At 44.7% G+C, this 144,179-nt stretch overlaps 1 protein-coding gene and 1 long non-coding RNA gene across 3 annotated transcripts; both read right to left on the bottom strand.

Annotated features, from left to right (window-relative positions):
- Positions 1-6,956: 6,956 nt before the first annotated feature.
- Positions 6,957-19,603, bottom strand: Ppp1r3b (protein phosphatase 1 regulatory subunit 3B). Of its 2 annotated transcripts, none has more exons than XM_052752015.1 (2): positions 19,261-19,603; positions 6,957-11,634 (listed from the first exon to the last, which is right to left on the bottom strand). In XM_052752015.1, the coding sequence occupies exon 2, from the start codon at positions 11,604-11,606 to the stop codon at positions 10,752-10,754; it is 855 nt and encodes a 284-aa protein (XP_052607975.1). In that variant the 5' UTR covers positions 11,607-11,634; positions 19,261-19,603; the 3' UTR covers positions 6,957-10,751. The 2 variants fall into 2 exon arrangements, with proteins under 2 accessions (XP_052607975.1, XP_052607973.1); XM_052752013.1 differs by lacking the exon at positions 19,261-19,603 and adding an exon at positions 18,452-19,238 and having other exon boundaries at positions 6,958-11,634.
- A 47,284-nt stretch (positions 19,604-66,887) lies between these two features.
- On the bottom strand, positions 66,888-112,057 carry LOC128119033 (uncharacterized). Its single transcript, XR_008221425.1, has 4 exons — positions 111,911-112,057; positions 110,872-111,032; positions 75,250-75,378; positions 66,888-68,956 (listed from the first exon to the last, which is right to left on the bottom strand). It is a non-coding gene; the product is annotated as an uncharacterized LOC128119033 (long non-coding RNA).
- Between the last annotated feature and the right edge of the window lie 32,122 nt (positions 112,058-144,179).

Below are 144,179 nucleotides of genomic sequence, written 5' to 3'. Positions count from 1 at the left end.
GCTGGCACGTGCATGCAGTGGGATGGTCCTCAACAAAGAGAGAAACCAACTACTAACACGTGGAGTGAGTGTGGAGAAATCTACAGGACCACACACGGAGTAGAAAAGACCAAGTCCCACGAGTTATACACGGTGCGTTACACTTATATTACATTCTTGGAATGACGAAGAAGCGGTGAGCAGTTTGGTAGCTGCCAGGAAATGGATGAGAGAGGATAGGCTTGAAGGGGGAAATGTGGGGAGGCTGTGAAAGACCAGCATGAGAGATCTTTGTGGTGAAAATGTTTTATATCTACCTGGATTCCTGTCACCAGCTTGGTTATGACTTTGCTTTACGGTTTTGCTGGTGGAGAAAGTAGGAATGGGCTACACAAATGGAGTCTCACTACGTCGCTTCTTCCAGCTGCATGTGAACCAACAACGACCTCAGAGCAACGGTTTCATTTTGAAAACAGAAACACTATCTCCAGCTGAGTTTCATACAAAAAGGAAAATGGAATGAAGTACGTACAATTTGGGGAAAAATTAGAGTAACCATTGGTGGATTCTAAATAGCTTCTTGACGCAACATGTCTTTTTCTGTCTACACTCCCTAGAACACGTGGTCCTAATCACAACCTGGTGCACAGAAACACCGAGAACCTTATGTAATGTTATTAGTTTGAAACAGAAACTGCCTTGCCAAGCAATTTAATTTATGAATGTAAATGAAAGTCACTTACGTACGACTCGAAGAAATTCATCTGCGGTTCTGTGAAATAGTTTTGGGAAAGGAGATGATAATTATCCTTGATACTACAGCCAAAACATAACTGGAGTCTGCTTGCATGATCTGAACAGTTTCCTCCAGCAGAGGTTCTGTTCACCATGCTTTTTTCGGACATCCTTCAGCTGATTCGAGAGCCTAGGAGGTAAGGGTGGTGCCAGGTTCTCACACTGGTTTCTAGAGCACAGAAAAGTTAGGGAGTGCCTGGAGGAGAGGACGCATGCTGTCCCCTGTGTCCTGTAGTGCCTATATCCGGCCATTCTCTTCTCTTTTTAGTACCAGGAATTGAACCCAGTGCTCTGCCTCTGTCATCCTCTTCACCCCAAGCCAGGCAGCTCCTTTTCTATTTTGCCTATTTTTGTATGTCTCTGTGTTTCCTATGCTTTTTTTTCTCATTCTAGGGTTTTTTTGTTGCTGTTTGTTGTTTTGTTTGTTTTATCTTGCCTGTTACTTTTCTAAAGGGAAAGAAGGCATAGAGTTGGGTGTGTGGGGAGGTGGGAGAATCTGGAAGGAGTTGGGGGAGGGGAAACCATGATAAGAACAGATTGTATGAGAAAATTATTTTTCAATAAAAAATAATCAATTAGTTCGAGAAAAGATTCTATTGTTTCATGGAGTTGGAGGAGTACCAGCTACTCTGGGTTGCATTCTCCAAGGCCCAGCAATGGTTACAACTGGGGACAGCATCTCGGTATTCTGTTTGGGGAAAAGGGTTGAGATAGGGAGAGGGCTCTGTCAGGGCACAGCAGCAGGAGTGACTTTGTCACTTTCTCCTGCCCCAGCCCCAGGCACCAGGTATCCCTTCCCTGTTGTCCTGGTGAGGACAGAGCGCTTACCCACTAGAGGACCTCTGAAGAAATCAACCTTTCCAGGGCAGAAAAGCCAACTGGTGCAGAAGGAGTCTTTGCAAGAAGAGACATTTCCTTTGATTTTCATGTTAAAGTCTCTCCCTCTCCCCTCCCTCCCTGCCCTCCCCTCCCTTCCAGTCTTCTCCCCACTCTTCTCTCCTCCCCTCCCCTCCTCCCCTCCCCTCCTCTCCCCTCCTTCTCTCCTCTTCCCTCCCCTTTCCCTCCCCTTACCCTCTCCTCTCCTCCCCTCCCCTCTCCTCCCTCTCCCGTATAATACATGAATGAGGCCTTTAAGGTATGATGGTTCAATGTAGTAAAGTGATTGATCAATTGATAAGAAAAGCACCTGCAGAATTCACGTTAATATGGGTTTGCTGCATGTGCAAACACGAAGAGCTGATTTCTAAAGTTGGTGCAAAGACATTTGGGTGGGAGTGCCAGCACTGGGCTCAATGAATAAGTGACCGATGACGAGTGTTAACTTATTAAAAATAGGGAAGGATGAGATTTTAAGGGTGGTGGGGGATAGAGTATTGGAAGGCACAGGATCCGTATCAGAAGAGGGTGGAGCTAGGTAGAGGAGGGAAGGTGTGCGGGTTAGTGTGTGTCACTTTGACACACGCGAAAACCACCTGGGAAGCGCGAACCGCAGCTGAGGAACTGCCTACATCAGATGGCCTGTGGGCATGTCTACGGGGTCATTTTCTTACTTAATGAGTGATGGGAGGGGGCTCAGCCCACTGTGGCCTCTGCCAGGCAGCTGTCCCTGGGTTACAGAAGAAAGCAAACTGAGCAGGTCCTAGGCAGCAGGGTTCCTCCTGGCTCCTGACTTCATTCTTGCTCAGGTTCCTGCCATGATTTCCCTCAACTGTGGACAGTGACAGGGACAGGTACACCAAAGAACCCCTGTCCCACACTGTTGCCTTTGACCCTGGCGTTCATCACAGCAGCAGAAGGGAAAGCAGGACTGAAGGGGGTCAACTGACAGGGGGAAAGTCAGTGGGGGAGCGAATGAGGGAGAACAATGGCTAAGGGCACATGTGTGTGAAGATGCCATGACAAACCCGTTCATTTTTATGCCAACTTAAAAGTAATAAAATAATTTCTTTTTTTTGGGGGGGGGTGGAGTTGGAGACAGAGTTTCTCTGTATATCCCTAGCTGTCCCAGAACTCGCTCTGTAGACCAGGCTGGCCTTGAACTCGGAGGTCCACCTGCCTCTGCCTCCCAAGTGCTGGGATTAAAGGCGTGTGCCACCCCTACTAGCAATAAAATAATGTCTAATAAAATGGTATATATTAATAAAATCAGTAAAATCTTACCTGGCTGGTTTCACGCCTAAAAAAGACCAAGATGCTTGACAAAGGCAATAGGATCAGGGACTCTGGAAATGAGCCCAGTGGACAGAGTGATTTCTCACCCACCACAGTAGTGCACCTAATGAAGAGCAGTATTCCTTTTCTTCCAAAGAAGTCTCAAACAGGATGCTGCAAATGCAAGCCTGCTTTGCTGGCGTGCTTACTTTTTGATCTAGAAGGGACTCCTCAAAACCTTGCAAGTCCACTCAGCACTAATAAAGACCCTCCCAGCATGATAGACCACCTTCATGACTTGGGTAGTGGTCAACCATTTCTGGAGAAGGCATCAGGGTGAAGAAGACAGAACACCTGTGCCCTCGTCTCATGGTTGCCACCAGGAAGGAAGAGGAGTTTGGGGGGCAGGGTCTAGAGGCTTTGGAGATGGAATCACACCTTCCTGGACTCTTGGGTACATACAGTCCCTTGAACTTGTCCAGGCATAAGCTGAGCGTCCATAGCTGACAAAATTCTTGACAGCACGTTGGAGTTACTACCTGAGTCTTGGATCTGAAATATTGCTAGGCTCCAGTGTCTGTCCACAGCACTCCCCTGGGAGCTTTGGCATTCCCTCGATGTTGGGCATAGGGCTGTGGTAGGATGGGGGAAGGCCATAGTAGGGAATAGACCCAAACCATTAATAACCCCTTTCTTGCTAAACACACTACTGTTAAGAGTAAATTGACTATAATTTTCAGAGGGCTTTTGGCTATCAGTACTACAATTAGGAAACAGAAAACCTAAGCAACAGAAACATACTAAAACCACAGGCTAAACCACCACTCTGTTATAATAATTCATTCCCACCCCCTCCTGCCAACCCCCAAAGATCAGTATCCAGCCAGAACAGATTCCTGTATGCTATGGCTGCAGGCAGTCTGCATTCTCCAAAGGCCCAGGAAGAAAATAACCTCATGACCCCTCTCTTCAACAAGTCACCTCTCATGTCTTCCTAGGACTCTTCACCAGAAGAGAACTCTGAGTACAGGACAAATTCAGCTTTGTCTTGTTTATATATGGCCCATGAGGAAAGGATTTTTTTGCATTTTTACATGTTTTTCAAATGAAAATAAAGAATAGGCAAGTAGAAACCACACCTAAAATAGATACAGCACTGTACCTTGTAGAAAAAGCTTGCCAATTAACTATTTACCTGGCTGCTAGTCCTTAGAACAGTGGTTCTCAGTCTTCCTAATGCTGCAACCCTTTAATACAGTTCCTCATGTTGTAGTGACACCCCAACCATAAAATTATTTCATTGCTATTTCATAACTATAATTTTGCTGCTGTTATGAATAGTAATATTAATATCTAATATGTAGGATATTTGGTATATGTGACAGCCAAGGGGTCATGACCAACAGGTTGAGAACCACTGTCTTAGAGCTCTAGGTAGACAACCAACATTTGAGATCATTACTGATATCTTGGGCTCCAAGGAAAAAGTCTGCATCCCTGTCCAATCTCTGTCAAATCTAAGGTCCAGTCTGAGGGAGGCATATCAGTGTTTGTAGGATGACTTCAACTCAAGCATGGAGCTTGCCAGATGATTCCCTTGGGACAGCATATGTTATACATTGAGCATCCCTTGCTCTCCTGCTCCAAGGATGATGACAGAGAAAAGAAGAATAGAGTTTGGCCAAAGCTTTTCTGTTTTACACTGCTGTGGTAGTTTGAATGAAAATGGCCCACATAGGACCACAGGGAGTGGCACTATTAGGGGGTGTGGCCTTGTTGGAGTAGGTGTGGTCTTGTTGGAGGAAGTGTGTCACTGGGGGTTGGCTTTGAGCAATTCAGAAGCTCAAGCCAGGCCCAGTATCACTCTCTCTCCCTGCTGCCTGCAGACCGAGATATAGAACTCTCAGCTCCTTCTCCAGCACCATGTCTGCCTGCACACCGCCATGCTTCCCACCATGATGACAATGGACTAGCCCTCTGAACTCTAAGCCAGCCCCAATTAAATACTCTCCTTTATAAGAGTTGCTGTGGTCATGGTGTCTCTTCCCAGCAACAGAAACCCTAACTAAGACAGCTGCCATAAGGCCGGGAAATATGAAAGCCAAGAATCCCACTTCTCTCTTGGAACCTTGGTAGCCACAGACTTCATTGGTTGTTTCTGTCCATCAGTCACATCCTGGTGTCCCACAAGGCCATTAAAGGCATACGGATTTTCTTCTACTTTTTATGCTTACTTGTCTGTGGTCCTAGTACAAGCAAAGGAAGTCCTTGGGAGGGTTGACCCTGCCTATTCCCACTTTAAAAATGGAGTGGCTCCACCATGAAGCCCATGAAGCCCAGATATCTCCAGATTCCTCTCAGTTCTGGGCAACTGACTTGTTCAGGAATTGGAGAGGACAAAAAAAACCCAAAAAACAAAAAACAAACGAGCATGTCTCCTTCCTAATGGTCCCTGAGAGGTGAGGGAATGTTACCATAGCCTTCATCTCTTTCCCTACAGACCAGTGGTTCTCAATATGTGGGTCACGATCCCTTTGGGGGGAGGGGTCACATATCAGATCAGATATCCTGCATATCAGATATTTATATTACAATTCACAACAGTAGTAAAATTACAGTTCTGAAGTTGCAATAAAGTGATTTTATGGTTGAGGGTCACCATAACGTAAGGGACTGTATTGAAGGGTTGCAGCATTAGGAAGGTTGAGAACCACTGCTCTACACTGTGTTCTCTGCTGTTCTTTGCAGCTCGAACAGTAATGACTTTACAAAGTCCAGTAATGTTCCATAGTACTGTTGACCCCATGATTCATGGTCCCTCTTATAGGACTTTGTATTAGAAGTCTGAAAAAATGAACATGTTGGCTAATCTAAAATACTCAAGCCACCACTCTGGCTCCTAGTTCCTTTATTCTCAGTCAGTTATCTGTGTTCACTTCAGCAGGGCTGTGACCAGGTATGGGAGGCCTGGGAGGTCAATCACTGCGATTAGAACTCAGAGCTGAGTGTGGTGGCACACACCTTTAATCACAGCGCTTGGGAGGCCAAGGCAGTCAGATCTCTAAATTCCAGACCAGCCTGGTTTACATAGTAAGTCCCAGGACACCCAGGACCACATAGAAGGACTGTCTAAAAACAAAACAGAAAACTATAGGACTCAGACTCTGGCTTGCAAGGTCTTTTGGATCCACCACCTACCAAAGTACTCTCAGAGCACGTGTGTACAGAGCACAACACACATGGAGGAGTGCTTGAAAAACTGTTGTGTCCTGTTTTGCATAAAGCAGCTGGGCAGCCATTGTCCAGCTGAATGTTTCAGTGCTGGGCACTTGCAATTCTGGGGACATTGTTTCTCTTTTACTTCCTGTTTTTACCCCAGTCATCTTAGAGATAAGATGACAGATTCACGTTAATAATTATAAAACTCTACTGAATTTCATATTAGTAAAAAGCAGTGTTGCTTTGCCTTCCAATTTCTGTGATGGCAACTGTAAGCAGAGTTTAAATTGTATCGGTTTCACACAGCTGTGACAAATGTCTGAGAGAGCAACTGGAGATGCAGGAGAGACTTCTTTTGGTTCATGGTCAGTCTACTCTACCGTTCTGGTCCTTCGGTGAATCAGAACACCACAGTGGAAAAAGGTGTGGGGGTCCCAAGTAGCTCACTTCAGGGCAGCCAGGAAAGAGGGAGAGAGAGACGGGAAGGTGTGCCCAAAAGGCACACCTTCCTCCATAATGATGTACCTCCTCCAATCAAGCTCCACCTTTTAAACTTCCTACCACCTCCCAAAATAGCACGGCCTGCTTCGGACCGGTCTGGAAGACATTTCACATTCAAGCCGTGGCAGCTATGGATAGATGGAGCTCATGGCTGCTTCTGCACACTAGAGGCACCGTTTTTGTCCACCCTACTGAGCCGTGGGCTTTCCCGGGGAGGCTGAAGGCTGCAGGCACTTTACCCCTCCCCATTTCTCCTTTATCTGTTCTTTTGAACTTTCTGAAAATCTCTTTTAGGGTGCCTGTCTGCTGTCCAATGGGAGAGGGGAGGCCACACCAACAGATGGCTTCTTTCCCTGGATCCTGAGTCTGTGTGGTGAAGCAGTTCAAAGTTGTGACAGCCACAGGGAGTTTACCCATGATTGTCCGAATCCGCGCATATGTCCGCTCTACCCTGCGAGGGCTGTGAGAGGGAAGGAAGAACCATGACCTTGGGAGACTAAGATGGGTCTCGGACAGTAGCCACCTCTGCTCTCCTTCCCTGGCTCTCGACTATGGGTGGTGAAGGCTAGCTCCTGCTTCACTGCCAGACAGCCTGAAGCAATGGACCCCTTCCCCGCCTGCAAGGCTTTCAGCTTTCCCCCATCCACTGAATACAACCTGTACCTTAAAAACAAACAAACAAACAAACAAACCTAACAAGACATGTACAGAAAACAAAACACCCCCGCCCCCCCCCCACACACACACTGACTTTAAACTATGGCTCTCCTTCCTCAGAGGCTAAAAATAGACGCTAAAAAAGTTTCATTTTTTTTTCCGGTATTTATTACATTTTTGCTTTTGAGACAGATACAAACCAACCATCCTCTCCCACCACACACACAAAAACATCCATTCTTGTGATTTTTAAAGTGCATTTCCCCTCTACCATTGTGTACAAAAATATTTCTTAAAAACATGCAGAAGTTTTTGGACAAGGCACTTTGAGGCATACAAGGATGACAAGTCGTCAGTTGAATATTCACATTAAAGCAAAAGTGTGACATCATCACACGTGGAGTCTAGAAGTCCTCGTGCCCCAGGGGTCTCTGGGAACTAGCAGCAAAGCCGCGGAAACACTCACAGCTTTGCGGGTTGAGCTGACAGCCTTCAGCAGGTGAAACTATTATTCCTTTACTTCCTATCCTCCACTTCAGGAACGCTGCCACATTGTCTCTGGAAGATCCCGTTATAGGTGATATCCCATGATTTCCAGAACATCTTATCTCGTTTCTGTGATCATGCCAGGAGACACAGGTAAGCGAAGACCTTTCCAGAACAATGAGCCACCCAGCTTACATCTCAGGGATGAAACAACTCCAACCGTGGGCTCAAGGTGCTTCAGTTTCTGGAGAACTACAGACTTCCACGATTTCTTACTAGCTTTCCTATAATGAATTCTTAACAACACTCAAATGCTTCTTGCAAGAAACATGGAAAACTTGTTTAGCATATAACCTTTTATAGCCCAGCTTATTTATTGTAGCCATTTTGCAAAGGCACCCCAGGGAATATGGGAAAATAAATACGAAACAAAAACGGAGTTGCTTTCTCTTCCTGGATTATAGTGTCGGGAATGGACACTGGGATTAGGGTCCATTCATCACCATAACCAAGAGTTGCACAAAGGCACATGTTCAGGTCAAGCTTGCAGTGGGATCTTCAAGCCAGAAGCCTGTCACCCTCTGAGATATGTAGGTTTGTCTACAATAGTGAACTATGAACGAAGCATAGAGTCTCTCAATGCAGCTCCTGAGGCTATCTATCTCAGAGTCATGGGACAGTCTGGGTCAAAAGGGGAAGGACTGTGTTGGAGGCAGAAAACAGAAGGAAGATTCTTCAGAGTCTCAGTGAGGGAAGTCAGGCACACAGGCTGCTTCGGTGGGGAGGGTCTTGGCAGGCAGGTGAAGACATGTCCTCTGGGCTGAGCAGTGGGGTACACATCCCAGGTGTGCTGGCTGGGGACTTTCAACCAGTGCCCCTAGCAAGAAAGCTGGGGCAAATCTGGGTAAAAGGGGTGGGGGTTTATGTCTGCTTCAGGAGGGATACATAATGTGGAATCACCATATTTCATATTTTGACACGGAATGTCTGAAGACCATCATTCCACACCACTGAAAAGACTTCATTCCGTAGTTACTTGGGGGCCCTTTTCTTCAGTCTGCCCCTCGGTAAGTAACAGTGCATCTGGCTGCCTTACCGCATCAGAGAAAGAAGAATACTTCTTAGCATGAGGTAAACCGTATGACCCATAAGAGATCAGTTTTGCTTGCGTCCAATTTAAATCTAGCAGCTCCAATCACCATAACTGGAACATTTAAAGTACATCCATCTAACAGATACATGGTATGCTTAGATAACACACAAACCCGCTCAATTTCAGCCTGACTTATGAACGTGATTAGCCCAGATATCAGCACGCAACCCCAGAGCACTGCCCCTCTGGGAGGGCCACAAAACACAAAGCACAGATTACAAACTAGTACCAGTTTTAGGGATAAGAAAATCAGGCAAAAACAGGACTTAAAAAGTCAAAACACTTTAAACTTCAAAGGTGAAAAAAAAAAAAAGATAAAAAAGAAACCACACGTGCTAGGATCAAAAACATTTGATACCTGCCTGCTGCTAACATATGAAGCCAGAGGACGCAGGGTCCTGTCCAGCGCCCCGCCCCTCTACACCTCTTTCCCTCATGCCTCAGGGAAACCTCGATTCGGTAAGAAAATTAAACAGACATTTTTACCAGTCTTCCAAAACAAAAAAACAACGCCCCTAGAGGTCTACAAATATGCATGCAAAAATAGCTTTCAAACTTCCCTATAATTTTAATTTGCCCAAGAGAAAAATCACAGGTTCTGGGGGACCATATAACAGTAACAGTTCCAGGAGTCTCAAAATACCACCTGATAATGCGCTGCAGTCCAATAGGTTGAGGAAAAAATTCATCTCTGATACCTCAGAGTTGACAAACGTTTAAAATAGCCTAGGAAAACTCCAAGTTTACCCCCCCTCCCCTTTACAATACACACCATCAAGAAAAGCTCCCAACCAACGTCCTCGGGAGCTTGCGAAGCATCCCAAATATGACTGTATACTGCAGACAAATCTAAGCATTTTCTGGAGGCTTCCAGGGTGTGCCGGACACGCCATTTGAAAGTCTCAGATGTGGCACTGAAGTGGACGGTCCAGGAGGAGAGAGCCACGATTCTCCCATAACTAAAGCAGCTCACACGCCAGCCAGGCAAGTGGAGATAGACCTAGTCCTTGAGACTTCTGGTAATTCGGGGTGAAACTGAGTGCGTAGAAAGCACCCCCAAAACGCAAAAGCTAAAACTTGTGACTGTCCCACCTTGTCACCAGGCTATACCCCATGACGCCACATGGAGACCAGTGACTTTCCAGTCGCTGGCGTGTTGCTCTCTGTTGGAATATAAAGAAGAGGTCAGGAAGAGGGGAGAGGAAATGCCTGTCCCAGCCACGAACTGCTTGTTTGTCTTTGATTATCTTGTCCGGATCACTGGCCGGACTGTGGGGGAGAAGGGAAATGCAGAGCATGAGCTGTCACAGAAAGGGGCTGCCTCCATTGCTCTTTGGAAGCTACAGGGTATCAGGCCAGTGTGTCACGGAGTTGAGAAAAAGGTGGCTCCGAGGACATGTGGAATGAAGGCAACACGTGGGAAAGCGTGGGTGGGGTGGGACCCCGAGGTCAATGGTAAGGCTGGACAGGGTTGGAGACCGGTGGCTTCTGGGTGACTGACTTTCCACATGCAAGGGTGGAGGAGAGGCCAGCTTCTTCCATTCTTGCTAGCTTGGCTCCTCTCCAGACCACCCTGGCACCATCCTGTGTATTCTTTTGTGGCCAACCTGGATGCCACAGAGGACCAGCACAGCTGCTATCCTCTGAGCAAGTAACCAGCTGTGATGGAAACACGTTGGACTTGCTGGTTTACAAAAAAAGGCGAACAGGATCCTATCTTTTCAAAAGCCATGCCTAATGGCAGTTCAACTTCACTCTTGTCTTGCATCCTCTACTGCATCTGCATCAGTCAGACTGTCAATTGCAGTCACTAGTAGTAGGGACCCAGCTTTTCATATCCCAGGTAACTTGGCCACTCTGGGAATAGGCCGTAGGAACACCGGGGGCTTCCAAACTGGTCAAAGGATATTCCCAAGTCCGGTCCATTGTAAGGCTCAATCATTCCCTGAGTGGACTGGAGTTCGGCTCGGATGATCCTGTAATTTTTGCCTTTGTTGCTGTCCCAGTATGCCTGGCCATTACACTCGTAACACACGGCAAACTCTATTCTTTCATAAGACTGAATTTTCTCAGGCAAGCTGATGTCAAAGGAGAATGTGTCCCTGTCTGAACCAGCATAAGTGTCCTTCACATACCGACAAGGGAAGTCTGTGAAGCTTTTCCAGGTGTCAAATGTCATTCTGATCTTCACAACCTTCTCGAATGCCAGGTTCTGGACCTTCACGGTGCCTGCGATGGCTTTGTCCTTCAGTACACAGTTTTCGAGGCAGACATGGTTGGTCTGAAGTCGGTTTCTGAAGTCTAAGTAATCTGCCGAAGGCTGCGGAAAATCCAAAACAAAGCTCTCGCTCTCTGCTGTCGTCAGACTCACGATGTTGTCTAGGAGCTCGGTGATGTTAAACGGGATATCTAGTGGGTCATCGAATTCCGAGAACACTTTGACCATTGTCAGGGCCAGCCCCTGGTTGTCAGCGAAGGACACCCGCTTCTTCACCTTCTTCTCCTGCACTGTGGGGGCCACCATCCCGCTGGCCTTATCCTTGCTGCCCAGCTGAATACAAGGTCTCAGTGGCTTGCTCAGCTTTGGGGAGATCTTGAAGGTGAAGCGCTCCCTGCGCAGAGAAGGGGCCATGCTGCTGTAGCTGTACTGTATGTCCACAGCCATCACGGGGCTAGATGAGCGGGCTGGAGGTCTGGCCAAAGGGAGATGAGAGAGAACAGTAAAGAGGTCAGAGAGACGTTTAAACCCTCGTCCTGGCAGAGACTGACAAACAATGTTGCCTTTCATCTGGACTCACACTCCCATGTGGTCTCACAGGACACACAGGTTTCAGGGCAGATTGGGAGGGGCGGGGGGGCAGGCGGATGGAAAGAGAAGCTAAGATTAAAACCAACAAAGAAACGAGAGTGGAACTCACTCCCCCCTTTTTTGTGGAGTATATACGCCACAGATAGCTGATCTTACAGTTGTATTTAGTAAACACTGCGCACCATTATTTGACAAATGAAACTTGTTTCTATTTTAAGGCTGATGAAAGGGCTCAGTGAGTAAAGGTGTTGCCACCAAGCCTTACAACTTCACTTCAATCCCTGGGACCCACATAGGATAGAGGGAAGCAGTTCCCACCATTGTCCTTTGACCTTCTACGTGCACCAGGCACACATGTACCCACACTCAATAAATAGATGCAATAAAAATTGTATGTACGAATTGTGGAATGGTTGACATACTTAATGTGCATTTCTTCACATACTTGGGAGGTGAGGATATTTAAAATCTACTCTAAGCAATTTTCAAGTGTACATTGTTCTTAACCATTGCAGCCACCATTCTATTTCATATTCAGTGTCTTACCTCTTTAAATTCTACCTAAGCATGTGCATTTGTCTTTCTGTGATTGGCTTATTGCACTTAGCGCAGTGCCCTCTAGACTCATCTCCATGTTTCCACAATGACATCATCTCATACTTGTCTCTATGAACAGCACTCCGCTGTGCATACATCCCACATGTTCTTTGTCCATTCATCCACTGAGAGACACTAAGCTAGATTTCCTATCTTAGCTATGAGTGGTGAATATGGGACTATGGACGTCACCTCAATGTACTGGTTTCCCATCCTTTCAGTATGCATCCTGAAGCAGAATCGCTGGATCACATAGTCATTTTATTTTTGATATTTTTTGAGAAAACACCACAGCATTTTCTGTAGTAACTGCATTAATTTGTATTTCTACTACTTTCATCTTTTTGAAAGATAACCATTTTAACAATATTAAGTGTGAGCTCTTCACGTCTTTAATAATAAATACTGACTTAATCTAATACAGAAGCATCAAATTTATAGCACAAACATTGACTGGGTGGTTACCCAGTCATTAGACATTATGACATTATGTCTAATGCATCAGACATTATGCTATTATACACAGGGACTCAGCGATGAGAATGGACACAGACTTATTTTCACTAAACTTATGGGAGTTCTATGTTCTAGTATACCTTTCTTTAGAAAAAGGACGAGCAGTTTATTTCTTTATACTTTGACATACTAATAGATATTTGTTTTGTATATAGGTGATAGGAGTTGTCATAAGAATTAGAAGCAGCTGTGTGGTGGTGGTGGTGGCGCATGCCTCTAAGTTCCAGGGCTTGGGAGGCAGAAGCAGGTGGATCTCTGAGTACAAGGGCAACCTGGTCTGCAGAGTTTCAGGATAACCAGGGATACACAGAGAAATTCAGTCTCAAGAAAAAGAAAAAAAAAGAAAAAGAAAAGAATAGAGAACAAATGTAACCACATTAAATATTAGCTTAAAACCATGAAAGAAATGTAAAAGTGGCTCTCAAACATGCAAACTATCCAGCCTGAAAAGTAATTTAAGAAATTCGAACTGAAGTTGGCTGTGATGATGCACGCTTGTAACCTCAGCTACTCAGAAGGGTGGTGGAGGGAGACTGCAGGTTCAATGACTGCCTGGGCTGTGCAGTGACAGTCTTTCTATAACTAATTAGCTAAATTCAAAACTAAAGAAATTTTATATTGGAAATATCTGTTTTTACCTATTGGATGAGGAAAGAATTATAAGACTTTGGGTGGGGGGGTGTTTTCAAGACAGGGTTTCTCTGCATATCCTTGACTGTCCTGGAACTCACTCTGTAGACCAGGCTGGCCTTGAACTCAGAGATCTGCCTGCCTCTGCCTCCCGAGTGCTGGGATTAAAGGCGTGTGCCAGCACTGTATGGCTATAAAAGGCATTTTTTTATTATCAAAATTGGTATAATCTTTCTAAGTGTTCTTATCATCTCTATTCTAATGTTACATACAATGTCATTTACCCTAAATAAGTAATTAAAATTTACGGAAATTAGTAAGAGAAATAATGAGAATGTCTAATAAGAATGCCTCATAAAACCAACTGTACCATATCCATATTATTTGATTATATACAACTAACTTCATTATTTGAAAAAGTATTTTTTAAGTGGCATGGAAAATATTTATTTTCATTTTGGACTTTGTATTTTCATTTTTGGGGGGGACAGCATCTCACTATATACCCTGGTTGACCTGGAACTAGATATGTAGACCAGGCTAGCCAGAGATCTTCCTGCCTCTGCTTCCCAAGTGCTGGGATTAAAGGCATGAGTCACTGTGCCTAGATAAATTTTTATCATATATTGTTAATGTGAAAAGGAGGAGACAAAATTGTACACAAATACAGACACAAGAGAAAATACTGTGTTTACAGAAAAATGAGCACAGATAAAGTATACTCCCATTGGTTTTGTTTCCCATGGTTTCAGCTCTTTACAGTCAATAGTGCTTCAAAAAATATTAAAATAAAAATTGCAGCTCCGTGCAGTGGTGGTGCATGCCTTTAATCCCAGCACTCAGGAGGCAGAGCTGGTTGGATCTCTGTGAGTTCAAGGCCAGCCTGGTCTACAGAACAGATCCAGGACAGGCACCAAAACTACACATAGAAACCCTGTCTCTAAACAAACAAACAAACAAAAACAAAAACCCGAAAATTCCATAAGTAAACAATCATTTAAATTATGCAGCACTCATTCTGAGCTACATGAGGCCATCCCACCTGGTGGAGACCTGCTTCTTCCTGGGAAGCCAATTGTCCCTCAGTCAATAAATCCACGATACATATGCCACCCTCCCATCAGACTTAGAGTCATCTCGGGTATCTGACACTAGCAGGATTACAATGTTGTTGTTCAAGGAACCTTTATTTGACTTAAGAATGACCCTAGAGTACAAGAGCAGTGGCGGCGCACGCCTTTAATCCCAGCACTCGGGAGGCAGAGCCAGGCGGATCTCTGTGAGTTCGAGACCAGCCTGGTCTACAGAGCTAGTCCAGGACAGGCTCCAAAGCTACAGAGAAACCCTGTCTCGAAAAACAAAAAAAAAAGAAAAGAAAAGAAAATGCAGAGATTGCAGGGCAGCAGTGGTGGTGGTGGTGGTGGTGGTGGTGGCGCACACCTTTAATCCCAGCACTCGGGAGACAGAGGCAGGTGAATCTCTGTGAGTTCGAGGCCAGCTTGGTCTACAAAGTGAGTTCCAGGACAGGCTCCAAAAGCTACACAGAGAAGCCCTGTCTCAAAAAGCCCCCCCCCCCCAAAAAAAGATAGCAGGGACCATTTTATGGTTAAAAATGTCAGACTATGCATGTGACATATTTCCTTAAAGTTGTTTCCTGCCTTGTATTTCCTTATATATATATATATATCTTCTAAAACAATACTGCTTCTATAATCAGAAAAAGAAACGAACCTTAAGAAAACATTCAAAACCACCCTGACACTTACCTCACTAAAGCCACACGCACACCTTTTTATCGGTCTCCTTATGACACTTAACCATGGTCTGAGCTGAAGAAGCCAGTAATAAAACCTGGATTGAAGTCTCAAATCTGAGACTGTAGGTTCGAAACATCTATCTGCCTTCTTCTTCCGGCTAAAGTGGGAGGATGAGGCAGGTAAAAGTGTGTCGGGGAGGGGCCTTGCTCACAGGCCTCCATGGCTGCTTGAGAAGTGATAACTTTTGACAAGTTGCTCATCTTTTGGCAAGTGCTGGAGGACCTTGCATTTGACTCAGTAAGTACTCTTTCTTTCAACTTCTGAATCTGATTAAACAAATGTACAATGGAAAAAAAAATGCCAGGTAGTGGTGGTCTATATCTTTGGTCCTAGCACTTGGGAGGCAGAGGCACGGAGATCTCTGAGTTTGGAGTCAGCCTGTTTTACAGCTGGTTCCAGGATAGCCAGGGCTACAGAGAGAGAGAGAGAGAGAGAGAGAGAGAGAGAGAGAGAGAGAGAGAGAGAGAGAACAAAGACATATCAGGTTCCCTCTTTACTTTTTTTGTTTTTTTAGTTACATTGGTTTTTGTGGGTGCACAAAAGAAGCCTGGTTACCCTGTTTTGCCTCTAAGCTGGGCACTCTCCCAAGTGGCCATGGCTACAGACTTCTTGTACCCGCAAAATCAATGTCTCACTACTTCCCGTCTAGTGAAGGAAGTCATCCAGTGAAAAGTTTCCAAGCAAAATTGCTGGGTCTGCTCTTATGTCCATGCACAAGACTGTTCCTAGAAAGTGAAATTCTGACTGAACTGGCTTTACAAATGATCAGTGAGCTGACTAACATTTTTTTTTTACAGGACTTATTACTTAACAAATTACTGTTAGAAATATTCCTTCTGTTTCAACCTTAACGTGGTATTTTTTTTTGCACCCCTTATGCATTAAAACCGAACACCAGGCACATCACAGCGCATGCTCCACATTCCAGAGCTTCCCCACTGCCCACCCTTGAAAAGCCAGGAGTGAATCGGGGAGCAGAAGTCTCTCCTCTGCTAGACACTTCCTCCTGGTCTGAGTCAACACAAGTGCCCCTCTGCAGTTCCCCCAAGCTCCAGGACCAGCCTCAGCCACGCTTTCCTGAAAGTTTTTGAAGCAGCTTGTTGGAAAACGGTGCAAAATTGTCAAGCTACTGTGGAAGCAGAATACCAAAAGCAGAGCGATAACTAGACTCCTGCAGCCCTGGAAAGCACTCTCCTGGGTTCTAGTCCTGTGGGTTCAAGATTGGAGCCGAAGTCGTTGCTGAAGTGGTCGGACCCCAGGATGTAAATCTGCCCAACTCTAAGAACAAGAGTTGAAGTTGGAGAGATGTTTCTAATCAGAGCCAAGGCTAAGGAGAATATCCAACTGGCGTTTTCAAGAATACAATGTGCTTTCTTTGCAAGACTCTTCCATGAAAGGCAAACGTGGTTATAATGGCCCAGGAGTAACCACTGGGACTCCTGCCCTGGGAAATTGCATCAGCGGGCCTGGCTTAGAAACCCTTCATTTTTCCTGATGTCGCCATCACTGCAGCTTAAGGACATTTACCCTTGTGGCCTCTATCAAGGGTATGATGTGAGGTCGTCCTCACAGAACATTCCAGCTTTTATTAACCTGACTCTCATCCAAGAAACGGTGTGCTAAAGTGCTTTGTTTGACTTGAGCTTTTCTGACCTTCGGTTCAAGATGTCCCAACGGACTGTGACGGTGCTAATGGACACTCAGAAGTACCCCCAGCACCTGAGACAGTCCGGCAATAGTTAAGTCCCCTAAGGGAGGCACCTGGACACGTCCACACCCACACATGCTTGGCTGTACCTCAGGCGTCTGCTCCCTCCAGACCCTGGCTGCTCCAGCCTTACCCTCTACCGAGGAAACAAGCAGAAACAGAGAAAGGATGTACATTTGAGCCGGTAGAGTGTGATGTAGGGTTCAGGACACTAGTTGCAGGACAGGATCCTGGGAGTACGAGCCGTTTCCCATGGACAGTCACACACTTTGCTTTCTTTCACGTGAATGTCTCCGAGGTTAACTACTTCTGACGAAGGACTGGACCATGTTTGGGACCCTTGCAGAAATACCTTCCCCGTTCTCGTGAAATAACGTGGTCTCTCAAGATACTGGGCAGTCTTAGAAGTCCAGTGATATTTCTTTTAAGATTGACAAGCCTGAACAGAGAATAACCCCATGACCTTCCTCGTTTCAGGCAGTTGAGTGGCTGAGTTTCTGGTTGTGCCTTTCTTTCTGAACCTCTTCCCCTCTGACCTGAAGACCTGATTAACAATAACCCACCAGCAACACTACCTTAGATAAATAGCCACAGCCAGGTTATCCCTGGACACCACGATCCACTCCTTCCCCCTCCAGAAATTCTCTGTTCTCCTCCCAAATATTTAGCTGGTACTTTACATGTAAAAAGTTGACATTGTCTCCCTTTTGTACCTAGACCCTAATTATTCCAGCCTCAATGTGTACCCCTCAATCCTTGGAGATAAATGTTTGTGAACAGAGCTGTGTAACGAGGAGTCAGACGACTTTGAGACAAACCTCACCACCTAATAATGCCCAAAGGCACCACTGAACGCTGGCCTAAGAAAGCCCCTGCCCAGCTGAAGTTTAATAAACGATCTCTCTGGCATGGGGGTTCTCTTCTGAGGTCCAGCTCTGACCTCCTGGGTTGCTAACAGGGCTGTGACGGCTCTCTTTCCACTGACTTTCCCCTAAATGGCCCTAGTCTACTTCTGCGTTCCCACAGCTGTCTCGACTTTCTCCCTGGCTCCTGCACGTATTTGCCAAATGAACCATTTCCTCTTCTGCCTAGGCTGAAGAAGCCCTTCTTTCTCCGGGACCCTCATGCTGGGACCCTCGTGCTGCGACACGGCCACCTTCAAGCAACTCTACAAGTTCCCCGACTCAAGTCTTTTTTTTTTTTTTTTTTTTAGCTTTCTCTTTACTGTTTTCGCTCCGTACCTGCCTCCCACTGTTCTGAAACTCCGGTGCAGTTCACAGCCTTTTCTCTGGGTTCAGAAAGGTGTCTGCGAACAGGTCCCTGGAGGGACAGGTCCGCGAGTCCGGATCCCACCAGCCACTCTCGGACGGTGATGTGCCTGCATCCCTCCCCCAGTCTCCCCGCGAGCCGGCTCCGCCTGGGTCTGCACGTACCTGTCCCGCGCCGCCGCAGCCCGGGCCCCTGCTGGCTGGCCTCATGGGAGAGCCTGTGAGTGGTGGCAGGAGTGACTGCTGCTCCTGATCTACGTGAGCCTCGGAGTGTCCCGGAGGCAGGGCCTGGGCTTAGTTCCCGGAGACGACCAAGGAGGAGGAGCCCGAGTTATCACCCCAGGGCGGGACCTGGCGACGGGACAGCCCAGGCCTGAGCAGCGCCTCGCGAGCACCCCCGCGCGTTCCCGGGTGGATCTTACCCCCAAGCCTGTCGCCCTCGGAGACCCGGGACTACCCAAGGTGCGCGTGCCCTTGCTGTGTGCAGCAAAGGGCGATCTGAACCGAAGTAGGGACAAGTCCCCACAACTTGATGGAGTCAGGACTTGGAGATAGTTTTCTTACACCTATCTCGTAACGGGAAACTGAGGCCCCGGCGACTTGTATCTGGACTCCAGATTCCGCCGCAAAAACCTGGAATTATCCTCCAGAAGTGTTAAATCTCATGTTGAGGATATGCCATGTCAGAACTTGCCACATCTTTTGTTCAGGACAACTTTCCTGGTCACGTTTCGCGGACTAATCCCGCTCGGGGGTCCCCTCGAGGCTCCATCCCAGCTCGGGGTCCCTGAGATGTTTCACCACGTGGAAGCGACAAGCTATCCGAGCCCCGCTAGGGTGTTCTGCCACCTGCGTGTCTCTCACTGTAAGTGGGACGACAAATGGCAGGGAACAGAGAGGGGTTCCCCCGTGCGCCCCTCACCGCAGATTTCCTGGCCCTGCACTTTGAGCTTGAGGCTTGGGGAGGTACGTACCGGGTACAGCTCCTGAGTACCGAGGGCACACCCTCCAGCCCACCCCACCATCTGCGCGGGGGTGACAGTGTCAGCGACCAGGACGGCAAAAGTGGGTGCAGGGACTCAGCTCGGTGCTTGCGACGGCGGCCCCCTCAGCTGCTCCTTGGATGGCAGCACTCTGGACTCCAGCTCCCGCAGCCCGTGGCACACTTTAACTTTCCTCTCCCTGCTAAGGGTGCCATCCCAGACCTTCCCCTGGCTCAACACATGAATACCGGACGGACGCAGCCAATGATCACTCCCGGGACGCGGACCAATAGCCACGCTTGGGGCGAGCAGCACTCCGCCACGTGACCTGCAGCGTGCGGTGAGTGACATGGCTGGAGTCCAGGATCTGGGAAGGGGACGGCGGGTCACAGTTTCATCGGGAGCCAGGGGACCCAAGCCAAGGGGCGGAGGCGATTTCCTACGGTGGAATGTCCGGCTGTAGAAACTGACTGAGGAGCGTGTAAAGTTTCTTTCCCCTTGCTAGCAAAGATCTTAGTGGCCCAGGTGTAGAGGGCATTGTCTTTCCCTTGGCCCCGCCTTTGTAGGACCAGAGCCCCAGGGATCTTAGATGCCTGTGACCTTCCCAAAGTGCCCAGAGGCAAGTGTTCACTCCCTCGTTATCCCATATCTGATTTTACCCGCGTCTTCTGCAGTAATGTTCCAAGCACTCACTGAATCTTGCTTTGTGGCCGTCGCTCCAGCCAAATCTTTCCCTTAGCTATAGTATTGGGCAGAACACCATCTGTGTGCTCACAGCACTGCAGACATGGCTGAGGATTAGTAAGGTGGGCGTACTTTGGAAGATGCCTGGCTTGGATCTGCGTATTCATAGACCGTGTGTTGTTTCTGATGCCCTTGGGCTCTGTGACTTTAGGGACACTTAGGAGCAGTGACTTTAGGAGTCAGTGACTCCTCCTCTCCTGGGAAATGAAGTCTATTGGCCTGAGCTGGCCACTTGACGGAGGCTCATCCTTTTCTACCTTTAATGACTAGTAAAATTTAGGAAGTTGCTAATTGATACAGGATTGCCAACTTTAAAAAGTGCTAAGTCAGCCAGGCGGTGGTGGCTCACGCCTTTAATCCCAGCACTCGGGAGGCAGAGCCAGGCGGATCTTTGTGAGTTCAAGGCCAGCTCTGGTCTACAGAGCGAGCTCCAAGAAAGGCACCAAAACTACACGGAGAAACAAACAAACAAAAAAAAGTACTCTGAGAAAAACAGGAAACAAGGTCATTACATCCATATAACTCATTTAGACTTAAGGAAATTCATTGTTTAATATGATTTTGGGGGTTTCTACTCTAAGGGATATAGGAGCAACTTTCATCATAAGCAGGTATGCAAGACTAAAACACTCCTGGGTTACAATAATCTGATACAAGTCTAAGGCTGTAATGGGGAGCCTCCCAGCTCAAGTCTCAGGGTCCACTTCCTTCTTTTCTGATGGGCAAATGTGATAAAGGACCCCCTGTGAATCTGCTGTTGCCAACTCTAAATCCCCCTTCATTAGCTGGAAGTTGAAGGTGAACTAAGCCAAGTGCTGGCTACAATTCCAAATGTAGTGAGCAAAGCCAATAAGGATTGCACAATGCAGGCAGGCCAAGAGCGATCAGACCCTAGCTGGGAAGGAGTTGGGACAAGCAAATATAATTTTATAACATGAGGGTTTGGAAGCATCTTTCTTACACAGATCTAGGAAACCGTAGGTAATAATTTCCCCTGTGGTTCAGATGACTATTTAAAAATCAGGAGAGAGGGCTAAACTTAGTTGTGGGACACCACAGTCTTGGTAGGTAAGAGTGTGGCGTCTATGGGTTTGAAAAGGGCGGTCTTTTTCTATAACTAGACTAGAGCTAACTGGGACACAGTATCTAGATAACAGCCCAGAAGCTGAGAGTTGGCCTGGTCCTCAGACAGGACCATGCCCTTTCTTTCTTTGTATAGCAATGAAGAGAGAAAATGAACATGGAAAATTTCAAGCCCTTAGTCAAGGCACACCAAATTCCTTCTTAAAATCCTGGCATTGAAGTGGCCTTAATTTCAGCTATTAAAAACCATGCCCTCCCAGAAAAATAAACCAAAAGACTTAGCAGTGGCTAAGCATAGACAGGACACTTCTTCCACAGCCTTTTTCCCAAGGATGTCAGCAGTGACACTGTCTTCTTCAGTGCCCTGTGGACCTGGCTGCTTCCGTCCTTATTCAACAAGACATTGAGTAGCTGCCATGCAAACGTCCTCAATAAAATACTCGCAAACTGAATTCAAGCACATGTCAAAAAGATCATTCACCATGACCAAATTCACTTCCTTCAAAGATTCAGGGATGCTTAAACATTTGCAAATCAATAAATGCAATACATTCCAGAGCGGACTCAAGGACAAAAATCACATGACCATCTCAATAGACAAGGAAAAAGCTGCAAGACTTTTAGCATCAGGTGAGTTTGGACTTTGTTAAAAGTCTTGCAGAAATTAGAAATAGACGGAATATGATGAAGACTATCTATGACAGACCTACAGCCAAGCAAATGGAGAAAAACTCAAGCCATTGTCCCAGAAGTCAGAATCAAGACAGGTGTGCCCACTTTCTCTATTCCTATTCAGTCTAGTGCTTACAATCCCAGCTGGAGCAGTAAGACAGGAGAAGGAAATAAAGATGTACACAGAAAGGAAACAGTCTAACTATCCCCATTATATGAGACCGTAAAGACTCCACTGGGAAACCCCTACAAAGATAAACCCATTTAGCAAAGTAACACGATACAAAATTAAAACATAAGAAAACTAGTAGCCCTCCTGTATACCAATAACCAACTCGTTGAAAAATAAAGCAGGCAAATAACCCCACTCACAGTTACCTCAAAAGAAAATAAATAAATAAATGCCTTGCAATAAACCAAACTAAGGAAGTGAAAGACTTTATAATAAAAACCTTAAATTGCTGAAGGGAAGAAAATACACGATAAACCCCCCCCCCCCAGCCGGGCGGTGGTGGCACATGCCTTTAATCCCAGCACTTGGGAGGCAGAGCCAGGAGGATCTCTGTGAGTTCGAGGCCAGCCTGGGCTACCAAGTGAGTTCCAGGAAAGGCGCAAAGCTACACAGAGAAACCCTGTCTCAAAACAAACAAACAAACAAACAAACAAACAAACAAACAAACAAAAAACCTCTCCCATACTGTGGTGATATTTGTAATCTAAGAAACAAAGCTCACCTGAAGATCAGAGGACAGAACCAGCCACAGAGGCCAGGCAGTGGTGGCACACACCTTTAACTCCAGCACTTGGGATCACACACCTTTAATCCCAGCACTAGGGAGGTGGAGACAGGAAGTGATACGGCTGGGCAGAGAAAGGAGTATAAGGCGGAAGACGACAGGAATTCGCTCTCCTGCAGAGTCTCTTTCAGGCTGAGGAGTTGGTGATGATGTAAATGGTGGTGGCTGTGGCTTGCTCTGCTTCTCTGATCTGTCAGCTTTCACCCTGATATCTGGTTATGGATTTTTATTATAAGACCATTTAGGATTTGTGCAACACTCATACTCATGGATTGGAAGAACAAATTTGAAAATAGCTATCCAACCGAATATAAATATATATATTCAGTGCCATTCCCATCAAAATTTCAATGTCGTTCTTTATAGAAACGGAAACAAACAAAATCCTAAAATTCATTTGAAAACACAGAGAATCCCAGATACCGAAAGCAACCTGTGGGGGAAAGACAAATGCCTTTCTTTCTCTTGTTTGTAGATCTTAGATTTTTATATAGGGCCATAAACCAAGTATCCGTACTTGACGTGGAAGTAGAATTGGAATTGTCTATGGAAACAAATAGGACCACGGGAGATGGGAACGGGAGGAAGGAGAGTTAGGGGTAAGAGGAGGATGTGTGCTCAAAGTACAGTAGATATTAACAGCAACGCGGCCTTGTGAAACAGGACTATGCACAGTGAGCACAGGCACTTACAAACAGCTTTTTAATGGGAGAGAAACACAATTCTATTCCCAAGAAGCGCATAAGCTAATAAATGATACCTAGTGAATGCAGGTAAGTCTCTGTGTTTGGGATGTTGTTTTACTTTTCCTGGGGAGATACGAACAAATGTAGATTCACTCCAAATAGGGCCCCAGTGACAGATAAAAGAAAGGATTCTGTCTTAGTTCAGCTCCGTGAGCCCATGAGTTTGAGGCTTACTCACGGGAACATGGGTGATAAAAAGAGCTGCATCCCACCCAGCGTGGGTCACGACCTCCTGACAGGTGTGCAGACGAAATCCCACCTTTGGTTAGCTTTCTACTTCTTATATGCTATAATATCCCCCTCAGGACCGTATGCAGCTAAGAGGAGGAAGGAACGTCAGCAGAGTGGAATGGCTGGACTCTCCTTGACTCCCAGCATCCCTCCACTAGAAGTATTAACAGCCCCATTATCATCAGCGAAGATCTGGCTATCAGTGTGTGTTCTGCTCGTGCTGTGATTTAGGGCCAAGGTTATTCTGTGGATCAGCAGAGCCATCTCTCCTGCAGGATGGAGATGGTTGTGTTATGCCCAGCGTGAATAGCCACTCTCCAACATGAGAGACAAGAGGTCACCTTGGGATGTGCGTGTCAGCAAGGGTGATGAAGGAGGAGGAAGGGGGATGAGGAAGGGGGATGATGGCTGCCTGAGAACTGGCCACTTAGCAGATTAAGTTATGATTGAAGAACACAAGGCAGGACTTGGCAAAGGTAAGGAATTCCAGAGTCTGCTGCAGAATGTCCTTTCTGCCAGTTAAAATTGGGTCCTGTAGCTCTTACCTCTCATTGGAGATGCTTCTTATTCCAGTGGGTGGTGGTTTGGTACAGAGACTCACAACTAGTCAAAATGAACAGAGAAGGTGACTGGGGTTCTCAGCCCAAACACGACATCTACATCACCACCACCCCTGGGGAACAGGACATGTCTCAGAAGAGGGGACAGAAAGATTGTAAGAGTCAAAAGTTGGAGAGGATGGCTATAAAATAGTTTCCTCTTCTTTTCCTCCTCTCCCCCCACCTCCCACTTCCTTCTCCTTTTTCTCATTTTTTGAGTCAGGGTTTCTCTGTGTAGCTCTGGCCATCCTGGAACTCACTCTGTAGACCAGGCTGGCCTCGAACTGATATCTGCCTGCCTCTGCCTCCTGAGTGCTGGGATTAAAGGTGTACATCACCCACACCTGGGTGAAATTGTGTCTTCTTGATGTGACAGAGTCCTTGCACTCATAAACTCAACAGCAGCTGTAGTTTACTTCAAAGGTGCGGCCCATGCTCCAGGGGATGGCTCTATTCTGTACATATGGCTGTACTTACTGGACTCGGTGGGTTATTAGAAAAAAAAAAAGGAGGATATATGAAATTGGAAGGGAGACTATGATATCAGGGAAACGTTTTGGTGAATGGAGATGGATATGATCAAAATATGTTTTGTATATGCATGACATTTTCTAAGAACAGATAAGTAAAATAAAAAATGTTGAAGACAGGTCATTTTCTGGTTTCCATATAAGACTATTCTTTTATTTGTGTGTTAAGATCAGCTTTCTGCTCATTCAGAAATTTTGTTAATGTTTTATCACTTTGATGCATTTCAAAACTTTCAAAAAAAACTCATCTAAGAGTATGAAGAGAAACCTTTAAAAATAGTTTTAGTTCTAATATTTTTCCTCTCCAAGTGAAGATTATTGAAGAAATTAATCTAAATCAGAATACAGAGAACTTCATTCTGCTTGGTCAGAATGGAAAGGGAGGAAGCCTGTTTCCAAACCACCCAAGTTCATTTATATTTAGTCAGTGGAGTTGTTTGCACCTGTCAGAGCTGCAGGTGTGTTCTGGGTGCGTTGTGTCACCTGGGGCCCCTGGCCCTCGCTCACATTCCACTGGCATTGACTTGCAAGGACGTGCTTTACAGGGACAGAAGGATGAGGAAAGACAGAGGGACCTATAAGCCTATGTCTTGTCCAGACCTCAAGTAACAGACAGATCCAAGTTCCAGAGGCAGCTAGACCGTTTCCCTCACTGTCGAGGGCTTTTGAGTTCCTGGGTAAAGTTGGTGGAGGGCCCACTCTTTAGAAGGCTACGTGGATGGGCTAAAACCAGCTTAAGGTAGCACAGTTGCCTGGTGTTTGATAAGCCCTGGGTTTGAGACCTAGTAAAAGAAACTAGCAAACACACAGATGAAATCAGCTTGACTAATGAATTTGCTTTTGGCCCAGGGCAAGAGGCCATTGCTTTGTAAAGATAGATATGATTTCTTTAGTTTGTACTGTTTACTATCTTTGTGACTATAAACCCAGCACAAGGTCATTGTAGGCATCGTGGAAAATATCAACAAAAAGTACTTTCACTGTATTTGTTCAAGACTATCATTTTGACTGTACTACTATTGTAATTTTTTTCTGACCAATGTTTCTCTCTTCCCCGCCCCATCTCTCTCTGAGTCAGGGTCTCACAATGCATCCCTGGCTGACCTGGAACTCACTATGTAGACCAGGCTAGCCTTTAACTCACAGAGATCCACTTTCCTCTATCTCCTGAGTGCTGGGATTAAGGGCGTGCACCACCACACTGGCCCTGACAAATGTTTCTTAATGCTTATACGGTGTTCTTTCTTTCTTCTTTTTTTTTTTTTTTTTTGGTGTTTTGAGACAGGGTTTCTCTGTGTAGCTTTGTGCCTTTTCCTGGAACTCACTTGGTAGCCCAGGCTGGCCTCGAACTCACAGAGATCCGCCTGGCTCTGCCTCCCGAGTGCTGGGATTAAAGGCGTGCGCCACCACCGCCCGGCTGAACTCCTTTCTTCTTATGCCAGCTTATTCTATTTAATTTTTTGTGGTGTTGAGGCTTGTGTACGCCAGCAAGTGTTCCATCACTGAGCTGTACCCCTAAGCCCTTAATTCTTCTCCTCTTGTGAGAAAATAAGTTTATTTGTCTTCTTTAAGTATTCTCTGTTGTAAATATTACATTTGACAAAGCATTTTCCTATTTGACAAGTATCTACATATTTAAATCTCTGCCCACATTCCTGTCCATTTTCTACAGCCTGATTTCCAAAGAGGAGATATTCTTCTGACCTGCTTCATATTGCCAGATTTTTATTTAGAAATGTTAGTATTGATTTTTTTTTTCATTCTGTCCCTGGGGGAAAGTAAGTTAAATGATTCTAATAAGGTCTTGGTTTGTGGATTTTGGGTAAATTGCACTCATTTTGCAAAAAGATTGTATGAGATTTTTTTACGAATGAATTCTGTGCTCTGTGCCTGACTGAAAATAGCCACACACCTCATCTTTTGCCTCAGCCTGGATACTCGGATTCCACAGCCAACCCATGCTATGAATGGACACTTTACAACCCATATTATTGACTTAAATGGGAGTAAGTGGTGGCTGGCTAGGGAGAAGGTGGAGAGGATGGGGACTAAACTAGGGACTTCCACTTTGCCAAGTTTACAAAGCACTGGGCAAAACCCAGTATGTATTCATACTCTCAGCTCATTCATCAAGCTCATGACCGCTGTGATCATAAATTATATTAAAACATGGAACTCAGTACACATTCAACACAATGTACAAAGAAACTCCAATCAGAATTTTCTGGCAAGTGGCACAAATTCTTGTGAGAATAGCCTATTAAGCTGCTTTTAGCATTGTGGCAGGCCCCTTGGCTATTGTGTCAGGGGTGTGTGTGTGTGTGTGTGTGTTTCTCTTGCATGCATTTGGATTCAAATGACTTGGGTGTCGGCAAGCACTTCCTACTGTATTTAAGCGACGGTACTACAGCTGATAGAAGTCTTCCAGAATCTCACTTTTAGCAACATGCAGTTAGATGAACTTGATTGAGGGAAGTAAAGACTCACTTGAGGGATGAGGGGAAAGAAACAAGTATTTATGAACAGCGATTCCCAAATGTGTCTCCTCCATTTTCCAGAAGGCTTAGTGTCCTATTACCCCTTTTCTCCACAGCATAAGTGTCAGAGGTGCGTTGACTTCCTGGGTGTCATCATTTAGGTGGCAGCCCTAGAGAATGACTTAAAGGCTATATTTTCCTTCTTGAATCCCATGCTAAAGATGTCTCCATATAGTACATGGGCTATTCTAGAGCTAGAAATAGTTGAAACTAGGATTCCACAGTGTTGAGACCCCCACCTACCCATTGCCCACCACACACACACACACACACACACACACACACACACACACACACGCGCGCGCGCGCACACAACCTGCTGATACAGAGGAAGGGCCATCACCTAGTGAATTTATTTTCCCTACCATATAATAAAACTGAGGACAATAGCACATTTGTTATAGAAGCTACTCAAGTTTCTTATAAAATTACGCTTCACCAGAGAACAACCTGATAAGGATTAGTATGAGTCTTCCTTGGTGAGCAGCCAGGACTATAAACTACAGAAAAACCAAACTTCGCCAACTTCGTTTCCATCTAAACCTTGGAGATTGCCACAACAATATATTAAGCTTTAACAAAGATATTTGGCCTCATGCCCATTTTCCTTCTGTTAATGCCTTGGTCATTTTCAAATGCACGGCCTTTTGTGTCCTGTTATTTTCTCAGGCTCCTCTGCTCTTAAAAGGGCAGACATTTATCTTTTCAAACTTGCCTTTGACTTTCGTCCTTTCTTCCTCTCTCTCTCTCTCTCTCTCTCTCTCTCTCTCTCTCTCTCTCTCTCTCTCTCCCTCTCTCTTCCTCTCTCTCTCTCCTCTCTGTCTCCTCTTCCTCCTCTTCTTTGCATCGATCTTTGGTTCGCAAAACAGAAATTCCTTTCTCCTAAGATTAGTAAATAAATAATTTTCTGTCACACTCTCCCTTATTAAGTCATCCAGGAACACTTAGGATCAACCTCTAGACACGTTGATGAGGAGAAACCTATCATAAAGTATGAGAGAGTTTTTGGTGTAACTTTTCTGCTAAAATTCCCAGGAAGATGTAAAAAAGGGTAAAGACTCACAAAGCCTCCATAGCCTAAAACCATGAGGTGTAGCGGTATGGGCTTAGCCATAGCACCTTGAATGGTAACTCTGCCATGACCATCTCTTGACTTTGGGAAAGTGACTTTAACAGATTTGGGGTCCGTTTCTTGTGCTGGCCTTGGGAGGGTTTTTCTGAGGATTTTCAGGATTGGTTTACTTGTTAAGGATCACACTTGACAAAACCCAAATGCAACTGTATTCACATTTCTTGATTATTCTAAATACAATGAATTCTAGAAGTGAGCCCTCTACATGACAAGGTGAACAAGAGCTGACCGCAATTGGCTGGGGCTCATGAGAGCTACGAAGGGGCCTTTGGGGGGCTCTGCTGTACTCATCCTCTGTGAAGTCCTTGTCACTCAAGGGGCTACTGCTCAAAGTAGGCTCTAGTGATGTCTACTTAGCAGACATAATATAAAATTCCCATGGCCTCAGGTCTAAGACCCTTCTAGAATGTTGAACTTGGGCAATGTCACTATCCATCCCTTTCCTGAGGAAAGCTTAATCCCACCATTCAGAGGCTTTCTTTCAGGCTATACTCCTTTCTAGGATGGGCCTCACTGAAAACCCACAGAAGCACCAGTCTTGATCTCACACTCATGGGAAGTTCTGGATCCTTTCCTGAGAAGGTTCAGGATCTCCAGACAAAGGCTTACAGGGGATCAAATTCTTTAGGGGCTCCTCAAACATGAAAGAGCTGTTAGTGCCTCAAAGAGCCAGGACTTTAGGAAACAAAGACCAACCTAGTCCTTCAGAAGAAGGTGCGGAAATGCACGAGAACCACGCACAAATTTCCATGGCAACACATCTGCAGCTGTCATGCTTACAGTGACAATCCCCCAGGGTCTCACTAGTTAACCAAATACTCCTTCAGTTGAGGATGAGGGAACAGAAGTACCTAAGATGTAGCTTAGGTAAAAAGGAAAATGGAGAAAAAAATAAATAAAAAGGAAAAAGGAGGTTTGTCAAGGCTGGAAAAGAGCAGCATTCTGAAGGAGGCTTACTACAAGAAACAAAAGAGAAAATTCAAAATGTCTTGATTACAAGTGGACTCTGTGTATACAGAGAAAAGACTCAGATGAAAAGTTAGGAGGATGTGATGGAGATGAGATGAGGTGGGTGACAAGAGGCTGGAGAGATGTCTCGGCAGTCAAGGGCCCTGGCTGCTCTTTCCAATGCCCCAAGTTTGATTCCCAGCACCCATGTGGCTTCTAACAATTCTGGAACTCCAGTTCCAGGGGATCTGACGCCCTCTTCTGACTTCCATGAATAAGGCACACATGCAGTGCACAGGCATACGTGCACTTGGGGAAACACCCAGACGCATAAAATAAAAATAAATACATCTTTAAATAAAAAAGAATGGATGACAAAAGTCATCCTGGTGCCATGGCACGTGCCTATAATTCCAGCACTCAAGAAGCTGAGGTAGGAAGATTGGGGGTGCAAGACCAGCTTGGGCTAGCTACACACATGAGGAGACCTTGTCTCAAAATCAGCTAATAAATAAAACCTCAACAATGGGGAAAAATACATGCATGGCCAGAAATGCAATCAAAGAATCAAAACCCACTATGGAGGTGGAAAACTGACCATGTAGAATGCAGCATCACTGATCTGGAGGTACTTCTCGGGAAGGTACAGTTAAGAATGTGGCATGAGAACTGAAAAGGGAAACTAGTCATTGAGAAAACAGAGAGATGCCTACAGGCAAAGAGAGGGGGAGCCACACAGGAGAGTTGCACCACTGCTAAGGAACAAAAACAAGTGATGCTAACTTTAGAGAATTAGGTATCTAAGCAGCAGAAAGGAGACGATGGAGATTGATGGGCTCCCATCTCTCAGGTATGATCACTTAAAATAGTGGTTCTCAAGCAGTGGGTTGTGACCCTTTGGGGTTCAACAACCCTTTCATGGGGGTCACATCAGATATCCCGCATATCAGATATTTACATTATGATTCATAACAGTAACAAAATTACAACCATAGAGTAGCAACGAAATAATGTTATGGTTATGAGAGGGGTCAACACAACATGAGGAACTGTACTAAAGGGTGGCAACATTAGGAAGGTTGAGGACCACTGGTTTAAAAAGACCCAAATCTGGACACATACTGATAACATCTTTGTGTTACAAACACACATACAGACACAAGGGGCTATGAAGTAACCCCCACCCCACATAAGACATTGGTAGAAGAACAAATGCCAGACTGACTTCCGACCTGTGTAGGAGAGTACCAAGCATCAGAATTTTATACTTAGTCAAGTGACTTTCTTGTTTACATGACCTTGCTTCCTGACACTCCCAGTTTTCTTAGCACATCTCCCCTGTGTTATGAAATACATCTGTGAGACTGGCAGGGGGGAAGTGGTTATGTCTTATCCACTGGGGTGATTTACTTCCCCCATGAGGTTCTAAACTTGCATGTCCAAGCCTATCTTGTACCTCCTCGTTTCTCTGTGTCGAGCACTTTGCTTTTTAACAATCCTCTAATCTGGCATTGGGAAGGCTATTTGCTGCTGAGGAGAGAGGCCTCCCCCCCCCCCCCCATGGCTTCTATAACCTCATCTCTCCCACTCCGAGGGTGGTCCTCCTGTTTACCTTACCAAGGGGGAATGTCTACTTTGTGGGCGTAGTGTTTGCTCAGGTGGAGAAACTCAACACGCCAAGTCTTTGCACCCTGATTTCAAACCACGCACCAAGCCTGTAGTTTATAAAGTACATTGGAAAACCAGACATGGTTAGAGTTTAAAAGGATCCTGTCTTTTTGTACGCCATCCTCTTCTTACTGGGAAGGAAACTGAGGCCAAGAAGATATCACTTGTTTGTAGTCACAGATTTAGAGGGTCCACCCTCCTCAATCCATGGTTTCATTTGCCAGGATTTCTGTTACTCATGGTCAACCAGAAGGGCAAATTCAGTATATACACACATGCACTCACATACACACATGTATGTATATATGTGTGTGTGTATGTGCATTTATGTGTATATATGTATACATGTATATGCTAATGTATGTTTATAATATTAATATATATTTATATATAATGAATATATGTGTATAAGCATATATACATAGAGAGAGCACATTTACATGGACTTTATTATAGCATACCCCTATAATTTTTTATTATTGTTGTTAATTTGTTACTGTACCTAATTTATAAATTTAACTTTATTATGGGCATGGATGTACAGGAAAACACAGTAAGGCTTGTTCTAGCTAGAGCTCTTTAGAGTTTGGAGTTCTGGGGTCCCTAGTAACAAAATATTCTCTTCTAAGCAAGCCAACTTGGCTGTGGATACTTGACATTTCCCAACGGACACGGGTTCAAATTCAAGGGAAGGAGCCCCTTCCCTCCGTCTGGAGCCCCGTAGTGTTTCTGTGTAAAGCTGAGTGAGTCCGGGACTCTTCAGGTTGGAAAAGAGAGAAGCCCCATTCCAACTACCTCCCTCAAACAGAAATAACCGAGACCCAAGAAAGCAACAGTGGCATTGTCCTTTGGATCAACGTCTCCACATGCAGGGAATATGCCTGTTCACTTCTGGAGGCCAACACCAACTTCACTCCGAGTAGAAAGAAACACAGGCATTTCCCATCTGCTGTCAGAAAACAGTGCTCCCCGAGGACCGAGGACCCATGAAAGACTAGTACCTGTGGCCACAGGAGTGATGCAGTCCGACCCCAGGCTTACCTGTGTGGGATGTTCATCAAAAGTGGCAAAGGCTGATATATATATACACAAACACAGTTCAATTCTCCGTACGGGGTTTCAGTTAGCCTACACTTTGCTTTTTTCCTATTTCTGCCACCTTGTGTTTCCAGGAAGGAAGGAAGAAATGAACAACACACCTACTTGGCCTTCATCTTGGCCATCACCAAAGCCACCATGTTTTCGAATTTGCCAGAACATTTCTCAGCAGCCTAAAGAGTAACTGTGCTTGGTGGAAGGTGTCTTCTCCTGTATTGTGGCCTCCTCCTCCTCCCGCAGAAAGGCAGGGGAAGATGGGGCACATTTACTTGATGCCAAGCTCAAGTCCCCCAAGATGGTGGCCACCTGCTGGAATTGGCCTCGTGGGGTATGACACTCTCCTGATCAGAACTTGGCCCCATCACTATACAGCTGGTGCAGGTGAGGCACAAACCCAGAGCTACAGCATCCACTGCCCGGTTTCTGCCTTTGTTCTCCTCAGCTGGCTGAGAACGATGCTGTCCTCTGAACTGAACACATCAAGTATCCTTACGTAAATTCTAAAAGACGGGTATTTTCACTAAATCTTCTGAGACACGGTTTCTGTTGTAGCTAAGGCTGGCCCAGATAATTCCCCATCTTCTTTCCTCAGCTGCAATATTGGGATCACAGCTGTGCACCACAAACCACTTACACCACCCCCATCCCGACAGGTAAGAGAACTCAGTCTCAGAGAAATTAAGCACTTTATCTAAAAATCACACCACAATCAGCAAATGGCCAGATTCCGAGTCAAAATCAAATCTAACTGACCCCAAAGCCCAGTAGTCTCTGTCCACCATACCAGCTGTAGCTCAAAGCGACCAGATGAAAAGGCTGATAGCCTCATCTTGAGGACTCTCTTTATCTTGCCTCCGTGGGCTGCTGAATCGAATCTGAGGGCCTTTCGGGGCCACCCGCAGAATAAATGCGGGGTTTTGCAAACACAGGTCTTAATTGGATTTGACTGCCAGGACAACAGCCTCATTCCCAGGTGGGCGGCACAGCAGGGGGATTAAGTTATAGGGCTGCTGGCTTCAGCACGAAGAGGGGTCAAGCAGCCTCTGGGGGTGGCGAGAGCAAAGAGCTGGGAAGGAAGCGTGGGCAGGTGGAGGAGAAACCCTAGCTAGGCTAGACACAGGAGAAAGGCGCAGCTGGTAGGGGGCGGGGCTCTGAGGCCTGGGCTAGGCCAAAAGGAAAGGGCTCACAATAGATGGACAGATGCCAAATAGCACCGATTTTAGGAGGAAGCCAGGCTTGGCAACAAGTTTTCCTACTCCAGTCAATTCGCAAATGTCTCCAGCATCCCGGCAGTGTAAAAACAAAACGAAAACAGCTTGCTCTAAATACAGTCCATAGGGAATTCTGTAGTAAACCCCCGAGGGGTTCATTTGATGCCAAACTATTTTGGGACAGTTGTCAGGGTGCAGGATAGACTCGAGGTCCATGTGTTGCTAATGTCTGACCTTTGTGGCAAGTCAAGGCTGAGAATATATATCACACTGGCTGTGTAGGTTGTGGTCCGGGAGGCGAGACCCTTGGATAACTGAGTCCCAGCTCATCATCTCAGAGCCCGTTTCTACAGCACTCAGCAAAAGCTGGTATTTGTCACGGGGTGTGTGATGCCTATGTGACAGATTGGTATGACGGCCAGTCAGATGACAATTTATGGGAGCCCCTCCTACCATGTGGGTACCAGACTGTCAGGTTTGGCAGCAAGCACCTTCGCGCACTGAGTCACCTCGGGTGAATGTGTGTCCCGCTGACCTTCACACCTTGAGGATGTGAGAGAATTCCAGTGCACACAGTGTTTCTTCCGGTATCCATGCCATGCTCAAAGCATCCCCCCAAATCGAACATTCGCTCTCAGAGAAATTCATTCTAGGTTGAATCTGAACTGAACAAACCATCTGGTATTTTTTTTTGAAAAAGAGGTTGTTCCAGAAACAAGTAATACAATTTTCAAGGCTCCCAAATCTACCAGAAAGTGACAGGTGTAGGCATATAGGAATCTGGGGAAAAAAATGACTTTTTTTTTTATCTATCTATCTATCTATCTATCTATCGTGTGTTTGTGTGTGTGTTTGTGTGTGTGTGTGTGTGTGTGTGTGTGTGTGTGTGTGTGTGTGTGTGGTTTTTGGAGAGAGGATTTCTCTGTGTAGCCCTGGCTATCCTGAAACTCACTTTGTAGACCAGGCTGGTCTCGAACTCACAGAGATCCACCTGGCTCTGCCTCCGGGAGTGCTGGGATTAAAGGCGGGTGTTACACGCCTTTAACCTCAGCACTCAGGAGGCAGAGGTGGGTGGATCTCTGAGTTGGAGGCCAGCCTGGTCTACAAAGTGAGTTCTAGGACATCCCAGGGCTACATAGAGAAACCCTGTCTTAAAAAAAAAAACAAAAAGGTTTCTGGAATCAGATAGTCAGGAGACTCAACATATTGTAATCTCCCAGAGGGCTGCAGTTCTTAAGACCATGCCTGCAGGGAGAAATGGACACTTAATTTACCAGGTACCGGGCACGATGACCTGAAAACTCGTATTTCCTGTTTGGGTGCATTCTACCCTACAGAAGCCTAAGATGATGGTGCATAGGTAGCTGAGCATCCTGGTCTCCGCACATGCCCATAGTAAACTGGTCAGGAAGCACTGTGTATCTTTTTTTCTTTTTCTTTCTTTCTTTTTTTAAAGGTTTATTTATTTATTGTGTATACAGTGTTCTGCCTGCATGTATGCCTGCATGACAGAAGAGGGCACCAGATCTCATTACAGATGGTTGTGAGCCACCATGTGGTTGCTGGGAACCGAACTCAGGACCTCTGGAAGAGCAGCCAGTGCTCTTAACCTCTGAGCCATTTCTCTAGCCCCAGCATTGTGTATCTTAATCTCAGCATAACACCTAGAGACAGCGTGCTTTGAACAGCAGATATGTGTTTTTTGTTTTTTTTTTTTAACAGCTGAGAAAGCTGGGCAATCCAAGAATCAGACAGATTGCCTGCTGAGGTCTTCCCAACCACAAGGAGTGGTCTGAGATTCACCAAAGAAAAGCCACCAGCCCTGGGACTCTCCGGAGCCCAGGTCAAAGGTCACTGTGTCTGTCCCTCCACCCCCACCCTCAGCCCCCCTCTTGTGAATGCTGCTATCTGCACGCAGAGGGAACTGGACCCTCAGCTGTTTCTAAGCACCCAGCGGTTTCTATGCACCCAGTGTGAAGATGCTGCTCGACCTCACTGCGGTTTGCCTTCCCTTGACAGCCTCTTCCTGTCTCCCTGGACTCAGCTTCCATGTCACAGGCCTGTGGAGGCCCCTGGACCACTTTTGCCAACTGTGTTAGTCAGGGTTCTCCAGAGTCACAGAACTTGTGCGATGAACCCCCCCCCCCCCCCACACACACACACGCACTTTCTCCTCTCTCCCTCCATATATATATATAAACTGCCCGCCCCACACACATACATATGGGAGTCTATTGGAATGACTTACAGACTGCAGTCCAACAATGGCTAGCTGTGAATGGAAAATCCAAGAATCCAGCAGTTGCTCAGTCCCATGAGCCTGGGTGTCTCAGCTGGTCTTCTGCAGATGCTGGAATCCTGAAGAAGTAGGCTCCAATGCCAGTGAAGGAATGGATGTGCTGACGAGGCGAGGGCAAGCATGGGAAGAACAGAATCCTTCTTTCTTCCATGGTCCTTATGTAGGCTGCCAGAAGAAGGTGTGGCCCGAATTCAAGGTGTGTCTTCCCACCTCAAGGTCTGGATTAAAGGTGTCTCAAGGGTCTGGATTAAAGGCGTGTGTCGTCCAACTTTAGGATCTGAATCAAAAGCCTGTGTCTTCCAGCTTCAAGATCCAGATCAAAGACATGTGTCACCCGCCTCAAGACCCGGACCACAGGTCTTGCCCCCTATTTCTGGATTATCGTCCATTCCAGTTGTAGCAAGAATAGCCATCACACCAACCATGACTTCCCATGGTCGAAGCTTCACAGCCTGTCATCACGTGTTCTGTTTTCCTTTGGCTATCTGTGTTTACAGTGTGACTTGAGGGAAAAAACAGTGCCGGATTCCCTCACAGCTGTGTATCCAGACCTCTACATCCACTGGCTCAGCAGCTCCGGGTTTAACCAACTTCTTATTAAAAATGTGTGTGTGTGCTTGTCACTGGTTTTTCCCCAAGAAACGTAATGCAGCAACTATTTGCAGAGCAAATTTGCATTTTATTTGTTTTTAGACCTAGTTTAGATGTATCATAGAGGTTTCAAGCATACAGGACGGGGCTGGCAGATGGCTTAGTGGGTCAAGTGCTGACCACACATGCGTGAGGACCTGCATTCAGATCTGCAGCACCATGGAACAAGCTGTGTACAGTGGCAAGCTCCTGTAATCTGTTGCTGGCCAGCCAATCCAGCAGAAATGCTATTTTAAGGTTTGATGAAAAATGATGTCTCAAAATAAAAGGCTTGAGTAATTGAGGATGGTACCCAATGTTGACCTCTATCCACCTGTTTTCCTTGGGGTGCTGGATTGTAGGGGATTGGTTCTTGTACCTTCTGAGAGCACCAGCATCTGTAGATAATGAAGTTTTCTTTTCTTTCTTTTTTTTTTTTTTTACATAAAATGACATAAGACTTGCATATAACCTGTGCACCTCCAATAAACATGGAAATGCACATGCATGTGTGTTTACCGCTCTATTTGGCGGCGTGAACACAGGTAAGTGGGACCTAAAAATGAGGCAGGCTAAAGTCCCCGGCAGTAGCCAGCTTTATTCAGAGCATCAGGCAATTTATATTCTGACAGTTAGGAAGAGTCACCCACGTAAAGTATGCAATCACGAGAACAAGCTGAACATGGCAAAAACGTTTTTCCATAGGGGCACGTGAATAACAACAGCTGAAGTAAACTCTCTCCTACCCGCTACACCTGTGAGGAGCATGGAAACACACTCCAAGAACAATTCCGTGTTTTGAAGAGACTGGGGTCACAAGACTCTTGTCTTGTTTTCCTGACGTTTTCTCTCAAGCACCCAGAATTCACAGTCAACTTATAAAGAGGAAAGGGGTGTCTTCTCTCACAGTTTTTGAGGTTTTGGTCCATGGTCAGTGGCCCTTGTTGCCTTGGTACAATAGAGAGAGGGTTTTGAGTTGAGAGACTAATTGTATAGATCAGAAAAACAAAATGGTGCCCCTTGCCCAAGTGAGAGGGATTAAGACAGTGGGTAACAGAACTTAAGAAATGAAGACAGTGGTGAAACTGTCGTTGTATAAGTGATATATCTGAGAAAGAGGGAGGGAGAGGGAGTGAGCTTGCAGGGGAGAGGTTAATTTGGTAGTTTTCCATCAGGCAGGTGGGCTTTCAGGCCAAGGGATACAAACTTGAGAGCTAAGTCTATGACAGAAGCAAACTGATACAGTAAAAGATACAAGTCTAAAAGTTTGCTAAATGGATGAAAGAATAAGGATACATAGAAAACAATTAACAACCGGGAGCATCTACAGGTCCTTTGGGAAAAGGCTGGCAACTATAGTGTTTAAAAAAAAAAAAAGAGGGAGACATGACAGATTCCAGACCCAGAGAGCTTCTACCCCTCCTTGGTCTACCCACTGCAGACATTACTAATCAATCAAGACAATTTTCTCCATAGTGTTTGGATTTCCCAGTACCATACTTCAGCTTCATCAGATTAAACTCGTGCCAGGAAAAAGAAAAATCTCTTTTTGTTGTTGTTTGTTTGTTTGTTTGTTTGTGTTGAGATAGTATCTCTCTGCATAGCTCTGGCTGTCGTGGAACTCATTATATAGACCAGGCTGACCTCCACCGCAAAGATCCTCCTTGATAGACCCCAGACCCAGGGTACTACCTTCTCGAGGGGGCGCCCCAAGAACCCAGACTCTGAACCAGTTGATGCAACAGCAAGAGGTGTTTATTGTTGTGACTGTACAGTCGGGCAAACTCAGGTCCAGAGAGCAAGAGTCACATCTTACTGTAGACACATGGGTGCTTTTAAAGGAAAAACCCACAAAAGCCATAAGATTACAATTCCCATACAATTTCGTTTCACAAAATCATGGTCTGATCACAGAGTGGGTATAGTCACGTCCGCATGTACATTCTTCCTGAAACCTCAAGGGGGGTATCAGGGCGGGAGTGGAGTTTACACAAAGGTCATAGTGGTCCTTCCTGGAACACTTGCAACTACCCCAGTCACAGTTGAGCGCATCTCTCAACAGAAATCTTTTTACATTGTTGCATTGTTAGAGGGGTGGTTGAGTAATGGCTGAGTCAGGTTGCCCTTGGAACTAGATTTTTAGTTTCTCATTTCCTGGGGCTTATGGGGTGTAAGCCTGAAGGGTTAGGGTCTTTCACTCCTACCTCTGCTTCCCAAGTAGGCTTAAAGCTCTACTAGGCTTAAGGGTAGGCACCACCAGCCTGGAAAAAAAAGTCTTAGCTATTTTTGTCTGATGGAAAAGTTAAGAGAGGAAGGTTCTTCCAAAGAGATTGGGCAGAGGTCATTTCAACACTACAAAGGTATAAGAGAGCATTGAAAGCAGAGTCTGAAGAAAATAGAAGGGCTATGTAGTGGTTTGAATAAGAATGACCACCACAGGACCATATTTTTGAATGCTTAGTCACCAGGGAATGGAGCTGTTTGAAAGGATTAGAAGGATTAGGAGGACTGGCCTTGCTGGAGGAAGTGGGTCACTGGGAATGGGCTTTGAGATTTCAAAACCCATGCCGGGCGGTGGTGGCGCACACCTTTAATCCCAGCACTCGGGAGGCAGAGCCAGGCAGATCTCTGTGAGTTCGAGGCCAGCCTGGACTACCAAGTGAGTTCCAGGAAAGGCGCAAAGCTACACAGAGAAACCCTGTCTTGAAAAACCAAAAAAAACCAAAAAACAAACAAACAAAAAAAAACCCACGTCAGGTCCAGGCTCTCTTGGCCTGCGTATCAAGATGTAGCTCTCAGCTACTGCTCCAGCACCATCCTTACCATGATGATAATGGACGAAACCTCTGAAACTGTAAGCAGGCCTGTCTTACTTAGGATTAGTATTGCTGTGATGAAACACCACGGCCAAGAGCAGAATGGCGAGGAAAAGGGGTTATTTGGCTCACACACATGACGCTACAACTAGCATTGTGAGAATTCATTTTTTTTTATTTCAAGAAAGCAAGTCATATTACATACTCTCATTTTCCTTCGTTTTCCACACCTCACTCAGGATTATAACAGGCACCTGGTTGCCACCGTACATCAGAATGACCCATTTACAGTGTGATTTTTTTTTTCCTTTTCCTTTTTTTTGTGTGTGATATATTTATGTGTGTGCATATTTGTGTGTGTGTGGGGGTGTGTGTGCTAGCCCATGCATGCGCATGAAGAGGCCAGAAGCAAACATCAGATGTCTTTCCTGGGTCACTTCTCTATTTTTGGAGACAGGGTCTCTCACTGAGCCAGGAGCTCAACACTTCAGATAGACTGACAAGCCAGCAAGCTCATGGGACTAGCCTGTGTCCTGTTTCCTCAGCACTGGGATATAGTCATGCTCGACCATGCCTGGCTTTTACGTGGATTCTGGAAATGGAACACAGGCTCTTACTTTATCCACATCTCTCTAGGCCCTGCAGCGTGAGTTATGTTTACATATTCAAATATGTTTGGTAAGCAGTAGAAAAATAATCCCTACACTTAAGTGGCTGCACAGGTTGGAAACCCATTTGTCAATATGTAACAAAAATGCTCTGCTTTCAATATTTATGACAGTTGACTTAAGACACATAGATAAAGTTAGAGACGGCCCGGAGGCAATTGGACAGACTTCACCAACGTCACTAATGTCACTAACGTTCAAGAGTTCCCAGGAGTCATCCCAATTCTGACTTTGACCTTGGGCCAGTTAGTTGTTCAGCCCTTATAGTCCTTTGTTTTCTTATCTGGAAGATGACGATTCTGGCCACAGGAACTCTCGCTGAGAGAAAGTCTATAAATCATCTATAGCCAATCCACCTTTACCCCCATATTTATTTGGCTGAATCAATAATTTATATGCGCCTGCAGGCCAGTTCTTCATAGTCAGGATTTCCTTACTCATCTGGCTCCCGCTGAAATAATCCCTCTCATCCCTGCCTTCTACTGACACCATCTGAAGTCTCAAGTTTTGGAGGTCAGAGTTGATGACATCTGTGTTTTCAAAGTCCAAAGTTCCTGGGAAGTGACCATCAATATTCATACATTCTGCAGCTGCCTAGACTCCTTAGTATTCTAAAAACTTTGAGCTCTCCCCTGTGCTGGGTGCCCCAAAGGAATTTGGATATACCTGCAGATTTGGTTACTGTGTCAATTGGAGCACATCCAAAGGCCACAGCATTCGCCTCCTGCATGTTAAGTGTGTTCTGGCTGAAAATTCTGATAAATGTCTAAAGAACTGACTGAACTCCTGCCCCCAACTGGGAAAGTCGGTGGGCAAATTTGAGAAATATAACAGCTATTAATGCTCCTAAATGCTCGAGCAGAGACTGGTGTTGGGACTCGGGCTGTGAATTTCTGAAAATGTCGTGCACTGGACAGCTATGGGAGGGCAGAAATGGAGTCAAGAGGACCTGTCTGAATGCCACCCATACATAAGCATCCTTTGGCACCAATTCCTTAGCTCTGAATGGCAGAGAGATGCGCTCTCGACTTCCTGGCTTGCCTTGTGCACCTCAGTTCTCTGCTATTGCTTCCCAGTTCAGCTCTTTGTCCTTTTCCTTCACTCTTCCAAGGCTCATCCATCTTTTGGACACTCCCCTCCCCCCAGGCAAAAAAAATATCCTTTGTTGCTGATAACACCTCTGCATCCTCCTAAAGCCCTACCCAGTATACCCTGCCCAGGCCCCCAGGGGTTCACATCCCATCACCTGCCCTACGCCACTGCCTTACACTTCTCTCTCACCGTACAGGGTTGTCATTTTCAAGCCATTTCCTTCCATGGGAGGCCACCTTCCTTACGTCCCAGCTCCTACTGCCTTGATTTGAATTGTTTTTTCCATCCCATTATTTCCACCTCTACTCCCGCTCTTTCCATTACAGTGACAATGATCTTCTCAAAGGACAGCCAGCTCATGTTTCCCTTGCCTGTGTCTTTCTTTGACTAGGCAAATAAAGTCTTTCATTTCCTGCCCCAGCCACTCCTGGCCTTTGTAGAGACGTTAGTCACCTCCTATGTTGACATTTCTGCCCAGATAGGCTCTCTCTCTGGTGGTCTGGTGTTTACCTTTCAAGACCTGTTATTTACCTTTCAGGACCTCACTGCCATTGTGCATCTTCTGGGAAAACATCTTTAACCCGGAAGCGGAGGAAGCACATCCTTCTCCCAGAGCCAGAGTGGGTCTAGATCTCACTCCCAACACTTACAAGGGTTCAGTTACAGCAGCTGGGGCTGGAATCATCTGAAGCCTGACCTACTCAGAGGATGGGCACCTGGACTAGGGACACCTGTCGGGTGGGGCAGGAGAGGCATCTTAGTGACTGGCAGCTCAGAGATCCAGTGCCTCATGGAGAGAAAGAAAATAAGAAGCAGAAGGAGGAAGACAGAAAGAGAGAGGGAGAAAGGGAAAGAGAGGGAGAGAGAAGAAACCTATTTCCTCTTCTGTCCACACAGCACAACCCTGCAGTATTAGTTCTGTAGTACTCCATCAGCTCTGCTTGGCACAGAGACTAGCCCAGGTAAAGAGAGAGGACATAGACACTGTCTTTTGATGGAGAGTGTCACAATAGCACCAGACTCTGGAAACGCTGTGAGTTTATCATCTGCCACATCCTTGGTTGGGAAGATACAGTGAGATATACCAGTGTATATATATATATATATATATATATATATATATATATATATATATATATATATATATATATATATATATATATATATATATATATATATATAAAATGTTGATACAAGATATCAGCATGCTTAATGAACACACAAACCAAGAGACTTCTGCAGATCTCTGATGAATTCCCCAGAGGCCGGCAAAGGCCATCTAGAGTCACTGTGAAATACAGGAGCATATGCCAAACAACTATAGAACGTCTGAGATTTTTCCAGAGTCCCCTAGAGATAATATTGGGTCACTGGCTACTGAGAATAGAAGGGATACTTTTGAGCTCCATGTCAAAGCTGCCATAAATAGCTCTGTGGCCTTGGCAACCTGTGGACTGCAGGTTCTACATATGAACCAAGATACTCTCTATGTCTGGGCCAATTTGTGTGTTGTGCGCCAAACAAATTCCACCGTGTCCAAGGAGTTACCATAGAGCTGTTGTGAACTGTGTGGCTATTAATTGGTATTGTTGTTACTGTTTTATTGTCATAGTTTTTTTTTTTTTTTCACTATGTAGACTAGACTGGCCTCAAACTCACAGATACCCACCTGCCTGTGCCTCCCAAGTGCTGGAATTAAAGGCATGTGTCACCACACGCAGTTCTTAGTGGGTATTATTTGCAGCTGTTGCTGAAGAGACTCATTGCTTCCCTCTTCAGTGTCCGACCAAAGAAGAGGAAGAAAAGGTGTGCAGAGGGAGAGTAATGGGCAGGCTGAGAGAGAGGACCGATCAAAAGCTCACTGAGGCTGTGCTTCTGTCCCTCCAGAGTGGGGCCGCAGCTGGCCTCCTGAGAAAGATAAGGCAGATTTAATAAGCCTGCCAGCATGTCTCCCCCATACACCCCAGAGCAGATGTTTGCTCTTTTCCAGGCTATACTATTTAACATAACTCCTCAGGTTTACCAGGCCATAGCTGCCCACCCCAGGCAAAGAATTCCGGGGAGGTCACAATTAAATCACAATTTTTATGTTATTGATTTGGCCTAAGTTGATATTGCCCCATCTGGTTGAAATCAAAGACGCATTTCTCCTGCTGTATAGGGGCCTAATAATAACAAAAAAGCTGAAAGAATTAAAAAATCCACTTTGCATACAAATGCCTGTGGTTCAATTCCCTGGGGGGTTTTAGGGGCAAAATGAATTCCCTTTTGAATATTAAAACTAAACTAAATTAAGTTTAAGATTAATTTTAGGCAAATTAATATTCATTTTTAGAAGTGAATTTCCATTTTAAATTGCATTGTGGTTTGTCTCCAGATTTTAATCTTTGTACAGAACTCATGCCGACAGGCAGGGGAAGTCAGGACACAGAGGAACGGCACAGAACCACGATCTAAGGACAACTGTCTGCTGTGTGAGGACCTCCAGCTTCTCCTGGTTCCACTCCATGCTGGTGGGAAACCCTGTAGTCTCACTCCGACTTACAGATTATTCAGTTCAGACTGCTTCCCAGTGAGCCAAATGCTGGAGATGACATCACTAATAGACTGTCCCTGCAGTTTATGAGAGCCTTTTTTTTTTTTTTTTTTGGTTTTTCGAGACAGAGTTTCTCTGTGTAGCTTTGTGCCTTTCCTGGAACTCACTTGGTAGCCCAGGCTGGCCTCGAACTCACAGAGATCCGCCTGCCTCTGCCTCCTGAGTGCTGGGGTTAAAGGCATGCACCACCACCGCCTGGCTTTTTTAATATCTTTTTTTTTTTTTTTTTTGGTTTTATGAGACAGGGTTTCTCTGTGTAGTTTTGCGCCTTTCCTGGAACTCGATTTGTAGACCAGGCTGGCTGGCCTTGAACTCACAAAAATTCGCCTGCCTCTGCCTCTGTCTCCCGAGTGCTGGGATTAAAGGCGTGCGCCACCACTGCCCGGCTTGGTCTTTTTCGTTATTTTGTCTTTTTTTTTTTTTTTTTTTCCCAGAGCTGAGGACCGAACACAGGGCCTTGCGCTTGCTAGGCAAGCACTCTTCCACTGAGCTAAATCCCCAACCCCGAGAGCCCTTTTGTATTACAGCACAATACATGGGGTTGAGGGCAGCTCAGGCATAGCATGAGCTTGCAGTGTGTGAGACCCTGCCTGGCTTTGATCTCAGCACTGAAAATAAACACATCAAACCAAAACAAACAAACCAGTATCTCCCCAGTGAAGACTACTTGGAGGTTAAAAAAAAAAAAAAGTCCACACAATTCTAATACAACTTCTGTGAGCATCTGTGCGATTGTAACCTCTTAGTATCTGTACTAGTTTTCTTTCTTTTCAAAAGCAGTTGTAATATCATACTGAAAATACAAATTTTGGCCTTGCTCTTTCCGAATAAGCTTCTGTGTTAGGGCACATAGCTAAGAGGCTAAAAGACACGGTAGAGGTTCCTCAGAGCGCTGCAAAGGCAGGGGCATGTGGTGAAGTGACCACATGGAGGAATTGTGGGTTGAGATACCCTCTCGGGCTGTGTTTGTTAGAGAAAGATGTCTACCAGCCCATCGTATCCACTAAGGCCCACAGGCACAGCTGTCGCGTGAATCCTAAACGGTCTTATAATAAAAACCTGGAGCCAGATATCGGGGTACATGCTGAAAGATCAGAGAGACAAAGGAACAAGCCGCTGGAGAAACTTCTCACCACTACGCAATCCTCAGGCCGAAAGGGAAGCGAGATCCTGTCTTGACAAATCCTCAGACTGAATACCTCTGAGTCCTCAGCCGAAAGGGCCCCGAACTCCTGTTTCCTCCCGCCTTATATCCCTTTCTTTGCCCAATCATATCACTTCCTTCCTAGTGATGGAATTAAAGGCGGTTGACTCCTAAGTACTGGGATTAAAGGTGGGTGCCACCACTGTCTGGCTCTGTTTCTCTTTTAGACTGGATCAATCTTGTAGCCCAGGGTGGCTTTGAACTCACAGAGATCCATCTGCCTCTGTCTCCCAAGTGTTGGGATTAGAGGTGTGTGCCACCACTGCCTGGCCTCTATGGCTAACTAGTGGCTTAGCTCCACACTCTGATCTTCAGGTAAGCTTTAGTTGTTAGACCACCAACAAAATATCACCACAAGAACACCAAACTTTTTCATAGAGATAAAAAAACATCTGGGGGTAGTCAAAAGCCCAGTCTCTGCTTCATTTGTCCTTTGGATCTCTCACTGGATTTGCTTGGTTGTCAGGGGTGGATTATGGCTTGTGGGATCCTGTGTTTAAGCAGTTTGGGGTCCCGAAGTACAAGGAAGTAGGTTATCTATAATACAGAATTCCGTACACCTCTTGGGAGCACCTCAGGCAGGTGGGAGGGCTCTTCTCTCATCTAGGTTCCTTTTCAGAAAACCCACCCTGGCCAACACTGCCCCAGTCCTGTCTGGGGAAGGCATCTGACCCACTGATAATTTGTTGAATGAATTGAGAAACAGCCTGAGTTGAGGCCCTTCAGTGCTAAACACTTTGCCAGATGAGCTGATGTTTTCAAAATGACCAGAAAAAAAAAAAAAAGTAGAGAAAAACAAAAGAATATGTGAAACATACCAGGTCTGGGCTTCTCTGAGAAGGAGAGAAGGAATTGAAACACTAACCTGAAACCTGATGAACTATATCAGAGCCCTGAAGAGTATGTCTAACTTTTGGTGTCTTGTCCTGTAAGGCTTCCTGACCCCATACGATATATGCTATATTAGTTGTCTTTCTTATTGGTCTGACAAAATATCTCAAAGAAGCAGTTTGAGGGGTTTATGTTGGGTCACAGTTTTAGAGGATCTCAGGCCAACACATCAGGGAAGGTGTGTCGGAGTCTGTGACAATGGCAGTGTGTCCTATAGGCCATTCACGTCATAGTCTAGAGGGCAGGAGCCCCTGGAACAAGTGTCTGGACCTGTAGCCTTCAAAGGACTGCTTCGAATGACCTGCTTCCATCATGTAGGTCCTACCCCCTAGGGCTCCACAGCTTCTAAAATATTTCAACTTCCTGGAAATAAACGTTGAGGCCACATGCCTATGAGAGACAATGCAAACTGTAACAGGTACCCTCTAGGTCCTGAGACTTGACAGAGAAGTAGGCCAGATCATTTAGAAACCTCAAAGGTCCTTTCCCTCTTGAACATCACAGAGCTCGTTTTATTTCAGGTCCCCGTGTGTTAAATGGGTTGGTCTCAGCATAGTACACAGAACTGGGCCTGCTACCTGGGGAATGCGGTGTGTTTGCCATCGTTACGATTCTTGACGGTAGCTGCCCTTGGTGACCGATTGTCCAGCATCTCTGAGTTCTCATTCTTGTTTAGAGAGGACCATGCTTTGAACATCCAGCCATGACTAGTGAAGAACCCTAAAAACTGAACCTGAATACACCAGGACACACATCAAGCCATTCACATGCATGGTAGTAAGTTTCTGTACCCCTAACACAACTTAGGGTCTGTGCTAGTGAAGCAATTCCTATGAGGCTTTTTGAGCTGTGGATCATTTTAGATTTCCTAAGATGAGATAGGCTGGTGCCCTAGTTTGCTATCTGTTGCTGTGATAAAGCACTGACCAAAAGCTACCAGAGGAGGAGAGGGTCTATATTATCCTGTAACTCACAGGTCACAATCTATTGCTGAGAGAAACTGAAGGCAGGAACTGGAACTCCAGCCGAAACCTGGAGTTGGTAACCAAAACAGGGACCGTGGAGGAATGCTGTAAACAGCATTCTGGCATGCTCATCTTGATTTGCTGAAACTCACTTTGTAGCCCAGGCTGGCCTCGAACTCACAGAGATCCGCCTGGCTCTGCCTCCCGAGTGCTGGGATTAAAGGCATGCGCCACCACCGCCCGGCAAGCCTGCTTTCTTTTACCACCCAGGACTACTTGCCCAGGGGTGGCACTGCCCAACAGTGACCCGGGCCCTCTCACATCAATCATTAATGAAGAAAATGGTCCACAGACTTGCCCACAGGCCATTCTGATGAAGGCAATTCCTCAACTGAGGTTCCTCTTCTTAGATGACTCCAGCTTATGGCAAGTTGATAAACAACAAAAACAAAACCAACCAACCAACCAAACAAAAACTGAACTAGTGAACCAGATGTCCGCTAAGTCTAATGCAGTGCACTACTTATAACACTTATTCAGTCCCCAATATGTGTGAGCTAGTGGGCTAAAGGATCTGTAAGGTACTTGGAACCCCCAACAAAGCTGAAATTATTATGCACCAAGAGAACGCTAGCAGTTATATTACGCGCTTTGGGTTCTGGAGTTCATCTGTGTATGTAGTAGCTTTTAAGATATGAATGGTTACCAAAACTATGCAGAGAAACCCTGTCTCAAAAAGCAAAGCAGAGAGAGAGAGAGAGAGAGAGAGAGAGAGAGAGAGAGAGAGAGAGAGAGAGAGAGAGAGAATCACAGGGGTTAAATATTTTTTTGCAAGGTCAAATGCTAATGGCTACTGGAGGTGAACTTTGAACCCTCATCCCCTGTTTTAATTTGTATTGTCCTTCACAAAGCCCCCCTAGATTCTTGGTCTGTCTTTCAGGAGGCCACAACCTTCCAGAATCAGTCTGATGCTGTCTTGTTTTAACTTCCTGTTGAGTCTCAACTGGGCAGATTTTGTACCAAAATCCTAGCACTCAGGAGGCAGAGGCAGGTGGATCTCTGAATTCGAGGCCAGCCTGGTCTACAGAGTGAGTTCCAGGACAGCCAGGGCTACACAGAGAAACCCTGTCCCGGGTGGGGGGAGGGCAGAAAAATAGTGACACTGTGGCATTATTTCTGTATTAGTTTCAGTAAGATGCCCCCCCCCCATAGTCTCAGATGTTTGAATACTTGGTCCCTAGTTGGTGGAACTGTTTGGGAAGGCTTAGAAGGTATGGCCTTATTGGAGGAGGTTTGTCACTGGAGGTGGGCTTTGAGAGTTTAAAGACTGGTGCCATTTTGAGTTTGCTTTCTCTTCTTTGTGCTTTTGGTTGTGGATATGTGACCTCAGCATCCTGCTGCAGCCTGCTGCTCTGTGCCACGCTTCCCCACCATGATGGACCCTTACCCTCGGAAATCTTAAGCCCCAAGAAATCCCTCCTTCTAGAAGTTACGTTGGTATGGTGTTTTATCCCAGCAACAAAAAGTAACTAATACAATTTCCTGTGGCAACCCAGGTGGGATTATATATATGTCTTTGTTGTTTCTAATTCTTTGTTATTGCATTAGTAACTCATATTCATTGACGAATAAATTTAAATGTGGATACCTGTTAGGGTAAACATAGCTCTAGTTGCCTAGACGTAATACGAGCTAACAACATCTTGTCTACTTCATTTTATTAATACTTGCTAATTTGTGCATAAAGTTGGGTCATAGCATATTTTTTGCTTTAGAATTTAGTTTTCTTTTTGACGTTTTATTTATTCACATTTATGTGTATGTGTGTGGGCACATGACTGCCATAAAGTGCAGGTGGAGGTCAGAGGTCAACTAGTCAGAGTCAATCCTTTCCTTCCACCATACGGGTCTCAGGGCTCAAACTCCATTTGTGAGTCTTGGCAGCAGGTGCCCTGACCATCTGCGCCATCTTGCCATCTCTAGAACCTATTTTTCCTGCTTAACATTATATCCTGAACATCTTTTATCTAAAGAAGAATTTAAATATTTAAATAACTTCCAAGATGCAATTTTGAAGACCATTCTCCCTTCATATACATGTAGTATAGTCTATGAGTCCACTCCTTATGCTCTTTACTTCTGTGGAGAAGCAAGAGAGAGGGACGCACATGCGCACCTCAGAGGATCTGGCTCGAGGAGGCCTTAGGGGCTGAAACTCAGCTGGCCCTCTGCTCCTCAGGGACCACCCACAGGTGATGGGCAAGAGGATCAGCCTCTTCTGACTGGCCCAGGGGTTCTGGGAAAAGCCAACAGCAGGCTGACTGATGGAGATGTGCCTGTGTGCCCACCTGAGCACAGAAGGGTCTCAGGCATCCCCTGTGGGTACTCTCCACCAGCAGATACCACCAGCCACATTAACTGCAACAGTTTTTCTTTTTCCGGGTCAAGTTGATTGTTTGCATGACTGTAATTGATATTGTCACTATTAATTCAATTGCACCTCTTAAAAGGAGTACTACTTAGAATCATGCTCCTGTATTTTGTTTCTTTTTTTTTAATCTGCATAAAGTGGTCCACAGATCTTTAAAAGGTGTCTAAGCATACACACTGCTGAAGACCATCTGCAACAATGGTGATTACTATCAATTCTATGTATACCAAAGGAGCATACACAATAATTCTGGGTCTTAGGCTTATGCGATTCCAGAGGACTATGTGATTTTTGAACGTCTGAGAGATGTGACTGTATCACTGAGCAGATGCCAAGCTCATCTCAAAGCTGGTGTGGGCTGGGACAGAAGATCATCGTAGTGCTGTAGTGTCCTGCTCCTGAGATGGGAATGCAGTATCGGAAAGGGGAAGACTGGGGGCAGCTTGCAATGATTCCTTTTAGATTGAGAATTAAAACGACATCCATTTTAGAAATGTTTCTCTAGCTGCCTTCGCCACGGGAAACTCATAGGACTATAAATTACCTACTACATTTTGCAAGCCCCTGAGTTTCAGCTAATGTACCGACCTCCTTATTAGAATAACCATTTACATGATATAAATCTGCCCTGTGCACAGCTTGGAGGCCTGGTGCCCCGGTTTGGAGTTCCTGCCGTTGAACTGGCTGGCTTCCCTGGCATCCAGAGAGGCCTCCGAGGGGCTGCCACCTTGGAGCAGGGAGACTGCAGATATACACATCAGTGCTCCTTGCTCACCTAGGGCCACACTTTTACTTTTCAACCAGGGGCTACCAGGGAAGTTGAGATGACTGTTACTTTAAAAAAAGGCTAAAAATACCAACGCTTCTGGGTGGACCAGGGTGCTGATTGTAACTGCATCCTCCGCTGATGGGGAGGAAAAGCTAAAATAAGTCACACATCAAAGTTAGTTGCCTGTGAAACAGGTGGAATTCGGGGAGTCCTTCAAAGAGACTCACTCCGCTGGGGGACTGCTGGCCACTGGCTTAGTCTCGGTTTGATGAGAGACCCTGACTCAAGGGAATATGGCAGGGAGTGATTGAACAGGACACTCAATGAGGTCCTCCTCTGGCCTCTATGCAAGTGCAGACACAGGTGGGCACATCTGCACACACACACACATATAACACACATGTATACATATAACAACATATACACAATACACATATGCATATAATACACACATATGCATACAGTACACACATACATATAACATATACATATGCATATAATACATACATACACACATACACACACACACACACACACACACACGCACACACACACACACACACACACACACACCCCAAAACAAAACCAGAACAAAGCTGTTTCAATTTAGTACTTACCCTAGGAATCAGTGTTGGTTTCACAGCTGTAGAACAGGGCGTTCATTTTATCAAGTTGTTCTTCTAGGGAAGTAGAGATTAGCATGCCGTGGGGGCCGGGCAATGTCAGCTTGCAGGGGTATACCCTTCCTTGCTAAGAAGGAACCTACACCTTTTTAGATTTACGGGACGTTCTGTTTGTCTCCATCTTGTCTTTTTTTAATCCTCATGAGGTTGGTGTGTCTCTGAGGTCCGTGGGCCCGTGCTTTAGGCACAGTTTAGAAATCCTGAGCGCAGCAGAAGAGGGAGCAGCGAAGTCTAAGCCACGTCTGAGTGAGGTGACTTTGGCTTGTCATTTTGCTCTTAGAGCCTCCGTTTCCACAGCTGTGAAATACAGATGCGGGCTTAGCAGGACTAAAAGGTAGAGGCATTATGGCCTTGCTGGTGGCTTTTAACACAAGAGCGGGTTGGTCACTAGTCATAATATAAGAACGGGGCACTTGTCCCCCAGCCACCACACAGCAAGTCTGGAAATCACCTCTTGCCTCCTCGACCCTCGATTCTCACTGTGGTCTTCCTTGTCCACACTGAACCAGAACGCCTGAGGATTGTTTAGTTACCACTTGCTCCATGGAAACCCAGGCCCTACCTGGGGCTCAGCGTTCTCGGGACTGGGATGATGGAGAGGACCTGTGCAGGTTCCTTTGAGGACACTGGGGATAAGTACAAGCAGCTGACCAATGGGATTCTACTTGCTCACCTTGGGGAGTCCAAAGAGGATGTGCCCTGCTGGAGACCAGGTTCAGCTGGGCTCTCCCCACCTGCTTCCTTCCCTCCATGCCTCTGACCTCTGGATTGGGAGGTGCCAGGAAGCTGATCAAGCGTGCACTCCGAAGGGCTCATTTCATCAATATTAGGTGCTAAGGGAAAGCACTTTTCCTTTTCCTGTAAATACACACTTGCTTATGAGCCCAGAGGGAATTGAACGATCATTTATTTCACTCTATGTGAGCTTGTGTGCAAGGGACACACACACACCCACACCCCCCCCCCCACACACACACCCCAGTGGTGACGCCTTTTGAGGTACAAGAAGGAAGGTTGAGTTTTACTTCTTTGCAGCCTGTACTCAGGCCTTCTTTGGGCAGGGCTGCTGGCCTGTGCCTGTTCCTAAGCGGACTACCTGGGGCCCTGCATCTCCCTCCTCTTTCCTGATTAACGGTCACATTCAGTTTTAACTTCTTGGCTTTAATGATATCCAAGGATCCTAGGAAGGACTTAGCAAGCACGATTTCCTTTCTTATCGTGAAACCCACTGGCCAAGGTGCCCTTGCCTAGTGACTGTAGTTAGAATTTTCTTTGGGCCTAAATAAAGACATGGAGACTTATTATTAATCATGAATGCTCGGCCTTAGCTTACACTCACCCCACTAGCTCTTGTAACTTAATTTAACCTGTTTCTATTCATCTACATTTTGCCTTGGGGCTTTTTACCTTTCTTTCCTTCTGTCTGTCCTACTTTCCTGCTTCCTCCATGGCTGGTTGGGTGGCCCCTAGTATCTCCTTTTCTTTTCTCCCCTGAGTCTAAATTCCTCCTCCGACTTACTCTCCTTGCCCAGAAGTTCCACCTAAACCTCCTCCCTCGCTATTGGCCATTCAGCTTTTTATTAGACCAATCAGGTGCCTTAGGCAGGCAAGGTAAAAACAGCAGCACATCTTTACATAATTAAACAAATGCAACACATCTTTACATGATAAACAATTATTCTGCAACATAAACATATGCAACACAACTTTGCAGAGTTAAACAAATATTCCAAAACATCTAGCCTTTCTGGAGATGGCAGGCACGTTATTTTAGGAGTTAAGGGGATGTGAGTGTACACATGTGCTATGTAAATTCATATGTTGGAAATTTAACCACCAAGCTCAAGGATTAACTGTATTTGGTGATGGGGCCTTTGGGAATCATATTAGATAAGATCATGAGGGTGGAGCCCCATGATGGGGTCAGTAGCTTTGAGAGAAGAACCAGGTATGGTGGTGATGTCTATGATCCCAGTACATTGAAGGTAGAGGTGAGTTCCAGGTCAGTCTGGGCTACAAAATAAGAATCTGTGTCAAGAAGCCAAAACCAGAGCAACACAGGAAGAAGAGAAGGGGGGTGAAGGAGGAACAAGAAGAGGAGGAGGAGACACAAGATGGAGGAGAGAAAGACTGAACTAATATTTTTGTTCTTTCTCGTTGAATTACACCTCTGCCGTGTTGTGGAATACTACAAGATCTTCATGAAATTCAGGCACCATATGCTTGGACTTCCCATCTTCTAGGACTATGGACCTTATAAACTTTATTCCTTATAAAGTACCCGGACTCTGGTACTGTGTTCTAGCAACAGAAAACAGATTATAACAGTGTGTATATCCAGTCACAGAAAAAAAGAAGACTAAATACTCATCTAGATTCAGTTTAAATTGAAGGTCATTTACTCAGATTTTAGGAGCAGCAGGCAATCTTTTGTTTATTTTGTTCATCTGTGCCCAAGGCTGTCATCAGTGGACATTGCAGTGGTGTTGGTATTTAAATAGCTTTCCCTCTAGCTCTGTCCCATCCACGGTGTGTGTGTGTGTGTGTGTGTGTGTGTGTGTGTGTGTGTGTGTGTGTGTGTGCAGCTATACGAGTTCAGTAGCTGCCTGTCTTCCTGGGAGCCACTGTGATCAGAAGGTCCAAGTCTTTCCTTGTCACTTGCTCAGTCTGGAAGGAAAACTTGTGCTTTTGAAGTAAGTGTTTGGAAGACAACATGGTTTTTTTTTTTTTTTTTCACTATATCAAAAAGTGTGCCTGAGGCTCTTCTACAGTGTGCAAAGTAACGCAAGCAAATGTGAATGTAAATGTGACTTTAAGAAGTCAGAGCGGTAAAGGGTAGCTGAGTCTTCCTATGTCATCACCATTGTTAAAATCAATTAATTTGTGTGTATGAGTGCTCTATCTGCAGGTATGCCTGCAGGCCAGAAAAGGGCCTCAGATCCCATTGTAGATGGTTGTGAGCCACCATGTGGGTGCTGGGAATTGAACTCAGAACCTCTGGAAGAGCAGCCAGTGCTCTTAACCACTGAGCCATCTCCCCAGCCCCTGTCATCATCCTTTTTAAGGACTGAAAGCTGTTAGAGAAATCATGTAGAGAAGGCGAGTCAACAGCCCAACATCCAGCTAAGACTGGACCTGGAAAATTAATGGTCAATGTTCCCAGCAACTGTGCGCTTTTTCCTTGTAATAAAAACCCTTAAACCCCAGATCCCCCCTGTTCCCGGTGGTGGCATTTACAATAAGGCTTTTTATTATGATTATGAACATAGGATACTGGAAAGTACCTTATATTTGGCAGGACCACATTGTAGTTCTTAGCTCAGGAATTCTCTTATTAAAATGCGCACTTGCTCTCACTGGAGATTTATTGCTGTTTTGTTTTGTTGTGTTAAAGTTCTTAAGCTGATTTTTGATATCACTCCTGTGGCATTTGGAAGCTTTTTTGTGCTTAAACTGCACATTCTTCTGCAAGCATAGATTTTTCAAGATGAAGTAGGCAGCGTTTTATAGAATTTCAAAGAGATAGGGAGCTAAGTGATGAATGAAGGTATTTACTGTGTCGCTGAGAAGTAAAAATGGACCAAGGCTTTTTTCCTGAAACAAGATTTTTTTTTTTAAAGACCTCAATAATATGCTTTTGTGTTTTGCCCTTGTGGGATGATGATGATGTGTGTGTGTGTGTGTGTGTGTGTGTGTGTGTGTGTGTGTGTGTGTGTAGCAACCTGTGCCTTCCTCCTATTTCTCTTGACTTAGGATCAGAGTAACACTGGGGTGCTGAGTCACATGACCTGGATACTCTGTTATTCTTTCTTGTATGAGGGCATCATCTCTAGTGTCCCCCAAAAAATCTAGGTGGTAAAGGCTTCATTCCCAAAGTGGCACAGGTAGGAGGTACTAGAACCTTCGGGAAGTGGACATCAGGTCTTTAGATCATTGGTGGAAGCGCCCTTGAAGGAAATGGCGGGACTCAGGCTCTTCCTATTCTTAGGCCTCCCAGTCACACAGAAGTAGTTTTAACTTACTACTGTGGGACTTCTCAGAGGAACAGGAAGTTGACTTACAGTATCTGATATCACATTATTTCTCAGGGCATCTCAATCACTTTCTGGTGGCCCCTCCCCTTCATCTTTTTCTGTTCAGTTTCCTACCTTCAAACCAGTCAGTTATGGTTGGAAATCTTCATGCCATTTATCCTCTCCCTTGGCCAGTCTTTAATGTTTCTAGAGGTGATCTAATGCATTGGTTAAAGAGCTCAATTTGGAGACTAGATAATCGGCAGCAAAAGCAATTGGCATGGATAGTAGAGATGGCTGGATATCTTAGTTAGGTCAATATACACCATGGGTTATATACTAGGAACCCTGAGTCCCCAGGATTAAGACTTCTTGATGTCATGTACTGGTGTTCTTCCAACCGTGACAAGAAGGAAGAAAGCGAATCCATTTTGCCTTTACTTGGAGCCTTGAGGGTAGGGAACTGGTGCTTTACCATTTGAGTACGATGCTCTCTAGAGAGTTGTCTGTACTGCACAGTGCTCCAAAATTCAGTTAACATCGACTGGAGTTCCCGTGGTAGAGTACAGTGCACCCGTCGAGGCGGATGTCTGAGAACATTGCATGTGAGTAGAGGTGGTTGGAAAAGCAGCTGGAAGCAACAGTAGAATTTCTAATGCAGCCCCCATGATCAGCTAGTGACCTGATGAATGCTTTATAAAGATCGTGAATATGCCCCATGGAGGTCAGAGTCAGGATAGGGGCCAGAGAAGGAGAAGATGTGGATGGTGAATGGAGGGGAGGATTGGGACATTTTAGGCAAGAGAGTCACGGAAGCAAAGTTGGGAGAGCCCCAAGTTCAGATACAGAGCTTTTGTCTGGGGCTCAGGGCCGCCATTCAGCTTCCTGGGTGGCACTGGCAGCTACATGGTTTTCTCCCACTCTCATTTCCTCAGCAGTAATGAGGACATACACAGCCCACTCGTTCAAGAACTGTTTTGACTTTCTGTGCTTTGGGCCTCTGTGCTGTGTACTCTGGACACAGTGGGAAGTAGGGTAGAGCAGATGTACATACTTATAAAGAAGGAAGAGCGTTGTCAGACCTTCCTTATGGAAACCTGTCTCTATTAATCTACATTCTGCCCCGTGGCTTGGTTACCTCTCCTCTGTACCACATGTCCGACTACTTCAGTGTCTCCCTGGCATCTCCTGCGCGTGCAGATTTATCTCCAGTTCCTCTCTCTGCCCGGAAGTCCCGCCTATTCTCTCCTACCTAACTATTGGCCATTCAGCTCTTCGTAAAACCATTCACAGTGACACATCCTCACACAGTGTAAACAAATATTCCGCAAAGGCAGAGTCTCTGGAGTGTTTGTAAGTCACCTTGCACCCTCAGTGCTCAGCACTGAGAATTAAGTACTGGGAGAGAACACGTCGGGGACATGGCAATAGCAATGAGATACCCCCGACACCCCCACACTCCACCCACCCACACACACACACGCTCCACCCCTCCACCCCCAAGGAGGAAGCCATCAGCTGAGATGGGAAGTGTGGGGATTGACTAGGTAGGATGAGCAAGGCTCGGCCTGACAGGTCAGGAGCAGAGACTCGGGTTTGAATGGGACACGAGGGTCACAGTGATAGCGTCACGGGGTTCTGACACGCTCTCGTTAAGATCCAGCGAGTCCTGCTTGTGAACAGCAGTGCTTGTGACTTGCTCTGCCACCATGAATAAAACCTAACTTCTCAATGGTTAGGATGGGAAGACAGGGGCTGGGGAGATGGCTCCGTGGGTAATGCGCTTACACAGCCAGCACCAGGACCAGAGGCTGAATCCCCGGCACCCATGTAAAGCCAGATATGGTAGGACACACATCCGTAACGCCAGTGTTCCTATGGGGGTATGAGAGGCAGAGAGAGACCGATGGAAGCCGGGGTGCGCTGAGGCCAGCTAGCCTGGTATTTGCAAAAATAATAAAAAATAAAAAAAAACTAAGTAAATAACAAAACAACCCCCCCCAAAAAAAAACCTTCACAACAAGAAATTATGTCTCAAGCAAAGTGAAGCAAAGGCCGAGACTGACACTTGAGGTTGCCATGGACACTGTGCACATATGTGCCTACATCACATCCTCTCTCTCTCTCTCTCTCTCTCTCTCTCTCTCTCTCTCTCTCACACACACACACACACACACACACACACACACACACACACACACACACGGGGGCGGGGGCAGAGAGGAGATTAAAAATAACTTAGGTACATTCATATCATAATTAAAAATGACTGGAAAATCAGTGAGAAAAAGAGAGGATAGTGGAATATGCTCTATTCACACATCAGCAGTGTAGGTTAGATGAGATTATGTGTTCTAAACCCTTCAGCTCTGGGCCCACAGGACAGTAACCCTTAGTATTAATAAACCCTAACGGCTGCATCATTTTTATTCCAGTACCTTCTGTGTTCCAGGGATCCTGTGAGACACGATACACCTTCCCCAATACTAAGGCTCCATTTAGAGAGCCAACGATCTCCACGAACTGAACTTTCTAGGAAATGGCCATGGGGTTGACCTGAGGGTGGTTACTTCCTGTGGTTCGATTCTCTTTCCGGTTTGTGGGGGTTGTTGGTGGGTTTGTCTCTCCTCGGTGCTTCCCGCCCTGTACACACACACACACACACACACACACACACATTTCCTGTGCGGAAGAAAGATAAAATGTGGGCATGTGTAGTTCTAGCTCTATTAACAACAGGGCTTCATATTCTGTTATTTTAACAAAATATCCAGTGAACAATTAGGATGACGGAGAAGCCTTGAAAACAGCAACATGCTTTCTGCTGTTTAAAAAAATGTTTGAAGCCAGATGTGGTGACTCACATTTGGAACGCACTGTTGAGTTCTTGGCCAGCCTGAACCAAGGAGGGAGACACTGTCTAAAACAAACAAACAAACAAAAATAAGGGAAGAAAGAAAAAATATTTTGGCTATCATATTTCTCTTTGACATTAAGGACAAAAATGATAAGATCCTCCATGACTTGGGCAAGACTAATTCATCATTTAAATGTGTTCTTCTATTATAATTTATTAGTTACAATGTAAATTCCTTCTCAGATCACCTTACAGGAAAAGGCCATATGGCAATACCCTAAGAATCGAGTTTGTTCTTTCCTGACCGTGTCTTACCCACTTACTGATTGGAGCAGTTTTCAGAGGAATACATATATTGCAGGGAATTGTAAACATATTGTTAAGCTTTGGAGGTTTTGAGAGAATTGTATTTAAAACATAAGGACCCTCACAGATATAAACACTTTTATTTCCCCAATGTCCTTTCTCTTTGCCTTACCCATCCCACCTGACCTTGACGGAATCTGGCTTCACTACTGAGCTAGAAGCCAGCAGCAGCGGGCATTTGAGACGCTGTGATCACAAGAGGGGTTTACAATTGTTTGTGCTGTTCACCAGTGACCTGAATAGCTTTAGTTCAGAACAATGGGCCGTGTTATAAAAACACACAGCTGAAGGAACTGGAAGGTAGGAACCAAGAGGAAGCTTTAACCAGGTCACGTGGGTTACTCTAGGTTTGAGACACGTGGAAATTCGTTAAACGTGGAGCACCTGGAGGTTCTGTGGTTTGGGGGGTGGGGATGTTTCATAAGTACAATGTATGTGTGTGTGCTTGGAGGTGTGAGTATATATGTGTCTGCCCTAGCTTGTGGAGGACAGAGGTTGACATTGAGTGTCTCGCTCAATTGTTCTGCACCTTGCTTTTTGAGACAGGGTATCTCACTTAACCTGGAGCCCATCAATTCAGCTAGACTGTCTGGCCAATGAGCTCCAGGGATCTGCCTGTCTCTCTTCCCCAGTGCTGGGGTTTCAGAAACAAGCCCCCACACGGGACTTTTATCTGGATGCTAGGGATCTGAGCTCAGGACTCTGTGCTCACATGGCTAGTACCCTACCAACAGAGCCATTTGGTAGCTTCAGGACACAGAGTTATAATACAGATCTGTGGTTTCTGCTCCACCTATCACACAGCCTCCTGAATGACTTTAGTTAAGAGCACTTTCTTAATCCTCCCACGAGAAAGGAGAGCAGTGGGAAAATCTGCTGCATGAATTTGTGAGTGAGCGTTTCCCTATCAAAGTACAAGATGTGCAGAAATGAAAAACTCACTTTGCAGCAGCTTGAGAGTGTTGGCCATTCATTGCAAGGGAATGTCTCTTTTATACTTTCCTCCTTCACAGATGTCGGAGATACTAAGATAGATAAGTAATACCTTCAGAGGAGTCATTTCCAATGATGGTGGCACTAAAAACATTTCTTGTAGCTGTACAGGGCCATTATGTTAAAAGCTGTAGGAACCACGGAAGTGATACAAAGCTGGGGGCTTCATTGACACAAAGCTATAGGACCCTCGACTCCGAGTGTAGGCTGGCTTACCCCTGTGGTCTGGTTTTCCTCCCTCCCAGTGCTCTGTCCCCACTGGCTCCTGTCCTAGAATCCTTTTCTTTCTCATCGTAGTTCCTTGCAATGAATGGGTCCTGCAGCCTGGGCCGAAGCCCCTATCATAAAGGTAGTTTCTTCTTAGGAGGTGGTAGCTTGCTTTTTCTCTGTTTCCATCTTGGTAGAAAGCCAATGATGAGCATTGAGTAGCAAAGCTATAAACCAATGTTATAGAATGGGCACTATGATAGAGTGTGCATAAACACTCCATCCCCCCGTGAGGCCTGGTCTTCACTCCATCCACATTCCGTAAGTGCCATGTTGATTCTACCAAAAGTACCTCAGCCAGCCTCCTAGCTATCAGCCTCCCTTGTGGCCAATCATGCCTCGGTGTTGCTAGTGAACGATCGGTTCCCCTTTCAGACTGGAGCCACCATAGTCAATTACTCATTTTTGTTATTAGGGAGTCTTTCAGAAAGGTGGATGTGTACTTGGATACAGATTCCTTACCCTCCAGAAGAATGTTGCTTTAAGGCATTATATCTGGAATCCAATCTGCAGGTCCTGATGCAGTGGGCCTGGGATGCAGTCCAGGAATTTATAGTTTTAACAAGTATCTTGGGTGATTGTTATGAGTGGGGAAGTCTAGGAAACACTGCTTTATTGTACGCTTTATTTCCCAGCTTCCTTTTCTGGCTGAGTACTCATGCAGCATGAATACAACCTTTGTTATAGCATCCGTTTGGCAATGGAGAACCCTTGTCATTTTTTTTAAAAAAGAGTTTTATCATATCAACCATCCTATATCACATTTCATTTTTATTCTTTCACGAGCTTCTATTTGTGAAAGAATCATGTCTACTCTTTAGAAGAATCTAGAATTTAGCTTATTGCTAAAAACTTGATGCTTAACAACTATTCCAAGTAGCAACTAAAGTTCTCGAGTCTTTGCTTGTTCCTTTGTACTAAAATCTTTAGGGGAGGGGAAATGGAGAGCTGCTCATTCACGGCCTAGCTTCAGTATTGAAAGAAGAGAGGAGTTTCGGAGTTGGGTGTACATCATTGTGAGAGCCCGTAATATGACTGAACAGCAGACTTACAACGCTCAGGGCTTGGTATGCATCTTGTCACAATGAAAACAAAGTTTGGAGGACAAGTCAGCAGCTTGACTGTCTAGAAAAAAACTGGAGAATGAATGAGTGTACTCCGTACACGGCTAGGCAGCGTGCTCCCAGGTCCTTTACAGTTTTCAGCATAGCATTCAGTCGTGTCTACGTTGTTCTGTCTGTGTTGATAACAAAGGAGGTCACCTAACGCACAGGCCAGATGCTGTGCCTAAATGGCATCTTGCTCAAAGCCAGTGTGAAAGCCCTGACTCCTGATGCTGATGTATCGGGAGATGAAGCTTTTGGGAGATGACTGGCCTAAGATGAGGTGAGGAGAGAAAGGTTCCTGCAGTCAGACTGGTACCCTTATGGGACGACATACCAGACAGTTAGCTTTTCCTTCTTCTTCTTACTTGCTCCACTTGGTGCACCAAGGAAAGTATGGCGCGCAGGTGGTGGGGGGGCATGCATGAAGAATGTGACTCTCTGTATCCCCAGGAGAGAGCCTTCAGTTGACGTTACCTGTGCTGGTACTTTCATCCTGAACTTCAATGCCCACGTCATTTTCTGCGTCTCAGAACAAAAGTTAAAATGGTTTGTGTATGTTAGTGCTACCTTCCATTTTTGTTTTTGCTGCAAATTAATTTTCAAAATGGTATTTGTGGGGCTGGGGAGATGGCTTAGTGGTTAATAACACATGCTGCACTTGCAGAGAATCGGGGTTTGGTTCTCATCACCAACATCCATAACACCAGGGGATCTGACTCCCCATTCTGGGCTCCATGGGCACCAGGCAGAACATATACATGCATGCAAACATGCCAACACTCATACATATAAAATAAATGAACCAAAAAAGAAATGTTCGTATACACAACAAAGCTTCTCAGCAAAAAGCAATGCCCAAAGTATGAGTTATAAGTAATGTTTAAAACAATCAGTCTAGTGTTGAAGAAACAGGGTGCTCTTTTCAAGGAGAAAGGCAGGAGATGCTTTTTGTATTAATGAGCAGTTCTATTTTAATTCTGTTGGGATGAATGTGAATGGCATCCCAGGGCTGTGTTATACTGGGTTGCAACATCTGTCACAGGCTTACATAGCTGTTAATCTTTCATTTCATATTCTGACATATCAGTCAGTATTCATTAAAACCCTCTCCATTTATGTAAGTCATTCTGGGAAAACGGATCCTATCTTGGCATCTTAGAACTGTTTCCCCCCCCCTAAAAAAAATAAAAGGGAAGAAAGAAAAGAAAAGAAATAATCAATTTTAAACACATTTTTCACCCTGTGGAAAGCAACATCTGGCAGCAGGAGGTGGGCACTTGTTATTCATGCAGATGACCAAACAGCTTTTCTCTGGGGGACTCAAAATGAACATTTACATTCACCCATTTCCATTTTGATTCCCTACCTTCAAGAAAAACTTAGACTCTGGTGCAAATGGCGTTCCCCTGGAATGGCGCCTGAGCCCCTGCATATGTTACCTGGGAGGGAGGCCAGCCCAGAGCCAGGAGCTGGGATTTCAAGGCAGAATTCTCTTGCCTCACCCACTTGGAAGTCCAGTCACACACACACTGTCTAAAGGTCTAAACAGAGCACTAGGATGTCCTGCCCCAGCAACATCTAATGATTTTCTCTCTGTGCAGCCGAACGAATGCATCAGAGATTTCTTCCTCCAAACTCGCTTTGTAGCTCTGCTGTATATTAAAAATGGAGGAACCGCAGGATGTCACCCATTGCTGCTTATTTCAAATTCATAAAACATGAATATTCCTAATGTGACCTGTATAACAACTGACATATTTTATCACACCTATGGTCTCTCAATGATTCAAAAAGGAATTAGTGTATACTGTTTTTCTCCCCTGCGTGTAGGCAAGGATATTAGAATTGACTCTAGCAGATTTAATACAAATTGGGCACACAGTCAAAAGAACTCATACATAAAAAAATTAAATCGTGGGTCTAAATTAAAGTTATTTTCATTCCGATGGAATGGTATTATCAAGTCTTAGGGCCCCAAGGAATGGGAGTATAAAGAATGACTAAAATCTTTAAGTCCCACGGCAACATCCAGGGAGTAGCAACATCCAAACAGTGTAGAAGGATGCTGGGGTAGGAAGTCTCCCTGTCTTGGTTCTGGGTCTTTCTCCCTCTGTGCTTCCTTTATCCTGACCTCAAAGGTTAAGGTCAAGAAGAGCAGCCACCGTCACCCTTTACTCATGACTTGACCCTCGGTCTTCTCCCAGATAGTGCTAAGGTCTATTTGCAGACTTTGGGTCAGCAAAGTTTTGCTAAGTTGGGGGTAAGGGGGGGAGAATCTGGGTGCCATATCTTGTTCCCTGAGCCTCTACTACTCAACTAGAATTCAAATCTAATTCTTTGAACATCTTGGGTTGCCTAGTTGATGTCAACTTGACACAAGCTAGCATCACACAGGAAGAGCTTTCAGTTGAGAAAATGCCTCCATAAGACTGGCCTGCAGGCAAGTCTTTAGCAGTACATTTTCTTGATTAATGATTGATGTAGGAAGGCCCAGCTAACTGGAGGTGGTGTCACCCCTGAGTGTAAGAAAGCAGGCTGAGCAAGGCATGGGACCAAGCCAGTAAGCAGTGTTCCTCCATGGCCTCTGCTTCAGTTGTTGCCTCTAGGCTCCTGCCCTGAGTTCCTGCCCTGACTTCTCCCAGTGATGGACTGTGACCTGGAAGTACACGATGAAATAAATCTTTTCTTCCCTTGAGTTGCTTTTGGTCATGATGCTTATCACAGCAGAAGAAACCCTAACTAAGACACATATCTTTTGTTAACCTGTAGTTTGAGGAGACTAGACCTTGTTACAGGCAGCCTAATATAGAGAGAAAATCCGGGGGAAAGGTGGAGGGAAATAGCCAGAATTTTGCTGGTCTCGTTGGCATGTGCTTCCAACTTTTCTTCCCATAGCTCCATCAGTCAAGGCCTCTGAGTTTGTTTAACTGTGCTGTAAGTAACACTGTAGCCATGGTGCATATTGAGGAATCCAATCCCCCTGTCTCAACACTCAGCTTTTGGGAATCTTACACACTGCTAGAAATATGTAATATATGGCAATTTCCTGTCCAAAGAAGATTCCAAGTTCAAAATCACACAAAAGAGTGTCCACCCACACAAAAGGTATTTTCTTCTTTTTTCCACCTTTTACTTTGAAATAATTTTAATTTCGGGTATTGAAACTACACACACACACACACACACACACACACACACACACACACACACACACACACACATTGCTTTTTGCATCCTTAGATGGTTCTTACCCGAAATGCTCATGTGCTGGTTTTCTGACCCCATCATCCCTTCTGTTTATGAACTGAAACTTTGCAGCCAGCCCTTCCTTTACTTCTATATTTATTTTTGTAAATTATTTGTGTTTATCAGCCTAATCTCATGCCTTCTGCCTTATTCAATGGGTTATAACCTATTATTATTACTATGTTATACACACACATACACACACACACACACACACACACACACACACACACACACACACACATAAAAGTACCCCAGGATTGGGTCCTGGGAGCCCCATCAAAGAAGGTTTTATGTCCTTTGACTCACCTCTGTCTTGCCTTGAGCAGTTTCTTTATGGCATGTCAAGATGTCCCAGGCACATCTGTTCATTTCTTCAATGAATCCTGTTCATTTTTTTTTCTTGGAAAATTGTATCTAGAATCTGAGAGCTGAGATCTGGGAGTTCTCACTGCCTTTTAGGGCATCATTTCTGTTAGATGCTCCAAGTAAGCAGATCTAAGACATTACTTACACACACACACACACACACACACACACACACACACACACACACACACTCCTCTTTCTATTTTCCTCTGTAGAAATATGAGAAGCCATAAGCATATAGTACCTTCAACTCCCAACCAAACCCACAGGCTTTCATTCTGGCTTTCCTTTTAGTACTCGGTTATTTCTTTACCTAGCTTACTCTTTAGATTTCTCAGCCATCTTAAATATTCCCTTAAGTGTCTGGATACAGTTACAAAAGTGAGACATCCTTTCTTTTCCTTCTTACACTCTCACCCTTGTGACTTTCTGTAGTAATCTAAACTGTTATCTACTACATTGTAAAGGCATCTGAAGGAGGTCTCATTTCTTCTCTACGCTCCACATTATTTAGAGGCTCTTTTTGAGTAGCTTTTATACAGGGTATGGAATGACATCAACTATATCACCTATTAGCTAATTCATCTGTAATTTTTTCTACACATTTATGTTCTGTCATTTTTAACCTAATTTAATTTTGAACAGAAAGCATCAGCACTCCATTGTGTAATTTAACAACTTCAATCCATTTACTGAAAAATGAAAAATGCAAATGTTTTCCAAAGATTGGTTGTGAAAACTCTGAGTAAGGATGCTATCCCCATGTTGAAGACACCATAGAAAAGCCCAAATATAGCTTTTCTTTACACGCAGTATTCCTCTCTTCAATACCTTAAGTTTGTTTGGCTTGGGTCCTCGACTATTGCTGTTGAACAGTATCTCAGACACATTAGTCATCATTGCCTAGGAGCTGAGATGCACTGAAACACCAAGGATGGAAGATTTGCTAAACAGAATACAGCTACGGGATTTTCTGTTCCTTTACATCACTGGAATCTCAGGTGCCAATCACAGAAATTCATATTCATTCAGTGTAAGAAACATCTTCTGGAGGACCAGCTCTGTATATTAGAAATGAAAAAGGTTGTTCTTAGAGTATATGAACTCACTGGTACATATAAACCCAAGAATTTTTTTCTTTCTCCCTCTCTCTTTGGTTGTTTTAGACTGGGTTTCACTCAGTAACCCAGGATGGCTTGGACCTCACTATGGAGCCCAAGTGGGGCTTGTGACAATCATCCTGCCTCAGCCTCACAAGTTCTGTAGGTATGAGCCACCTTGTCTGACTGTTCAAACTGTATTTCTAAATTAATCAAACATCAAAAGAATCAACCAGTATGTGGAGTGACAATGTCACTAGGTAGCAGAGTCCCCACCACGCACAAAGCTCCAGGTTCAATCCCAGCACCACAAACAAAATGAACTACAAATAAATTTAAAATTTCTGACAAAACACTTTATCCAGCAGTTTAGGTGGGGCTGTTACAAAACTGCATTTTTTAAAAAATGAGAAGTCAAGAGGCTGGAGAGATGGCGCAGCAGCTACAATCACTTGGTACTCTTCCGAGGACCCATGTTCGCTTTCAGAACCCACATGATGGCTTACATGTGGGAACTCTAATTCCAGGGGATCCGATGCCCTCTCTGGCCTCTGAGGGCACTGTATGCATATGTTGCTTATGAATACATGCAGGCAAAGCGCCAATACACATAAAAACAAATTAAAAGTCAGTAAGTTCACTATAAGGTTCTGGGAAGAAATATATTTGGAAAGTATAATAGATGCCATAGGATAACAAGATTATCAGTAAAGTAAAAGGTACAGGCCAGTGAGAGAACCTATCTCGAAAACAAAAACAAAAAAAGAAAAGAAAAAATGAATGACCCCCTAGGAATGAGACCTAAGGTTGACCTATGGTTTTCATGTACGAACACATCTGCAATACACATGAACACCTGCAATTAATATGTGTACACACACACACACACACACACACAAATACATACATACACTTAAAAAGGGAAGAAAAGATAGACATTCATTACTTCAATTTCTGTTATATAAGTCGAATCCAGACCCAGTACAAATATAGAAACTATAAACCAAATATATTATAAACCTATATGTAAAAGTCACCAAGAAAATATTAGCAATTTAACCTAAAAGTTAATGAACAACATCCCATATCAAGAAACTTTTCCTTCAGGAATTTGTGAATAGTTCAAAAGTATGGAATTTATTAGGTAAGCCTGTGGAGGCAACCTCTACGATGGCCCTCAATGGTGAGTGCCTACAGCGGGAATTTGTTCGGTAGCAAATAATAATGCCTAACAATCCTGACATGAACTGTCATCTCCAAGGGAAAGCCCACATAAGTTGGCTTTGTCTTTCCATAAATTCCTAACAGTAGTTCTGTGATCGTTCGATAGTTGCTATCTAGGGGGAACATCTGCTATTCTAGAGAAGAAGCTAGCATTTCTCAACTCTGTCCTGTGTGAGATCTGTTTGAGATGCGTTCACCATCAAGAGTGGATCTCTCTGAAATATGTTCCTCCATATTGTATGACTTTCCCAGAACAGCTGCATCTCTTTGGAGGAGACCTGCATAACCTTCCTTCTCCTGACTAGCATGTTTTTAGCTTAAAGAATTATGAAGCCACCTGAGTCCACACACCCCTGCCACATGCTCTAGTTATTCTTGCCAGTTAAGCTGGTGTTTCAATCAGAACTGGTTCTAAACCCCAGGTGACATGTAGACAATTATTCATTAAATCCCTAAAAACCTAACACATGCTAATAAAAAAAATCTTAGTGTTCCAGGAGCCAAAGATGATTTTCTTGATAGGACAAAGAGTACCTAGAAGAATCCATGGGAATCACGATATTAAATACCATCAAACAATAGTTCACAAGTGGGACTGTTTCAGGTGAGTGAGATGTATATTTCCCCTTTATGATCTTACATGACCTACATCCCTGCTACCTACCATCACACATCACCTCTCTATCCTACCCTCTGTCTCTGTTCTGTCCAAATAAAGAGACCTCTTCACTGTATTCCAAATATGCTAAGCACACTCCCACCACAGGGCTCCTCCATTTGTGCGTCCTTCTAATTGGAATGTTCTTCCCCAGATGTGTGCATGGTTAGTGTTCTGTGTTTTCCATCTCTGTTAAACATCCGCATAGTTTTGAAGCCCCCGTTCACCACTCTGTAAATTCAGCAACCTCACTTCCAATTCCCACTCTGTGTGTCCTTTTTTTTTTTTTTGAGCTGAGGATCGAACCCAGGGCCAAGCGCTCTACCACTGAGCTAAATCCCTAGCCCCAAAATATTTTTTTTTTTTTTTGGTTTTTTGAGACAGGGTTTCTCTGTGTAGTTTTGGAGCCTGTCCTGGATCTCGCTCTGTAGACCAGGTTGGCCTCGAACTCACAGAGATCCGCCTGCCTCTGCCTCCCGAGTGCTGGGATTAAAGGTGTGTGCCACCACCGCCCACTGTGTGTCCTTTCTTCTTTCTGAAGATTCCCTACTTTGTCACTCTTTGTTACGATAGATGTTTGTGTTGTAGTGTTTACGATCTGCTTTTTTTTTTTCAAAACCCACAAGAATGTGAGCTCCAGAAGGGTGGACACTTGGACTTTGTCATGATTCTATCTCATCCCCCTGAACAGTGCCTGCCATACAGGAAGAACTAAATAAATAACCGTGGAAGGTATAAAGGTATACTCAAATGGTTCCTGCCAAGAGACAAGGGAGATGTTTATGTTTGACTCCATCTCCATCGTGTGAAACAGGAGTAATTTATCAGTAAGAAGTGTGGCCATACCACCTTTTCTCACAGCCTGACAAAACCATCCATTCCCAGGCAACATCAACAGAACCGAAACCCAGAAAACCACGGAACTGAGAATGATGGACTGGTCCCAGGTGTTTAATGCTTAGATCCGCTTTGCAACCTGATAATTTATTTGCTCTTCCCTTTACTCTTGCAAGAACAAAAGTTTTCAGGGAAGAAGTATTGCAACACAGCATGTCAGTTTGGAACATCCTTTCCATTACCTTGACGGTTTGGGAAGGAAGAAAACAGTTGCTGGATTTGGGTCACAGAACACTGGAGAGTTCTGCTGACTGGGAGCTGAAGTACTGAGATAATCAATCACAACCCACTGAACTAAGGAGCCCTTAGGGGATGCAAACCAGGATGTTGGGATACAAGATGCTTGAGATTTGCCCAAGGAGGCTGGGCTCCAGTAACGTGGACCCTAAACCCATCTACAGCAAAATCAAGAGTTTGTTTGCTCAAGCTTATCAACACTGAGACTTGTATAAAATATACATCAGTTTAATAAAGGGAAACTGGTGTCTAATATGTTAGAATTGCGTTATCAATTATAGTTACGAGTTTAATCTATTACTTTGATTTGTTAGCTTCCCATACATGTTTACTAATTGTTCTTTCTTTTCTATATTTCTGCTTTCCTCTTGTGTTGATGTACCTATTGTATTCATCTTTTTATTCTTGAATCATTATGGCTTTTCCTGTATGTAAGGATTCTTGTGTTGTAGACGGTCATGTACCTTCTATTTTGGCTTCTGATTATTGGTTTTTGATACTTTGAAGAATGGACACTAAATAATCTCCTTTGACTTGTATATAAATATATAAAGGCTTCCATTCTGATGGAAACCTATCTTTGTGCCCCTGTGGTGAGGATTAAGGTGTGCATGTGCATGACCCAGTTTTAATCAAAGTCAAGAGCTTTGACTTAGATACTAAGAGGAGAGGAAAATTAACAGTAGAATTAGCTACAGAGGGACATTTTGGAAACCTCCTACTACAGATCACAGGAAATGGATGTTTGGAGTATCCACTTTAATTTTCATTCTTTGGGGTGGAGGCACAGATCAGCTCATCCTCTTCTGGCTTTGAGTGCTATCAGATCTTCTGGGGGAAGGCAGAGTGAGACGAGATGTATATCCACTGCTGGTCCTACCTTTGATTTCAGTTTGCCATTTTGATCAGGTCATGTGACTGCCTTATTTGTGGGTCTTGACTCGCTCCTGACCACAGAGAACAATGGTAGAAGTTCCTGTACTTACATTTTTTGCGGGTGACCTGTTGTTAATTTGCTCTGACTTGCTTTCCTTTGAATGGTTGTCTTGTAGGACTTGGCGTGCTGTAGGCTCTCTGAAATAGGTCACTGTGTCACTGTGCATGCTTCTGGCTTCAAAGCTTGAGTCATAGCTAGTCAGCTGCCTTCTGAGAGTCAGGGAATGGTGACTCGGATGCTCTCCACTCCACAGCTGTTTCCCCTCCAGGGTCAGATCCAAGCAGGCCGTGGCCCTTTCCTCTTGCTCCACATGGCCATGTGTCATGCTTAGGTTCTGCTTGTCCCTGGCCAGTTCAGGAATTTAGGAAGTCTGTCTTCTTTGATGAAAAGGAAAATATGAGGAGACAGATCATTAAGTGAGTAAATAGACTCTCTTCACTAGAATTATAATGTAATTGGAGATTGTGGTCAGGAGATGATCACCTATTAGAAAGGCATTTTTCTCATTCTTTCTCCTCTGAAATCCACCCCAAAACATTTCTCATTTAGACTAAGTTGAAGCTGTGTGTTGACACAACTAATAATATGATTAATTATTAACATTAAGATTAATATACTAATATGTGTACAAAGACTAGATTAAGTCTTTTGGCTTTATACAAGTAGCCGATAGCAACATTGTCTCTAGCCTAGACTCTCAACACCTACTGTGTTGCCTGATGTCTGACACACATCTCCTTGGATTTGAATATTCCAGAAACATCTACTTCACAATCCTGAAAGGCATACCCAATAGCCACTTAATTAGATGGCCAATCCCAAGAAAGACAGGGTGCATCATTACAGAGAATGACATATGGTGTGTCTGACCAGTGGAGAGGTAGAAGAGAAGATGGCACCATGATACCCCAGATCTTTTGTCCCAGACTGAGTCTTGCGGAAACAGTGGCAGCAGTGTGGGGGCCAAAGACAGGGCACCAGGAGCCAGAACACAGCACAGATTTCTTGGTAGTGAACCACACCATTTTTCTAAGTCTACTACCCTCAAGAGGGGTATGGCCCTAGGGGAAAGGGAACAACAGACCAGATGAAGATGGAATCATAGCTGAAGCTGTGGGCTAACTATCCTATCTCATTTCACCTTAAATTTTAAAAGCATACAGATTTGATTGATATACAGAGTGTTGTACATATTTAATGGCTAAAACTTGATGAGTTTTCCCATTAAAATCAAAATGCCAGATATGAGACAAAGTCATGACTTTGAAAATTGATTGCCTGAGGACTTGGGGATATGGCTCAGTGGGAGTATTCTTGCCTGTTTTGCCTTGTATATTTGAGGACCTACGTTTAATCTCCAGCACAGTAAAAAAATTAAAGGTAAACCATTTGTCTAATTCCAAATTCCTCATGATTCCAGTGGTCCAAGCAAGGAACCTCTCTCAGTGTGTTATTATTTTAGTTTATCTTTTTGCACAGGAAAGATACACAGTGAAAAATATTCAAGGGTGCTTCGGAATCAGCTTTTTCCAACTTCTCCAGGCTGTCCTCTCCTCTCAATTTCAGATTCTCAATGAGCAAGTCCTAATTTCTGTGAGCTGCTCAACCTATACATGATTGCTGTTTGTCTTTGCAAAGACAAGAGAGGTAATAGACGAGTTGGAGAAGGATATTCACAGGCAGGGGCCTGGGTTCGAGTAAGAAAATGGAGGATATCTTATCCAAGGGGGATTTCCTAAGAGCCGTGAAGATGCCAAAGTTGTCCTGACCACTTCTGCGACAGCAGACAAGCACCCAGGAGTGAAGATACCTGAGTGTGATCACCTTTCTGCTTGGGGAACCTTACCTACATTGTTTGGACAGTCAGATGAACCCTTTGTTCAGGGTTCTGATGCCCAGATAATCTAAGTGACTCTAGATGTGTTGATAGTTTAGGGAAACACCTAGTATATGGCCAAGTTTTATTTAGCTTATCTTACAAATACCTACTATTGCCCTGGGTCCTGGGATTCTCCTATTTGGATTCCCAATATACCTCATCCAAATTTCTTTCCTTTTTTAATTAATTAATTTATTTTATATTCTGACCACAGCCTCCACTCCCTCCCCCACCTCCCCTCTGTATTCATTCAGAAAGGGGCAGGCCTCCCATGGGGATCAGCAAAGCATAGCTTACCAAGCTGCCATAAGACCAAGCACCTTCCCCTGTATTCAGACTGGGCAAGGCAGTTCAGCATGAGGAATAGGTTCCCAAGAGTCAGCCAAAGCACCAAGGACAGCCCTGCTCCCACTGCCAGGAATCCTACAAATAAACTAAACTACACAACTGTCACATACATGCAAAGGGCCTAGTTTAGTTTCATGCAGGCCCCCTGCTTGTTGGTTCAGATTCTGAGTTGCCATGAGCCAGGCTAGCCATTTCGCTGGGTTTTCCTCTGATGTCCCTGATCCCCCCTGGTTCCTATAAAGAACTGCCAGAGGTATCACCATCCCTGATCTCAAGACCTACTACAGAGCTATAATAATAAAAATAGCATGGTATTGACATAAAAGCAGACACATTGATCAATGGAATTGAATTAAAGACCCAGACTTAAATCCATACACCCATGGACACTTAATTTTGTTTTTAAATATTATTTATTTATTTATTTTTACTTTTTAAAAAATGTACATTGGTTTTTTGCCATGGGTTTCAGGTCCCTTGGAACTAGAGTTACAGACAGTTATGAGTTGCCATGTAGGTGCTAGGAATTGAACCCAGATCCTTTGGAAGAGCAGTCAGTGCTCTTAACCACTGAGCCATCTCTCCAGCTCCTGGACACTTGATTTTTTACTAAGAAGCTAAAACTATACAATGGAGAAAAGAAAGTTTCTTCAACAAATGGTGGTGGCATAACTGGATGTCGGCATGTAGAAGGATGCATCTATCACCCTGCACAAAACTCAAATCCAAGTGGATCAAAGACCTCAACTTAAGTTCAGTTACACCGAACCTGATAGAAGAGAAACTAGGAAGTAGTCTTGAACGCACTGGCACAGGAGACCACTCCTAAATATAATACCAGTAACACAGACACTGAGAGCAACAATTAATAAATGGGACCTCTTGAAACTGACTAGCTTTTGTAGGACAAAGGACACAGTAAATAAGACAAAACGGCAACCTACAGAATGGGAAAAGATCTTCACCAACCCCACGTCTGACAGAGGGCTGATCTCAAAAATATATAAAGAACTCGAGAAACTAGATATCAACAAACCAAATAATCCAATTAAAAAATGGGGTAAAGATCTAAACAGAGAATTCTCAACAAAGAATCTCAAATGACAGAGAAACACTTAAAGAAATGTTCATCATCCTTAGCCATCAGGGAAATGCACATCAAAATGGCTCTGAAATTCCATTTTACAGAATGGCTATGAAACAAAACACAAGTGACAACTTATGCTAGAGAGGATGTGGAGCAAGGGGGACACTCCTCCATTGCTGGTTGGAGTGCAAACGTGTACACTCACTTTGGAAATCAACATGGAGTTCTCACAAAATGGGAATCAACTTAGCAAGATTCTTAATCAGTTTCATTCTGTGAGTCTTGGCTCTGCTCACAACTTCTCATTTTAGGACCTTCTGCCTTTGGAGCCTGCTCTCCAAAAGCTGATTTTTACCAAAATATTCATTCTTGTAGCTCTTGGAGTCTCTCGCCCCAAATTACTGTTTCTTTTTTAAGTTCAAGGAATAAAATGTGTCTTCTCTGCTCCTGCAGTTTTGTTTTTTCTCTCCATCCCTTTCTCTCCAAGATATTCACTTCTTACCTCAGCCCTATTAGAGATGCCTCAACTAGATTAGCTTTTCCAAAACCAAACTGGTAAGTCATGCTTCTCTCTTGGCAGCACAAACTCCTCTGTAGCCAGTGAATAGGACAGCAAACTTGAGTGTGAATGAGATGTAAATTAACTTTGACAGTAAGTGGTACCACTGTTCTCCACCGTTATCATCATCATCATCATCATCATCGTCATCATCATCATTCCTTGGCCCTAGTGAAGTTGGACATAGCCTTGTGAAACTTACTTTGGTCAGTGGGATATGAGCAGATATCACATGACAACTTGGCCCACAGAAATAAGAACTGCAGGATTTCCTCTAGCTCCCCTTACACCTTTTCCTGAGCCACAAGAAGAGTGTGTTTTACAGAGAGCCTGCTGCTTCAGGCTGCATTTCAGAATAGGGAGGGCAAACGAAGCAGACTAACAGACACCCGACAGTAGTACAGACCTGTAATCTAAAGTCATGCTGCAAGGGTGAGGCACCGGTCTGTTAGTGTAAGCCATGCAGGGATGACTCTAGAGCTGATTAAAACTATCTAGTAAAACACATAAAATAGTCTTCCACATTAGGAAGGCTGTGTCTTATGTTAGTTTTGTTTCTATTGTTGCGATTAAAATGTTGTGACTTAGGCAACTTATAGAAGAAAGTGTTTATTTGGTCTTATGGTTCCAGAGAGAGTCCATGATGGTAGACAGAAAGCATGGTGGCTGGAACAGCCATTGAGAACTCACATCTTAAACCACAAGCAGGAAGCAGAGTGGAGGGGGTCATTAGGAAAGGCATGTGGCTTTGAAACCTCAATAGTCTACTCCCAGAGACACCCTTCCTGCAACAAGGTCATTCCTCCTAATCCTCCTAAAGAGCACCATTAATTGGGGGCTAAGAATTCAAATGTCTAGGCTTGTGGAGGGGGCATTCATTCAAACCACCACAAACAGGTAACTGAAAGCAAGTTCCAAGTGACATTAAGGACTAGCCACGTGACTATCAAAGGGGAACCCATGTCAGAAAAACAAAAGTCAAAGCCATAAGATAGACAGTCTTGGCATGTTCAAAAGAGAGAAGGCAGATGAGAGAAGCTCCAGTGTAGAGAAGAGGTGAATGCAGGTGATACAGAGAACTTACTCCAAGGAGAATGAGCAGCTACCATTAACTGGCCTTTCAATAGACAAGACACGGGATCCCATTCATACAATGATGAGATTACTAGGGCAGATGTGAATGAAAGGGATGAGGTGAAAGGAAACAAGAGCTCCCTTGCAACAAGACTGTGCATAGGGACCAGAGATGATTGTGTCTTGGACAGGAATTTTAGAAGTGAAAGGAAATAAGAGCTCCCTTGCAACAAGACTGTGCAAATGGACCAGAGAGGATTGTGTCTTGGACAGGGATTTTAGAAGTGACATTGATAAGAAGCACCATGGTTTGGAATATAGCTAGAGAGTCAAAGTGTGGGTTGATAGGTTATGTGTAGGATATAAAAGAAATGGTGCATGGCTAACCTCAAAGTTTGCAATTGTAAACAAACACCACTTACTGAGATGGGAAAGGATGAGGAAGGAACTAGCTTTGCAGGAAGACATTTAAGCTCTGTTTGTAGTTACATTTGAGATCTGTATGAATGAGTCTAGATCAGAGGTAGTCATGTCTTTTCTACCAGGAATCATTCAGTCCTAGAGACATGTTCTTGAATAATTTCCCCCAAGCCTCTAAAAGTATAAAGAACATTCTTGGACTATACAGATAATCAGCTACATATAGTCTATGGTTCCCATTTTGTCAGATAACTGTAGCTTGAACTCTAATTGGTCTTAATAATAAAAACCCAGAGCCAGATATCAGGGTAAATGCTGAAAGACTAGAAAGATAAAGGAGCAAGCCACAGCCACCTCTCACCTCACCAACTCCTCAGCCAAAAGGGGGAGATCCTGTCTCTACTACTGAATGGGCTGAGATCCTGTCTCCACCTCCCTAGTGCTGGGATTAAAAGTGTGAGCCACCACCACCACCTGGCTCTCTTTCTCTTTTTTACAGATACAATCTCATGTAGCCTAGGGTGGCCTTGAATTCCTGATCTTTCTGCTTTCTCCTCTCAAGTGCTTGGATTAAAGGTGTGTGCCACCACTGCCTGGCATCTAGTGGCTAGCTCTGCACTCTTATCTCCAGGCAAGCTTTATTTGTGAGAGCACAAACAAAATATCACCACTGATAATAAGGTAGAACTCAGTGACGAAGACAAAGAAAAGCCCACAGATAGTCTGTAAAGCTAGGAGTCCATGAGGTTGTGCAGCTAGAGAGACTAGGTAGAGCATGATTGTGGGTGCCGTAGGCCTCCCAGGTGCTACTATCACCATTAGTGTTTAGACAGACAAAGGAAAAGGCCTCCAAGGTTAGAGGGAAGCTGGGACTGGGATGTATGGATGGATCTGCTATAGAACAATCTTTGTACACTGTAGATATGTATTGCTCTCGTTGTTAATAAAAAGCTGATTGGCCAATAGCTGGGCAGGAAGAGATTGGTCAAGATAGCCTGACACAGAGAGAATGCTGGGAGGAGAAAGGGCAGAGTGAGCAGAGTCACCAGAGATGCAGACAGAAATAAGATGGACATGCTGTACTAAGAAAAGGTACCAAGCCATATGGCAAAGAGTAGATAAGAAATATGGGTTAATTTAAAATGTAAGAGTTAGCTGATAACAAGCCTGAGCTATTGGCCAAGCATTTATAATTAATCTTAAGTCTCCATGGTGGTTATTTGGGAGCAGGCAGTCAGGACAAGAAAATTCTGCCTACATGGATCCAACTCTGTTGTACTTAAGCAACACACAGGACCCTTACCTTGGTACCTTACAGGACAAACAGCACATCTGTCACTCAAGTTCCATGTGGGCTGCAGCAGGCTTGTTGTGCTTGTCTTCAACATCTCCCATCCTTCTCAGTAGTAAAGCAGAGCTTTAGCAGGATAGACTACAGTAGAGGAAACAGAGGCAGGATTGAACCATGTAAGGTTCTCAGAGACTCCAAAACAGAGACCTCGGTTTTCCCACCCATGTCCTGTGCCAAATGCTAGGAAGAGTCACATTCCAGCAAGGATAAGCACAGAACATTTGGAAGTGATACAACATCTTCAAACAGTATGGTGTTCAGGAAGCCTAGACCACAAGTAACTGGAGAAGCAAGACATGTCAGCTATATGGAAGGCTGTTGAGAGGTTGAGTGAGATGATGTCTAAGAAGTGACCACTAGGTCTGGAAATGCAGAGGTCCTATGGCATTTGCAACTGGCACTATTAATGTGTGTTATGTGTGCCAGAGTCACACAATGCAGCACTGTTGTGAGTCTGCTCCCTGAAGAACAATTTCCCTACCTCTAGACTCAGAAAGTGGAGCCGATTAAAAATTGGTGGTGTCTCGGAGGTTCTTGGGAACCCAATAATATAATGTGTCTAGCTACAAAAGTATAAGGTCGCCTCACTTTTTATTTGCATACGTATAATTATATGCATCTTTGTAAAGGAGTCCTTGTGTGAGCAAACAGCAATGATTATAACTTGGGACAAAATTAGAATTTTCTGAGGACAAAGGGAATCATTGAACGGTAAGCTTGCTTGAGTTACGTTCTCTGTATTTCCAATTAGTCAGATGATCTGGAGCCAACATTAGCACTTCTCCTGGATCTCGCTTTACTGGTATGAGATAAATAGGTACTTGAGGAAGTTGGCAAAGGTCAGCACCAGCATGGTGTGGAACTGCAGTGCTGACACTGTGTATCCTCCCCCTTTGAGGACAAAGACAGGAGTCATTTTGATACTGGCAAGGGGTACCTGACAATTCTAAAATCACCACCAGGTCCATATCTTCTCAGGTATTTAAGTTTTTTAAAATGCTTTATTTCTTTCGTCTTATGTGTATGAGTATTCTGCTCACATGTATGCTTGTGCACTGTGTTCATGGCTGATACCCGCAAGGTCAGAAGAGGGTGTTGGGTCCCTTGGAACTGGAGTTAGAGTTGGTTGTGAGCAGCCATTGTGGGTGCTGAGAGCCGAAGCTGAGTTCTCAGTTATGAGCACATGCTCTTAACTGTTAAGCTATCTCTCCAGGTCCTAGTTGAAGATTTTTATATAATTTGGCTTATTTTTACAGCCTGGAATATCAGGATCCATAAGGAGATAATAAACCTATTTGAGTTTAACCATTTTTTAAGAAGCGAATGAAGCCACATCTCTCTCATTTTTTTGCCAAGAAATTATGCAGTCCTAGAGACCTAGTCTTCTTTGATTTTGTTTCCTACCCTCTAAGAGCATAAAAACTATTCTTGGACTAAACAAATAAATAGGTCATATTTAGCGTATGGGCTCCAATTTGTCAGACACTAATGTGGAGTTCAGTGGAGAAGGCAGGGAAACACCCACTAGTCAATGGTCTCTCAAATGATAACTTACAATGTCAATCCTCTGTGGTCAAGGGTTTAATCAATCAGGCTTGCATAATAAACATCAATAAAAACAACTACTGACTGAGTTCATGGAGCCTCTGAGTGGACAATCGCATCCATGTGGCATGGGTCAATTCTACAGGGGAAGAAGATCGTGTACTTAGGACTCCTTGGGGGTCTCACCCTATGAACGTCTTTATTTGACTGTCCAGTTGTACACTTCATAATCAACCATAATACTAATAAAGTATTTTCCTGAGGGCTGAGCAAGTTACTGCAGTGAGTTTTCCAAATCCCTAAATCTGTAGCCAAGTCAGAGAGAAACACAAATACCACAAGAGTTCTGTTTGTGACTGATAAATTAGACGAGATCAGCCTGTAGGACTGAGGCTAACTCTGGGTAGTTAGTGGCGGAGTTCACTTGAATGGCTGGATACCAGCAGGGACCCAGCAAACCAGAGGCTGAAGAAGTCTACTCCATCTCTTACATGAGAATTATGTTCTCTCTTAAACTGGTCATCTCACATTCCTGATTGGCACTTATGACATATCAGGCCAGTAACCTATCACTCTGGCCTAGCCACCTCCACCACTCATCAAAAACTCCAGTTTGTCCAAGTCCATCCCCAGCTGTTATATTGGAAGTTCAGCACGTTTCTCTGTGAGGACAGCATACATGCTAAGATTAAGAAAAAAAAAATAATTAATAGTCACCACTGACTAATTTTATGTCCCTTCAAATTCCTGTGCTCTAGATACTTGTCTGTCAGCTCCTTGGGCAAGGGAGACTAGCTGGAGGAAGCCATTTTATCTTCCCTGTCACTCCAATCGGCTCAGTTCTGGACTGACTGCACATCCTACCTGACAAACACAAAAACCATGAATATCCGTGCCCATCACTCTGCAATTCAGCTAAGGAGCCTTAATTACAAACTGTAGAGCACAGCCTTCTATGCAAAGAGCCTATTGGGAAGTGTTGCCTTCAGTCAGGAGTTCTGGCAGATGGCACGTCCTGTCTGTCCTTATGTATCCAGCCAGCAACATTGAACTTACAGGTCTACGTCTTGACCCCTGGCACAGTCAACACACCTCTTGATCCCAGTCAAGACCTGTGCTTTGAATGGACTGTGCCAGTTTAAAAAAAAAATCACATCACAGTACAGTTCCTATTAGAGGGAAGTAAATTTTAAAACAGATTTTTATTTTTCACATGAACTGTCAAGCCAGTCTCCTCATTTTATATTTATGTGATTGACTTATGAAAGTCTAAATATGGAATTCTGCATTTAGCATAGTTGGCTTTTTGTTTGCAGGAGTCAATGAACCATTTTAATTTGTCAAAAACATTTTGAATTTTTATTCAAATGTGCTGAGATAGGATATTTTAGGCAAAAAATGCATTATCTGATTGACAAAGAAACTTGATCAGTATGTTCGAGAAGTTTCTGTCTTCAAACTCTCAAGGTGTGTTACCCAAACAATAGTCACTGGCCACAGGTAGCTTTTGAGGACTTGAAAAGTGGCCGGTTTGAATCAAAGAGAACTGTGAGCATGAAATACACACGAGACTTCAAAAACTGAGTACCAAAACAGAGAAATATAAAGACCTCATTAGTGACTTTAAAAAATATTGATTATAAGCTGGGTAATCCTGGTGCATTCCTTTAATCTCAGCACTTGGGAGGCAGAGGCAGGTGGATCTCTGTGAGTTCAAGGCCAGTCTGGTTTACAAATCAAGTTCTAGGACTATTACACATAGAAACCCTGGCTTGAAAAATCAAAACATCCGGGCAGTGGTGGTGCACACCTTTAATCCCAGCACTCAGGAGGCAAAGACAGGTGGATCTCTGTGAGTTTGAGGCCAGTCTGGTCTACAGAGCAAGTTCCAGGACAGCCAGGGCTACACAAAGAAACCATGTCTCAGAAAACCAATATGTAATATATATGTTATATATGTTTATATATTATATATGTTGTGTATATCATATTAGAGGTGATACATATTACGTGATAATGTTTTGAATTTATATGGTCAAATAGGTTATGAAGATAAAATTGTCTTATTCCTCGTGCTTGTTAACATATGGCTGCTAAAATTTATATTACATTTGTGCCAGGCATAATTATTTCTGTTGGACTGTATTACTATAGAAGTTGAAGTGGTCCCTAGCTTCCTTCTATTGTAACTGGATAATTAGAATAAGCCGAAATTTATATATGAGGCCCAGTGTTCAGCATATGGACACAACAAGAATATTGAGCAGCCGAAGAGTAGAAGGATGCTAAGAACTGAAAGGGACAGAAGACAGAAAAATAAGAAGCCCAACCAGGCAGGGAGAGGATACTCAGATTGAACAGCCAATTTCTTGCATTTTCTATGTAATATGCTACCACTGTTGATGTTTGAGCTGAATGAAAGTTTATTCATGTGACTTATATAGCCATTTCCCTGAAATCTGCCCCAGAAGAGAAGTCTAGACTATCCTAAGCCCAGCTTGGTACCTCCTTAGTGGCAGAACCCACCCATCCTCTCCCAGCAGAGGAAGAGAGATGTGTGATCTTTCCTGGGTTCCCTGTTACTCTGCACCAGACCCTGCCTCTTCAAGCATTGGTAGTGTTTAGTGACATCAGAATGTCTTCTGCTGAGGTCCCTCCATTCTGTATTTCTAGTCTTCAGATGTCACTTGTCATGCAAAAGCAGAAGCAGAGCTTTTTCAGATTCCTTTTTTTCCCTGAGAGTGGCCTTGCCTTTGTACTAGGGAGGGAGTTCAGTCGGCTGTCCCTAAGCTTTCTGCATCCACGCTCAAGAGTCCACTGATCAAAATATTTAAAATATATAGAAAGTTCCAAAAGCACAACTCTGAATGTGTTGCTTGCCAAACACCATGCTGAATTAGTGCCAATAAAGGGCTGTATAGGCACCTCTTAGAGCTGCCCACCCTGGCTACTTCACAGCCCCTTCGTTCCACCTGTAGTTGGTTGTTTTTACTCTTTACTCTTTTGCTCTTAGGCTCTTTGCTCTTTGGGGGGCCTGCCACCCAGCTCCCATATAAATACACACGGAGACTTATTATTACTTATAAATGCCTGGTCTTAGCTTGGCTTATTTCTAGCCAGCCTTTTTTAACTTAAATTATCCCATCTATTTTTTTTTTTTTTTGCCTCTGGGCTTTTACCTTTTTCTATTTCTGTATATCTTTTTTTCTTTCTCTGTTGCTGGCTGGGTAGCTGAGTGGCTGGCTCCTGATGTCCTCCTCCTTCTCTTGCTCCTTGATCTCTCCTCCCAGATTTCTCCTCCTCTTTTACTCTCTCTGCCTGCCAACCCTGCCTATCCTTTCTCCTGCCTTGCTATTGGCAGTTCAGCTCTTTGTTAGACCAATCAGGTGTTTTAGACAGGTACAGTAACACAGCTTCACAGAATTAAACAAATGCAGCATAACAGAATACAACACATCTTTGCATCATTACACAAATGTTCCATAGCATACACAAATGTAACACATCTTTAACTAATGTTCTACAATACCTGTCATCATTCTTTTGAATGTCATTCATCTCATAGCTCATTCTTATGCTATGCCTGCCTATAATGGTTGCTTCTTGTTGCTTGGATTTTCCTGGGGAGGCATGAACTAACATCTATTGACTCTAGATACAGCATCAATGGTAGACCTAAAAAAAAAAAGATTATTCTAAAGTCCAACTTACCTAGCTACTGGGTTTACTGGGGTGCTTACAGGAATATGGGTGAGGTGTTACTTAAAGGAGCATGGATGACTCAAAGGCAAACACATCATCAAAAAAACCCACCTTGAGGGGTGAGGACTCAAGAAATCTGCCTCGCTGGAGCTCCTTGTGTGACTTGCAGGCAACTTGACAAACCAGGAAGTTTTCTCTCCTTACATGCTGCTTATGTAAGCTTGAAGAGGAGCCATAGGAGTCTTGTAAATTTCAGGAGCTTCCTGAGACTTGTGAGTTGTTGACTCCATGAGCCTTGTTAGTTTTGCTTACTTCCTGGGTCTTAAGGAGCCTCTCTCCAAGATGGAGTTTTTCAATTGAAAGGAAATTGCTATGCAACACCTCTGCACTGAACAGGCACATAATGTCACTGTTCCCTATACAACATAGTATAAAATCCACGTCCACAGTATTTGCATTGGTATTGCATTAGTATTATAAGTAATTCGACATGATTTTAAAGTATGCGGGAGGATGTGTAATTTACGTGAAAATCTTCTGTCTTACATAAGAAACTTAAGCATCTTTGGATGTGAGTACCTGCATCGGTTCTAGAACCATCCTCTACAGGTGAAGAGAGAGACCTGTACGTCCTAGATGTTTTCACTGGGTTGAGGGAGGGTAGACATTCATCATTCACATGACTCCAAGCTGCACTTACTGAAGTTAACTACCAGCGTCCACACCTCTGGGTTGAGTTTCTAAACTGTGAAGACCACCAGGCAGACTTTCACACAGATGGCTCCAGTGTTTCCTCTGACTGAATTCCAACGCAAATGGGAGGTTTTGCTAAGACGGGAGCTAGGAGTGTGACAGGGATTTCAATTGGCATCCTGAGGCTAACGACAGCCCTAGACATCCATATTCAGTACTCACAATGCTTCAAAAAAACCGAACCAGGGCTGGATAATCGGATCATCTTACGTAAAACCCCAGAGCTGGAATGTTCCTTGAAATCCCAAACAGTGTGTTTCTGTTTTTCAGGATAATCACCAGAAGTCACAGTCTCCAGGCCTGTGACGTTTGCTGCTGTATCTCTGGGCAGGGACATGGACACCATGTTTATGTGTTCTCTGGTCATCTGTGTCTTCTCCCCCTAGGGCTTCTTGGTTGAAAAGCTGGGATGAAGTATAACCTCCAGACAGTAGAAGGATGTTGCTGTAATTTTTGTCAGAATGACACAAAACTTGACGTGTCAGGGAAGAGTGGATATCAGCTGAAGAATTTTTTCCATCATTCTGGCCTGTGAGCAAGTCTGTAGGGGTGTTTTCTTGATTGTTGAATGATGTGGGAGGGCCCATGTTACTGTGGACAGTACCATCCCCGGGCAAGTGGGCCTGGGTTGTATCAGAAAGACAGAGCAAGCCAGGGGCAACAATGGAGTAAGCGGTGTTCCTCTGTGGTCTCTGCTTCAGTTTCTGCCTCCAGGCTCCAATCTTGAGTTCGGGGCCCCGAATTCCCTCTGTGATGGATTGTAACCTGTAAGTCAAATAAACCCTTTCTTCCTCCAAATTTGTTTTGGTCATGATATTTAGACAGACACATTTGTGTGGTGGGTGAGTGTGCACGTGCGTGCGTGCGTGCGTGCGTGCGTGCGTGCGTGTGTGCGTGTGTGTGTGTGTGTGTGTGTGTGTGTGTGTGTGTGTGTGTGTATTTCCAGGAGGTATAAGAATTAGCTGAATGCAGAGGTTCCAGAAAGGAGATGTTAAGGTCTTGTGTGTGCTTTTTAAGGAACGGAACTGAAAGTGAAGGGGACGGAGGACAGAAGCAAAAGCAAGTCTCTCATCCATATTTCAAGTTCATCTATAATTCACCTCTATTGCTCACTCGCTAGAGTTATGAGCAATGAGATCTAGTTAGCATTAGCCAAAGGCCATGCATTTATTTCAGCTTACTTAGAACAGTGAACTTAATCATTTACAACGCTATATTTTTCCAACTAATAAAAGGAAAAGAGGATGCAGAACTGGCACTGGGTCTAATACCAGGTATAGGTGACTTGTGGGCCTAGCAATTCAACGAAGAAGCATGCCATTCCTAGCAACGCAAGGAAACCAGATCATGCCCGCTCACACTTTCTGTGGTCCAAAGAAGTCAGTACTACACCTGCGTGCAGGGAAATCTGAGGCAGAAGAGAGAGGAAATGATCCTTCCTTGTTTAAAAGCTATCGTTTCCACTGAATTTCTGAGTCAGTTTTCCATTGATATGATGAATAACACAAGGCTAAGTTACATATAAAGAAAAGTTGAGTGCCAGGCAATGGCGGTACACACCTTTAATCCCAGTACTCTGGAGACAGAGACAGATGGATCTCTGTGGGTTCAAGGCCAACCTGGTCTATAGAGAGAGTTATAGGACATTTAGAGCTACCCAGGGTTTACCCTATCTTGAAAAACTAAAACCAAAAAAAAAGTTTATTTGCCTCATAGTTTGGGGGGGCTGAAAACCCCAAAGCATGGCACAGTTGGGTGTGTATCTTATGGTGGATGGCATCAAGACGGGAGTGAGAACAAGGGAGTGAGGATCAGAGCAAGGGAGACAGGAAGGCACGTGTGATCCTTGGGGTCAGGCTCAGGCATTATCATAATCAGCTCTCAAAAGAATGCAGTACCCTCTCAAAACAGATGCCATAGCCCCCTTTGGGGGCAGCAACCCCCAAAACGTAAACACTTCCACAAGCTCACCCCCCAGAGGTCCCACAACCTCTTAATTCTGTCATGTAGGGGGCTCGGGCATGACAGTTTGGGGAACAGACTTAAACCTCGTTCAGATCACGGCAACACCCCATATTCTTGGCTTTTTAGAGAATAAGATAGATTTGTTTTAATTTAAAAACCTTCTATTCTTACTTGTTTATGATTTCCCACAGGTATGTGTTGTATGTTAGGCATATTACCCACAGTCACCCCTTTTCCATGCCTTTGATGATTTTATTTCTACTTAGCATCATATACACACAGCTGATTGTACAGACTATCAAAAATCTAGGAGCCTCTTTCTGAGACTGGCTTAGAAGATGGAGGAGCCATGCATGGTCACCCATGCTTAATTCTAGCACTAAGGGATGTAGAGGCAGAAGGATCATGAGTTTAAGGCCAGCCTGGGCTATATAGCAAGACCCTGACTCAAGGGAGGAAGGAAAAAGCCTGTAGAAAAGTAATAGTGACCTAAACTCAACTGTAGTTCTATTTTATGTTTTTTTAAGGCAAACTGCACACAAAGATACTGCTTAGGAAAGACTTCAGTTCCCTTCACATTCCTGAGGTAGAATCTAGATAGCTTTTATAAACTCTCGTCTACTCTGGTTGCTGTTTTTGGCCTACTTTCCTTGTAAGCAAGAAAAGACTTTTGGAAGTCCCTCAGTCCATGCTGTTTTCTCTGCTCACCAATGTCTAATTCAGGAGAGCGGTTTTAGCTACCCGGGGCAGGTTCTTGAAGGAGGAGTCAGGTCTCCCATGTTCTGTAATGACCAGGTTTTATTGAGGTCCGAACTGGCCCCTGTTAAATTACTGTGTGCCTAGCCAGGATCTAGTTTCCTGCGGACAGTGATGGCAGTGTGAGCTGCTTGTGAAGTCATAGGTCTGTTTGCCTGCTGGTTTGGAGTGGCCTTAGGGCTGAAAGAAAGTCCTGTTAGAGGCCGAGTGATTGGCTGAAATTTGACTCACATCTTCTTATAAATGCACTCAGTGACTTTTATCCCCTACTGAATCCTACATCTGATAAATGCAATCTAAAACAAATCAAGCAAAACTAATAAGCAAGCAAACAGAAAATGGCTGGGCCTGCTTCTTTTTTAGAACCATCCCACCCCTTCCATGTTTGAAGTTTCTCTTCTCAGTTTTCCCCGCTGTGAGGCCAGTCTTCAGGGATGACTGAATTCACATCACCCGAACATAGCCTTTGCATTGCTCTGTAACTGTCAGAGTGCTGGTTATCTTTGAACCAGTGTACTGGCGAAGACTCTCCTTGATCAATGTCTACACAAGCTCTTTGAGCCTTATTCTTGTCTAGGCCTTGACTGTGGCCTCTAAACACTTGAGCGGACACTAGCCTAGTTTCTAACAGTTTAAAACCTGATCCTAGAGATGACCCTAGACCCCTTGCCTTAGAAATCCCAAGGCTGCTAAACAAATGTTCTGCTTGTTCTATACAATAATAAAAACTGGGCCCTTTTCCCAGTCTGTATAGGAGGGTGGGAACCTGTCTTCATGCAGCTCCAGTTAGCAAGTGTGTATAGGCTTGGCATGGCTAACTCCTGCTGTAGCTTTTCCATGGCCCATGTGCTACAGTGTTGGGTCTAGACTGTCCCCAACGCTCCTGAATTAAGGGCTTGTTCCCAGACTGATACCATCGGAAAGTGGAAAACTTCAAGAAGCGGGGTCTAATGGGGAGTCTTAGGTCACTGTACCTTAGAAGAGTCTGTGAGAAAGCTGTCCTCCTCCTCCTCCTCCTCCTCCTCCTCCTTTTTTCTGCTTCCAGGCCATGAGAGGAGCGGTATTGTTCCCGCTACTCTTCCATGATGACACCCTCCCTTAGTATAGGCCCAAACAAGAGGGCCAATTCATCACAGACCGAAACTCTTGACCATTTCTATGCAACCAAGGGCAGTTGGGCTCAACTTGGACTGTTTTCCCTGCAGAAGTAGTTTCTCACTGACTAAAATCCTCTTAGTTTTTCACTTCCCTAGACAACATGCACTGTCTCCATCTAAGCCACTGACAGGAGTGACTACAGCTTGGACACTTCAATATTTGCCATGGTTCTCTGCAGAGCGCGGTACATATGGCTTTGCAGAGCGTGGTACATATGGCTTCTCAGAGACCAACTCTGACAGGATAGGGACATGAAATTTACACAAATGACACTTACCCAAAGTCACCGGAGTGGGAGATTCATCTACACAAACTCAGACTCACAGTCTCTTAGTTGCTTTCTACCGCTGTGAAGGCACTGTGGCCAAAACAACTCCTAGAAAGAGACCATTTACTCACAGCTTTAGAGGGTTAGTCCATGATCACCATGGCGGGGAGCAAACAGGCATGGTGCTGGAGCAGTAGATGAGAGCTTTACATCCTGATATGCATGGAGAAAGAGAGAGAGGAGAGAGAGGGGGAGAGGGAGAAGGAGAGGGAGAGGGAGAGAGAGAGAGAGAGAGAGAGAGAGAGAGAGAGAGAGAGAGAGAGAGAGAGAGAGAGAGAGACTGGGCCTGACATGGGCTTTTGAAACCTCAAAGCCCACCTCCAGGGACACACCTCCTCCAACAAGGCCACACCTGCTCCATACTCTCAACCCTTCCCGAACAGTTCCACTCACTGATGACCAAGTACTCAAATACATGGCTGAATGGGGATCATTCTCATTTGAATTATCACACATAGTATCAACTTCTCTAGACAGGTTCTTTTTAATTTTTCACTTAATTTATTTTATTGCATGTCTATGGGCATTTTGCTGGCTGCATGCCTGTGTATTTCATGTGTACCTGGTGCTGATGAGGCCAGAAGAGCACATTGGATCCTCTAGAATTGGAGTTACAGATTGTTGTGAGCTGTGGTGTAGGTGCTGGGAATTGAACCTGGGTCCTCTGGAAGAGAAGCTAGTGCTCTTAAGTGCTGAGCCATCTCTCCAGTCCCCCCCAGACAGGTCTTTTAAATCCACACCTCAGGTAGTGACTGTCCTCCATAAAAGTCGACAAGAGTTTCACTCCTCTGCATCCTTACTCCCTTGTCTGTGCACTCCTGTTCACATCCCCACACTTACATGCCACACACAAGTAAATACTATACATGCACACGCATACACACCTTACATACATGCCCACACACTTGCAATTTCCTCTTTGATTTGCTTCCATCTTCTTTACCTTCTCTTCTCTGGAAACATTCAATTTTATAAGAAGTTAAACAGTGCCTCAGTTCAAACCCACAGGGGTGCTATTTCCCAGGAGCCACATATTTACAGAATAATTTAGTTATTTGGTTTTTTGTTGTTTTGTTGTTTTGTTTTGTTTTTTTTAAGACAGGGTTTCTCTGTGTAGCTTTGTGCCTTTCCTGAAACTTGCTCTGTAGACCAGGCTGGCCTCAAACTCACAGAGATCTGCCTGTCTCTGCCTCTCGGGTGCTGGGATTAAAGGCGTGCGCCACCAGCGCCCAGCCTGATGTATTTTTTTTGTATATGTTTGTGTATGTATAGGAGCACATATATGTACATGTATGTGGTCAGCCTTCTGTGTTTGTCTCTCTTCAGTCATCTTTAGCCTTGTTTCTTAAGACAAAGCCTCTCGTTGGCTGGCAATTGCTAATTTGGCTGGGCATGTTGGCCAAGAAGTCATAGGGATGCTCAGATCTCTGCCTCCTTAGCTCTGGGATGACAAGCACATGCCACCACACTCTGCTTTTTAATGTGGATTCTGGGGATTGAACATAGGTCACATCTTCCCAGCCCTGAGAATGAATTATTAAGGTGAAAAAAATTATGGTATTTTAACTTACTTCTAGAATTCTAGACTCTTTTAAATTACTATAAATTTGTGGGCACCTGCCGTGCTAAAAAAAGAGAGACCTTTTAGGAGGGGGTGTGCTATGACACTGTAGTCTTAGAGCAGTCTGGGCTGTCTGGGCCAACTCGGACAAGTGAGACACTTGAGCCCAGATGGGCAGATGATCAACGGCATCTTTACAAGGATGTAGCCAGAGTGAGTTTCAGTGAGCCCCAGGACTTTTTCCCTCTGGTACCATTTCCCATCGCGATGGGCTGTGGTTCAAGATCTTAATATTACACATGCCCAGGCAACTTCTGTTTGTTCTCAATGTCTTTTTTTTTTTAATTAAATAAACTTGTCTGAAAGTAGCGTTATTCTCATTTCCCCCTACCATCATTTAAAAAAACATTTACTATGATTTCCAAAGGCTTGTTATGGGCTGAATTCTGTGCCTCATCCCAGCTTATATGTCGACATCCTAACCCCCAGAATCCCGGAATGCAGTTACTCGGTGGAGCAGGGTTCCTTTAAGGAGGTAACTGATGAGCTCATATTCATGGACCCTAATCCACATATGACTCTATATGAGCAGAGGTGTCCAGGGCACAAATGCACAAAGGGAAGACCACGTGAGAACCCAGGAGAACACAGCCATCTGCAAGCCAAGGGGAGAGACTGGGAGGAACAACTTGATCTGCTTGGACTTCAGGGCCCCAGAACTAAGAAAATCTGTTTCTGTGGTTTAAGCTGTCCAGCCTGGGGTATTTTGTGATGACAGTTCTTGCAAACTGATACATGTCTCTGAGAAAAATATGTATTTTGCAAATAAAAACTCCCCCATGAATGGATGTATTCAGAGCCATGAGGACAAACTGGGGACTACGAGACTAGGCCTTTTTACAGTCCTGTATGGTGATTTTACCTTTTTGTTGTGTATTTGTAAAATTGTGGTGTAAAAAGAACACCTTGTACTGGAGAGATGATTTAGAAGGTAAAGTGATTGTTTTGTAAGTATGAGGACCTGAATTCAGATCCCTGGCACTCACATTAAAAAGCTGGGTATGGGCATGTGTCTATCTCCCCAGCACTGGGGAGGCAGAGACTGGAGGATCCTTCGGGCTTGCTGGCCAGCCGGTCTAGCCAAACTGGTAAGCTCTAGGTTCAGTGAGACACTATCCCAAAAAAGTAGGGTGATCTCTGACCTCTACACATAAGCATACATGTGCATGTCTACCTACCTGCAGAGACATGTGCAGACATCTGAGCATATAACACACACACACACACACACACACACACACACACACACACACACACACACAAAAGAAAAATGAGAAGAGGAAAGAGGAGGAGAAAGAGGAAGAGGAAGAGGAGGAAGAAAAGGAGGAGGAAGAGGAGGAGGAGGAAGAGGAGGAAGAGGAGGAGGAGGAGGAAGAAGAAGAAGAAGAAGAAGAAGAAGAAGAAGAAGAAGAAGAAGAACAACAACAACAACAACAACAACAACCAACTAAATCAAGGTAGGTGAAGAAGTCACCAGTCTACAATCCTAGCCCTTAGGAGGATGAGGCAGGGGGATTGCAAATTAATAACCACCCTGAGCTATATAGCAAGAATATGTGTTTCATAAAAGAAAAGAAAAAGAATAAAACAAATAAAGCAACTGCCTATTCCTAGGGAACAGAAGTTTTTAACCCAGACTTGCTTGGACAATCGTGCTGGGAGATGTGCGGCAATGGTTACTGATGTTCAGATGCCGTCTCCAGAGTCATTGGACGGCAGCCTGTGTTGGGCACCCAGCCCCCAGCCCAGGGACTTCTAATGAGTATCGAGGGTTGAGAAAAAATTGTTGGAAACCAGTTAATTAGGAAAAACGCTGACAATTAAATGTTTGCAAAGGGAGTCATTCTGTTTTATCTTTCTGAAGATCCAATTTCATACACAACTGTACATTGCTCTACCACTGTGAAAACACTTCTCACTCCAAATGTGGCTTCCTTCCTTCTGGCCCTCAGTCACTGGGGAGACAGCTGATAATGTGCTATGGAGCGAGAACAGAAACAGCTTAGGGATCTCTTCGCTACTGATCAAGGCAAGGTACAAGTTTCAGGGCAATGTCTATGTGAAGAAGAAAGTCCGTTCGAATAGGGGCTCGCTACAGCCCACATTCCCATAATTAGCAACTTGCACCCCAGCCCTGCACAGCACTGGCCTCCTTTGGCGGAGCTGGGGTGACAGCCAGTTCCTTGGAACTTGGCAGCCGGTGAAAGCCTATGGGTGCCAATTAGCTGGAGCTGCCTTCAACCCCGAGCTACTTAATGGTGGCTTTTTAACGTCTGTTGGTTTTTCATTAGAGATTGATCTGACTCTGTGGATTTCTAATGCCCTTTTATTTGGTAAATCAATCTTAGCCTGGCAGTGTCACATACACAGAGAAGCCTTGGCTGGAAGTGACTTCTGAAACTCAGCTCTCGGTTGCACAAGATGGGGGAAGTGAAGGATGGAAGAGAAACGGGACAGCTGGCCCTCCTCCAGGATGTGGAACACCCCAAAGACCCAGAGGCCCAGCCGCAGGAAGCATCCGGCAAGAGGTGATCCCAGACAGCCGTAGCAAGGGCAGGCATTGTAACCCTATCCTTTTCTATATGACTTTTCGGTTATTATCCGAGTCATTGACTCGGAAGGAGATTTGACAACTGTACACTCAGGTCTCACATCAACCTTGGTCTCCAGGAGCCACAATGATAGATGGGTTAGACGAAAAAGCACATACCTGGCCTCTTCAACATTCTGATTGGCTCAGCCAGGCAATCTGCCTAAACAATTGGATGAGGCACCGTTGGGAACAACTCCAGAAGGTTCTCACCCCTGGCCAGGCTCCAACCTCTGATTTATCTTGTGCAGAACAAGATATCCTGACAACACCTTTTGGCAGGAGCTAGTAAGGGAAGGGAAGGACATGCTAACTAGCCTGTCTGGTAACCTGCCCCAAGTGGAGCTGTTCTACGATCCAGTAGAACCAAGATTGTTCAGCTGTGGTGCCCTTGACTGCCTCCTGCTCGTGATCTAAAGAGGAGATCCCCCTGTGCACACAGCCAAGGGAAGAAAAATGGTTCAAGCCCACAATCTAATTCACCAGGGGTTGGGTAATTAAAAAAAATATGGCTCATGTTTAACAATAGTATTTATATTATATATTAATTCTATGTAATTATTTGTGTGTAAAATCACAGTAATTATTAAAACACACAAGAAGAAAATTGACAATAGTGTATGGTGATGCTACCCTTAAAATATATATGTTATACAAATAATTATATATGTACCTGGGGTTATATGTCTGCTGTCATAATAATTATCAAAACGCATACAGAAACATCTGAAAACTATCTATTCAGTTGGCTAATGTCAGCCTTATGTGTGTGAGTGCCAAGTATATATTTAACGTCCTGTTTCCAGGGGTTCAACAGCAGTGTCTAGTTAAGTACCAGGTTCACTGGGAATCTTGGAGACTGAAGATTATAGTTACATTTTCTGGTTAACTCTGGGCTCACGAGCAAATGCCCTCTAGTGCCAGCCTGATGACATGCCTATGAGATGCCTGTATCTTTCTATCGTCTGCTTTCAAAGGTGCATTTCCAAGAGAAACCTGGATCCCTATTTGCTTCATTCCCACCTTTAGTCCCATCGGTTAACTCTACTCATCTGTCCTTACAACAAGAATACAGAATGTCTAAGGGTGAAGGCTAGCCTGGATGTTACCTTTCACCCTAAAGCTGTGCTAAGGGTTTGTTTTCTCGTTATTTTTCTATTTCTTCCAAATGAAAGTGCTATAAACAAGGGAGGAATTACAAATTATATCGACAGGCAGTGACACTTGGGTCCATCAGAGCTGCTTTCACTGGGGCCTGGATGATCTTCTCCTTTCTCATGTCTGCATGCCCCAAAGGGTGGGCTCATCTATGTTCATGTTATGGCAGCACTGAATTCCTGCAGAACCGGCTGGGACACCAGCTTCTATGTGGCTTGTTCCATGTATAGCAGGCTGTAGGAAGCATGAAGATCTCTTTTCATGTTAAGAAATACTGACTTCCACTGCCCGCGTGGCCGACTTCATGCATCAAGTGTCTTCTGCACAAGTTGGTGCCACAAGATGGTAGCTGTGGAGAGCTGGGGAGTTAACATTCCTCTCGATGAATAAGTGTTCGAAGAACTCAAAGGAAAGCAGAAAGGAGTGTGTGCTGGCACAGTTAGATGAAGATATCACACCTATACCAACAGAGAATAACCATTGGACATCCTAAGACAACTTTAATATATATTTAATATATAATATATTAATATTAACATATTAATATAATGGCATTATATTAATGGAATATATATTTACTATATATATTTAATATGTATTCCTAAAGTGTAGGCCTAAGTAACCAGAAGCATATTCCAAGATTTACCACAATAAATGTTACTGAAATTGGCAGTTGTAATGGACGGGTAGAGCCCGAGCCATTTCAGAGTCAGCCAAGTGACAGGCTCCACATTGCATCAGTGTCGTTCTGTGGAAATCTTGGATTCTAATGGTGTCTACAGAAAATAGGAAACCCAGACACCTGACGGGCAGACTGTCACAGAAGTTAATTAAAAAAGACAAACTACAGGTGCCTCTTTAACCTGACCAGTCTGTGCGGGTTTCATCTCCCACAGCAGCACATTGTCTAGTTCTATCTTGGAGACCAAAACGCACAGAGAAAGAACCTCCCACTCAAAAGCAACTTATCTAAAGGTTCTATAAATGTGTACAGTTTTGTCCATTTAATATATACATTGTGCTATACAAAACATCAAGACATACTGTTAAAAAGAAACATTTAAACAAACTGAATTTGTTGGAACTTATCTGAGCAAAGGTCATTTCATGGACCAGGCAACACCCAAAACTGTATGGGGTTCTGATACTCCACCCTCAGGAGGAGCAATGAGTTTCATATATTCAATATGGAAGCAAAATTGAGGAACGATCTGATTGGCTACAGCTGGCGTCTTGGGATACATGGATGGGTATGACATGACATTTACCTTATTTGGATATGACCCCAATGTCAAGTTGTTAATTATGTAACTACTGGTTGGTTTGCTGTCTATGATTAACAGAGGCTATTTTTAAAGCCAGTTATGAGAAATATCCCCCAAGTTAAGTTCTGGGCTGATTATGCACAAAGTCTCATTGGGAAACATCCACTCAGCTCATTGGGTGATTCTTTTTGTCGTTCTTCATGTTTTCGCCATTCTGGTTGGAGTGAGACTCTCTCACACACAGTGGGTGGCCATGTACCACCACTTAAGACTCCCAGAGAGATGGAGTCTGGCAGGGAGACTATGATGATGTCTATCAGAAGATGACGGCAAGAGACATGAAATGCCCTTCCACTCTGGAGCCCCACCAGCAAGGCCCCTGAACAAAACCAACAGCAATTAAGTAGATCAAGGAATGAGCCAGAAGAGATCATTTTAACCAAGTAGCCTGTTTGCTACCTTCTTGTGACTGAGTTTCTACACCACATCTATGTACTCACTAGGAGGACAAAACGGTGGCTGTCACATCCCCATCCCCAGCTGAGCCAGAAGTCCAGAGAGTTCTGCAAAGGAGTTTGGAGAACCTTGCTATGCACGGATACCATCCTTATGGTAGAGTCGGTCACTGTGCTAATGCTCGAGAAGTTTCTAATCATCTCCTTAACTTAATGTAGGCCAAGTCGGGTAAGGATTGCTCCACCAAAGGATGCCCTTTATGGAGGGGTTATGCCTGCTGACAAAGCCTTCCCTATTCTGTAGTGAAAATTAAGAGATAAAGATCTACAGTCAGTTTCCAGTTGGCTGTAAAATGACAGCATTGGAATCTTGAGTCTGTGTCGGCCTGTTATTTTCCACATGGCATTACTCATGTATATGGTTGCTCATTAAATCCTTCCCAGGCAAAATGTTTCTTGGAGGGCACACCAGTTTCCTGAGGGATACCTTATAAAAGGATCACCAGGACATAGGCACTAGAAGAATTATCCAAGGCATCATTGACTCTTTGATTGGAAGCAATTGACAATTGGGGTATTAGGGTTATGAGACTCTCTATAAACTGCCAAATTATCTTTCTTTCTTAAAAAACTCAGCTTCTTGAATAATTTAGCTGCAAAATTCCCACTATAGGTTTTTTCTTCCACCAAATTTGCATAAGGAAACGAATGTGTGGATCTCAAAGCCTAACCTGTAGAATGGACATTCTGGAGTCTAAAACTCAGAGCTAGGGTCTTTGCCAAAGTTGACACCAAAGAAAAAATGCATTTGAACTCTGTTGAACACGGCTTTTACCAAGTCCTATTTAGCATTCGCACTGTGGCAAAACTTCACTGTGCAAACCTTGCACCCCCTCCCCCCAGCTAAAGAGAGTCACTCTGGATTGTTAGAACTGTCTACTTGTTGAAGATATCAAGGTAAAAGCATGCAGGTGTTGAAGACGTCTAGCTGTGGATAGGTTTCCTAATTTAGATGGATACTTCTCCTTCATCATGAAATCATCCTGCTCCTCCTTTCCTGTGTCATCTTTCCAACCAGGGTAAGTGAATGCTGTGATGAAGGCTGATGGTTTCTGCATAGAACCTGAGTATTTAATACCACTTTAAATCAGAATTCCCATGAGATCTTAGAGATCTGGTTCGGCCTGTAACAGGTCTCACTGCTGTTCCAAGTGTGACATTGTACATTCAGATTGTGCATTGCCCAGAGATGGCATTGCCTCCAGTGGGCTAGAAAATGCCCCCACAGACTTGCCTGCAGGCCAGTGATGGAAGAAATTCTTTCATTGAGAGTCTCCCTTCCCAGGTATGTCTGGGTTTGTGTCAAGCTGACAAAACTAACCAGCACAACAAGATTAATGAAAACATAGGACATTTGAAGAGATGCTAGCTTGATGAATGGAGTCACCACTGGAGATAATAAAAGGCAGTGGCTGTCTGCTGCCTGGAAAAGAGACAGCAGAGGCACTCTTGGTTACCCGTGGCAGTTCAGACATAAAAGAATGCAAAACATCTTTGCAGCATTAAACAAATGTAACACAGCTTCAACTAATATTCCACAACACCCACCCTTCAATACTAGGTGTTTGCTAGCTCTGTTTAGTTTCCTAAACCTGTTTGCTTCACTCAACCCGCCCCCCCTCCCCCAGCTTCCAATTTTTAAAAGAGAACGTGTATTTTTTCCTTTGATTTCAGTGAATCTTCCAACATTCCTTTTAGGTAGTTGGTATTAGATCACAGACCCTCTAGATGCCTCTCTGTCCCAGAAATTAGGCCACACCCCTTGTGGCTCTCTGTTTCTCTAAACAGAGTTAAAAAAAAAAAAAAACCTTGCTGTTATTGCCTTGAAATACCCTCCTCCTCATCCCAACGGTAAGATGTGTGTATGGTCCTTTCCAGTACTTGCTTCCTTGGCAAGCAGGCTATGCTGGACTAAATCACCTGGTACAGAATCAACTCCCCAGCAGTCCCTGAAAACCTGTGAAAGTCAGAAAATCAGTTTCGCTCAGGAATAAAATTTCTCTGAAGGCTCTCTCTGTCTCTCACATTCAGCCACCAGCCTCCTCACGCTGTGCACGGAAACCCTCTTTCTCACTCACACATCTTACTTCAAGCTGTCTCTCTTCATGGAATTCCTCTCCCAATTTTCGAAGGGAAATCTCTCTTTCCCTGCAAGAGTTCACCATGCTACCTCTGCTGCTATCCTACCCCAAGGCCCGATCATGCCTGCCCTCACGGTCACGAGGCTCTCTCATAATAAAGCTCATCCTCAAGGGTCAACTTCCTTCTCCAAGAACTTGCCCTCCTGCAGTAACTACATCACTTGGTGCCTAGGCCTGGAGATTTCAACCTGGATGAGGAAAGAGTGAGACATGGATGAGAAACAAAGTCTCAAGGCTATAAGGAGGGAGGGGGGATTGGAGATGGGGTGGCCTGTCAAAATATCCAAACTCCCCACCATCTGGGGAACAAGTTTCCCAAACATGAGCCTGTGGAGGTCATTTAAGATTCAGACTCTAGTGTTCTCCATACTGTGGAGGTCATTTAAGAATCAGACTCTAGTGTTCTCCATACTGTGGAGGTCATTTAAGAATCAGACTCTAGTGTTCTCCATACTGTTGGAAAACAAAAACAAGACTCTGGCTCACCCTCCTGGACCCAGAAGCTGACTTCACAGTCAGTGAGAAACAATCGGTTAAGAACTCGAAAGGATGCAGTTCTGCGTGGTCTGTCTTTCTGACCCCAGCTCTCCCGTTCTGATGGTTTCCTCATTGGTGAGGGTTGGTTTCTTGATCTTCAGCTCCATGACTCCAGTCCCTGTGCACTGCATATTTGGTGGTAAATATCTGGGCTGGAGAAAGTGTGGTCTCTTACAAGTCAATAAATATGCTTTGCTTATCACAAACACATAGACTAATACTTTGGGTTTTTTGGTTTTTTTTTTGGTTTTTTGAGACAGGGTTTCTCTGTGTAGCTTTGCGCCTGTCCTGGGACTCACTTGGTAGCCCAGGCTGGACTCGAACTCACAGAGATTTTAATTGTCTCTCATAGCCAAAACCCACAAGGCTGCAGAATTCTGAAGGATATCCATACATCTCAAGTCAGATGCTAGAACCCAGTCCTTCTATCTAAACAGGAATCTTATGACTGTACAGAACTTGGCCCATAGTCACCCTGCTCTGCCCTTAGAAGGGTGTTGTGATGAGGCTCCAGCTCCTAGCTAATGTGAAACACTAGGAATGATGTACTGGAGTCCACCAGGTTGCATATAGAACCTCTCTGTGGCTTCGGAGCCTCCTGTAATGATCATGAATAAAAGGGAGGATGATGGGAAAACTGAGGCATTTTCAGCTATGAGTAATTACTGCAAACACTGTCTCTGCATTATGGTTGCCCAAATATTTGAGTACCCAACAGAAATACAGAAAAAGAGGCCATAAGCCAAACACTGGGTACATAGGGTATGAAATCTACGAGATGGCTTCAGGACTGCTGCATACCATGCTCATCACAAACTAAGTTTGACCTTGAGATGCTTCCTTCCCTCCATGTTTTAAATTTGGCCTAAAGGTTTTTCTGTGTCTAGTGAACTGTCACAGCCTAAGTTGGTCTGAAAACATTCTAACTGTAAGAGTAGCTGAATCGCAGCCAGTCACAAGCAGCCAACTGCTGGAATCGTGGTCCAGTAAGACAGAGCTATGGTCAATCAGGCTACATGTGTGGCTCACTTTGTTTTCTAAACAAGAGTTCTTTTTTTTTTTTTTTTGTTAGTTTTTATTTTTTTTTTTAATTTTTTTTCAAGATAGGGTTTCTCTGTGTAGTTTTGGTGCCTGTCCTGAATCTTGCTCTGTAGACCAGGCTGGCCTCGAACTCAGAGATCTGCCTGGCTCTACTTCCTGAGTGCTGGGATTAAAGGCATGTGCCACCACCACCCAGCCCTCACCTTGTTTTCTGTATCACTTCCTTTCATGTGCTGGGCCAGGGCCTTCTGGACTTTTCTTTGTCAGTTAGTACCATTGTATAATTCTGGAACAGCAAATAAAACTAATTAAGATCTGTGAAATTAGATTTGCTGTAACTTTATCTTTTAATTATGCAGTCTCTTTAGCACTTAATTCCATTCCATCTAGTAAGAGAACTCAGCATCATTCATGTGAAAAATACTAAACCTGAAGAAACTAGGGACTGAGCCTGATGGCTGAGCATTTTCAATTGTTGAAAGAGCTGTGGTTGTCACAGCGCTAATGTGAGAGACAGACAGAGAGAGACAGAGACAGAGAAAGTGTTGTGGGATAATCTTTTTGTACACTGTAAAGATGTGTCTCTGCCAAGGCACCTTATGATTGGTTTAATAAAGAGCTGAACTGCCAATAGCTAGGCAGGAGAGGATAGGCGGGACTTCTGGGGAGAGAGAGGAACTCTGGGGAAGAATCCTAGAGGCAGGATTCACCAGTGAGGTGCAGAGGGAGTCAGACGTACTGTACTGAGAAGAGGTAGTGAGCCACATGGCAGAATGTAGATTAATATAAATGGGTTAATTTAAGTTTTAAGAACTAGTTGAGAACAAGTCTAAGCTAAGGCTAAACTTTCATAATTAATAAGAAGTCTCCATGTCAATATTTGGGAGCGGCAGTCCAAAGAAAGTCCTACTATAAGAATGAGAGACAGAGAGACAGAGAAAAAGAGAGACAGAGAGAGACAGGGAGACACAGAGGGACAGACAGAGAAGAATGGCTATGAGCAAAATGTTCTAGTAGTCTAACAGGCACATATGTGCAAACACTACCTATTACTGCAAGAACTTCCCCGCTCTGCAGGGTTTTGTGATGGAAGGAAAATGCTAACATCAACCTAGAGTCAGCAACAGTGCATGCACTGAAGCCTGGTTGGTCAAAACATCAATACCTTGAGAATTAGCCGCTGTCACGCTTCTTCCTTTGCCATATTCACGGGCTGCCAACTCCTAAGTCTCCCTTTGCTTCCTGGCATAATAGAGACCCGATGAGTGAGATCCAGACAGGAATGGGTTAAAAACTAATTTAAAAACTCAAAGCTGCGTGGTCTTGGACAATTATGTAGTCTGTTTGCTTATTTATTTATTTATTTTTATTTATTTATTTGAGACAGTGTTTTTCTATGTCTGTCCTGGGACTCACTATGTAGATCAGGCTGGCCTTCAACTCAGAGATCTGCCTGCCTCTGCCTCCTGAGTGTTGGGATCATAGGCATATACCACCATGCCCAGCATATGTAGTATAGTATAGCAAATTGATTTCCCACTCCTAATGAGGTCAGGTTTTACAATACACAGATAAGCAAAAGAAAGAAATAATTAGATGTGTACTTGCCCACATCCTGAGGAGGCTGACTCCTGGAGTCCCTAATGTCAGAGAACTTCCTCCAATGAGGCTAGAGAGCATTCCTGCTTTTATGGGGCTTGCCATTCAGTGGGATTTAAAGTCACCCTGCATTAGAAAGCGGTAAACACCATTCAAAGACTTAGGCAGGCACAGAAGTGGCCAATGAAAAAACTTCTTTGTGGTGGTGTTATTTTAGCTGAGACCCCGGTGACAGGGCTCTTTCACATAAAGGAAAGACACTCGGGCAGGAGGATCAGCTAGAATGAGGTTCTCATGAAGAGAATGAGCCAGAGCAAGGCAGCTTGAAGGAGTGGTCCAGGATGAGGGCATGGAGTTAAACATGGAACTGGATCACTTGGGCCATTGTGCCAAGTAAGTTCAAAACATGGTCAAGTCGTGAGCTGCCTCCCCTTGAAAGCTCTTGACAGCTCTGAGGAATGAAGGGTAAGAGGAAAGAAGTCCAGTTAGGAAGATTTGCAGTGGACAAGAAATGCTGGACACTGATATTTGAAGTGTTGATGGGACTTGGAAGCAGCCACAGGTTCTGTTGATCCTTTGGAGTGGAGGTTGGCAGGAATAGGTGGTGTTTCAGGTATGAGGTATGGGGAAACAGAGAGAATCTAAAATAACATACTATTTTACTTCCTCCCACCCTGTGATGCTTCTGCCAAAGGCAGTTGATGTCTTTCCACTTAGGGACTCACTGTATGGGAGAATGAGTATCTTTAAACATGAGAATCACTCTCAGTCAGAACGATGCGCACATGGAGGGGGGCACACAGGACAGGCTTGTATCACTGACACTGGAGCATGCATCCGTGTAGTGGGATGGATGAGAGCCCATGGTGTCCATGGTATGTATGTTTGTACCTCTTCTTAATGTGGCTGCTCAGCAACTCCACAGCCAGGAGGGTCAAACACCACGTTAGACTGTTCCTTCACTAGAGCTTCAAGCTTGTCTTTTGTCAACCACCTAACAAGATAGGCTGCTTCCTGGGCTGGAGAGGTAGCTCAGAGGTTGGGAGCACTAGCTGCTCTTCCAGAGGACCCAGGTTCAACTCCCAACAACCACAAGGCAGCTCACAGCTGTCTGTAGCTCCAGTTCCAGGGGGATCTGACACCCTCACACCAATGCACATAAAGTAAGGTTAAAGTATTTTTTTAATTGGAAAAGAAAAAGATACGCTGTTGCTTCCTGACCTCACACGCAGGGAATGGTACCTCCTACCCTAATGTGCTTGCTTCATGGCTTACACGAGGTTCCAAACAGTGCAGGTTCACTGGAAGAATCCAACAAGCACTGGGTTCCTGCTCCCTCAAAGAACCTTTGAGCAGTTTCTAATGTGCTGTTCACTCAAAGACTATTTTTAAAGCACACACCATTAACCACGTACCGTTCTAGATGTGATTGTGAAAACAATGAATTAGACCCAGCTCCTGCCTTGTGGGGGTGACAGGCTAATGGGAGGAAACAGGATGTGATAAGCAAATAAGTAATATAACATTAGCTTATTTATGACAAGCATAAAATAACACAATGGGATAGAGAATGATGGATGCTCCCAGATTGCCTTCATATCATGGAGATATTGGCTCTGAGATCCAGACTCCGTGAGATCCAGGACTCTGCTCTCAGTCCCAGCACCATAGCTACGATACCCATTGTTATTTCTAGATAAAATGGCCAAAGGAGAACCTTGAGGATGACTATTTTAATTAACTGGATTTATTTATTGCCAAAGAACACTAATTCTCTAGGTCTTTCTGTTTCAGCTGCTGTTCTTGGAGAATGTTCGTGACTACTAATGCATTACATTCACATTCCTGACCGAGTAACAGAGAAGAAAGAAAACTATCTAGGAAGCCTGAAGCATCTTTTAAGATCTAAGTTCATTATCTGAATCCCAGTACAGTGTTCTGTATATTGACCCAGACGTAAAAGCAGTTTGGACTGAGTCGGATATTAGTGACAGTGTGTTTAAAGCAGATCATTGTGACCTAGTAAGTTGTAGAGGAGTCAGGAAACCTCCTGATACTTTGGTCCTCAGTTTCTGAGCTTGTCTTTTTCCTTTTGGTCTTTGTGTGAGCCCTTTTCTATCAGCGTGGCCAACCCTTGATAGAAACAATTTAAGCAGGGAAAGATTCCTTGTAACTTGTGATTCCAGAGGTTTAGTCTATCACTTAGCTGTGTTGATTCTGGGCCCATGGTGAGGCAGAACTGCTCTCCTCTAGACATACAGACAGACAGACAGACAGACAGGGCTCAGGTCTTCATATACCCTTCAAATGCATACCTTCTTGTGACCTTTCTCCATCTCACAATAAGGTCATTGCCACTATGATCCCATCACCTCAGTGATTGGATCCACCAGTAGGTGAACATTTTGTGGAATACGTCATATACAAATCACAAACACCTTGACTCCTCTTCAAGATACAGTACATTCAGTTTCTTCTATAGTTGTCAAATCCATTGTCAAAAAGTTGTTTGCATTTAGATTTTAAAAACTGGTCGTGATGGGACTAGAGAGATAGCTCAGTGGTTAAGAGCACTGGCTGCTCTTCCAGAGGACTTGGGTTCAATTCCCAGCACCAACATGGTGGCTCATAACCACCTGTAACTCCACTTCTGGGGGTAGAATGCCCTCTTGAGGCCTCTGCAGGTGCTGCACACACATGATGCACAGATGCTCCAAAACATAAAATAAAAATAAATTATATTAAAAGTGTTTAACAACAGCTGTTTTCTATTGTGCTGTAACAAATTAGCACACACTTTATAGCTTGAAATAATACAAATTAATGTTTTTATGGGTTCAGAGGTCAGAAATCCTAAATGAGTCTTATTTAATTAAATTCAGGGTATCAGTGAGCTCTGTTCCCTGGGGCCTCATGGGAAGATTTTCTTTCCTTTCCACTTCCAGCTCCTAGGGAAATGTCCATGTTTTCTGGTACATAGCCCTTCTTCTGCCTTCCATCAGAACAGCACCTTCAAATTCCTCACCCCATCCAATGCTTTCATGACCATCTCTCCCCTCCTAACTCTAACCCTTCCATCTGCCTCCTTCCTTAGGAAACCGCTACAGTTCAGCTCTTAATTGTGCCCCGAATATCCATGTGGTAAAGTCTTATCCCCATCTTGGTGCTCTTGAGAGGTGGTGAAAACATTCAGAGATAGAACGTGTGTGAGTCTTTAGGTGGCTGAGGAGTTTGCCCTTGAAGGAGATTCTGGGATCCTGGTGTTCTTTTTCCTCTCTCATTTGCTAACCATCAGGGAAGCATTGTTGCCCGGCCACGCACTTCTGATGTAATGTGCTGCCTCGACACAGATCGAAAGCAATGGGAACAACTGCTCACTGACTCGAACTCTGAACCCGTGGCCATAATATGACCTCCTTTAAGATGAATACCTCAGGAGTTTGTTACGACAATGAACAGCTCATGCTCCGTGGTGGTTACACTGAGCCCAATCCAGCAGCTCCAATGTCAAGACCTGTAGTTAGATTGCCTTTGCCAGATCCCTATGTCCTTTTGTCCTGTGAGGTAGCACAGTCACTCATTCCAGGAGTAAGAAGTGGTCATCTCTCATTGTAATCTAGGGAACAGTGTTATTCAGTCTATTGTAACTATTGTCTTCCTAGAGATATTTGCCCTGGTTTGTTTTTGGACCAAGGTTACGTTGTCACATCTGGTCCCTTAGAGGCCCAAGTATAACCAACAATTGAAGCAAAGTCCCCCAGGGAACTACATGAGGTTAGACCCAGGACAAGCAGGGAGATGCTGTTTCTGGGTGGCCAGTGGCAAATGAGAAGCTAACCTTCTATCCTGAATCCCTTAAGCCTTAAAGCCGTTGGATCCTTCCTTCGTTTACATATAGATGAAGCTGAAGGCAGACAATGACTGAATTATAACTTGGGAGTCTCACTCTGCAGCTGAACTGCCGAACACTGAGTCAAGACAGAGCTGTTGCTCAGTTCCTAGGAAGTCTGGATTTTCTCTTGTCCAGGCCAACGAAGGCCGCCTGTCAGCTCTGCATTCTCGGGCAAAGGGCCCACAGAAAGGTGCTGTTTGCAGTACTGGCACATTTTCCATGTGTGTGTGTGAACTGGCCTTGTTTTAGAATGGAAAAAACCACCACTCAGTATACTCTCAGATAAGAGCGCTGACATGACTCGTTATTCAGATCAAAGTCTTTCCTCTCTTTTCCTTATATAATCAAACCAAATCCAGGTGAATTCTGAATCTAGAAAAGAGGCACCTGACTAGTAAAGTCTTTGGCCAGCTCTCAACATTGGGATGAGCTTTCTGGGGGAAAAAAATCCAATCTTTTGTTTCATACAGAAATCTCAAATTCCCTCCTTGAATTACACGATTTCCCAAGATTCCAGTCTAGCTACTCTTGGTAAACATTCACTCCTTGCTCCCCACCCCCAGTGTATTCACTCAGAGATGAATTTTTTTTTTAACTTGTCGACTTCATTGTGTGTGTTTATAATGGTCTGAGGTGTGGAGCCCAGTTCCTGGTCTTACTGGTTTATGAATGGGAGCGGGGGACTGAAGTGATTTCAGTCACAAAAGCAGAGGCTATTGAAGCTGGGCCCTTTGATGTTCTACAGCACAAAGAAAGCCTTGTGAGGGAGTAGAGGGTCTGGGAGGGTGGACATTTAAACATCTGTCAGCGGCAAGAATGAGAGCATTGTCTGGGCCCTAGCAGAAGAGAGATGGTTCTCACTGAAGTCCACGGTAGTGGGGTATAGAGGAGAAGAAGGGATTCTGGGGTTAGGTCTTACAGTCCACATCAGCCCTGCACACTGTGTAACAAGGCAGTAGACACGTGGTCTCTTCTAGCCTCAGCTGCCACCCATGGCATGAGAGACACAGGTGGCCAGAAGGCCTTTGAGCTCACTATGCTCTTTAGCTAAGTTCACGGCAGGGTCGCAGACAAACTCGGAACTCACCATCGTGAGCAAAGAACCACCCTGTACTGGTGAGAAGGGAAGCCTTCTGAGCCAAGAATGCCATGATTGGTGGTTACTACCTGTGCCTTAGACAGAGGATAACCTACAGAGAAGTAGAACCAAGTTCACTCGATTTCTAGAACATAAGAACGTTAAGAGAATATGCTTTCAGTCCCTGATCATTTCAGGACCCATTGGCTCCTATGACCTCCTTAGACATGAAAGCCAAGCATCAGGTTCTTCTCAAAGCTAAGCACAGAACCCCTGTAATTACAGAACTCACCTTGAGGGACTCCCCACTCTCATCCAAACCTGGGAGAAGACAAAACTGAAGCAGTCCTCTCAGGTGACCCAGAAAGTGAAAGTAAAGCCAAGAAGGAAACCTACCCTTCCCTAGTCATAGGCCCGTCTCGCTGCCACCCCACCTTATACAATACACACGCGGGACATCCTTCAGTGCCCGGCATTGTGCTGGTCAAGTGGGTAAGCAGCCCAGCATTCTGTTCCCAGGGATCTCCCATCTTTGTGCAGATACAGAATACCAATGAGCAAGCTTGTTTAGGTGGTCATAGTGCCTCACAGAAAGCAAATCATAGCAACAGGATCAAAATGAATGGGGAAAGAACTATGTTTCTTTTTTGTGCTTCTGGAGTTCAAATCCAGGGCCCCGTCCATGCTACACATGTGCTCACTACTGTGCTATAGTCCTAGCTTAAGGGTGGTGGTGGCAGATGTGGAGTGGAAGGAGAGAAGTTTCTCAGCTGTGTTCAATGGCAAAGTCACCCAAAACGGCAGGAAAAGTTGTACGATGTAACACTGGTGGAAAATGCATTTTTCTAAGCTATAGAAGGATGCAGTGTTTTGGAGTGACATCTGAGTTGATGTCTGAATGAGGAGAGGGACTCCAACATATAGATAGATATTTGGGGAAAGAGTCTTCCAGGCAGAGGGAATAGAGCAAACACAGGAGTCCAGAGATGAGAACAACCAAAAGACAAGACCTCCTGGGAATGGAATGTGAGGCCAAGAGCCTGGCCTCTGATAAGGTCATGAACACTGCCAAAGTCCAGAATGGCCAAGTTCTGTAAGGTATCCTAAGGGACTTGTTTGGCTTTCATTTTCTGGGTGACAGGAAGCTGTTTACTAGTAGAGCTTAGAGAGGTTGGTCATGGGACCCAATACATCCCTGAAAGATGGCTTTGTTAAGTGGAGAATGCTGAGTAGAGGGACAAAGTAAAATAGGGACCTGATGTGTGACAAGACTTCCAGGGCAGACACAACACACACATCTATCTACTCACCCCAGATTGTGAGCCCACAACAGTCACAAGTATGGATAACCCGAGTCCAACTTAGTGAGCCCAAGAGTTTTACTGAGGTTACCTAGAGGAATATGGGTCAGGGGTTACTAAGAGGAGCATAAATGACTCAAAGACTGCTGTATCACCAAAGCCCACCCCAGCATGGGTGACAGCTCACAAAAATCTTGGGACCGGAAGCACACTGTATAGCCATCAGTCAGCTTAACAGTTTTGAAAGTGTCCTTTTCCGGTGACTCTGTTAGTTTTTGTTCCCTCTAGACAGCTCATCTGGTCCCTGCTTCTTCCAGGTCACTCGCGGGGTCCCAGCCTCTCCCAAGCAGCTAGTCTTGTCTCAGATTCTTCTATGCAGATTAGCTGATCTGAGAGTGACTCTCAACAGTCTTTACTGCTCATGAACTCTTGAGGAAGGAGGGACCTAGTGAATCTGATCAGTTTCAGGGACTTCCTGTTTCGAATTGTTTACTTGCTGTCTTAAGGGAACTTCTGAGCAGGATGGAGTGTTTTACATACCCCTAAAACATTCTGTTGTTTCACTTCTTTATAAACAACTTGTCTTAAAATAACTTGTCCACAGCTCTAGAGAAGCTAGGTAACAAGAAGGACCCTAAGAAGGACACATGGATGGCCCTGGGAAGGGGAAATAGATGAGATCTCCTGGGTAAACTGGAGTTGAGTGAATGGTAGAAGGGAGGAGATAGGGGATGAGAACATGAGGGAACAGGATGGTCAAGCTGAGGAAGGGATGGTATGGGAGCAATGAAAGAGAGATCTTGATGGGACTCATTATGGCATTAGAGAGAAACCTGGTGCCAGGGAAATTCCCAGAATCTACAAGGATGACATCAGCTAAAAACTACTAGCAATAGTGGAGAGGGTGCCTGAGCTGGCTTACCCCGATAATCAGATTGGTGAATACCCTAACTGTTATCATAGAGCCTTCATCCAGTAACTGATGGAAGCAGAGGCAGATATCCACAGCCAAGCACCAGACCAAGCTCCAGGAGTCCAGTCGAAGAGAGCAAAGAGGGATTATATGAGCGGGAGCGGGGGGGTGTCAAGATCATGATGGGGAAATCTTAGAGACAACCAAACCAAGCTCGTAGGAACTCACAAGCTTTAGACTGACAGCTATGGAACCTGCATGGGACCAGATTAGACCCTCTGAATGTGGGAGACAGTTGTGTAGCTGGGTCTGTTTGAGGGGGCCTCTGGCAGTGGGTTCAGGATCCATCCCTGGTGCATGAGCTGGCTTTCTGGAGCCCATTTCCTATGGTGGGACACCTTGTTCACCCTTGATGCAGGGGGGAGGGGCTTGGTCCTGCCTCAACTGAATGTGCCAGGCTTTGCTGAGGCCTTACCCTTTTGGAGGAGTAGATGGGGGTAGGTTAGGGGGTAGGCAGGGAGGAGCGAGAGGAGGGGTGGGAGAGGGAACTGTGGTTGGTATGTAAAATGAGTAAAAAATTTTTAAAAAGTTCTAAGGAAAAAATCATCTTGTTTCACTTCCCTTTGCATCCTTTGACTTAAGACATTTTCCTCCAAGACAGAAGTCTTCAGCCTTTGGGGTTACACAACAGGACGCTGGTTGGAGGCTGGTGGGTAGCACAGGTGAAGATGATGAAGACACACAGCAGGGAGGCAGAGAGGAAGATGCAGACGAATACAAAGACCTAGAGCAGTGGTTCTTACCATTTCTAATGCTACGGCCCTTTAATATAGTTCCTCATGTTGTGGCGATCCTTATTTTCGTTGTTTCTTCCTAACTATAATTTTGTTAATGTTGTGAATTGTAGTATAAACATCTGTGTTTTTTGGATGGTCTGAGGCGACCCCTGGGAAAAGAGTTGTTCAACTCCCCAGGGGGTCACGACCCACAGATTGAGAACCCCTGATCTAGAGCACATTTTTTTAGAGTCACAGTGGCAGGATCTGTTTATGGGATGTAAATGTCAAAGAGAACTCAAAGACCCTAGCTGCTGCAAAGCCTTGGGGATTGTCTTAGTCAATGTTCTATTGCTGTGAAGAGACATCATGACCACAGCAACTCTTATAAAGGAAAACATTTAATTGGGGCTGGCTTACAGTTCAGAGGTTAAGTCTATTCGTGGCAGTAAGCATGGCAGCACGCAGGCAGACATGGTACTGGAGAGTAGCTGAGAGTTCTACATCTGGGTCTGCAGGCATCAGGCAGAGAGAAAAACATTCAGCCCAGCTTGAGCATTTGAAACCAAAGTCCACCCTCAATTACGCACTTCCTCCAACAAGGCTACACCTACCCCAACAAGGCCACATCTCCTAATCCCTGTCAAGTAGCACCACTTCCTAATGACCAAACATTCAAATCTATGAGCCTATAGGGGCCGTTCTTAATGAAACCACCCTAGGGACGAACAGGTACGTGTGGGGAACGATGAGTTCAGCATTATCTATATATCTATCTATACATTATCTAATATATCTGTAAAGTTTAGACTGTCCTGCAGACATACACTTCTTTTTTTTTACGTTTTATAAAATCTTTATTGACAAATAATTCACATAGTATATGATTTGCCTGTTTGCACAATTTGATAGACTTTAGTCCAGCATCCTCATAGGCCCATGACACCATCACCACTTTCTATTTTAGAACATCACTGTCTTCAATTTCATACACACATATAATGTATGGTGATTACATTCCACCTTATTTTTTTAATGAACATAGTATTTGCAATTGTAACCATTTTTAAATTCACAATTCAGTGGCATGAATTACATTCAAGATATTAATTACACTCATGATATTCATTAATTACATTCATTATATTAATTACATTTGTGGCATTCATTAATTATATTCGCAGTATTCATTCAATAACTATATTTATGTTATTCATTAATTACATTAATTGTATTGATTTATTACATTCATGATATTATGTCCTGATACTACTGTCCATTTGTGGGGCTTTTCCATCACACAAAACAGAGATTCTATACTTAGGAAATCATTGCTCTATATTCCTTTCTTCTCCTTCTTGAGATAACATCTAATCCTTCTGTCTCTATGAATTTGTATATTCTATATATTTCATATAATACAATTCAGACATTCACTTCTTTTTTTTTTTTTTTTTTTTTTTTTGGTTTTTCGAGACAGGGTTTCTCTGTGTAGCTTTGCGCCTTTCTTGGAACTCACTTGGTAGCCCAGGCTGGCCTCGAACTCACAGAGGTCCGCCTGCCTCTGCCTCCTGAGTACTGGGATTAAAGGCATGCGTCACCACCACCTGGCCTTTTTTTTTTTAAAAAACTTTTTTTTTTTCCAGAGCTAAGGACCGAACCCAGGGCCTTGAGCTTGCTAGGCAAGCACTCTACCACTGAGCTAAATCCCCAACTGACATTCACTTCTTTAAATGCTTTCTAATCTACTCGTTTTAATTCAATGACGCTTCTTATTTCAGGATCTGGAAACTCCAAGTTCCTGCCTGTGGTTCTTGGACAGAGACCTCATATTTCTTCAACGTTGACAATGATACAGTATACATGTGAATCTGATATTGATATCAGATATATGATATTGATATCATACTGAATCTCATTTTGAGATGCCTCTCATTGTAATCAGCATTTATTTACCTTTACAGAGGACCACAGTGCATCTAGCTCACAGATAGAAATGGAAGGGACAAAGGAGACACAGAGGCATAGAGACAACTGGGCATAGTTTGCGACGTATGACCTTCAGCAAGCACTAATGATATCGAAGAGTCAGCATCGAGGCTTCTTTTTCTTATGTTTGAGCAGGCAGTGGATAAAGGAAGGGATTGCATGGAAGGAGGAATTCTGAGCAAGGGACAAAGCATACAAGTCTGATCCCAGAAGAGATGAGGGGACCAGTGTCTCCTAGCAATCTGATTAGGGAAACCCATGGGGGGGCAGCTCACATGACAAAGGAGATGAGGACATCTACTCAGGAGCCAGGAATCAGAGGATGGAGGAATCCTCCCTTAGTTGATAAGGATGCAGCTTACACCTACATGAAGATGTGGTTCCCAGAACAGCAGGTAAGAGAAGGCCTAGGCAGGAGGCAGGAAGTGGCTATCAAGGACTAGAGCAAGTATGCACAGGCTGTAATTTGGACGTGGGATGTGTTCCCAGAAGGCCAAGTTAAAAGTCTCGATCCCCCAGCCTACGGTGCTATTGGGAGATGGTGGAGCCTGGTGTGTGTGTGTGTGTGGGGGGGGGGGTGTTGGGTCACTGTGGTGTGCCCGTGAAGGAGGTTGTATGATTCTGGTCTGTTCTATTCTCTCCTTCCTCTAGGACAGTGGTTCTCAACATTTCTAATGCAGCCATCCTTTAATACAGTTCTTCATGTTGTGGTGACCCCCAATAAAATATTTGTTACGATTTCATGACTGTATTTTGCTACTGCTATGAATCGTAATGTAAATATCTAATTTGCAGGGTATCTGATGTGTGACCCTGTGACAGGGTCATTTGACACCCCTTCTCCCTTCCCCCCACCCCTTGGCAAAGAGGCCTCAACCCACAGGTTGAGAACTGTTGCTCTAGACAATCAGATAATTCTGTTTTCCATCCCCAAGGATGATGGCGATGACGTATTGCCTTTTCACAGACTGAGAAAAGCAACAACCCAACTATAGACTGAAAGCTCCAAAACCATGAGCCAAAACAAACCTTTCTTTCTTGTAAGCTTATTATCTGAGGTATTCTGTTACAGTAAAGGAAAGCTGATGAAGAGCAGATATAAACTAAAGCAGCCTCCAAACTTACAGATACAGATGCTCAAGACTAACACAGTCTACATTTCCTTTCCATAGGTTCTGGGTTTGGATTCCACCAACCACAAGGAAAAAAATATTCAGAAAGAAAATTGTGTCTATACCAGACATATGCACATATTTTTGTCACTATTTCCTAAACAGTATGCTATAAGGTCTATTTACATGGTATTTATGGTATATTAAGTATTATAAATAATTTACAAATGAGTTAAAAGATGTTGGGGGGTGTTTGCAAGCAGGAAGCCTGCATGTAAATACCACATAGATATTGTAGAATTCAGTTCTCCCAGCAAAACAGCTTCCGTGTGCATCAGTACAGCTGTGCCTGCTTGCAAGAGTCCATCCCAATGGGGCCTGTGGACTGTTGACACTTGCTTGTAGGAGGTGAGAAAGGTCACTGGACTCTCACCTGAGATTCTAACCACTACCCACCTAGCCATCTGTATGTAATTCTTCCCTAATTGCATTGTGGCCTCCAAGGCTTGGGAGGCTCTAGGGTATACAGACTGGGGGAGGTTACCCGAAGCAGGGTCCAGCTATGGGGATGTAGGGAAGCCATCACGCACACTGCGTATAGAGTATCCAGTGTGGCTGCTGTCTGTAACCACTCGCCCATGCTCTGTAAGTAAACCCTATAAACCGATTGTTTGCTCAGCGGGAGCTTCAGGAGAGTTGTTCTGGGGGTTATCCTTACGACGCAGGAGGAAGAGGTAGACACTGTTTGTGTCTCCCAGGGAAGGAATTCTCACGACGGTGTTTTTGAGATAGGGTCCCACATTTTAGGCTGGCCTTGAGCTCATGGTCCTCTGGCCCTAGTCTTCCATGTACTGGGCTTACAGATGTGTACACACACCCACTCAGCTTCCACGCTATTTTGTAGGAGAGACTTGAGCTTCTGTAGAGTTAACGATTAATGGGGTTGGCTCTGAGATCAGTTCCCTTTGGATATTGAGGGACAATTGTGAGTGGAATTTTTACACCAGTAGCAACCCTGGTGCACCGTGGAGCTGGGATTCAGTCTCTGCTCACCAGTAGGCAGTTTGTGAAGCAGCCAAGATTCTGACACTGAAGTCAGAGAACTTGGGCCGATTCCGACTGTGCCGTTAACCAGCTGTGAACTTGGACGTGCTACCGAACTGCCCTGCACCTCAACTACCTCAGCTTTACCAAAGGATGGCCCTGAGGATAAAGGAGCTAATAAATGTTAAGGCGCTGAGGTCCTTCCTGGAACACATTAAGCCCTGTTGAAATACCATTTCCTGGGGACTAACTGGATAAAGTCCCTCTCATGCAAGCATGAAGACCAAGAGTTTGGATCCCCAGAATCTGAAGTTTAACCATGTAGCTGACCCCTGTAATACCAGGTTATCTAGACTATCAGGAGTTGGTGAGATAATCTACCTCCTGACATCAGCTTTGGGCCTCCACATACACACACACACACACACACACACACACACACACACACACACACACACACCACATAAAAACATGCATGCACATGTACATACATATTCGTTATATATGTGTGTGTGTAGCACATGTATATGCATGTATGTGTGCATGCATCTGTGAATGTGTGTGTGTGTGTGTGTTTGTGTGGGGTGGGGGGCAGAAAGATGGTCACCAACTGGGGTGTTTGCTGCTAAACCTGGTGACCTAAGTTCTATCCCTGTGACCCACATGATGGAAAGAGAGAATTGCTTCCCACAAGCTGTCCTCTGACCCCCACACACGTGCCATGGCACATGCAGACATGCACATGCCAACAATAAACAAATGTAATAATAATAATAAAATAAAAAATTTAAGTACCATTTTCTGTAGATAGAGGCATAGGGAAGGATTGGGGTCGATATTGCAGATGAGGTGGAGGAGGCCAAAGTCGACATGGCCGGCCCTCCTCATGTCGTCTTCACATTTGGGTGTAAGTGGTCTCCTCAGCAGTGCTGGGCATCCCCTGGAACGTCTCTCACCTACACCGGAAGAAGAGTGATTACATCCCTCACCATGTGAAAAACACAGGAACAGCAGCCATGGCCAGACTCTGTCTCCCGAAAGCCTAGGCAGCACTGCTGAGGAATTCAGCATACCAAGACCCCGGCAGATGGTGAGATCCCCTGGAACATCGCTGTGAAATTTCGGGAGCTTTGTGGACCAACAGCCTTAGAAAACCCAGTGCCTGACCTCTGCCACCCTCTCCCTCAGCCTGCGCCATCTCTCTCCTGAGGATGAAACTGTGAACATTATTTTTAAATGCAATAGGTGGAACTGTCAATCCAGTAAAGGAAACAAGCCCATTCAGATTAACAACTGCTCATAAGGAATCTGCTTGCTGCTGCCGGGTTAGATAAATGCCAACCCAAAGCTAGAGAAACCATGCCAATGGCACATGCCAGTTCAATTATTTTGTCCTCACTCAGCCAAGTAATTGACGTCTGAGCATTTGGCCTGGTGGGTGTGGGCAGAAGAGGAATGGTTTCTCCGCAGGCTGGACTAGCATAATGGCCAGTTTCGGGACTGGGGAGATTAACAGGGTGGGGGGGGCGGGGTGGAGTCCAGCTCCAGCCCTCCTCAGGACATGAACATAGGATGGCCATCCACACAGGATCAGAAGACAGACCGTCCTAGGTTAGTTACTCTCAGTCTTCTCGCTGAAGTCTCTGTACCCCAAAGCTGCCACTTTACGTCTTTACATTCTCAGTGCGGAATCCACAGAAGCCACACCGCACACCGTGCTTGACAGAATCAAAACTGGGTGGTGGTTCCACCCCACCCCACCCCATGCCACGCCGTGTTAGCAGAAGTAAGATACAATGATGGCAGTAATCATCGCTAAAAAGCCCATCGTTACCTGATCGATTGAGCACCCCAGCTCATTCTCTTCTACGACCTTGATAGCTAGATGGTTATTTAATGAAGGATTTGGAAGTGCTGTTACGCATTCGAGCAACATGAGGGAACGTCTCCTTCAGACGCCTGTCGCTTGGTGCAGTGGTGAGAATTTCTGAACAGCCAATCAAAAAGGATTGATTAGTACAGCTAATCACCGTGCAGGAAGGTAGGCTTATAGACTAACCTGAACAAAAAGGTGGATTATCCAGTGAATAATCACCGTGCAACAAAGCCCAGACATTTCAAGCCTGTCTCTGTTCAAAATTGCGCTATGTTTAACATAATTAATACTGAAAGACTTACTGATAGGAAAGTCCTATTTGTTAGTCAAAAGTCTTTATGAAAACAAAAATCTACTGCTGAGACGGAGAAGCATCAAACCCTCTTGCCGTTCTGGGTGTTTTCATGGGCTCTCATCCGGCAGCTGACAACGGCCTGGCTGGGCTCTGCCTTACTTTGATGGCAATTCAGAACGCCTCCACACCTGACATCCCAACAAATTATTTTTTCCTGACAGTAGATAGTACAATGCATTATTCAACAGGACCCACACAGTTAGTAAAGAAAAACATGCCCTGTGGGTGTTTTAGAACTGAAAGGGACTTTTGATGGCTTGCTGCTCAAATACACAGAGTTAAAAAATAAACCCTTTCCCTGGGTCATTCAATTAATTAGGGGCAGACCCAGAACACGAAACCAGGTTTTCTGAACTTAGAATTGGTTTTACCTGACATCAAGATGAATGTGTGCCTTGTAGGGAACACATGTGAATCACCTTTTTTTTTTTTTTTTAACTTATTTTGTAAATAGCAACAGACAAATTTAATTTGTTTTTCTGGACATTCTCAAGTTCAAGTTCCAGGTTTCTCAGGAGACTCCTCAGCTTGTGTTCTAGGATGGAGTGAAAAAGTCAAGCAATTTTGACAAATCTGAAAGAGACTCTGGAAACATCTCTAGAGTGCCCTGGTGGCTGTGGGAACACCATGATGCGCCACTGATTTGTGACTCACAAACTTGGAGAGCTTTGACAAGGAGATGTTTCAGTGTGGGACAAGGGAGACAGATATACTTGCAAAAGATTTTTAAATTGCATGTGTTGGGGGACGGGGAGAGGGAAAAGGGGAGAGAGAGAGGGGGAGGGAGGGAGGGAGAGAGAAGGAAGTAGGAGGGCAGGCAGAGACCAGAGGCCCACTTTGTGGAGTTGGTTCTCCCTCCTGGGCCTTGAACTCAGGTCTCCAGGCTTGCACAGCAAGTACCTTTACTCACTGAGCCATCTTGCTGCTTTCAAGACTCATTCTTTACCAGGGAACACCCAGAAAAGTGAACTCTGTGAACGTACTTATTAATTACACAGCACGCATCTACTGGGTATTAACTATGTTCAATGTACTACATCTTTCATGAAAAGAATGATCAGAGACATGGGTGGGGTGGGAAAGGGATTGGAGAATAGGGACTATGATAGGAATACACCCATTGCCTTTGAGTCTTAAGTTAGGTGCGCCAGAGAGCTCAGGCAGGTGATGGGCAAGGCACCTAATTCCAGGGGCAGAGGGTAGATGGAGCTAGTTTTCTTTGTGTTTTCAATTATAAGTAATTGCGGTGGAAATGCAACTCATCTACCTCTTAGGATTTCCAGAAACTTCCAGAAAAGTGCTGTATACATCCTAAACACATGTTCAATATTTTTGAGAAATGCACACTAATGAATTGGTGAGAATGATTAATAGCATGTATTTACAGAGTTAGGTGATTTCCCCAGTTAAGGATGACTTTCCCCTAGCAGGGCGACATCACTTTGTTTTAACCATGCTCTGTGGGCGCTTAGTTACTTTTCTATCACTGAAACTAAATACGTGACAGTAAGAACTTCAGGGAGGAGCCGTCCACGTGGACTCATGGTTCAGGGACCATCAGGATGGTGGGAAGCACATAAAGGGTGGGGCAGACGCAGACCCCAGTGCAGTGGGAGGAGCTTAAAGATGGTCACACTCGCACCGGAAGACGGGAAAGAGACTTCTGCCAGAAGCTGGACTATGTAATAGCTTCCAGGTCCTCGCTGAGTGGCTTATACCTCAGGAAGGTCCTGTGTCCCAAACACGCCTCACAGTCTCCCCAAGCAGTGCCTCCAGCCAGGGACCAACTGTTCAAACACGGAAGTCGATGGGAGGCACAGCTGATTCCAGCCACAACAGTGCACAGGTCAGTCACGACACTGGACGGGTCAGTCCCTTCTTAAATATACGTTATTAAACATAATTTTACACTGGCTATTTAACTTTGTACAGTTGTAGCTTCTGATTTTCCACAGGCTCTCACTATGTTGCCCTGGCTGTCCTGGCACTCACTGTGTAGACCAGGCTACCCAGAGCTCTGCCTGCCTATCTCCTGGGGACTGGGGTTTGAGGCTTTTGCAGTGAGAGCTATGGCCTCTCCACCACCTTCCATTCCCTCCTTACCTTAACTTCTCACGTGAGCGTGAGCTAAATAAGGCTAGACATCTGGACCGTGAACAAGGGTGATGTGGCCCCTTTCTCCGTGGGGCTTCTAGTCTTGTCTGGAACTTAAACAAACCAAAGAAGTCATTCTAAGTTGAGGACCGTTCACTAAAGTAAACTGTGAAGATAAAGGGCATTGAAGGAGGTGTGGCATTCCTAGAGCAGGTGACCAAGAAGTGACCCTTAAGCTACGTCCTGGAGAAGGAACCCTTTGTAAGGAGGATGACTTGTTGTCTTTGGCAGCTCATTCCGTCCCACTTTCCCCACCATCTCTTGCTTCTGTCATTCATGATGGATCAAAGAACGGCTAACAGCTGCCAGCAAGTATTGGAAACACATGCTTGTTAAATAATTTATCTCTTGTTTGCAGAAAACAGAGATGTTGCTCCCAAGGGAATTGGGAAGGTTTTTTTTTTTGTTTTGTTTTTACTGGGTGGAAAACACATTGGTTTTATAACAGCTACTTAGCTTGTTCTTTACCACTAGTTGGAAATTATTAATAAAACTCACTAAGTGCAAAGGATGGGGGGGGGAATAAAATAGGCACAGTGCATGGTCTCTTCTACATTAGCAAGTGTGCTAGGCCAAGTAGAATGGGTTGTGCTGCAATAACAGTAATCCCAGAATTTCAGTGGCATAATAGGATCATAGTTTATTTCTCATACATGTGATTTTTTTCAGTATGGGTTGCTGCTTTCCTAGGTAGCTGGCCTCGAGGAATCTTTTCATTTTATGAGCTAGCCTCTATCCTCAAGGCACAGCAAGAACTGGAGGTCATTCACGATGCCTTTAAGGACCAGTTCTGGAAGGTGTTTACACCATCTCTTCCCTCATAACATTAGTTGGAATCAGACACAGAGGCTGTAACTACAAGGAAACCTGGAAAATGGGATCTTCCTGTGTGTTTAGGAAGAGGAAGTGGCTTTGAAAAAGGCATAGCTGGTCTCCATCCTGGGGAAGCATAACTGTGGCCCAGAAAGTTCTGAAAATATGAGTTCCTTTATTATAGTGGCCAGTGGCAAAGCATTAGAGAAGGGTAAAAACAAAGACGAAAGTTCCGTTGAAAAGAATTTCTTTTCTTTTCTTTCTTTCTTTTATTTTTAATTATTTTTGCTGGAGTGGAGATGAGTTCTTGTGTATCCTAGGCTGGCCTTGAGTTCACTTCTGAAAATGACTTTAAACTTCTGGTCCTCCTGGGCCACCATGTGCCTCAATGCCTGGGTTGCAGCATTGAGGGTCAAACCCACAGCTTCCTTCATGCCAGGCAAACAATCCACAAGCTGAGCTATGTCCCTATCCCTGATTTAAAAAAAAAAAAATTGCTTGAGACAAGGTCTTACTCTGCAGTCTAGGCTTGCCAGGCACTCACCAGGCAGCCCAGACTGGCACCAAACGTATTGGTCCTCCTGCCTCACTCTCCACAGTGGTGACATTGCATGTATGAGTCACCATCCTTAACTTTAGACTGATTAATTTTGGTTGGTCAAAAGGGACAATTAATAAAGGCTGCTCATGAACCAAATTCGACTAGGGATCTTAAAGAATGAATGGGTGTTTGGGTGGTAAAAATAATTAATTAATTAATTAATTAATTAATTAATTAATTGATGTAAAAGGTGGGGTTTAGACAAAAGAACATTAGTGCAGGGTCTGGTAAGAGTAGAAAAGGAAAAAAAAAGAGGAGCAGGGAGGCCAAGTTACCGTAGAGAGGTCTGGGATGCTTAATTTCTCTTAGAACAGAGCAACAGAGAAAGATCAGTAAGTTCAATGGGAAGGAAGCTGACCAACAACCCTCCAGAAGAACCATCATTAGGAATGTGATCCTCACTATCGTGAGGGCTTTCTTGTTAGGGTTCCTATTGCTGTAAAGAGACACCATGACCATGGCAACTCTTACAAGGAAAACATTCCATTGGAGCTGGCTTACCGTTCAGAGGTTTAGTCCATCATCATCATGGTAGGACATGGCGACATGCAGGCAGACCTGTGCTGGAGAAGAAGTCAAGAGTTCTACATTCTGATCTGAGGGCAGCAAGAAGAGAGTCACTGGGCCAGGTTTGAGCATTTGAAACCTCAAAGCCCACCCTAAGTGACACACCTCCTCCAACGAGGCCACACCTCCGAATAGTGCCACTCCCTGGTGACCAAGCGTTCAAACACATGAGTCTAGGGAGGCCATTCCTATTCAAACCACTATCAGGGCCTTGTGCAGACCTTTAGGTGGGAGGTCCAGCATTAGGAGGAATAGTGCATTGGACCAGCGTCAACATGGCAGGGCCTTAAAGGGGACGGGCAGCTCCCCTTTAAGATCTAGAGAGGCAATGTATTAAGATAGATGGCCTAATGTAAAGAAGGAAGAGCAACAGCAGCCATGAACAACATGATGGGGAGGTCTGAAGGAGGAGGGCCTTTGGAGAAACCCCCCCCACAAAAGGGAATGTCTGACTTTTATAAGTTTGGGGGAGCTAATGAGAAGCTCCACATCACATGAATTAATCTACTTGGCTCTGACATGCATGAAGCTAGGTACTAGATAGGACCATAAATTCATCTTATAGCCACTAAAGGGTTGGGCTGCAAGCCCACGGCACGACAAAGCATTTAAACTCCCTGTCAGAGTGGAGGAGGAGATTTGATACAGGTGGTATAACCTGGTTTTAAAGAGAGAAAAGTAAGGCAGCTACGGGGTCTGTGATTTGACAGTTACACAGCTTGGACTTCATTTTGTAAGCCATGGGATGCCGTGCAAGCTTTTTGAATAGGCAGTAGCATCATCAGATTGGGCGTTTTATGTTTTTTTTGTTTATCATTTTTATGTGTGTGAGTGCTTGCTTCCATGTATGAAAGTGTGCGGTGTGTGCAGCACCCTCAGAGGTCAGAAGGACTGTTGGATCCTCTGGAACCGGCATTATAGACAGTTGTGAGGTTATGAACCAAACTTAGGTCCTCTGGAAGAGCAGCAAATGCTCTTCACTGTTGAGCTATCTCTCCAGGCCCTAGATTGAAGGTTCTCTAAAGAATTATTTTCTTTTCTATGTATCTGTTGGCTGAAGTTGGTGGAAGCTTAATGGCTCATAATTAGAAAGGTTGCTGTTTTGTAAGAGGCACCTCTTTCTTCACAAGAACTTAGAGCACTTGGCATTCAGCAGAGAAGCCCATTGACCCTCAGTTTCCATAGGAACAGCGCAGATGAACCAAATGCATCTCTATGGCCCACAGTACGGACCCCAGGAAATGACATGCTGGCGGTGTAAGGGACAAGCAAGAGGAGTCCCAGGTTGCGTCATTTGTCAGCCTTACAGAGAACCCTGTCCCGGCACTACAGGGAGAACCCAAGCAGCGTTCCCACTCCACAGTGTCACTCAATATGTTGAAGTTAGCCTGCCGGGATCACAGCCACAACTTGTAAGCATTTTCACCAGTACCCGTGGAGTCCATTTGTCAGCTGCTTCTGACCAGCTATTGCCCAGGTCGCAAGTGTTAACAAACAGAAAAATAACCAGTTTCCTGTGGGTTATGAATCCTGTTGCTGCCTCATGGTACTGATAATTAAACCCGACCCCCTGGCCTCCAGCTCCTACCCACCCAAACCCCTACCCCCCTTTTGCTTTCCTTTTCTGCCATTCATTTATTTGAGGCAGGATCTCACAATGGAATTCTCAGATTCACATTCACGATCCTAACTTGATAGCGGAGCTGCAATGGTTTGAATGAGAACAGCCCCCACAGGCTCCTATGTTTGAATGCTTGGTCCCCAGTCAGTGGAATTATTACAGAAGAAGGTGTGGCCTTGTTGGAGGAGGTGTGTCACCAGGAGTGGGCTTTGAGGTTTCAAAAGCCGAAACCAGGCCCAATCTTGGTCTCTCTCTGCCTGCAGCCCACTGATTCAATATAAGCTCTCAGCTACTTCTCCAGCAGCATGCCTATCTGTCACCATGCTGCCTGCCACAATGGTCATGAACTAACTCTCCAAAAGAAACTGTAAGCAAGCCCCCAATGAAATGCTTTGTTCTGTAAGTTGTCTTGTTCATGGCATCTCCTCACAGTAAGAAAACAGTGACTAAGACAGGAGGCAACTCAAATCAGTGTGCTCGACTCCTGAAAACCCTGCCCTAGTCTGGGATGGGTTTAAGGGTGATCCAGTTTCAGCCAATGAGACACGAACATCATCCTGCTGGGTGCAGGGTGGAGTGGGGGTGGGACTCAGAAGTGTTTCCTGGACTTAGAAGGGAAGTTGTGCCAGCATTTGCTCCCCTTCATGTTAGTCACCATTTTGTCCCCGTGCCTGGGATGAACACCTTAAAGGAGCAAAGGTGGGCTTCCTCATAGACTCCGTACCTGTCATCCGGTTCCTGTCACCTTCAGGGCCTGTGATTCACAGCACTTAGTGGCAGACATGTGTGGGAGATGAGGTCTGTTTGTATCATGGCAGCCACGCAGCAAAGACGGAAGAAGGGGCTAATGTCCCACTGTGCCCTTTGAGAGAATACCTGCAATGACTTTGCTTTCTTCCATAATGCCCCACCTCCTGAAGACTCCACATTTGCCCAGAGCCACTGGCAACCAAGCCATTGACTTTTGGGCCGTGGAACGGGCATCTAAAATCCCAACCATGATACTATCTATCTCAGTTAGGGTCCTGTTACTATGAAGAGACGCCATGATCACGGCAACTCTTATAAAGGAAAGTGTTTAACTGGGGCTGGCTTACAGTTCAGAGGTTTAGTCCATCATCGTCATGGCGGGAAAAGGAAGCATGGTGGCATGCAGGCAGACATGGTGCTGGGGAAGGAGCCCAGAGCTCTACATCTGAATTTACAGGCAGCAGGAAGAGAGAGAGAGACACTGGGCCTGGCTTGAACATCTGAGACCACAAAGCCCACCCTCAGTGACACACTTCCTGCAACAAGGCCACACCTCCTAGTAGTGCCACTCCCTGTAAACCTATGGCGGCCATTTTTATTCAAACCACCACACCATTTGCCTCCAGATCCTGGCAACAGTGGAACTACCTTTCAGGCCTGGGAAACAGAGTGAAGCCATGCCAGGACTCTGAAGATGGCAGGGCCAGAAGATAAGAGGAATGATGGTTTTGATGACATCACAAAGTCACCAACTTACCCAGCCCAGAGCTCTTCTACACCAGAATCTCCTCTGTGTAATGATTCTTTTTTTTTTTTTAATCACACTTTTCCCCTCCAGCTGGCCAACTTGGAGTTCATTTGTTACTTGCAAGAGAAACACTACAACCAAGATAAACGGTCATTTCCTCACTGCCCCAGTGAAGGCAGCAGATGGGCAAGGCTGGACCTTCCCTTCACACAGCTCTTGACTCTGACGCGGGGAATCACAGTGTCCCCGGAGTTGTGCAAAGCAGGTCCCAGAAAACAGGCAGTGGGCAGCAGCTTGTGCACACAACAGAGAGTGAAGAGAAGGCCAGCAAGGGCTAACCTCGGAGCTCGGCCTCCTCCTGTAAGAGAAGCTGACGTTGGCAGCCAGCCTTCCTGCTCCAACATTTGCTGAGCAGCTGTGGGCACCTCACCCAGTGCCTCTCGGTTTCAACTGTCCTCACTCAGAATATACGTCCTCGCAGGTCGCTATGAGAACACAGAATAACACATGCTAAATTATTAATTTTTTCCCTTGGATCCTTGATCATGGCACAGAGCCTCTGGCCCACTTAGCCTGTTATTGGCACTTGACACCACACATTCAGATCCATTACAAGGAAGTCATTAATTCATGCCCAACACACAAATCTCATACATGTGAAAGTTCACACGGGTCAAGAAGGTTCCTGAACCCAAACCTGATGACCCATTTTCTCAAATGATATGGCCATTAACAAATTCAGGGAACTGGGTCTACAGGAGGCATTTTAATTGAGTGTTATGCCACTTACAAACACTCCTCATTAATTTATTTTTTTCATAGCTACTTGTTAAGCTCCAGTTTGAGAGAAGGAGAATAAAAAACCCTGGAATGTTCTTCCTCAGAATGATAATTGCTCATTAGAACTCTATTTTGTTATAATTGTACGATTCATTATGCTGAACACTTCATTAGAAGCATTGTAAAAATTCTGACAACTTGAATATGTTACGTTGAATATGGAAATGGATCCGATTTACAGCCTTCCTGCATCTTTAGGGCAGTTTCTAATTAACAGACACAGGAGATGCTAGGAAAGTGAGAGCCTCCATATTTTATTCTGGGGGTCATTATTGGAGATATGTTTTATAAAAATGCAACATTATTTTGAAATAGGAGGCTTTCTTTAGAACAGGGGGGAAACGGCCCATAAATGTGGAATTGTCACAATGAGGCCACATCTGTCTTTACAAATACAAGTGGTTCAGAATTATCTGCAATTAATACTAAACCAAATCTTTTTATAGTTCTGGTACAGACTTTGGGGTAAAGATAGCAGAATGAGCGTTTTCATTTATCTTCTTTTCCCCTCAAAATCCAACTCAAGTGACAGTTACGGGAGCTTAAGTAGGGTAGGGATTCAAGAGTATCAGAACTCAGATGGAGAACAGGAAACTTTTGGAAGTTAGCAGCAGCAGAACAAGAGAATTGGCTCCACACGCCCAAGGAAGTCTTAAGGCAACAGAGTAAAAAGCGAGAAGCTGCTGCTGTCTCCAGGATTGGGGGGAGGGGGTCGTCAATGTGAGGCTGTAAATGGGTCAGCTTGGATTCTGCCTAAGAATCTTTGCGGTTTCCAGACCTCCTCCCTAAACTGCTAACTGAGACTGATTCTTGTCCACCCTTGCATAGGTTGGGAGTTGTTAACACTGGAGAAGGTCTCTAGAGAGACAGGAGAGGGGTCTCTGAAGTGAGACCCTCTAAAGAGGGTCACAAGGACACCCTCAGAAAGCAAGGGGGTCAACAGGATAGTCACATAGTTAACAATAAGACCTTCTTTCCAAGTCCCTGGAGGCTACCGGAATCCTATATGCCAAGGTTAGTAGAGTCTATGTATGAGATTGAGAGACCCTTCGTGGGATATGGCCAGCCCACAAGGAAACAGCTGGATACAACGTTCTGCTCCTCCAGGAATGATCTTCCACCCATAGGCTCACACCCTCAGGTCACTTGCTAAAATGCAAACTCTGGTACTCTGCTCCAAATGGGAAGAATCAGAGGCACTGTGTGTTGCAGGGGGCAGGGGGTACATGCTAAAATTTGAAAATCACTGGGTGTTTTGGTTTTTTTTTCCCATCAAAACCCACCCTGGGCACAAACTTTCTTTCCCCTGTAAATATAAGCGATTAAGGTGAAGCAATATCATAAGAAGCATGAGATAAAATGTAAAGTAAAAATCTTAGAGGAGAAAAGAGGCTATGTAAGAAAAAAAAATGAAACTTGGACAAAATGCTAACAATACAGTCAGAGAAGAAAGAAAAGATCCATGAAGCCAGAGAGGGAAACTATTGTGTTAAACAATGGCTGATAAAAATATGAAAGAATTAACAGAGAATTCAACAAAAAAGGGGGGAAAAGGAAATAAATGGGATGAAAATAGTAGAAAAAGTCTTAGGCTTAGTTTAGGAGATGATCGGAAACCACCAGGAGTGGGGTGGAGGGGGTGGAGGGGTGGAGGAGGAGTTCTCAATGATACAGGTAAGAGATGTCATCCAGTGTTAACAAACATGGATTCTCAGATCGAATCAGCCCCCTACACACACACTCCGCACCTGCCAGTGGCTGCCAATGGGTGAAAGTAGATTTGCATCTAGACACATCACTGTCAGATTCATAACACGGAGCAAACCAAGAGGAGCCTGCCAACATCCAGAAAGAAAAGAGAACAGGCCAAGGATGTAAAACCAGAATAGGTCAACTTCTCAGGAGTCACAACCTTAAGGAAGTGATTTTGAACAAATGTGAGGACAAAATGAACAACCAAATATGAGGGTAAAGACATTTAACATATACTAAGGCTCCATGGTTCTGAGCTCAAGAGGTAAAAATCTATAATAAGAATTGGACCATACTATTATAGTGCCAGCAACTGCTTAGAAGCATGAACTAAAGCATACCAACCAAAGACTTGGTGATGCTGTCCACATCTGTTCTTATCTCCCCGCAGCTGTGCCCTACCCTGTGACCTGAGAACCTTTCTAAATAAAAGTTGTGTAGTAAATTGAAAAAAAAGGCTCCTGCAGACTCACATATTTGAACACTTAGTACCGAGCTGATGGATGTGTTTGGGAAGGAATAGAAGGCATTGCCTTGTTAGAGGAGGTATGTTACTGGGGGCTGGTTTTGAGGTTTCAGAAGCTCATGCCATTTCTAGTTGATTCTCTCTAGAGAGTGTGGTTGTTGCCTCAAGACATGAGCTCTTAGCTATTATTGCTTCAATGCCATGCCTGCCTCCCTTCTGCCAGGCTCCCTGTGGTAGTTTGTAATTGGCCCCCCATAAGCTTATAGGGAATGGCACTATTGGGAGGTGTGGCTTTGTTAGAGTGGATGTGGAAGCAGTGTGTCACTGTGGAGGCAGGCTTTGAGGTCTCATATATGCTCAAGCCACACCCAGTATCTCAAGTCACTTCCTGTTGCCTGCTGATCAAGATGTAGGCATCTCAGCTCCAGCACCATGTCTGCCTACATGCCGCCATGTCCCACCATGATAACAATGGACTAAACCTCTGAAACTGTAAGCTACCCCATTAAATGCTTTCCTTTCTAAGAGTTGCCATGATCATGGTGTCTCTTCACAGCAATAGAAACCCTAAGACTCTCCCCTCCACAATGGTCATGGACTCTAATCTTCTAGGACCATGAGCCACCAGTTCAATGTTTTCGTTGGTTGCCTTGGTCATGGTGTTTTGTCACTGCATTTGAAAAGTCCCTATGACAAGTTCCTCTTCTCACAATGGCCGCTCTCCACCTTCATCTGACCCTCAGCGTTATCTCCTCACAGTCTCTTCAGGTGGCATTCACACCTACCTTATCATGTGCTTGTTAGCCTTGACACTGTGACATACACTATGGTTTCATGAGGATGGCCATCACACATGCTCCCCACCCAGCTGATAAAAGTAGCGATAAGGAATTGTCACACCCAACAGGAACTGGTTGTTCCTGTGCTGCTGTCCAGTCTGTGATTCCCTCAGATGTGGGTCTTCTGACCTTCGAGCCTTTCAGCTCCTCCTAGAAGACTTAGCCATAGCATAGCCATTGTCTTCTCCCATGTGGGATCCTTGAGGTCTGCTTTAGTATCTAGCAAGGTGCCAGCAAATGATAGGTGGCCACTATGAGCTTCGTGGATGAAGGAGGCTGGAGTACTTCTCTAATAGGGCATTCTCGAAACAACTCCTGTATGGTTGTCAGAATTTCCTTCATCAGTGCCTGAGTCTAAGAGGCAACAGGCCATGATTCAGGTTACAGACATCATCTGATGCTGTGGATATGGCAACAGAAAGCCAATCAAGGAAGACAATCAAGGAGGTAGAGGCAAGCCGTGGATACGTTTTTTTTAATGCCAAGAGCATAATGTAGGCTATACAAAATATGGCAGCAAACGCTGGTGTTGGCAAGCAGGTCCTCAATTTGAAGGGAAATAAAAGGTGATAGATTCAATAAATGCAACACCTTAATTATAAGTTTCCTTGTTCAATTTACAAACAGTTTTAAAATAATTTCAGACCTTTGTTATTTCTGCCTAACTCAGTAAACACGGCTCTCGATGACCAGGGTTACTCTTGCAGAAGTAGATGAGCCGTTGATTTCTGTGGCTACACTGGAAAAACAAGGAACAAAAGAGCAGAGGACTGGAGACCTCACAACTTCATACGCTGGTCCTCTACTAAATAAATGTATCCTCGTAAAGCCAAGTCAGTAGTTATTGTGGACCAGAGTCCTGGGCATTGTGGAGCATCCTGTGTGCACTCTAGGCAGATGAACATTGTAAAATGTCCCCTCTCAACTCTTAAGAATCCTTTAGTGTATCACTTGTTCATGAGGATCTTCTCAGTGTCTTCAATAGACCTATCTAGACTTCTGAAATTTAAAAGGTTCCATTCATGGAGAACTGATTGTCACGGAGTGTACACTTGTTCAGAGAGTTCAGCTATCTCAGAGGAGGCCAGCATACAAGTGGACTAGTCACCTTTCGCTTACTGTAGCAAATACCCGAGGAAAATCAACTTAGAAGTAAAGTTTCATTTGCTCCGAGTCTCCGAAGTTTTGGTCCATGTTGGGGGTTGCTTTAGGCTATGGTGGTACCATACATAGTTCTGAACATGTGGCAGAGGAGGACCAGTCAACCTTGTGGCGGCTGGGCAGCAAAAAGGGAAAAAGAGGAACGGGCCAGGGTCTCGATAACCTTTTAAGGAAGGGCACCTCTTCCCTCTTAAGTGTTCTAGAGCTCCCAATAGCACCAAAGATTGGTGCAATGAGTTTAACCCCTTGGTTCTTGAGGGTCACCTATGAACCCAACTCCAGCACATGTTGTGCCCTTGGGATTTCCTCCCCTGACCACCAGGCCCTTAGACAAGTTAGAAGTCTCCTGTCCCTCGCCTGTCTTGTCTTGGGTATGTCGTGGCTAACTCTGTCCTTCCTCTCAAGAAGAGCCAGGCCTGGGTATTCAATCTGCTGGGAAGGGAATTGCTCTCTCCCACACATGGGAGGGAGGCAAGAGAACAGAGCAGAGCCAAGAACCACAAATCCACGTTCCTTGGTTTCCTTATCTCTTTCCAACCTCTTTACAAATGGTCATTGTATCCATCTCTGCCCTTTCTTTTTAAAAGCTGGTTTGAGGACTTAAAGAAAATGTGTGACAGGAATGTGCATTCACATTTCCCCACCCCAGCCTGCCCAGCTGTCCTTATCTCTGCTGGGGTATCCAAGGTGAACGTAGGTCTCCGTCCCGAATTTCTGGCCTAGGAACTGAATCAAGGTTCTAAATGAGAAGCTGTTAGTTTCTGTCCTGAAGGCTTGTCTCCTCAGCAGGCTCCATATGCGCTTGGGAGCTTAAGCCAAACTCCTGTTCTCAGTGAGGCTTCTCTTGACCATCTCCAGAATTTCCACAAAGCAATCGAAGGACCGGCTGAGGGGTCTTGAAACTGCTGGGCATGAGCAAAATCAGGTAGGTTCTGATATTGCTTTAAATGAAAAATTTAGAGATGATCTTTATTTACTCTAAACCAAAGGCTAGAAAGATACTATTTGCCATTATCAAGATATGGTTTTATCCTCTTAATGGGGTGGGGGGAGTTTGGGGGGCAGAGACTGTCGGGCATACTGGAGCAATGGTGGCAGAGGCCATACAGATACCAGGAAGCTGTGTAGATGTGCCTTCATCTTCCAAGGAATGAACCTCTTCAGTTTTAAGCCTTAGTGAACCTCCCCACTAAGGGTCACTCCTGTGAACTGCCAATTGGGTCCTTGGTGACATCTTACTGGAGCATTTCTTGATCCAAGAATTTAATTGCTCAACAAGATTCATTGTAGGATACCTAGATCTGCCAGGGTGGGCATCCCGTGACACATAACCCCCCCCCCATCTCGGTCTCTGTCTCTCTCTCTTCCCCAGAACTTCAAACAGGCCACAAATCAAACCTTCCACTGACTTGATACTGAATTTGCAGTTTGGCACAGAGGTTAGGAAAGAGCTTGTGCTTTAGGGTAGGATGAAAACCTGGGTTCAGATCTGGGCTCCTCTGCTTCCCTGTAGATGATATTGGACGAGACATCCTGAGACTGGAATACGTTAATTATCCTGTCTCTGTTAGTACACGTGAGGATTAAGGAACACAATATATTCAGAGATTAAACACCTTAAATTCTCAATCAATGACATGTGATTTAAAAAGAAAGCTGCCGGGCGGTGGTGGCTCACGCCTTTAATCCCAGCACCCGGGAGGCAGAGCCAGGCGGATCTCTGTGAGTTCGAGGCCAGCCTGGGCTACCAAGTGAGTCCCAGGAAAGGCGCAAAGCTACACAGAGAAACCCTGTCTCGAAAAACCAAAAAAAAAAAAAAAAAAGAAAGCTCACCAGAGAATTTCTATGAAATTTCCAATTTCATCATGAATTTCCTCCCTGGGCTAACTCTAAGCACCTATGCCTATTCCCCCTGAACTTAGGTATGGGTGGGGGCAAAACCTCCTTAATGATTCTATTGATATTCTCTCCTTCTCCTTTCCCTGGCCCCCAGATTGAGCCTGGGAACATATCCACAAATTAAACTTCAACTCAACAAGGGCCATAAATACTCCAGAGCCTGAATTAGAAGAAAATGTAATGGTGAAAGAAAATTTAAAAGACCAATCACAACGTCCCCCTCCGTCTCTATTTTTTTCCCCAGAAGTCTGTCCCTAATTTGTAGAATGATAGTTGCAAAAACAGGTCTAATTTGTTGAGTGCTTCCTGTATGCTGGCGTCTTTTCTAAGCAGTTAGTAAGTTATCTCTTTAGTCATCAGGGTAATCTTAGGGGGTGGGAACATTCCCTATTCTTATTCTTGCGCATAAAACGGGAGGTTGTAGATGCTAACTTACTTACACAGACAGCAGCTCACCGTGTGGAAGTAGATTCCAGTGGCCAGGGAGAACATACGGTCAGCCTCCTTTGTGGACTCAACTCTTCGTTTTCCTTCATGGCTTCTGGAAAAAGCTGGGAGGAATGGCTAGTGCTCTTCCTAGTTCAGTGTCACTCACAGGGAACATTTTATAAGTCCGGGATGTTTCTCTAACTCTTGCTTCAACATTTAAGGCCATGTAGCCTTAGTAGATCCACGAGAACTTTGAACCAGAGTATTGGAGAAAAGTTATCTGGTTTGTCTTTACCCACTTTCCCACTCCCCAAACTATTCAGAAATGAGAACTTAGTTCAGGTTATTGTTACTATTGTTATTATTAAAGTTTTATTATTCTAAAAGCCTCCAGTTTCTTCTTGTAAGACCATTCTATGAATCCAACAAATGTGTAAGCAGAGGAAACTGGAAGTCCCAGACAACCCTTTATTGTTACTGTTGTTAGAAAACTCGTAACATAGAAAAGATAACGGAGACACTGCAGATGTCCAGGGAATCTGGAAATGTCACTGGATAATAGTCCTCTCCAGAATTCCTTTTAGGCATTGATACTAGGGATTACCTGTCTATAAAACTGAGGAGAAACTGGAAGGAAATGGCCTTGAACTGCCCTCTCTTAGGCTTCCCTGTGGTGGGTTGAGCACAGCTTTTGGCTCAAGCCTTGAAGGTCCATGAACAGGGAGCAATACAGTCATCCTTACAGAAAATGTCATGAATAAAACACAAGCTTACAAGTGAATTCTACCCAGGTCAATTCTCCACTCTGCTACTGCCTTGGAGTGTCACCTGGACCTCCTGTTCTCTCATGTATAAAACAGGAGCCATAGGGCTGTTGTGGGAATAAAATTCTTCACTTACATGATGGCACATGTATGATGCCCACCTCACAGTAAGCACTGGCCCATTGGTAACTGCGATTTCCATTGCTAACAAAGTCAAATTGCCCTGCCTGTAATAAAGGCTCATGGTGTATAATAAATACATGAAGGACACTCTCATGGACTTGGGACTTCATTGTTATCATCAATGAATAGTACTAATTTGCAGGAAACAAAAGAGTAATTCAGGCTATACCTACTGGTATATAGAAATCATATTTAACTTCATAAATTGAATTAATCTCCTATTTGATTAATTATTTTAGCCATAAAGTACTGTTTGGCATTATGTGATGCCTGTAACGCCAGCATCTAGGAAGGTGGAAGCTGTGAAATCATGGGTTCCAGGGCAGTTTGTGTTACATCGTGAGTTTCTGGTCAATCTGGGCTATAAGATCTCTGTTAGTGTTCAAGGAATCCAGAAACATCACTGGATATTAGTCTTCTCCCAGAAGCCCTTTTAGACGCTGATATTGGGGGTCACATTTCTATGATACCAAATCAGCAAGCAGAAAGAACGTTCCAATGTCAAGTTAATCAAGGATGGATGGAGCATTTCCATGGTAACAAGGATGGGTGGGGCATTTCCATGGTGACGAGGAGAAGAGTGTTCCACTGGAACACTGCAGAGGGGACTGGAGGGCTGGGAAATGGGTTGCACGGATGACCTTAAGTAAAGTGGGATTCTGAATAAGCACAGACCCTGAGATTCCAAATGCACTCTGCAGGTCACCAGTGGCCCTAACAGTTCTTGACTTTTGCTTGACTTTCTTTGGTCTTAGAGATCACACATTAAGTAACTGACTCTATGAATACACATTAGGAAGAATCCCCCAACTCGTCCATTTTTCAGGTTTCCCTGAGTGTGTTGTCTCAATACTCAGTTCCCTCCTCGTGGAAAGTACCTCTCCCTGGTTTTTTAGAGGAAGACAGCAGATGCTTCTACACCTATCCTGAGGGCTGCAAAGTCAAGGTGAGTGGGCACCAGTACTTTGTAGGCATGAATATTTTCAGAGCTACCATGTCCAACCTACCAGTGAATAACTTCCCGTCCACATAGGAGGGGGAACGGATGACTGCTAGGCCTGTGCACTTAGTGAGACTGCTAGGCCTGTGCATTTAGTGAATCGATGCCAGTTCCAGGCCTCGGGGGACTGGACTCTTAGATGCTTCATTTGGATTGCTCTAATATTGACATGGCCTTGGAAACGTGGAAAGTATGCCTCTTCAAAGACTGGAAAGAAACAGGGGGTTTAGAAGAACGTTTCCATGAAGCTTTCCCTTGGGTCCCAGCTGCCCAACTGCATTAGCATCAAACCCTTGCCCTGGCATAGGGCTGTGCGAGTTGATTTTCCTGGCCCCACACAATGACCACAGTCAATATGGATGCGGCCTGGTTTTCATCTGGAAGAAATTTACATTTGATCCCATACCTCTGCTTGACTGGATCAGTGAGGCCCACATATTTGTACAAACGCCTCCACTGTTCTTTCCCCTGATGACTTGGCCATAAAAATTCCCTCCCTGAACATTTCTTCCCTCCCATGCAAACCTCAGTTTTTGAGTTCAAACTTGGAGCCATAAGGAGTTTGAAGGAAAAGGCTGAGTGGCAAGAATTCGTACTCACGAGGAAACATCTGATCGGTAGACGGTGTGGTCCTAGCTTGTTTGTTTGTTTGCTTGTTTGCTTGTTGTTGTTGTTGTTTTAATACAAAGTCATCATAGCTGGGCATTTGAGGGTATAAAGGTCAAATGAGGCCAGCAAGTTAAATCAACAGGTATTGACATGGCCTTGGAAGCGTGGAACGTGAGCCTCTTCAAAGACTGAGAAGAAAAAGGAGGTTTTGAGGAACGTTTCCATGAAGGCTTTCCTTGAGTCCCAGCTGCCCAACTGCATTAGCGTTAAACCCTTGCCAAGCTTGACGACCTGTGTTAGATCCCCAGGACTCATATGGTGGGAGGGCGGTGCTGATGGCACTGATTGTCTTTTGACCTACACACACACACACACACACACACACACACACACACACACACACACACACACACACCGCGCGCGCACAAGCACATGCACACACACACACAACATGAACATGCGTACACACACATACCTAAATTAAATAAAATTTAACAATAATCTTTTGTTTCATTTGAGACAGGGTCTCTCTACATAGCCCTGACTGTCCTGGAATTCACTATGTACATCAGGCCGGCCTCGAACTCACAGAGAGCCCCCCTGCCCCTGCCTCCTGAGTGCTGAGATTAAAGGCATGCACCACCATGCCTGGATACCATTTCTTTTTAAGGTTAACTGGGCTAATTGTTTGAACTGCTTCACTATGACTGAGGACAAGGAAGATGGGTACACCTCGTAAGAGGTACCTCCTAGCCCTTGTTTGTTATACTGTGCCTGAGAGGGAACTGCTTGGTGGTAGGAATAATTGTGCCTGGAAACAACAGGCAGCATTATTAATCTCTAGATGGCCTTTCCAGAATGTCTATAAAAAATGGTGGTATTGGTACTGTCCCTGTGGGCTGAGGCAGACTACTATTCTCAAGCCTGGCACAGGGTTACCTCTGATCCAGCCAGTGTCACGACTGAAGGCTGGATATGTAAAGGCTGTTGATCTGCGTCATGCAGATTTGTGTTGAGGCTTTCTTGGAGGACAAGATGGGCTTCAATGTAAACAATGTGTCTGTCCTGTCTAACTATAGCCATCATGGACAGGGGCTGTGCCTGTCATTGGCCCCACACAAGTTGGGTGTGCCCAACAGTCAGCTATGGATGGCAAAGGGGCTCACAAGGTCTATATTAGTTAGGGTTCTCTAGAAAAACAGAACTGATCAAACGAATATATGTATTTATATTTATATATATATATATTAAATTTATTAACTCAGCTTATTCAATATAGTCAAAATAGTAACAACCGATGTCTCACATCTGAGAGACCGAGAAACCAATAATAGTTGCTCAGTCCTTTGTAGCAATCTTTCTTGTTGGACTATCTTTGGACCGCCTGCAAATAATGACCCAGAGACTTATTATTAATTATGAAATCTTGGCCTTTAGCTCAGGCTTGTCTCAACTAACTTTTTTTGTTGTTGTTGTTGTTATTCGAAGCAGGGTTTCTCTGTGTAGTTTTTGCGCCTTTCCTGAAACTCACTCTGTAGCCCTGGCTGGCCTTGAACTTACAGAGATCCACCTGCCTCTGCCTCCCAGGTGCTGGGATTAAAGGCATGCACCACCACCACTTGGCTCAACTAGCTCTTATAATTTAAATTAACCCATATTTTTTTAACCCATGGCGTTACCTTTTTTTCCATCTTGTGCCTCCTGTCTCCTCTCCATGTCCGACTGGTGACTCCATTTTTCTTCTTCCCAGAGTCCTCTCTGTCTCTGAAAGTCCCACCTAACCCCTTCCTGCCTAGCTATTGACCATTCAGCTCTTTATTAAACCAATCCAAAGAAGCCTTGGCAAAGACACACCTTCAAAGTGTAAACAAATATTCTACAACAGTCCTTCATGCTGGGTATCTTAGTAATCTCAATGTGGCAATGGAGACCTGCAAATTTTCTAGAGAGCTGCTGGTCTTCTCAGTCAATGATGGAAGCTTGGAAATACTGGTTCTCATATCAGCAAAGGGAATCAGCAGCAACAGGGTAAACTAGCTTGGTGGCAAGAGAGGTCAGATAAGCAAAAGGCAAATAATCTTTCTCCTTCCTTGTCCTAATCTGGGCCACTGCCTGAATGTGCTGCTGGCATTAGCAACAGGCAGGTCTTGCCACATCAACTAAGGGAATCAAGACAATTCCACAACTGACGGATCCTGCTCTGGTTGATTCTAAACTCTGGCAAGCTGTTATCTAAAACCAGCAGCCACAGGGCCCTGCTACTCACTGCTGAGCTGTGGGCTGCTAGCAGATTTGAGGAATGATTGAGGCACAGCATCCAGTCATAAGCCCACTGGTAAACCCACTCACCTCTAATGGATAGTTCCAAACCCATCATCACACGTATGGCCCTATTTATACCATGCAGGACACAAAACAAAACAAAACGTCATGAATGTGGGAAAGAGGCTAAGGAAGAAGAAAGGCTGGAGGAGGAAGGGGATGGAGGGAAATAATAGAGGGAGTATATATGTTGGGGGAGTAATGAGAATGCATTATATCTATGCAGAGAATTTCCAAAGACAACATTTATTAATAAAACACAAGAATGTTGTGGCAACATGCTGGTGTCAGCAGACATGATCTACCAATCAACAGAAGTATCTGGCTTCACTGCTCAATGACTATATGGAACAATCCAGGCCAAGTCAGTGCTGCTGTGACTCTGTGCTGGATTGTCACACAGCTCACATAGGCTGCAAGTTGGCCAAGCTGAAGAAGGAGATGCATCACCATTCTGGTAAGACGCTGGAAGCTGGCCCTAAGTTTTGGAAATCTGGTGGTTCCTCCATCATTGATACTGTTCCAGGCTGGCCCAGAAACATCACGAGCTTCTCTGGCTATCCTCTGGGTCATTCTGCTCTTCATATTAGACACACAGTTGCCATAGGTGCTATCAAAGCGGTGGACAGGAAATCTATTAGAGCCGGCAAGGTCATCTTTCTGCTCCCCAAATCCAGAGTGTAAATGAATCTTAGCCCTAAGACCTGCTACCCTAGGCTGACCAGAAGAGGAGGAACAAGACTAAGCCACCAGCCAAACAGACTGGTTCATGGTAGCAATGCACTATAAAACCTCCAGAAGGGATGGAGAATGCCCTATGGACGTGTGTGTGTGTGTGTGTGTGTGTGTGTGTGTGTGCGTGTGTGTGTGTGTGTGTGTGTGTGTGTGTGTGTTTTAAGTTACTAGCTTTTTTTTTTTTTTTTTTTGGTTTTTTTCGAGACAGGGTTTCTCTGTGTAGCTTTGCGCCTTTCCTGGATCTCGCGCTGTAGACCAGGCTGGCCTCGAACTCACAGAGATCCGCCTGCCTCTGCCTCCCGAGTGCTGGGATTAAAGGCGTGCGCCACCACCGCCCGGCAAGTTACTAGCTTTTAAAATCAGTATTTTTTTTTCAGAGCGGAGGACAGAACCCAGGGCCTTATGCTTGCTAGGCAAGCACTCTACCACTGAGCTAAATCCCCAACCCTAAAATCAGTAATTTTTTAATGAAAAACAACTTTACCAAAAATCTGCCACAGAATTTTGAAACTCATTAAGACAAGGTTAATGAGAAAAAAAAATGTTACCAAAGGTTCACATTCAGAGTCACCATGGGAACTTCAGAAAGGACATACAAGAAACGCACCATTAATGTTACATATTCTTGGTCGGCCTCTTCCTGTTGCCGGAACTGGGCCTTTCTGGGTCCTGGGGATTCTCAGGAACACTCCCCACCCCAGCTCTTCTACTTTCCCAGCTTTCTCTGCCTCCTACTGCCAGTGTGGATTGGGAGCTTTGTGCTCTGGGAGTTGAAAGGAAACTCCTTTAGGGTGGAGTTCTGACATATGAACAGTAAATGTGAGGGTGTCTTGATGTCTTCCTATGTTCTGTTACTGTTCTGAGTATTTCATTTACGTGTCTATTGAGGGCATCCTACGTGCCCGTCATTTCTGAATGCTATTTTTTTCATTTATCCAATGCTTCTTCCCTTATGTGTCGAGTATTGTTTTAACTGCTTTCAACCATTCATTCAGAAAGAACTTACTAAGTGCCTATGTGTTCGATGTATTTGTTCCATTATTAACTTAGTTGCCTGTCAATGGGCATTTACTGAGAGTTTCCTGTGTGTCATACAAATTTAGGATCTGGAGATAAAACGTGAGCCAATCAGAGACTCCGTCTTTATGGAACTGGCACTCTATTGGTGGTTGCCAGGCAATACAGAATTAGTCTATAGTATATTAAATGTGATTAAGTTGTATGGAGAAAAAGAAAGTAAGTGAAGGGAACACATGTCAGATGGTATAAGCTGCTGGTACTTATTTGTTTGTTGAGCCGGGGTCTCACTGCGTAGCTCAGACTGGCCTGGAACTCACTAAGTAGCACCAGCTGGCCTCAAACTCAGTCTTCCTGACTCAGCCTCTCAAGTGCTGGGATCATAGTCATGTCCTCCTTGCCTGGCTAGTCCTGCTGTATTTAGGCATCATCAATGAAATGGCATTTGAGCAGAGACCTGAAGGAAATCAATAAGCCAGGGCAAAATCAGGTTCAAGAAACAGTTTGCACAAACCTGCTGGAGTGTGGGCACACCAGGTATACCTGAGAAAGACCAATTGAGGAAGGTGGTCATGTGACCAAGGGGCCACGTGGAGCATGGAAACAGGCACAGCTAGAAGAGACATGGTGGTGGGGCATGGAAGACTCTAGAACACAGGCTTTTAGTCTGAGTTGGATGTGGAAGACACATTGGAGCACTGTGACCCTAGGAATTAAAAGCCTTTAAAAAGCATCCACTAGTGATGGATATGTTAATTATCTTGATCAATAATTTTACAACGTACTCATATATATATATATATATATATATATATATGAATATGTATATATATCATGAGATTGTATCAAACCCATCAATGCATGCAATTACTGTTTGCCAATAAAAATGTTAGCTAGTCTCTTGTTGGTGTGTTGCAAATAGACTATGGAACAGCAGATGAACACCAGGGGACCAGTTAACTAGCCACTGCAGTGATTGTGACCAGAAGAGAGAGAGGTAGTCAGTATCCAGTCACACTCTGAAGATCCAAATTTGTCGATGGGCTGGATAGGGTACATGAGAGGTAAATGGGAGTCAAAGATGGCCTCAAGGATATCGCCTGAACAATTAGTAGAATACAGTTGGTATTTACTGAGATGGGGAAACTGCCTGAAGAGCCATTTAAGTAAACAGGCATAATGGGAGTTCAGTCCAGTACATTTTTAAGACCAAGATACTTCTGACCATCTGCAAAAAACCTTGAGGCAGACATAGGTCAGTCTGTGGTTCATGTGAAAATCCAGGCTATACAGAGGTGGGTATAACATTTAATGTCTCAGGACCGACAGATGGACCAAGTTTGGAGTGTGGTTGAAGACGTGTCAGCACTGAACTCTGAGCTTTGCTACTGTTTAGAAAATGATGGGACACCAAGAACAGAGCTAAAGATGGAAGAAAACCACTATAAACTTCTTCTGGAAGCCAAGTGCTGTGGTCTCACTGTGTCCTCCAGATGTTCCTGTGTTGAAAACTTAACTCTAAACTCATGTATGAATGGTATTTGCAGGTGGGGCTCTAGGGAGATAATCAGTACTAGATGAAGTCATGAAAGAGAGGTCCCACAGTGGCATTGCTGGGTCTGTTAGTAGAAGTGGGACCATCAAAAGCGTCTGTCTGCCTCGGCATGTAGTGTCCTCCAGCATGTTATAATGTAAGTTTCTCCCCATGTGTTAGGCAGGCTTTGGTATCATGATCCTGGGCTTTTCAGCCCCCAGAACCACAACCAAGATAAATCTCTGTTCTTCAGAAATTTCCAGACTATTGAGTTATGCTATTCAATAACTGCAGCAGAGATTGAGTGGGACATGAAGCAAAGAAGTGAACAAGAAAGAGCGGGACAATCAACCACACCGAATGTCATGGATCGCCATTTCCAAACTGGCAGTAGCCTTAACAGCTATTCCAACAAGTGCTGAGAGGAAAGATGGGTTATGTCACGTCGGGAAAGACACAATTTATGTCCTTAATTCTCGGGGCTGTTTGATGGGTGAGAGAAGTATGGCATGATGGAAAGGACTGAATGCCCCTGGAGCTAGATGATGTGGCTTTCTTCCTCCATTTTTCCCTTGTAGGCTTATCTTTCCCAAACAATGATGCAAGAGCTGGACTCGTGGCTGAAACCTGTGATGACCTTAACATCCCCATGGTCAGCAGGCAGCCTACCAGAGTCATAGCCACCTTTATTCTGGATTTGCTAGGACTTCCAACAAGATGGGGACACCCAGTATACTGGGGGTCGCTTACCTTGCAGACTTGGGAGACAGGCACTAGCTCACCAGAGTCCCTGGCCGGGGCCCCTCAGTCCAGAGTTATTGTCCTGGAGTCAGTGAGTTCTCCCTGTGGTAAGTCAGTCTGGGGACCTGGGCAGTTGTTAAAAAGGTCCCGCATCATTATGGTGAAGACATGTGTGATAGTTAACCTCGGCTGTCAACTTGACTATATCCGGAATCAACTGAAAACCAAGCTGCTGGGCACTCCTGTGAGGGAATTTTCTAGATCGGATTCTTTGAAGCAGAAAGACCCACCCTAAATCCGGGCCACGCCTTCCGGTGGCAACTCCCACCAAAGGACACAGGAGAAGGAACTCTGCATTTTGCTTGCTTGCCTGTCACTCTTGCTGGCAAGTTTGTCTCTCCAATTTCTTCGGGATTCCAGCATAAATGGAAGACCATCACAAGCCCTCCGGGAATCCCCCAGGACCCCAGCACCAGACTGAGAGTGCTCCGACAGGCAGCTTCGTGGACTGAGCCGCAACCTTATTCTCCACCCTTCTGTCCCGAGACGGCCATTTTTGGACCATACAGACCCACATCCTGTAAACCATTCTAATAAACCCCATTCCGTGTGTCCATCCATCCTGTCTGTTTTGTTCCTTACGAGAGCCCCAATATCACACACATGTCACAGTGATTTTGTAGAACAGTAAGAGTGGCCACGCATGCAAATAATGGACCTTAGTTGACAGGATGTGCCAGTGAGCCACTCGGTGGGGATGCTGTTGAAGTGATGAGTTGGAGGGTTGGAGGGACAGAGGGGGTAGAGAAAACCTCTGTACCTTCTGCCCGATTTTGTTAGGAATCCAAAACAACTCTAAAAATTACAGGCTTAAAAATCTTCTTCACCCCCAGCTAAGGAGCTTTTGGCAGTTGATAGCTGCTGGGAGAGGGAAGGCCAGCTTTCTTTAAGATGGAGCCACTGTAAGTCAACCACACTCCAGTGGAAGACCACACGGCCAAGAATATTTGGGCAGCACAAATTGGGCTTGATGGTTTGCTTTTTTTTTTTTTAAAGAAAAAAAGGACACAAAGTTGGCTGGGTAGGGAAGTGGAAATGGATGTGGGAGGAGTTGGGGAGGGTGCATACGAACAAAACACATTTCATGATAGCCTCAAAACTAGTTTTTCAAAAAGTAAGGCTAAACAAAACAGACACACTCTTTCAGGATTTGCCCAGATGCTCTTTTTACCTTTTAGCCTTAGCTATCCTGCTCAGTGCTCATCCTACACACGCACAATGTAAGGATCTTGCTTTCTTCGTCTCCTGCAAGAAAAACTTTGCAGGAAGGGAACGTAGTTTCCGAAGTCACTTTGAAATAATTTCAATTGTTAGATAAGTATTAATGACGCACACAGAGCACCTCCAGGAGTCAAAGTGAGTATAAAACCAGGGCTCAGGGCTGGGAATATAGGTCCGTTGGTAGAGTTCTTGTCTAGCATGAAGGAAGTCCTGGGCTTGATCCCCAGCACAACATAAACCAGACTCAGGCCTGTAATTCTAGTACTCTGGAGGTAAAGGCAGGAAATTCAGAAGTTCAAGGCCATCTTCAGCTACATAGTGAGTTCCAGGTGGCATCGTCTCAAAACAACAAAAAGCCAGGGCATTATTTGAGGCAGTTGAGGGTTCTACCAACCTTTCTCTTCTCTATTCTCATCTACACAACATTCTCAGGAGGGTTTCAGCTCCACCCATGTACCCCAAACCAGAGCTCTGTAATCCTCAGCACACAGAAGAGCCATTTACTCTGCCTGCTAGTCTGTGGCTGAGACACTTCAACTGCAAGTCCAGCGCTTCCGCTGGCAGAGAAAGAAGCAACAATGGAGGCTGGGAGGAACTGTCGGACTTGCCGTCTGTCACGGAGCTCATTTGCCGTCTGTCACGGAGCTCATTTTAGGAAAGACTAGTCCTCCTTACCCCAAGTTTTTCACTTTTGCTGCTGTGTCCCTCAGATCAGTGCCTGACTGTTCTCGATGCAGAAGCCATAAATGAACGAATGGGGGAGAGGCAGAGTTCAGATCACCAGCACCAAGGGGGTGGGAACATGTGAATCCAGGCATTTTAAAGGACCGAAGAGCTGGTCTCTGAAACTTAAGAGAAGGGAGAACTTGCTTAGACCTTTAAGAAAATGTGGATCTGATTGTTCTAAACCTCAGAGCTGGGGACTGTTAGTTAGGAGAGGCCCAGGGAGACTCCGGAGACCCAGGAGACCCAGACCTTCTTTCCATAAAGCCCTGCCTTGACAAATCGGAGCTTCAAGGGAAATTGTTGGAAGATGGAATCTGTTCCTGCTGCTTAGAATCCCCTGGTTATTTCTTCTAAAAGACATCTACAGTGGGTGTAAAGATTTGGATGTTGCAACTTACGTACCTGTAGTTTAGGAAATGGCCAGTGTGTCATGGGCCCTAAAGCTTTTGCTGAATGAATGAATAAATCGTTTGTGATGAACTGATATACTGATAATAAATTTAAGTGAAACCAAAAATCTTCTAGCTGCTATATTGGGCTAAAATGAATGAATTTGATTATAATCGTTTATTCGGTTAAAAGAAAAATCAGTTGGGGACAGTACGGCAGCCTCTCATTCCAATAGCTTTCTACATGAAAAAGTCATGGGAATTTTAGCTTGTAAATTCAGTAAGAGCCGAGTCGATGACACGGAGACTGTTTTAATAGATTTATTGATCCTCACTGGGCACCATTACACTGTGTATTTTTTTTTTTTTTTTTTGGTTTTTCGAGACAGGGTTTCTCTGTGTAGCTTTGCGCCTTTCCTGGAACTCACTTGGTAGCCCAGGTTGGCTTCGAACTCACAGAGATCCGCCTGGCTCTGCCTCCCAAGTGCTGGGATTAAAGGCGTGCGCCACCACCGCCCGGCACACTGTGTATTCTTAAATGTTCGTATTAGCTACCTTTCTGTCACCGTGGCCAAGCCTGTCAGAGGCCCCTTAAAGTGGATAGGCTTCTCCCTCCCTCTCTCTCTCCTTCCTTCCCTCCCTCCCTCTCTCTTTCCCTCCCTTCCTCTCCCCCTCCCCCCATTTCCCTCCTTCCATCCTTCCTCTCTTTGTTTAAAGCTCTGTCCAGACTCACTTCCACAGTCCTGACTGGCCAACTCTTTGTTTCAGAGTCCACCGTTGGAGGTTCCTCAGCCGCTGGTCCCTACCTTGCCTTGTCTCATGGTTCCCATACTCCCTAAAAACTCAGGTATGAGCCCCTCTGCCATCGACCCCACAATCTCAGGTGGACCTCACTCACTCCTACCCTGGACTTGTCCTGACCTTCTTTCCCACACTTACACACATTCCTTCATGGAGAGGGAGGCCCACGGAGTGACCTTGGGCATGCCTTCCTGCAAGTGAGAGCACTTTCAAACCGTGAAGAGCCTGCCTCTGTACAGTAACCCGATCATTACAAAATAGTTTCGTTTTTTAAAAACGCAATATATTTTAAGAGAGTATAAAACTAAAGACATTATTTTAGGGGAATATAAGTGATGTGCCCTTGGATTTCAAAAGTATTAAAATGTTTTCTAAGAAAGAAAGGAAAAGTAGTCTCCAGGCACACCACCCTCAGTGAACATGATCTGGTCTCCTCCTGGAAGCTAAGCAGGCTCGGCCTGATTAGGACTTGAGTGGAGAAAGAAAAGTGTGTCTGAGAATCGAAGAGATGCAGCTCTGTTTTAATATGCTTTCCACCCACTGGGCCCCTTGCCACCTCTATTGCACAGATGGTTGGGTAGCCTGTGTTTGGTAGGACAAAGAGGAAATAACGTTGTTTCTCCCATGATGCCCTCCACCCCAAGCCCATTCTGTCAGCACTCCATTCACCAGCCCATGGTCTCATTTGGGGTAGTACTTCTGGAGCTCTGGTCACTTTTCTATGCTGTAAAGGCCAATAGAACCCAAAGCAAAGCTTTGCTCTGTCACGTAGCACAAGGTCTCCTTCCTCTCCTACCTGTTAGCTGGCTCCAGTCAGATGCACTCGGTCTTTCTGCCCCTGCCCTTGCCCAATCTCTTAGCTGAGTAGTCCATCCGGCCCTGGTCTTGTTCTGGTAAGCATGGGTTTCTCCAGTTTTGAGATTCATTCTCTCTCTCTCTCTCTCTCTCTCTCTCTCTCTCTCTCTCTCTCTCTCTCTCTCTCTCTCTCTGTCTCTCAATGCTAGTATACACATACTGGAAATTTCTTAGGGGACCCTATTTTAGATTCCTCATGGACACCTCTTCTCCATCATTACTCTTTGTACATAACTTCCATTTCACAGCTCTTACAAACACGTGTATTTCTGCTTGAAGACATATCCCCAATGGAGGTGGTATAATTTTAGGTGAGCTCTTAGGATGCTCTTCCTGTCTGCAGTTAGCTCCTGGGCTCATGCACCCTCTGTGGGACTTCCTAGCTGTAATTCTTTCCAAACTGGGGAATTAGAGGATGCTCACACTTCCTACCTCCCCTGACCACCAGTGAGAATTTGACAGCTCTCTGCCTTCAGGAAGCTGTGTGTCTGTGTGTGTGTGTGTGTGTGTGTGTGTGTGTGTGTGTGTGTGTGTGTGTGTGTGGTGTGTAGGGGGTGGCATTCACATGCCCTAAGAGACTCTCCCCTGGGTCTTTGTAGTCTGTATAGCTCAGTCCACCTCTGGCCAGTGTGTGAGACACCATCTTTCCTTTTCAGAAGACAGTGTCTGTTTGCAGAGGTCCTTCTTCGCCTGTCCCGATAGAAATTGGAGAAGTTTGGAGACAGGGAAGATGAGAAAGGCCACAGTGCTCAGTGCTTCTACATGTTTGGAAGAAATCTTTCTTTTTATCTAAAAGCACAAGCCTCTTGTGCCTGGTTGGTTTCTCCCCAAACCTGGACAGCGCTCTTCTGCCTAGATCCAGGCGTCTGGGTTCCAGGTGACTGTGCCCAGCCCATCTCATTAGAATGTGGAAGATGCTTTTCCTCCATTATCCCCAAACAACACAACACTCGCTTTGCCTGCTTCACTCAGTGGGTTCTACAGATGGACTGACATGCTGCAGTTACAAAGATGAACAAAACCTACTCCGGACATTCAAAGAGTCAGAGCTCCTGGAAGGACTCAACAAGGATGAGTTAACCGGAAGTCGGTGGAGTGCTGTGGTTCAAAACCATGTCTGCATCCCCGGTGATGGGCTTGGAACTCTCCCTTAGCCGTTTACTTACCGTCTGACTCTGGGGAAACTATTTTAAATCTCTGCACCCCCCTTTCTTCATCTGGAGTGGAGGTAGTTGTATTATCTAGGTTTTGTGATGACCAAGAGTTCAAACGTAAGTGCTGAGGTTGGAGCCCTACACTCAGCACCAAATCCTTGCAGCTTGCAGGCTGAAGCTAACCTGAACTTCACTTTCACACACACACACACACACACACACACACACACACACACACACGCATGCACGTACCTCCCTCCTACAGGCATGTGGTCTTCTCCATTTGACTCATGTTCATATCCTTGTAGCACCCACCTTCATACAAAAGATGACCATGGGGCTCTCTTTAAAGACCCGCCCCTTTCACTTTTGTAGACCCGCCCCTTTCACTTTTGTAGACCTGACCCTTTCATTTTGTAGACCCGCCCCTTTCACTTTTATAGACCTGACCCTTTCACTTTTGTAGACCCGCCCCTTTCACTTTTGTAGACCCGCCCCTTTCACTCCTCTAGACCCGCCCCTTTCACTCCTCTAGACCCGCCCCTTTCACTCCTCTAGACCCGCCCCTTTCACTTTCGTATCAGCATATTTACCAGGAAAGTTGATGTTTCTAAGTGCTTTGAACTCTGCCATTGAGCTTTGTCCTCTGAAAGTTCATGTGGTATGGTAGAAACTTAATTCTTCAACTGATGGGTACAGGATGTCTGAGTCAGCAGGAGCTCAGTAAATGGCTTCATGGCTTTTTCCTGCCTAAGGATGATGGGAAACTGTCCCTTTTCTCTTTGGCATTTCCCCACTTGCCTTTCCACTTTCCACCCTAACTGAAGCAACACAAGATTTTCACCAAACATGGCTGTTCAATCTTGGACTTACCAGTTGTCACAGTTAGGTTTCTATTGCTGTGATGAAAACTCCATGACCAAAAGCAACTTGTAAAGGGAAGCGTTTGTTTCAGCTTACAATTCCACAGCACAGTTCATCACTGAGGGAAGTCATGCAAGGAACCCAAACAAGGCAGGAACCTGGAGGCAGGAGCTGACGCAGAGGCCACGGAGGGATGCTGCCTTGCCTCTTGAGGCTTGCTCAGCTTGCCTTCTTGTAGCACTCAGGACCACAACCAAGTGGTGGCACTGTCCACAATAAGCCAAGCTTTCACAGTAGTCATTAATCAAGAAAAAAAAATGCCCTATAACAGTGGTTCTCAACCTGTGGGCTATGACCTCCTTAGGGATCATATGTCAGAATCTTGAATATCAGATATTTACATTACAATTCATAACAGTAACAAAATTACAATCATGAAGTAACAATGAAGTAATTTTATGGTTGGAAGTCACCACAGCATGAGGAACTGATTTAAAGGGTCACAGCAGTAGGAAGGTTGAGAACCATGGCCCTATAGACTTGTCTGTAGGCCAATCCTGTGGAAGCATTTTCTCAATTAAGATTCCTTCTTTGAAATGACCCCAGCTTGTGTCAAGTTGACATAAAACGAGCCAGCACACATGCCTCCGAAACTATAAGCCAAAATACCCTTTTTGTAGTAAATTGCCCAGTCTCAGATGGTCTGTTACTGCAACCAGAAACAAATGCGCGGGAGAGAACAGGAAGCTGGGTGAGGGAGACACTGCCAGCCGCCATCAGGACAAGGAAGATGTAAAGTACCGGTAAGCCACAAGCCATGTGGCAAGGTATAGATTAATAGAAATGGATTAATTTAAGCTGTAAGAACAGTTAGCAAGAAGCCTGCCACGGCCATACAGTTTGTAACCAATATAAGTGTCTGTGTTTACTTAGTCGGGTCTGAGAGGCTGTGGGACTGGCGGGTGAGAGAGATTTGTCCTGACTGTGGGCCAGGCAGGAAAACTCTAGCTACAAATGGCGTCCAACGTGGTGGCAAGAGTTTCCACCTAAAAACTGAGAAAAAAGATTCTAAAACGGAGCTAAAAACAGCTTCCTAATTGTCTCTCTCAAATGAGCGGCAGCTGCTGGTTTGAGCTACTGGCGGGTTCCTAGTGTGCGTGCATGCTCGACCTGCAGTATGGTGGGAATGAGGCCTCTGCAAGTGGCACATTAAGCTGTGTGGTGGATTTAGCCTTTGCTAGTACAAAACAAAACAAAAAAAGAGGTTTCTGGGCTACACGTTGCTTTGATAGAAGCATAGACCCACTATTTCTGAGAGTTGATGGCTCCCAGAGCTGGCGGAAAACGTATCACCGCCATGTTGGGAAGCTGAAGTGGGCGGAGCCAGCAGCGCCAGCGCCCTTTCAGGCTTAGAAGGCTGCAGTTTAAAGCAATAGGCTCAAGCTAATATAAAAAAATTAGCCACGTAAAGATGGCTACCACACAGAGAATCTGGATTATGTTCTCTTTGATATTCGTAACTGAAGAAAAACATTTGATTGTAAAAGCTGTTGAGTTATGCCAAAATGTATATCTTAAAGGTACCTTGACTTCAAAATTTGGATGTAAGGATATGTTGCTTTGGAAAGGAGGCTCTGCTTTTGTTTCCACAGAAAGCCAGAGGCTATGGATTTGTTCCAGATTAAGATACATCAGGCCGGGCGGTGGTGGCGCACGCCTTTAATCCCAGCACTCGGGAGGCAGAGGCAGGCGGATTTCTGTGAGTTCAAGGCCAGCCTGGTCTCCAAAGCGAGTACCAGGAAAGGCGCAAAGCTACACAGAGAAACCCTGTCTCGAAAAACCAAAAAAAAAAAAAAAAAAAAAAAGATACATCAGGTTTGACCAGCCAAGACCCCCTGAAAGGTCTCCGATGACACCATGGCCCAGATGATCCAACATCCAGAACCGTTTCAAGGCAACTGGCTCAGATGATACACCCTCATGGACTACTCCATAATCCTAAAATATTCTTTGTGTCCCCATAAGATACAGCACCCCCCTCCAGCAGGAAGTAGTAAGAGAAGCTACGCCCAAATTCCCAAATATACCAAGCTGACTTTGGAGATGTGTAAAGGTTAAAACCTTCCTTTTTAAGAAAAGAAAAGGGGAAGTGCTGTGGGATGGTCTGTACGTCAAATGTGTTGCTGATTGGTCAATGAATAAATCACTGATTGGTCAGTGGCCAGGCAGGAAGTATAGGCGGGACTAACAGAGAGGA

Source organism: Peromyscus californicus, unplaced genomic scaffold (assembly GCF_007827085.1).
Source record: "Peromyscus californicus insignis strain IS unplaced genomic scaffold, ASM782708v3 Scaffold_23__1_contigs__length_62951481, whole genome shotgun sequence".
Lineage (NCBI taxonomy): Eukaryota > Metazoa > Chordata > Mammalia > Rodentia > Cricetidae > Peromyscus > Peromyscus californicus.
The sequence above is the reverse complement of the archived record's forward strand: the minus strand, read 5'-3'. Positions and strand labels throughout refer to the sequence as shown.

Bases quoted from the DNA above. Each gene is read 5' to 3' on its own strand.
- Ppp1r3b (XM_052752015.1), bottom strand. From the start codon at position 11,606: ATGGCTGTGGACATACAGTACAGCTACAGCAGCATGGCCCCTTCTCTG.